Below are 143,482 nucleotides of genomic sequence, written 5' to 3'. Positions count from 1 at the left end.
TCCCGAGATGGCAATCTCTGGGGCTGCGTTTGATTATTCTCATTTTCAACCTCGGCAGGAGCGCCAAAGTTCACATTTAACTGGGTTGTTTCCCCATGGAGACATTTGCTTTTAATTAAGGGACGATATGTGAGCGCTACCAGAAATCTAATCCGGAGTCCGGTAGAAAGGAGTTACTATATAAAATAGAGTTCTAAAGGAGTGATTCTCGCTCCTGATAACATTCAGCCTCTCTGTAATTATTTATAGGCCGGTAATGGAAGAAGGGAAGACTATTTCACATGGGTCTGACCCTTGCCGCCTTCCCTCTCTCCATCCTCACAAAGGCAAGAGGACTTGCCTTGGCTTCCTTCATCCCCACAAACAATGCGGAGAAAGGTAAAGTTGCCAGATCAGGCTCTGAGACTCCCCTTTGGAGGATGATTCTCAGGGCCTCAGGGCAGCAACGTAAGGACATAAGAGGAGTCTGCAGGATCAGGCCAATGGCCCATGTAGTCCAGCATCCTGTTCTCACAGTGGCCAATGCCCATGGGAAACCAGCAAGCAGGACTCAATTGTTGGAGCATCTGTGGTTTCCTAGCATTTAGAGACATCGCTTCCAACGATGGAGGCTGTGCTGGGCCCACGGGTAACCCGAGCAACGCGGTCCAGGTCCGGTCCCGAATCCAAGGGTTCCGCTAGGAGTCAGTCTGACAGGGCCAAGGCAGAACATGAGGCAGGAAACCAGGCAAGGACAGGTACAGGATCTCAGGCAGGATCTGGCATACAGCAATGTCACTCCCGCAACCTGGGGCGGGGTCCGACAGCCTTTTATCTCTGTCAGGGTAATGGCCAGTCCTGATCCCCTGGCGACTCACCTCCCTGTTCCGCCCGGAGGCAAGCACTCCTCCTGCGAGTACTCGGGTCTCTCCTTCTCTCAGACCTCAGTCTCTGCAGCTCGGGAAGCATCGGGGGGTTACTAGACCCAGGGGCCGCCTCAGCCTCCCCTGACCCAACTGGTAGTGGAGCAGCTGTAAGTGATGGCCCAGCTGGAGGCAACGAGGTCATCCCCGCATCTGGAGCCAGGGCAGGCTCAGGCCCCTGACTTGGCCCAGCTGGGGAACCTGTGCAGACTGCGGCTCTTCAGGATCAGGCCCCAGATTTGGTTCAGGTGATGCCTGAGGCAAAGGATCCAGGGCAGACTGAGACTCCTCTGGTTCCGAGTCCCAGGCCATCACAGAGGCAGACACAATGGCTAGTAGCCCTCGGTAGTACTCTCCTCCTCTGTGAATTTGTCTAGTCCTCTTTTAAAGCCACCCAAGTCGGTGGCCATCATTGACTCCTCTGGGAGTGAGTTCCATGGTTTGACTACGCGCCGCGGTGTGAAGAAGGCTGGCAACATCAACCCTGCTGTGTGGGAATCCCATGCAGACAACCACCATGCCTGGAGACAGACAGTCAGGTCATACATCCGCAACAGCGACCAGGTGATTTTATTTATTTTTATTTTTATTTTTATTTTTATTTTTATTTTTATTTTTATTTTTATTTTTATTTTTATTTTTATTTTTATTTTTATTTTTATTTTTTTGCATGCCCTGCCCATCTGGCTGTTTATTTCCTTGACATCTGGTGGGAGGGTGTTCCACAGGGCGGGTGCCACTACCAAGAAGGCCCTCTGCCTGGTTCCCTGTAACTTGGCTTCTCGCAGTGAGGGAACCGCCACAAGGCACTCGGCGCTGGACCTCAGTGTCCAGGCAGAACGATGGGGGTGGAGATGCTCCTTCAGGTATACAGGACCGAGGCTGTTTAGGGCTTTCAAGGTCAGCACCAACACTTTGAATTGTGCTCAGAAATGTACTGGGAGCCAGTGTAGGTCTTTCAAGACCGGTGTTATGTGGTCTCAGCAGCCGCCCCCAGTCACCAGTCTAGCTGCCGCATTCTGGATTAGTTGTAGTTTCCGGGTCACCTTCAAAGGTAGCCCCACGTAGAGCGCATTGCAGTAGTCCAAGGGGGAGATAACCAGAGCATGCACCACTCTGGCAAGACAGTCCGCAGGCAAGTAAGGTCTCATCCTGTGTACCAGATGGAGCTGGTAGACAGCTGCCCTAGACACAGAATTGACCTGCGCCTCCATGGACAGCTGTGAGTCCAAAATGACTCCCAGGCTGTACACCTGGTCCTTCAGGGACACAATTGCCCCATTCAGGACCAGGGAGTCCTCCACACCCGCCCGCCCCCTGTCCCCCCAAAACAGTACTTCTGTCTTGTCAGGATTCAACCTCAATCTGTAAGAACCAGATGCTGGGCAAGATGGTTCATTTCACCTGATGCAACACCTGAGCTTTTCTTCCGTTCTCTCTCTCCCTCTCTCTCTGTCTCTGCCTCCCACACAACCTTCCCTAAAGCCCTCGTGAAACCCGGGACGCGGATAGCCTTTTGCCTCTTTCCTGGCAGGGCTTCAAAGGCATCCCCCTCCTACCTTGAAGTCGAACATTAAGGACGGCTACAAATGGACTTGAAAGAACAGGAGCCTGAGGCGGGAACCAATTCTTGCGGCATCAATGACTTCTTTGAAGTCATCTAGATAATGTGCTCCTAGGTGGACTTAAAGGCGCTTTTCTGGGCGTGTGTGGTTTTTTTCTGTTATTATTGTTATTCCCGAAAGAAGTGGAGTGAAACTAATTGTTGAAGCTTGTAATAATTACCTGCTGTGCAAAAAAACAGGGACAGGGCTGGGGGAGAGGAAAGGGAAATGGGACAAAAGGTAAGATGGAGGCGAAGATGTGGATACGACAATCTCCTTTCCACTGTTCCCACAGAAAAAAATTCAGCACGGCATTTTCCTCCCCCCTGTTCAAAGAGGCAATTCAAGAGGTTGAAGAGGAGGATTATCACAAGGGGAGCAGTTTAGTGGGATAAGGCTGCCGGACCCGTCTAGAGATAAACATTCATTCCGCATCTAATTTTAAACTGTCTTTACTCCACCCTCAGAATAACTCCAAAGATTATTAGGCCTTTGCGGAAGGTGGAATGTTTGAAGATTCAGCACAGGCAAAAGCAAGAACTTTTTCACACTCTGCATATCACTAGATTAGGTAAAGGTAAAGGGACCCCTGACCACCAGTTCCAGTCGTGGCCGATTCTGGGGTTGCGGCACTCATCTCGCTTTATTGGCTGAGGGAGCCGGCATACAGCTTCCGGGTCATGTGGCCAGCATGACAAAGCCGCTTCTGCTGAACCAGAGCAGCACACGGAAAAGCTGTTAACCTTCCCGCCGGAGCGGTACCTATTTATCTACTTGCACTTTGCTGTGCTTTCGAACTGCTAGATTGGCAGGAGCAGGGACCGAGCAATGGGAGCTCACCCCATCGTGGGGATTCGAACCGCCGACCTTCTGATCGGCAAGTCCTAGGCTCTGTGTTTAACCCACAGCGCCACCCAAGTCCCTTATCACTAAGTTAGGGGTCCCCAAATTTTTGGCGGTTCCATAAACTTATCCCCAGGGCCCCCTATCCTATGCAATGTATTATTCAGAATAGCGGTTTGCGTGGTCTACTAAGGACAATAATACAGTGGTACCTCAGGTTACATATGCTTCAGGTTACATACACTTCAGGTTACAGACTCTGCTAACCCAGAAATATTACCTCAGGTTAAGAACTTTGCTTCAGGATGAGAACAGAAATCGTGCTCCAGCGGCGCGGCAGCAGCAGGAGGCCCCATTAGCTAAAGTGGTGCTTTAGGTTAAGAACAGTTTCAGGTTAAGTACAGACCTCTGGAACGAATTAAATACTTAACCCGAGGTGCCACTGTAAAACAAAGCAGGAACAATTAATTGCACATTTGTTACAAATCCTGTTGGAATTATTTAGTTTAATTAATTCAACGAAACTAAGGCACTTGATCCAGTGATACCAGCGTTTCAAAGTCTGGTTGTCATTCACACTTCCAGCACCCTTCCTGCCACGCCTTTACCCTTAGATAATCCCACTGAGCTCCCTTAAGCATGTCAAATGTTGCATTTTCAGGCACTCTTCAATGAAGCATGTGCATTTTGTGTCCATGCTACTTGGCTGGAGAATTGCGTTGCAAAATTCAGAGAAGTACCAATTTCAACAGATCACTGAGTTTCGGTTTGCACCTTCTTTCAAAACGTGCAAATTAGGAAGTGTCACCTTTGCATGCAAAAACTTTGTCAAATTTCTGCCCGGTCCCTACAAGAAGGACGGAAAGGGACGTCTTCCCTTCCGCTGTGAAATTTCCAAGACTCTCCCTTTCTCGTGGCGACTCGTGTTTCTTGCCGGGACCTGTCAGCCCAAAGAGCCTCCAAGTTACAAGTTTAACAACCTGCGATAAAGTGCACGACAGAGGGCCAAATCGCTTCACACGTCATTGAAACACAACCTCTGTCTGGGGCTAGATGGAGGCAACTGTTTTAACAGCTACGCCGTGCTGATTAACGATGTGGAAGGAGATCGACAAGCACTATCACAAGTCTTTGGAAACGCCGAGGGGCTAATTTGCGTTATTTACTTATTTTGGCTCCTGCTTTCGTTCCCCAACGTGATGCTGTTTTTCTGGCAAAGGATTTAAGCGGGGCGGAAACACGTCGGGGATAAATACGAAGAGGAGAGGTGATATTTCAGGTCGTCAGCGCCCAGGTGAAACTTCACACGCCTCTGAAAGGGTTTGAAGTTTGGGAGCAGAATTTCGAATGGAGAAATCTGATGGTTGTGGTGGTTATATGGGGCTTTCAGGTTCAGGGACTGCATCTCTTTTATATATATATTGTAATTTTATATTGTCAACCACCCTGAGATCCACAGGTATAGGATAGAATAATCTTGGAAGTTGGAGGATAGATGGCGGCTAACAGATTGAGGTTGAATCCTGACAAGACAGAAGTACTATTTTGGAGGGACGGGTGGCAGGCGGGTGTGGAGGACTCCCTGGTCCTGAATGGGGTAACTGTGCCACTGAAGGACCAGGTGCGCAGCCTGGGAGTCATTTTGGACTCACAGCTGTCCATGGAGGCACAGGTTAATTCTGTGTCCAGGGCGGCTGTTTACCAGCTTCATCTGGTACGCAGGATGAGACCCTATCTGCCCACGGACTGCCTTGCCAGAGTGGTGCATGTTCTGGTTATCTCCTGCTTGGACTACTGCAATGCGCTCTATGTGGGGCTACCTTTGAAGGCGACCTGGAAACTACAACTAATCTAGAATGCGGTAGCTAGACTGGTGACTGGGAGCGGCCGCCGGGACCACATATCACCAGTCCTGAGAGATCTGCATTGGCTCCCAGTACGTTTCCGAGCACAATTCAAAGTGTTGGTGCTGACCTTCAAAGCCCTAAACGGCCTCGGTCCTGTATACCTGAAGCAGTGTCTCCACCCCCATCGTTTAGCCCAGACACTGAGATCCAGCGCTGAGGGCCTTCTGGCGGTTCCCTCATTGCGACAAGTGAGGTTACAGGGAACCAGACAGAGGGCCTTCTCGGTGGTGGCGCCCGCCCTGTGGAACGCCCTCCCTTCAGATATGAAGGAAATAAGCAGCTATCTTCTCTTTAAAAGACATCTGAAGGCAGCCCTGTTTAGGTTTTTAATATTTAATGCTGTATTGTTTTTAACACTCGATTGGAAGCTGCCCAGAGTGGCTGGGGAAACTCAGCCAGATGGGCAGGGTATAAATAAATTATTATTATTATTATTATTATTATTATTATTATTATTATTATTATTATTATTATTATTATTAAATAACAATAACAGAAGAGTTCTGCTGGATGTCAGGGCCTAGTTGGATGAGGAGAGCTGGGAGCCGCCAGCCCCAAAGCTCCCAGCTCAGAATGGCTGGATGAAGAAGAGTGATAGAAGTCTGCCTCCCACAGCCCCCCAGGAAGGGCTCTGAAGATGGCACCAAAGATGCTAATAAAACACCAATTGCCTTCCATGTCTTCCATGTGTGTGCCTGCCCTGTGGATGACCTGGCTTGTTGACAGCTCCTTGACACTGGAACAGGCCAATGGCCCATTTAGTCATAGAATTATAGAATTGTAGAATTTGAAGGCTCCCCGAGGGTCATCAAGTCCAATCCCTTGCCTTGCACCCCACAACTGCACACCTTCATCTGCCCCAGCTGCAACAAAACATGTCTCTTCCATATCAGTCTCCACAGTCACGGCTGGTGCTGTAACTCTTGAATGGTTTGACTTCGTTAACGGAGAAATCTGAGGGCTCCCTTGGACCAAAAACAAGGACACCAGCCAGGAATACCAGAGCAAAACAGCAGCCAGTAGGCTTGGTCTTTATTGAAGACTGTCAAGACAGGACTCCCACCTGCCACCAGGTGGAACAAGATGGAAGCCCCGAACAAAAGAGCCCCCAAACTTTTATTAGCTGCTAATCCCCATGTTACCCCCCCAAACTACATCACTCATACATCACGGTTACATCATGAGAAGGGGAGGTCTGGGGGCAGTAATCTGAGCATCCTGGACCCTGCCCCATGGTTCTCCTTGCCCTCCACCAAACACCCATCAAGTGTAACAAAAGAGATATGTACATTTCCCTGTTTCCCAGCCAAGTTAATCACACCCTTTTGTCTTCATCTGGGTTTGTTATTTCTGGAATGGCTACCTGTCTGGCACTCAGGTATCAGGATGCCAGGGATTATCACTCAGGCAGAGGGGCTGCTGAGTAGCTGAGCTCACATGTCTATATGAATTTCTGAAGTTTTCCCAGTGAGCCAGTACAGAGATACATTTATCAGTGAATTCTTAAATTTGGTATCGTGCAGCAGAGGCCCTTTGAATAGATAGGAAGAAACTGTGATGAAGTGTTTTGTGGGGACAAATCACAAACGTCACAAAAGTGATTGTGCTGATTTTGGTAGTGGGCTGCATGTGCACGATATCTGCTGGAGGGGCAACCGCCCCCCCCCAACCTAGACATAAATTCCTGCAACAACTTCACCCCCAAAAGGCGCACTCCTCCACTGTCTCCCGAGACAGACGGATGCCAACAAACAAATGAAAATAATAATAAATAGTAATAGTAGCCACCAATAGTCCTCCCTCTATGAATTTTTTTTTTAAGCCATCTAGACTGGTGACGATCACTGCAAGCTCTGTGCTTTAACTCTTTGCTGCCTGAAGAAGCTGATCCCCAAAGAATTGATGCTTTTGAATTCTGGTGCTGGAGGAGACTTAAGGGTCTGGCAGAGACAGCCTTCTTAGGAAAAAAAACATCCCATAAACTGAAAGTAAAGGTCCATATAGTTAAAGCCATGGTTTTCCCGGTAGTGATGTATGGAAGTGAGAGCTGGACCATAAAGAAGGCTGATGGCCAAAGAATTGATGCTTTTGAATTCTGGTGCTGGAGGAGACTCTTGAGAGTCCCATGGACTGCAAGAAGATCAAAGGCATCCATTCCTAAGGAAATCAGTCCTGAGTGCTCACTGGAAGGACAGATCGTGAAGCTGAGGCTCCAATACTTTGGCCACGAGAAGAGAAGACTCCCTGGAAAAGACCCTGATGTTGGGAAAGATGGAGGGCACAAGGAGAAGGGGACGACAGAGGACGAGATGGTTGGATAGTGTTCTCGAAGCTACCAAGCATGAGTTTGACCAAGCTACGGGAGGCAGTGGAAGACAGGAGTGCCTGGCGTGCTCTGGTCCAGGGGGTCACGAAGAGGCAGACACGACTAAACGACTAAACAACAACAACAGCCTGAAGAAGCACTTTCTCTTATCCATCCCAAATCTTTTGCGTGAGGAACAAGGGCCTTCAAACAACTCCCAGTGCCCTCGACAAACTACACTTCCCAGAATTCTTTGGGGGAAGCTGTGGCTGCTTAAAGTGCCATGATTCTGCTTCAGACCACCGTTGCTCTTTCGGTCTAACCCTGCATCAGAGTATCGGTTCAGCCCCTGTGAGAACAGGACATTGGGCCAAATGGACCCCTGGTCTGATCCTGCACGCGGTTCTTACATTCTTAAAGCTACAGAGCACGTGGGCCCTGAGACAGAGGAAGCTGACAGCCACTGTCTCCCACTGGGCTATGTGGGGCTGCCTTTGAAGGTGACCCAGAAACCACAACTAATCCAGAATGCGGCAGCTAGACTGGTGACTGGGAGCGGCCGCCGAGACTATATAACACCAGTACCGAAAGACCTACATTGACTCCCAGTACATTTCCAAGCACAATTCAAAGTGTTGGTGCTTTAAAGCCCTAAATGGCCTCGGCCCAGTAGACCTGACAGAGCATCTCCACCCCCATCATCCAGCCCAGACACTGAGGTCCAACTCCAAGGGCCTTCTGGCGGTTCCCTCCCTGCGAGAAGTGAGGTTATAGGGAACCAGGCAGAGGGCCTTCTCGGTGGTGGCACCCACCCTGTGGAACACCCTCCCATCAGATGTCAAGGAAATAAAGGACTATCTGACTTTTAGAAGACATCTGAAGGCAGCTCTGTTTAGGGAAGTTTTTAATGACTGATGTTTTAATGTATTTTTAATATTTTGTTGGAAGCCGCCCAGAGTGGCTGGGGAAACCCTGCCATATGGGTGGCGTATAAGTAATGAATTATTATTATTATTATTATTATTATTATTATTATTATTATTATTATTATTTACTTGTCTTATAATTCTAGTGGTTTCATTTGTTTTGAGAATTACATGCTGTACTGTTGCAACCCATTCTAGATAGGACCAATGCTTAAGCCAATACTGCTCAATTCCTGTAATCAATAAAGTTGTGGCCTAATTTGACCCATTAACCTAAATTCTCGTGTCTTTATTTCTGAGGGGGGAGGCGGGAACTCGCCACGCAACCCATCCTACATTTGGTTAAGCAACGTTATAAAGAAAGAAAGAATAATCTGTGCTTCCTGAAACAGAACGCAAACCGAAAGGCAGCTATGCTTCAAAAATTCACACCTTGCGATGCCGTTTATTATTATCATGACTAACCGTGACTAAGAACACAAGAAGGCTTGAAAGAATGGAGAAGGGGGTTGGTGGACCACTGTCCCATTTCCCCCAATGGACCAGCCCTGCTCCTGTATAGAGAAGACGTCACCTTCCAGATGATTGTAAAGGGGGGGGGGAACCCTCCTCTCTCAGGATTCTGTCCCTTCACACCCAGTCACGGCTGCATGCAGTTAATTTCCTGATCTTCCAAGGTATCATCTCACATAACCACTGGGCAGCGCTGCCCGTCAACACCTCATTTGTCAGCGGCCAGTCCTGCACACCCACCCTCATTAGCAAGCCTTCTCTCGCCTGCTTCCTCCTGATTTCCTTTGCGCTAGAGCGTCCAGACCTTTCGGAGGAGAAACTCTCATTTCCTTGCATCAATATAGGTCACTTCCTCAGTTCTTGGGGGATGCCTGGTTTCTGTGTGTGTGTGAAGTTTAAAAATGAAAAGGAAGAGAAAAACGAACAGAAGGGGAAATAGGAAAGGAGAGAGAGAGAGAGAGCGCAGAAAAACAAAGCATTTTGCAGCCTCAGGGCAAACATGGAACATATCTAAGTACGGCAAGGATGTCTATAGAAGGATTCGGGAAATGTTTCAGTTAATTTGCACTATTGGTACTTAAGGGTCTGGCAGAGACAGCCTTCTTAGGAAAAAAAACATCCCATAAACTGAAAGTAAAGGTCCATATAGTTAAAGCCATGGTTTTCCCGGTAGTGATGTATGGAAGTGAGAGCTGGACCATAAAGAAGGCTGATGGCCAAAGAATTGATGCTTTTGAATTATGGTGCTGGAGGAGACTCTTGAGAGTCCCATGGACTGCAAGAAGATCAAACCTCTCCATTCCTAAGGAAATCAGCCCTGAGTGCTCACTAGAAGGACAGATCCTGAAGCTGAGGCTCCAAGACTTTGGCCACCTCATGAGAAGAGAAGACTCCCTGGAAAAGACCCTGATGTTGGGAAAGATGGAGGGCACAAGGAGAAGGGGATGACGGAGGACGAGATGGTTGGACAGTGTTCTCGAAGATACCAGCATGAGTTTGACCAAACTGCGGGAGGCAGTGGAAGACAGGAGTGCCTGGCGTGCTCTGGTCCAGGGTGTCACGAAGAGTCGGACACGGCTAAACGACAACAAACTGAAAGTCTCCAGGGGGGACAGGGATGGTCTACTGGAAAAACAAAGTTCACAAGATATAACACACCCATGCACACATGATAAGAGAGCAGGGGATTAAGATTAAGATTTTGGCATGCATGGTTCTCACCCATCCTCCTTTAATCCCCAACAACATCCTTGTGAGGTAGGTTAGGCTAAGAAGCAGCGAGTGGCCCAGGAGCACCCAGCAAGCTTTGTGGCCAAGCGGGATTTGAACCCAAGTTTCTCAGGTGCTCTGCCGACTGAGCTGTCCCAGCTACCACACATAACGTTATGAAATAATAAACTAAATTTCCTCCAACTGTGATCTGAGAGGAATTTCAGAGCTAGGGCCAACTTAATATCTGGACAAGGGAACATCCAACTAGTGGATTCATATCCGGACAAGACTAGGACAGTGTTTGATCCTCTGAAGCACAACGAGGGAGTGGTAAATCCATTAGCACAGGAGGGAAACATGGCCCCTTGAGTTTGGCACTCCAAACCACAAAGACAAATTAAAAAAAGATTTTATTAAGAGTAAGAGGAGGAGTGAGGCTGGAAGGATCTGTCACTTACAGTGTCTCTCAGCTTCTCCTTTTTCCAATCTTAAATCGAGCTCATCCCATTTAGCCGTGTGTGCAATTTCCCCTCCCCCACCCCACCAAAGGAAAAAAATCTACATAAAAATGTCTATGCGTTTTCATGCACATTTATCCAAAGACACATCTTTTTGTGTGCAATTTAGCCTGCTGTACACATTGGGAAAGGAGTACAACAAGGCTGTATATTGTCTCCCTGCTTATTTAACTTATATGCAGAATTCATCACGCGAAAGGCTGGGCTGGATGAATCCCTAGCCGGAATTAAGATTGTCGGAAGAAATATCAACAACCTCAGATATGCAGATGACACAACCTTGATGGAAGAGTGAGGAGGAATTAAAGAACCTTTTAATGAGGGTTAAAGAGGAGAACGCAAAATATGGTCTGAAGCTCAACATCAAAAAAATGAAGATCATGGCCACTGGTCCTATCACCTCCTGGCAAATAGAAGGGGAAGAAATGGAGGCAGTGAGAGATTTTACTTTCTTGGGCTCCATGATCACTGCAGATGGTGACAGCAGTCACAAAATTAAAAGATGCCTGCTTCTTGGGAGAAAAACAATGACAAACCTAGACAGCATCTTAAAAAGTAGAGACATCACCTTGCCAACAAAAGTCCGTATAGTAAAAGCTATGGTTTTCCCAGTAGTGATGTATGGAAGTGAGAGCTGGACAATAAAGAAGGCTGATAGCCGAAGAATTGATGCTTTTGAATTATGGTGCTGGAGGAGACTCTTGAGAGTCCCATGGACTGCAAGAAGATCAAACCGATCCATTCTGAAGGAAATCAGCCCTGAGTGCTCACTGGAAGGACAGATCCTGAAGCTGAGACTCCAGTAATTTGGCCACCTCATGAGAAGAGAAGACTCCCTGGAAAAGACCCTGATGTTGGGAAAGATGGAGGGCACAAGGAGAAGGGGACGACAGAGGACAAGATGGCTGGACAGTGTTCTCGAAGCTACGAACATGAGTTTGACCAAACTGTGGGAGGCAGTGGAAGACAGGAGTGCCTGGCGTGCTCCTGTCCAGGGGGTCACGAAGAGTCGGACACGACTAAACGACCAAAAAACAACAACAACACACATTTCCGATGCTCTTCTGCATGCTACTTTCCCTTATATATATAATCGCATGCAGTTTTTGTTGTGGTCGGTTGACAAACTGCATCACAAGGTGTGAATTTTCGAAGCATAGCTGCCTTTCACTTTGTGTTCTGTTTCAGGAAGCACCAGTTATTCTTTCTTTCTTTATAACGTTGCTTACCCAAATCCAGGATGGGTTGCAACAATACAGCATGTAATTCTCAAAACAAATAAAACCGCTGGAATTATAATACAAGTAAATAATAATAATAAAAATAATTCATTACCACACCCATTTGACAGGGTTTTCACAGCCACTCTGGGCGGCTTCCAACAAAAGATTAAAAATACAGTGGTACCTCGGGTTAAGAACTTAATTTTTTCTAGAGGTCCGTACTTAACCCGAAACTGTTCTTAACCTGAAGCACCACTTTAGCTAATGGGGCCTCCCACTGCCGCCGCGCAATTTCTATTCTCATCCTGAAGCAAAGTCCTTAACCCGATGTACTATTTCTGGGTTAGCGGAGTCTGTAAACTGAAGTGTCTGTAACCCGAGGTACCACTGTACATTAAAACATCAGTCATTAAAAACTTCCCTAAGCAGGGCTGCCTTCAGATGTCTTTTAAAAGTCAGGTAGTTGCTTATTTCCTCGACATCTGATGGGAGGGCGTTCCACAGGGCAGGCACCACCACCGAGAAGGCCCTCTGCCTGGTTCCCTGTAACCTCACTTCTCGCAGGGAGGTAACTGCCTGAAGGCCCTCAGCACTGGACCTCAGTGTCCGGGCTGAACAATGGGGATGGAGATGCTATATATAGGCCAAGGCCATTTAGGGCTTTCAAGGTCAGCACCAATACTTTGACGTATGCTCAGAAACGTACTCAAAAACCAACATGATGAAATAAAGCAGCACAAATTCAGTAACCGTATGCCAAGCAAGGGTCCTGGAGAAATTGGGACAGCCCGTTTTTTTTCATGCAACAGTATGGAGGCCATTTTTGTGCAAGATCTTGCCCTTAAAAAAGCATTTTTCGGGGTTGCAATCTTGCATGGTGCCCTGAAACACATGAAAAAGTGTGTCTTTTGGGCTCTGTGATCTCCGTGGGTCGGTTTACCTGTGCAGAAGCATAGACAGAAAGGCTCACATCCCAGTTTTGGGACTCAATGTGTTGGAGGGTTTGCAACAGAGGTGGGTCCCGCAAAATAGATCGCCTTAGCTGTCAAAGGCTCCTTAGGCGGGCTTGCATTAAAATTGCAAACCGAAATGAAATTCTCTCCATCCCCAAGACACAAACAGGAAAAGCCGTGTGGCATGTTAAGAAATTTAAACATTAAAGATCTGGCTTTAATGAAAAAGCAAGTAAAAGACAACGTAATAGAAGTTTCTGCAATCCTGGGTGTTTTCGAGATAGTGAATCGAGAAGAGGTTTTCTTCCCTCTTTCATAACACCGGAACTCGTGAACATCCAATGAAGGGAAATGTTGAGACAGATTTTTAAAAAGGACTTATTCACACAGCACATAGTTAAACTAAGGAACTCATTGCCACAAGACGCAGTGATGGCTACCAATATAGGTGGCGAATGTGAGGCCTTGGCTGGATTTATGCACACAGAGAATTTGTAAATAGTACCGAGGCAGTATATTTACTCCTGAGTAACTCTTCTGTATATTCCGCTCCTGAAAACCACTGATCCCTCTGGTGATTCATGAATCCTTGAGATATTAAAATCATTGAGGGATTGGAAGAATCAGGCTGGGTGCGAGGGGAGTGTTAAAATCTTGCTCAGTGGAGCATCAAGGCTGGATGATGCAAGAATCTCCTGGGCGAAATCCCCCCTCGCCTTTGGGTTCTGTGGAAGATCAGAGCAGAAGAATGTAACAGGCCCTTCTGGCCTTAAAGAAAATAAATACGGCACTATTTTGAGAATGCGCTGGGAGTTTTGTCTCCCACTTCAGAGGCTCTTAACACAGCACATTTGCTGCCGTCTTGAAGATAATTCCACATTTCCAAAGGTGTTTGCTTAGTGTGCGATAGAAGTTGCAGGACACAGTTTCGTGGCACACGCCCAGCGGATGACAAGGCCTTGTGGTCAGAGGAAAACCCAGACCATATTCACACGAAACATTGAAACACTACAATGGCACTTTAAACAGTCCTGGCCTTCTCCCCAAAAGAAATCTGGGAGCTGTACAGTGGTGCCCCGCAAGACGGAAAACTCGCTAGACGAAAGAGTTTTCCGTTTTGGAGGTGCTTCGCAAAACGAATTTCCTATGGGCTTGCTTCACAAGACGAAAATGTCTTGCGAGTTCCTGTGGGTTTCCCCCCCCCCTTTTCTAAGCCGCTAAGCTGCTTATCAGCTGATCCGATAAGCTGATAAGCCGCTAAAAGCCGCTAATAGCGCTAATCCGCTAATCCGTCAATGGGCTTGCTTCGCAAGACGAAAAAACCGCTAGACGAAGAGAATCACAGAACGGATTCTTTTTGTCTTAGAATCATAGAATCATAGAATCATAGAGTTGGAAGAGACCACAAGGGCCATCGAGTCCAACCCCCTGCCAAGCAGGAAACACCATCAGAGCACTCCTGACATATGGTTGTCAAGCCTCTGCTTAAAGACCTCCAAAGTAGGAGACTCCACCACACTCCTTGGCAGCAAATTCCACTGTCGAACAGCTCTTACTGTCAGGAAGTTCTTCCTAATGTTTAGGTGGAATCTTCTTTCTTGTAGTTTGGATCCATTGCTCCGTGTCCGCTTCTCTGGAGCAGCAGAAAACAACCTTTCTCCCTCCTCTATGTGACATCCTTTTATATATTTGAACATGGCTATCATATCACCCCTTAACCTCCTCTTCTCCAGGCTAAACATGCCCAGCTCCCTTAGCCGTTCCTCATAAGGCATCGTTTCCAGGCCTTTGACCATTTTGGTTGCCCTCCTCTGGACACGTTCCAGTTTGTCAGTGTCCTTCTTGAATTGTGGTGCCCAGAACTGGACACAGTACTCCAGGTGTGGTCTGACCAGAGCAGAATACAGTGGCACTATTACTTCCCTTGATCTAGATGCTATACTCCTATTGATGCAGCCCAGAATTGCATTGGCTTTTTTAGCTGCCGCGTCACACTGTTGGCTCATGTCAAGTTTGTGGTCAACCAAGACTCCTAGATCCTTTTCACATGTACTGCTCTCAAGCCAGGTGTCACCCATCTTGTATTTGTGCCTCTCATTTTTTTTGCCCAAGTGTAATACTTTACATTTCTCCCTGTTAAAATTCATCTTGTTTGTTTTTGCCCAGTTCTCTAATCTGTCAAGGTCGTTTTGAAGTGTGATCCTGTCCTCTGGGGTGTTAGCCACCCCTCCCAGTTTGGTGTCATCTGCAAATTTGATCAGGATGCCCTTGAGTCCATCATCCAAGTCGTTGATAAAGATGTTGAATAAGACCGGGCCCAAGACAGAACCCTGTGGCACCCCACTAGTCACTCTTCTCCAGGATGAAGAGGAACCATTGATGAGCACCCTTTGAGTTCGGTCAGTCAGCCAGTTACAAATCCACTGAGTGGTAGCATAGTCAAGACCGCATTTTACCAGCTTCTTTACAAGAATATCATGGGGCACCTTGTCAAATGCCTTGCTGAAATCAAGGTAGGCTACATCCACTGCGTTCCCTTCATCTACCAGGCTTGTAATTCTGTCAAAAAACGAGATCAGGTTAGTCTGACATGACTTATTTTTCAGAAATCCATGCTGACTATTGGTGATCACAGCATTCCTTTCTAGGTGTTCACAGACTGTTTGCTTAATGATCTGCTCCAGAATCTTCCCTGCTATTGATGTCAGACTGACTGGGCGGTAATTATTTGGGTCCTCTCTTTCCCCCTTTTTGAAAATAGGGACAACATTTGCCCTCCTCCAGTCTGCCGGGACTTCGCCTGTTCTCCAGGAATTCTCAAAGATGACTGCCAGTGGTTCTGAGATCACATCTGCCAGTTCTTTTAATACTCTTGGATGCAGTTCATCTGGCCCTGGAGACTTGAATACATCTAAACTAGCCAAATATTCTTGTACTATTTCCTTAGTTATTCTGGGCTGTGTTTCCTTTGCTGAATCATTTGCTCCAAATTCTTCAGGTCGGGCATTGTTTTCTTTATCGGAGAAGACTGAGGCAAAGAAGGCATTGAGGAGTTCAGCCCTTTCTGTGTCCCCTGTTTGCATTTCACCATCTTCTCCTCTGAGTGACCCCACTGTTTCTTTGCTCTTCCTTTTGCTACGAACATACCCATAAAAGCCTTTTTTGTTGCTTTTAACCTCTCTAGCAAGCCTGAGTTCATTCTGTGCTTTAGCTTTTCTGACTTTGTGTCTACACGTGCTGGCTATTTGTTTGAATTCCTCTTTGGTGGTTTCCCCCCTTTTCCATTTTTTGTACACATCCTTTTTTAATCTTAATTCAGTTAAAAGTTCTTTAGATAGCCACCCTGGCTACTTTAGGCACCTTCCATGTTTCCGTCTCAATGGTATTGCCTGACGTTGTGCTTTTAATATCTCCCTCTTAACAAACTCCCAGCCATCATGAACTCCCTTTCCTTTTAGTATTACTGTCCATGGGATCTCACCCAGCACTTCCCTAAGTTTTATGAAGTCGGCTTTCTTAAAGTCAAGAAATTGAGTCCTAGTATGCTTGGCTGCTCCTTTTCGCTGTATAGTAAACTTCAGAAGAGCATGATCACTCGCGCCTAATGATCCTTCCACTTCTACCCCACTAACCAAGTCATCAACATTGGTTAGGACCAGATCTAAAACGGCTGTTCCTCTTGTTGCTTCTCCCACTTTCTGGACAATGAAGTTGTCTGCAAGGCCAGTGAGGAATCTGTTTGACCTTATGCTCTTGGCCGAGTTTGACGTCCAACAAATATCCGGGTAATTGAAGTCCCCCATTACTACTATCTCCCTTCCTTTCGCATGCTTGGCCATCTGTTCCAGGAAGGCATCATCTATGTCCTCCGTTTGGCTTGGGGATCTATAGTAAACTCCCACAATGAGGTCTCTGTTATTCTTCTCTCCCTTAATTTTGACCCAAATGCTCTCACTTTGGCTTTGAGGTTCTAAATCTTGGATCTCTTCACAGGTATACACATCCCTGACATATAACGCCACTCCTCCTCCTTTCTTGTCTGGTCTGTTTCTCCGAAATAGATTGTATCCCCCCATTATTACATTCCAATTGTGGGACTTATCCCACCAGGTTTCAGTGATGCCTATTATGTCATATTTAGTTTGCTGTACCAAGAGCTCAAGCTCATCTTGTTTATTTCCCATGCTTTGCGCATTAGTGTACAGACATTGAAGTCCATTAATCATTCCCCCGTGTCTCTTATTTAAGGATTTTTTCCTCCCACCACTAGGTCCGTGTGCTGTTAGCTCCATTTGGTCTATGACATTTGGATGATCATCTTCATTAATTGATAGACTCCTACCTTCAGGAGCACTGTCTCCCTCCCCCACATTAGTCAGTTTAAAGCCCTCCTGATGAGGTTTCTGAGATTTTTGGCAAAAACATTTCTCCCAACCGTTGTGACGTGCAGCCCATCGCTTGCCAGAAGTCCATCTTCAAGAAACTGCAGTCCGTGATCTAAGAATCCAAACCGTTCCTGTTTACACCATTTGCGAAGCCAGCTGTTCACTTCCACTATTTTCCCCTCTCTCCCTGGGCCACGTCGTTCAACTGGGAGGACAGACGAGATGACAATTTGTGCATTTAGTTGCTTCAATTTCCTGCCGAGAGCCTCGTAGTCTCTTTTGATCTTCTGGAGGCTATTGCTTGCAGTGTCATTGGTTCCCACATGAACCAAGAGGAAGGGGTATTTGTCAGTGGGTTTTATGATTCCTTGCAGTCGTTCAGTTACATCTTGGATCTTAGCCCCGGGGAGACAGCACACTTCCCGAGACATCTTGTCAGGCCCACAGATCACTGCTTCTGTTCCCCTCAGTAGGGAATCCCCTATCACTACTACACGCCTCCTCTTGGGTTTGGTCGGGGTTCTTCCGTGAGCTGTCCGTTCCAAGGTCGCCTGCACATTCCCTGAGGACTGACTTTGCTGCTCGTCTTCATATACCTGATCGACTGTAATGAGGGAGTGATCCTCAAATGGAGTCTGCTCTTCATCTTCCATGCTAGGGGAGAGGACCTCAAAGCGATTGTGTATTTCTAAACAATCAGAGTGAACCCTGGGCCTCCTACTTCTTTGAGTCACGTTTCTCCATATATCTGGCTCCTGTGTTGGTGAACTATCCTCCTTCTCAGGGGAGTCCCCTGTCTCCTCCTTGGTGGGGACGGTGTGCTCTGTTGCTTCCAAGAAGAGCTCCAGCTCTCTAATTCTTTGGAGCATAGCTACACGTTCCTCCAGTTGCTGGACTTTGTCTTTTAAAAGGGCAATCAACATGCAATTGCTGCAGGTAAAGCTGCCTGCAACCTTTGGCAAGATGGCAAACATTGCGCAGGAATCGCAGGCGACTGCAGCTGTTCCCTCCCCTTCCATCTTGAGATCGTGTTGTTGGGGGTGGCTACAGAGGTCCTCCATCATAAAAAGCTTGAAGACAGGACAAATAACTTCCCCCACAAAAAAACCTAGGTCTCCCCCAACAAACGTTTGAGACTAGCTCCCCTAAATCTAAAAGATGGGTATAACTGCGCGCGCCGCTAGGCGCGCGCCGCTGCCCTGCAAACTCTGATAAGCTCCTCCCACAGCTAATCCCCTGCCTCAACAGAAACCCTGCCCCCTCTGACCTTTACACAGGGAAAACAGCTAATCAGCCACAAAGAAACACACACACACAAGAAAGCCCTTTTTGCTCCTTCTTCAACTGCTGCCCTGCAAACTCTTGCGAGGCACCACTGTAGTTTGCTGAGAGTTGCCAGGAGACCCTCATTTCCCCTCACAGAGCTACAATTCTCAGAAGGGTTTAACCATCATAGAATCGTACATTTGTAGAGTTGTGACCACTAGGGTCATCTAGTCCAACCCGCTTCAATGAAGGAATCTCAACTAAGCATCCATGACAGATGGCCACCTAACCGCTGTTTAAGAACATTCGATGAAGGATGTTTCAGATATCTAAAGGGCTGTCAGATGGAAGAAAATAATAATAATAATAATAAATATATATTTTTTATACCCCGCCCTTCCTGATTCAAAAAACCGGGCTCAGGGCTGCTAACAACAGATTTAAAACACTTATTTGATACAACAAAAAACAGCGTAAAATACAGTATAAAACGTGAATAACAATAAATTCAGAATTCAAAAATCAATTAAGGGGGGAAATCCATCCAATAAGCATTAGATGATCACCAGGGCTAGCTGGCTAAATTAGTCCTATTTGGGCCAGCGAGGAGACCAGGGGAGAATTAGCTGTGGGATCCCAGAGTGGGTAATTTTCATAAAGAGGGGAGCGGGAGGGAAGGAAGGAAGGGGAATAAAAGATGAGGCTAAGTTCAAATTGAAAGCCAGGCGGAATAGCTCTGTCTTACAGGCCCTGTGGAAGGAAGTGAAATCCTGCAGGGCCCTGGTCTCATGGGACAGAGCATTCCACCAGGTCGGAGCCATCACTGAGAAGGCCCTGGCCCTGGTGGAGGATAATCTGACTTCTACTATGGTTATTCATGGACCTTAAGGTCCTCTGCGGAGCATACCAACTTTCTGATGGTAAGAGCTGTTCAACAGTGGTGAACTCTCCTTCCTTTGGAGGTTTCTAAAGAGAGGTTGGGTGGTCATCTGTCATGGATGCTTTATCTAAGAGTCCTGTATTGCAAGAGGTTAAGACTAGAAGACCCTTGGGGTCCCTTCCAACTCTATGTTTCTAGGAGATTTGGCAGTGGCTAGTGGATGCAGGTGATGCTGTGGTCTAAACCACAGAGCCTCTTGGGCTTGCCGATCAGAAGGTTGGCGGTTCAAATCCCCGCAACAGGTTGAGCTCCCGTTGCTCGGTCCTGGCTCCTGCCCACTTAGCAGTTCAAAAGCACGCCAGTGCAAGTAGATAAATAGGTACCGCTCCAGTGGGAAGGTAAACGGCGTTTCCGTGTGCTGCTCTGGTTCGCCAGAAGCAGCTTAGTCCTGCTAGCTACATGACCCAGAAAGCTGTCTGCAGACAAATGCCAGCTCCCTCGGCCTGTAAAGTGAGATGTGTGTGCAACCCCAGAGACGTCTGTGACTGGAACTAATGATCAGGGGTACCTTTACCTTTACCGCACTTTGCTAAGAGATTCATTTTGCTGGCAGAGGTACTTTTTGGCATAATAGGGCATTGGACTGATATTGATTTAGGATTGATATTGCCGACTTGCCCTGATCTACCCTAGCCAAATTCTGGAAGAACTTAATTTTCCTGATTTGAATTACTGGTACCCAAGGTGATGGCAGTGTGTCATTATTTGAAAACCTCACCTATAAGATGGGAGTAAAGGTAAAGGGACCCCTGACCATTAGGTCCAGTTGTGAAGCTCATCTGAAAGCCTTTCTCTCCAAAATCAAGTCCTACGTCAGTAGCAGAAATGGGGGAACCTGTAGCCCTCCTAATATTGCTAGACTTCAACTGCCATAATCATAATCATCATCATCATCATCATTTATTCAACGCATACCCTATACCCAAAGGTCTCAGGGCAGTTCACAACAAGACCCCAACATATAAAATCAAACCAAAAGCAGTAACCCAATAACCATCCCCCCAAAAAGCCACATTCTAAAAGGGTGTTGGATGTCAATAAGATCAACCAAAAGGTAAAGATAAAGGGACCCCTGACCATTAGGTCCAGTCGCGGACGACTCTGGGGTTGTGGTGCTCATCTCGCTTTACTGGCCGAGGGAGCCGACATTTGTCTGCAGACAGTTTTTCCGGGTCATGTGGCCAGCACGACTAAGCCGCTTCTGGCGAAACCAGAGCAGCGCACGGAAACGCCGTTTACCTTCCCGCCGGAGCGGTACCTATTTATCTACTTGCACTTCATGCTATCCAACTGCTAGGTTGGTAGGAGCAGGGACCGAGCAACAGGAGCTCACCCTGCCGTGGGGATTTGAACCGGCGGCCTTCTGATCGGCAAGTCCTAGGCTCTGTGGTTTAACCCACAGCGCCACTCGCGTCCCAAGATGGGAGTAGTTAAAAGTAAAAGAAAGTGAGATCCATTTGTGGGGACCTTCATGGAATACGTGAATACACAAGACAGTAACAGCCTCGTTCCAACTCTGTGCAAATCTGTTTGGCATGTATGTATATATTTAATTCCCTTTCTTCAATCTGACTTGCTGTAACCAAATATGCTTTGGATATGCTGATGACATTACGCTGTCTTGGAAAGGGGTGGTGGGAGAGACAGTGAATATTCAGGGGAAATGGGGTTTTTTAGTTCTGGATACAGCATGGTTTTACGCTTCAAATTCCGTGCGTTTGTTCTGAAACTCAATAAAATTATTTATTTCTGGTGGCCGGCTTGCGCCTTTTGCACATCATAGGTGCTGAGGCCTGAGCATTCAGCAATACAGATTATTGTTGTGGGTTTCAGGACTTTTCCTCACCGGGGAGCAATACTTCTGCGGTGACCGTCAGAAAGTTCTGGACACCTTGGGAAAATGGAGATTGAGGAGCGTTATAAACTCCTCGTCACCCCGATCTACGCTAGGATGGATCTGAGCTGACGAAATCAAGAGAGGAGCGGAAAGTTGCTCTTTGCAGGCGGCTAAGTGCTAACGGTTGCTTGTTTTCTTTGGACCGGGCTGTTCCGGAATCGGCGAGCATTACAACAAGGAACAGGAACTGAGCTGAAGGCCTGGGGTGCTCATCAGGATTGGTTTATAATTATGGGCCAACATCTTCCCTCTGACAAAACAGCACATGCAGAGGGAGGGGGGACCCCCTCCAGAGAGTGTGGGTTGGGGAACGCAAGGGGATGTTCGGACCTGATTGAGTTTTAATTTACGGAGGCTGGAAGGAATCCGGCTCGCTGCAGGCTGACCTTGCAAAATTCTGGCACGCCTCCACATCCGTGAAAACACACAATTTCCCGTGCACCATTTGCACCTTGGGGGGGGGCATTTGACCCACCTAAGATGAGGGAGGAGGGCAAAAGGATGCCAGAGATGGTGTCTGCTTATCGGCAGACGGTTTAAACTCCCCTTGGCATCTGGGAGCGAGTGTTAGCGAGGGCCGCCGAGTGCCTGAGAACCATCCCGGCTGAAGAAGGTGCTGACAAGACTGTCCTACGCAGAAGGAAGCGATCTGTGTCTCAGTTTCCATGAGCTAATCGAAAGGGACCCATCAGGCATGATGAGGTTTGCGACGGAGGGAAGAGAAGACCCAACATCAGCGTCGGTCATCTGATGGGAAAGTTCTCTTGGTAGATTTAAACCTGGCCGAGATGGGGAAAGGAATGGCAGATTATCATGGGCTTGGATATACAGTGGTACTTTGGGTTACATACGTTTCCGTTTACAGACACTTCAGGTTACAGACTCTGCTAACCCAGAAATAATACCTCGGGTTAAGAACTTTGCTTCAGGATGAGAACAGAAATCGTGCAGTGGCGGCAGCAGCGGGAGGCCCCATTAGCTAAAGTGGTGCTTCAGGTTAAGAACAGTTTCAGGTAAAGAATGGACCTCCGGAACAAATTTAGTACTTAACCTGAGGTACCACTGTACAAGGTGTGACCGGAAGGTTCAGTGAATGGTCACAGAAATCAGACAGCGAAAAGTATTTGAACATATTTGCCTTACAAGCCTTCAAAGTAGTCCCCCTTGATATGATGCACCGCTGACAACGTTCGTAGAACTGTTGGAAACTTCTGTAAAGGTAAAGGGACCCCTGACCATTAGGTCCAGTCGTGGTCGACTCTGGGGTTGCGGCGCTCATCTCGCTTTATTGGCCAATGGAGCCGGTGTACAGCTTCCGGGTCATGTGGCCAGCATGACTAAGCCGCTTCTGGCGAACCAGAGCAGTACACAGAAACGCCGTTTACGTTCCCGCCGGAGTGGTACCTATTTATCTACTTGCACTTTGACGTGCTTTCAAACTGCTAGGTTGGCAGGAGCAGGGACCGAGCAACGGGAGCTCACTCCATCGCCGGGATTCGAACTGCCGACCTTCCGATTGGCAAGTCCTAGGCTCTGTGGTTTAACCCACAGCGCCACCCGCGTCCTGGAAACTTCTGTAGAAGTCCTCTTTTTGTACTGCTTTCAGTTCCCTCGTCACAGCAGCTTGGATGTATGAAATGTTGGGAAATCTGTGCCCTTTCGGTGCAGATTTCAGTTTTGGAAAAAGAAAGAAATCCGGTGGGGCCAGATGGGGAGAATATGGAGGGTGGGACAACTCAGTAACCTCAGGAATGATTTCACACGGAATATGCAATTCTTCCGCCATTATTAGACAGACAAACGCTGATCCCACATGAGTAACTCACGAACTCTGTCGACATTTGTCGCCTTTCTGCTCATCGACAGTCTGCCAGACTGAGGGTCATCTTCGATGGTTTGCCACCCATCACGGAAATTCTTAAACCACTCATACACTGTCTTTTGAGTTACAGCTTCATCTCTGTACACAATTGTGAGCATTTTGTGGGTTTCCGATGCTGATTGTATGTTCGAATACTTCTCGCTGTCTGATTTCTGTGACCATTCCCCGAACTTTCTGGTCACACCTTGTATATGCGTTTGTAAGCTAGTCTCCTTGTGCAACCAGTAACTGACTATGGTTTGTTCCCTCTGCTTTAATCCTGAGTATGCACTATACAGTGGTACCTTGGGTTACATATGCTTCAGGTTGCAAACGCTTCAGGTTACAGACTCTGCTAACCCAGAAATATTACCTCAGGTTAAGAACTTTGCTTCAGGATGAGAACAGAAATCGTGCAGTGGTGGCGCGGTCGCAGCAGCAGGAGGCCCCATTAGCTAAAGTGGTGCTTCAGTACTTCAGGTTAAGAACAGTTTCAGGTTAAGAACAGACCCCCAGTCCATTTAATAATAATAATAATTTATTATTTATACCCCGCCCATCTGGCTGAGTTTCCCCAGCCACTCTGGACAGCTCCCAATCGAGTGTTAAAAACAATACAGCATTAAATATTAAAAACTTCCATAAACAGGGCCGCCTTCAAATGTCTTTTAAAGATAAGATAGCTACTTATTTCCTTCACATCTGAAGGGAGGGCATTCCATAGGGCGGGCGCCACCACCGAGAAGGCCCTCTGTCTGAATTAAGTTCTTAACCCGAGGTACCACTGTACCTTTAAAGCCGATTCAAGGTACATTCCTCGCCTCAAAGAATTCTGGGTACTGTAGTTCATCAAGGGCTTCTGGGAACTGCAACGCTGTGACAGGTAAACTACAGTGCCCAGAGGGGAAACAGCCCTCCAGCTGTTTGGGGACTACAATTCCCATCATCCCTGACCACTGGTCCTGTTAGCTAGGGATCATGGGAGTTGTAGTCCCAAAACATCTGGCGGGCCAAGTTTGCCTATGCCTGGTGTACACAGTCAATACCTTTCTACAGTTGTCCTTAAGGCTTGCCTGATCTTCCCTGCAAGGAGGGATGGGGCAGGAATTTGGTTTGACTTTGCTTTTTAAGGCAGATCTAACCAATTCACAGTTCACAGAACAATAGGTGAGCCAAGACGCAGGTGCGCTTTGAAATTCACATTGCTGCAAATTTCGTGACCCAGTTCCCCCAGCCAAAAACAGCCAGCAGAAAGCAGGTTTGTGAGAGGAAAGTTTGTGTGTGTGTGAAAATGCATTTATTTAGAAATATGGGGATTACGGCTGTAGAAGATTAAGTAAAAGAAAAGAACAAGGTGAAAATGAAATAAATTTAAGGGTGAGGATTTGCTGAAATAAATTTGGAAACTGGGATGCAGAAAGGGAAGGTATGGGGAAGTCGCTGAAGTAAGGTTTAAGAAAAAAGGATCTGAAATTATACATGTTTGTTTATGTGTTTGTTTGTTTGTTTGTTTGTATTGTTTTGTGTCTATATAAATTGTGAAAAACCAATAAAAAATTTCAAAAAAGAAAAGAAAATGCATTTATTAGTGAGCAGATAAACTGCGTTCGGTTAGGGGAAACAGCTTACAAAAATGTGGCTCTTAGGAGAAATGCTGGTGGTTTTTTTATTAAACCTTTTTTGCTTTTGTTATTAAAGTGACAATTGAACTGTTGCAAACCGATGTGGATTTTGTGAAAGCATGTTGAGGCAGACATGGGCTCTTTATGTTTACATTGGACTATTAGTAATTGGGGAGAAAGGGACACAATGATGTTAGTTCTTCCTTCATTTGGCAAGTCTGTATATGAATTCCTTACTTTAAGGAAATGCCCACTTACAAGGAAAATATTGCAATTGTTTTGTCTTCTTAGGTTCCATGTGACTTTAGTGACTCTTGTTGCTTTCTTTCGTTTGCACGGAAAGTTTTCCCTTTCTTGTCATAATTTACAAATTTCAATAAAAACCTGAAAAGAACAAAAAGTGAATCTGCTGGCTGCAAAAACGAGGAACTGAAAGAAACCAGATTTTCTTTCCGTCCATCCCTACCAGCAAAGCATCAATAGGAAACACATACAAAAAACATCCTTCCATCAAACCCAGGGAGCAGTCAGCATGACCAGTGCCGGATTTACATATAAGCTAAACAAGCTATAGCTTAGGGCCACACTCTCTTAGGGGCCCCCCAAAAAATAAAGGGGGGAAAACTGGATGTACATTTCCAAAATATAAGATAAAAAACAAATAAAATAAAACCTACGCACAGCAACAGTGTTTTGTGTTGTGTAGGCTCCTATTTGTTATGTGCAAATATCTTTAGAGACCTATTAGGTCCATAAATTACCATATAGCATATATTCAATACAAAAAAACAGTGACCATTTGTTGTTGGCAAAGGACAGCGGGATGTATAAAGGGCCCCAAGACCTTCAGTAGCTTAGGGCCTCATTAATAATAATAATAATAATAATAATAATAATAATAATAATAATAATAATTTATTTATACCCCACCCATCTGGCTGGGCTTCCCCTGCCACCCCGGGCGGCTTCTAACAAAATATTAAAATGCCATAATACATCAAACATTAAAAGCATCCCTAAACAGGACTGCCTTCAAATGTCTTCTAAAAGTCTGGTAGTTATTGTTCTCCTTGACATCTGTTGGGAGGGCGTTCCACAGGGTGGGAGCCACCACCGAAAAGGCCCTCTGCCTGGTTCTCCATAACTTGGCTTCTCGCAGTGAGGGAACCGCCAGAAGGCCCTCAGCACTGGACCTCAGTGTCCGGGTAGAACGATGGGGGTGGAGACACTCCTTCAAATCCGGCCATGAACGTGACACCCTTCAGAAGTTGCTGGACTACAACTCCCATCATACCTGACCAAAAACCACACTCGCTGGGGCTGATGGGAGTTTGCCCATGTCTTCCATCTGACCCGATATTTTGGGCACACTTGTAACTCACCTGAAAGGCAAGCCCTTCCACTGTGTGCATTTTCCTGATGCCAGGGCAGTAGACATGGACCGGATGTTCAGGAGACGGGAGACATAAACCCAGCTTCGATCTCCGAAACTTCAAAGCCCCCGGCAAGAGAGAGGGCAACTTTGAACTTGGCATCCTTACAGATTGTTGCTGCTTCTGCTGCTGCTGCATTCTGACAGAGCAACAACCCCAGAAGCCGGCAGGGGAGCCCAAAGTGGCAGAGAGATGCTTTTCAAAGCGATGGCTTCTGCACAGCATGACACAGACACGGAGGAATGGCAAGATGAAAGCTCTGCGCGGTTATTGTCGACTCCTGCAGCGGCGCAAGGAGAGCTCTTAATGAACTTGTTGCTGGCGTCGGGGAACGTGGACTGTGAAGGCCTCTGACAGCTTTACGGTTTGGGAAGATGAGATGCTGGGATATTATGATTTTATGGTGCAAACTCCCAAATGAATAAAATGCCACTTGCCTTGGAGTGTTGGCCCCGATCATCTTCAGAACTGAAATGAGTCAGAGGGGAATTTTTTTTAAAAAAAACCAAAAAAAGGAAAGAAATACAGTACTCATTTAAATCTGCTTGCAAAACTTGACATTCTTGCTCTCATTTCCTTACATATACAGGCGTATATGTATGAAACGGGAGTTGCTGTGCTCTGCAAACATGCCATTATATTAAAATACATGCTTATTCCCTCTTCAGACTGCAAAGGAAGTATCAGTTCTGCAGGTTTGGGAGCACTGACGCTTTGCTGGCTGGTTGGCACAACGTTGATTGGCTGACAACCTTACTATTATTTTTATTTTATTTTTCAATTTTTAAAAAATTAATTTTCCAAGTTTATAACAAATACAACACAATGCAAAAAACAAAACATACAAAAAGAAAAACAAACACACATATAAAATTTCTTCCAATCGAAGTCCAAATTACCGTATTTTTTGCACCATAACACTCACTTTTTTCCTCCTAAAAAGTAAGGGGAAATGTCTGTGCGTGTTACGGAGGGAATGCCTACGGGTGGCATGCCTACGGATTTTCCTCCTCTAAAAACTATGTGCGTGTTATGGTCGGGTGCGTGTTATAGAGCGAAAAATACGGTAATTTCCATTATTGACTTCAAATCCCTGCGACGGAGGGAGCTCCTGTTGTTCGATCCCAGCTCCTGACAACCTAGCAGTTTGAAAGCACACCAGTGCAAGCAGATAAATAGGTACCACTCCGGCGGGAAGGTAAATAGCGTTTCCATGCGCTCAGGCCTCCGTCACAGTGTCCCATTGCGTCAGAAGCGGTTTAGTCATGCTGGCCACATGACCCACAAAGCTGTCTGTGGACAAACGCCGGCTCCCTTTGTTAGAGCCATCCAGAGTTATCTGTTTGTTTTTGCAATAAATCCTCCTTTTTAATTACCTACGCTTACTGTGTTATCAAGCTGGGGACCTGGACTCCTGACACTCAGCTTCTACCAACCTAGCACTGCAAAAGCACACCAGTGCAAGTAGAAAAATAGGTACCACTGCAGTGGGAAGATAATCAGCATTTTCCTGCGCTCTGGTTTCCATCACGGTATGTCCTGTTGCGCCAGAAGTGGTTCAGTCCTGCTGGCCACATGACCCGGAAAGCTGTCTGCAGACAAACACCGTCTCCCTCGGCCTGAAAGCAAGATGAGCGCTGCAACCCCATAGTCACCTTTGACTGGACTTAACCAGCGAGGAGTCCTTTACCTTTTACCTATGCTGACAATGTAGAGCTCCTTTCATTGCCAAGCACAGTCCTGAGACATCTTTTAAGTGCCCTAGCTTCCTTCTGCAACAATGAACTGCTGGCAACAAATTACACCCAAACTAAGGTCTTGGCAGATCAATGGACACCAGACTGAGCAGGTTGCCTCCTATAAATACCTAGGTGTAACCTTTCAATCATTTGGGATTCGCCGTTGCAAATGCTCAAAGCAGCACTGGAACACTCCTCTCTTTTTCTTCTATGCTAAAGGTGGCCAATATTTACCTACAGCCATGCAAGTATTTGGGACGCAGGTGGCTCTGTGGGTTAAACCACAGAGCCTAGGACTTGCCGATCAGAAGGTTGGCGGTTCGAATCCCCGCAGCGGGGTGAGCTCCCGTTGCTCGGTCCCTGCTCCTGCCAGTTCGAAAGCACATCAAAGTGCAAGTAGATAAATAGGTACTGCTCCGGCGGGAAGGTAAACGGCGTTTCCATGCGCTGCTCTGGTTCGCCAGAAGCGGCTTAGTCATACTGGCCAAATGACCCGGAAGCTGTACGCCTGCTTCCTTGGCCAATAAAGCGAGATGAGCGCCGCAACCCCAAAGTCAGCCACGACTGGACCTAATGGTCAGGGGTCCCTTTACCTTTACGCAAGTATTTGCTGCTAACGTAATGGCTGCAGAAACCCAGGGCTCACTTGGAGGTGATGGGAGCAAGCAAGGCTCTGTTTGGGGGAGGTGGGCTGGTGGAGGAGCCAGGGCAAGATGTTAGAGCTCCCCCGCCCTTGAAGCTTAATGCCAAGCCCTCTGAGATAACCCCAATGTACCCAGCCAGGTCTCACGGAGCGAGAGGAACAGAAGTTTAGCATTATGGGCAATATTTCTATATTAAATCCCTCTCCCCCAGCCCATACAATAGCTCGGTTCAAGGATAATTCAATCCATAAATCTTATCTCTGCTGACCTCCATTTTCAGCCCTGCGCGCAGACTTTTTTTTAAGCTCCTCCACATCTGGTAGAAATCTACGCCCAGCCTAACAGCTGCTCAAAGGTCTGATCCAAAACGGGGATAATAACTCAGAAAGCTTTTGTCGAGCTGTGATGCTGAAGTGCTTTTGGAGGGGAGATCTCTCCTGCCCCGTCTGCAATCGAGAGCAAGACGCGGCAGGCTCGGATCGGGACCCTGTGGCAGCCCAGAAGTGGTTGGACTCTGAGTCCCGTCAGCCCCAGCCGGCTAGTGCTTAGGATCATCATTCAAGGACACATCCCAGTCAGGCAGATACCCTCAAGGAGGGCACCAAGCAGGGCTGGTGAGGGGTGTGGTCTAGGGAGGGGGAGTGGCCTGCGGGAGAAGCCTGAGGGCCAGGCAGAGAGACATCGAGGGCCACCTTTGACCACACGGCCTGCAGTCCTCCACACCTGACATACATACTTCTCATTTTGGAGGGCTTTCCATCTGGTTGACCATGGTGAGAAGAAGAGGGTTTGGCCTGATCCAGCGGTTAGCAAAAAGGACCATCTGAATAATCTAGCAGGAAGATTCCCGGTCAAGATGTCTTGTGTCTTCTTCTTCTTCTTTGGTGATCACTCATAGCCGAGTAAGATGGTCTTCCATGAACACAGTTTTAACAATGAGTCCGTAAGTGACTGTGGAGGCCAATTCTGGATCCACACATCCTTCCACAGTGGGGACACAGGTTTCCGGGCAGGAGCTGATCACGGTGAGGGTTTGCCAAGTGTGCCTTCCTCTTAGCACATTTCTCCCTTGCGTCCTGAGTTCTAGCGTCTTCAAAGCCCATGACACCTTTGGTATAAAGGCTGTTCTCAATTGGAGCATTTGCAGGCCAGTGTTTCCCAATTGTTGGTGTTTATACTACATTTTTAAAAATTTGCCGTGAGAGAGCCTTTGAACCTCTTTTGTTGACCACCAGCGTTACGCTTTCCATTTTTGAGTTCGGAATAGAGCAGTTGCTTTGGAAGACGGTCATCAGGCATCCGCACAACATGACCAGTCCAATGAAGTCGATGTTGAAGAATCATCGTTTTGAGTAAGCAGGCTTTGGCATGGTAGCGACTTGACTCCGTATTAATTACCTCAGCACTCTCAGTTCTCCTCGCAGGCTCTGAGAAAGGCGATAATATTTGGGTGGGGGGATTGGCATCCATCTGTCTTGAGAGACAATGGAGGAGTGAACCTTCTGGGATGGAGTCAAACCATGGGAGAGTTACAGCGCCTGCTGTGGCTGTAGAGACTGATGCAGGAGAGACATGTTTTGTTGCAGCTGGAGCAGGTGAAGGAGTCCAGTTGTGCTGCTGCAGACGCACCATGACGTTTCTTCTCTCTGCATTCCTCCTAGCAGCCATTCCTCCTCTGGTCATTTCTGTGGATGTACGACTTGACAGTCTGTCTCCAGGCACTACGGTCATCTGCAAGGGATTCCCACACAGAGGAGTGAATATTGTCAGCCTTCAAGTCACATTTGCGGGATGCGGGTGGCGCTGTGGGTTAAACCACAGAGCCTAGGACTTGACGATCAGAAGGTCGGTGGTTCGAATCCCCGCAACGGGTGAGCTCCCGTTGCTCGGTCCCTGCTCCTGCCAACCTAGCAGTTCGAAAGCATGTCAAAGTGCAAGTAGATAAATAGGTACCACTCCGGCGGGAAGGTAAACGGCGTTTCCGTGCGCTGCTCTGGTTCGCCAGAAGCGGCTTAGTCATGCTGGCCACATGACCCGGAAGCTGTATGCCAGCTCCCTCGACCAATAAAGCAAGATGAGCGCCACAACCCCAGAGTCGGCCACGACTGGACCTAATGGTCAGGGGTCCCTTTACCCTTTACCTTAAGTCACATTTGCAGACATCTGACTGGCCTTACAGGTAGATTCCCGGTTGAGATGTCTTGCGCGTTTCCTTCTGAGCAAGCAAGTTTTGGCATGGTAGCAACTTGACACCCAATTAATTACTTCAGCACGTTCCATTCTCCTCGCAGAGAGAGGTGATAATAGGCCCCAATTAAAAAGACTCCACACTCCTTTTTCCTCAGCCAATTTTCCCCAGGTAACTTTCCTCAGAGTGGCTGCAGTTTGACAGTTCCACAGCCAAGGAGGTTGTACTTTTATTAGCATTTCTGGAAAGAAATTGCCCCTCAGAAGCCACGTCGAGAAATGTAAACACGTACGCCCACAGAGCACGTTTCTTTTTCTTCTGCTTAGAAAGAGCAAAAATGTTTGGAAGTCGCAGTTGTCCCAGAAGGTTGGTGCCAGGGGAAAAAATTGAGAAGGAGAAAAGAGACTTCCTGGATGCCGAGATCCACATTTGGGGGAAGTCCTCTTTGGTGAGAGAAGCCCGGCAGAGATTTAAAATCACAAAATAGGCAGCAAAGTAAAGCCTGGAAATATAGGCTGCTAGATCTTTAAAATATACCCTTGTGAGTTCCAAAACTTCCCGCTTTCCTTATCGTAGAAAAAGACCACACATTCGGTAAGTTTAAAATGGTTTACTTACAAAATCTCCAAAGGTCAGATTCATGTGCTTTTCCATACAGCATTCGGAAAAAGTTGCGCAGGCAGTAAAACTGGGCTTAGTTAGAGCAGTGAAAGTTCCTAAATTATTGGTCTAGGAACTAAAGAATGGCTTGTGAAAGCCATGCAGCTGGGCTGGAGTAACCAGCTGAGTCTCTTCACATGCTGAGCTTCACAAGTAGACTGGAAGGGGGAACAACAGCTTGATTACCCAGTTCCTCCAAAGGTGAGCCAAGCCTGGTAGGAGAGCTTACTCTGTGGTCTTAACCCCTTCGTGCATCAACTAGACTTAAGCATGATGGTTATATAAAAGCTGGTTATCCCACACAGAGCACAGAGCTGGGCAAGAGAGGGATGTAGCCTGGGGAGGAGGCCTGTTCTTGGAAGGTCCTAAGAGCCAGGTGGAGAGGCCGGGAAGGTCAGTTTTGGCAGGTGGGCCCAAGGTTGCAGGCTTTCTAGGAACATCTGATCGGTCACTGTGAGAGGAAGAGGCTGGACTAGACGGGCCATTGGCGTGATGCTATAGGGCTTCCCTCATAGAATCATAGAGTTGGAAGAGACCACAAGGGCCATCGAGTCCAACCCCCTGCCAAGCAGGAAACACCATCAGAGCACTCCTGACATATGGTTGTCAAGCCTCTGCTTAAAGACCTCCAAAGGAGGAGACTCCACCACACTCCTTGGCAGCAAATTCCACTGTCAAACAGCTCTTACTGTCAGGAAGTTCTTCCTCATGTTTAGGTGGAATCTTCTTTCTTGTAGTTTGGATCCATTACTCCGTGTCCGCTTCTCTGGAGCAGCAGAAAACAACCTTTCTCCCTCCTCTATGTGACATCCTTTTATATATTTGAACATGGCTATCATATCACCCCTTAACCTCCTCTTCTCCAGGCTAAACATGCCCAGCTCCCTTAGCCGTTCCTCATAAGGCATCGTTTCCAGGCCTTTGACCATTTTGGTTGCCCTCCTCTGGACACGTTCCAGTTTGTCCGTGTCCTTCTTGAATTGTGGTGCCCAGAACTGGACACAGTACTCCAGGTGAGGTCTGACCAGAGCAGAATACAGTGGCACTATTACTTCCCTTGATCTAGATGCTATACTCCTATTGATGCAGCCCAGAATTGCATTGGCTTTTTTAGCTGCCGCGTCACACTGTTGGCTCATGTCAAGTTTGTGGTCAACCAAGACTCCTAGATCCTTTTCACATGTACTGCTCTCAAGCCAGGTGTCACCCATCTTGTATCATGCTCTTAATCAAAGGAGGTGGCCATCAAACACTGGCCAAGAAGTCCTGAATAGAGGTGTTCCTAGACTCCATCCAGCTGCCCAAAATACGTTCTTCTTCCAAGGCAGGTATATCATTAGCTCCATAATAACAACAACAATAATAACAACAATAATAATAATTTATTATTTATACCCTGCCCATCTGGCTGGGTTCCCCAGCAACTCTGGGCAGCTTCCAACCGAATATTAAAAACAATACAGCGTCAGACATTAAAAACTTCCCTAAACAGGGCCGCCTTCAGTTGTCTTTTAAAAGTAAAATATCGTATTTTTCCATGTATAAGACTAGGTTTTCCCCCTAAAAAATAATGTCAAAAATTAGGGGGCGTCTTATACACAGATACATCTTCCCTCTGTTTTCTTAAATCTGAGTCCCCAAAAATAAGGGGTGTCTTATACATGGGAGCGTCTTATAGACGGAAAAATACAGTAGTTGTTTATTGCCTTGACATCTGGTGGGAGGGCGTTCCACAGGGCGGGTGCCACTGCCGAGAAGGCCCTCTGTCTGGCTCCCTGTAACTTGGCTTCTCGCAGGGAGGGAACCGCCAGAAGGCCCTCGGCACTGGACCTCAGTGTCCGGGCAGAATGATGGGGGTGGAGACGCTCCTTCAGGTATACAGGACCCAGGCCGTTTAGGGCTTTAAAGGCCAGCACCAACACTTTGAATTGTGCTCGGAAACATCTGCTCCACTTGAGGGAGCCTTGCTGCTGATCTTCCCCTTATACCTCGCACCAAATGCTTCCCTTGCTGTTATTTTTCTAAGACAAAACAACATTCAGCCTAGCCGTCTGTCATCACTGCAGATTTCTGGGCTTTCCACGACCCCATTCCTAATCTCCCGAAGCCAGAGGTCTTGGATTTAAGTCGATCTCATCCCCTCCGACTTCCACGGCAATAAATTGGCTTAAAGCACAGCGCCTCGGGCTTCTCCAGGCTGTCAGAGCCGGGGAAGAGAGTCACGGCCTCTCTGGTCCACAGTTTCCCCGCTGAGCCACCTCAGCTCCAGCAAAGGACAACGGACTGGAAATTTGCCTGGGAAACCTCTCTTGCTTCCAGCCAAGGCCGGAACCGGGGGGAACTCATAAATCATCGGCAAGTGAAGAGTTATGAGTTTCCTCAGACAAACACCGCTAATTGCCGGGGGTTCTGCCAGTGAGCGTGACGCCATTCAGGGCTCAGGTGCCCAAGGAGGCTGGGAATGGATGGGCCAAAACTCATGTTGACATATGTTCCAACATGTCCCTCATTTCGGCTCGTGCGCACCAGGCAAGGGCATCTTGTGAATGGAGCGTGCAAGGCTGGGTGGTCTCTGCTGCCCACAACGTGGCATGTCATGACACATCCATCTCGGATCGGGAGCCTTGGAAGCTGTCCTCTGCTCTGACTCCACAGCTGTTAGAATCATAGAATCATAGAATCATAGAGTTGGAAGAGACCACAAGGGCCATCGATTCCAACCCCCTGCCAAGAAGGAAACACCATCAGAGCACTCCTGACATATGGTTGTCAATCATATGTCTATCATAAGGTTACCAGATTTTTTTCAAAGAACCCGGGGACACTTTTTTTTTTTGGAAATGAGAAAAAAAAGTTATTTAAAAATAATAATTAAGCAGTCACGAAATTAAAATACACCAGCTTCTTGGGAGAAAAGCAATGACAAACCTAGACAGCATCTTAAAAAGCAGAGACATCACCTTGCCAACAAAGGTCCATCTAGTTAAAGCTATGGTTTTCCCAGTAGTGATGTATGGAAGTGAGAGCTGGACCATCAAGAAGGCTGATCGCCGAAGAATGGATGCTTTTGAATTATGGTGCTGGAGGAGACTCTTGAGAGTCCCATGGACTGCAAGAAGATCAAACCTCTCCATTCTGAAGGAAATCAGCCCTGAGTGCTCCCCTGAGTGCTCACTGGAAGGACAGATCCTGAAGCTGAGGCTCCAAGACTTTGGCCACCCCACGAGAAGAGAAGACTCCCTGGAAAAGACCCTGATTTTGGGAAAGATGGAGGGCACAAGGAGAAGGGGACGACAGAGGACGAGATGGTTGGACAGTGTTCTTGAAGCTACGAACATGAGTTTGACCAAACTGCGGGAGGCAGTGGAAGACAGGAGTGCCTGGCGTGCTCTGGTCCAGGGGGTCACGAAGAGTCGGACACAACTAAACAACAATAGGTATCTCAAGCCATTTGCACATGTTGCCGTGCAACCAGTCCATGCAGAATGTAGGCACCCTATATATAGAAAAGAGCAAACCAGTGACATTTTTGGGAGCAGGCTAGCAGACGGGGCCCATGACTTACATCATAGGAGCCTACACAACACAAAACACTGTTGCTGTATGTAGGTTTTATTTTGTTTTTTATCTTATATTTTGGAAATGTACATCCAGGGTTTTTTCCTTTTAATTTTTTTGGGGGGCCCCAAGAGAGTGGGGCCCCAAGCTATAGCTTGTTTAGCTTATACATATATCCGGCACTGCCTGTAAGGTCTCAACGCTTCAGTATGGACCAGAAATAATGTATCTTTGACATGACTTAACCGTCCACGAGTCCTTTACCTTTTACCTTTTTTAACCCTAGGCTGCAGATCCTGTCTCCAAGAAGTTTGTGGCTCCTACCACAAAAGGCGGTTGCTTCCCCTTGCCCCATAGGTGAGCCGGCCATTACTCTTGTGATCTGAGGCAGAACTGAAAGCCGAAAGATGGAAATAAACCCTCAGAGACATTCTGGCTTGAAGCTTCTTGCAGTGGTCATTATAGATTCCATTTTATTTCCAGCATTCCCACTTTGAAAGACTGTCTCGTTTTGGGATTTGAAGCAATCGGAGTTCGAGAGGAGGACACAAAACTCGGTAGGGAGAAATGTTGGGGTGTTTCCCCAGGATCAAGCAGGTATCTTGAGGTCTTTGCTTTGCTCCGTCATGAGCCAATTACTAGGAGTATTCTGCCACCTCATGGTTCTATGTGGGGAAAATCAGTTTATGCAATCCACAACGCTTGCTGAAAAGGAGAAACAAAAGGTCCTGAGTTTCTCTTCCATTTTTCTCTTTCAATAAGTGGAGATTATTATTGAGTTTATCCCAGCCAGGATCTGGACATTTTCAAATTGTTCTAACACACACCAATGTTTTGAGATATGCAACGGGCATAATTTTATTCTTAGATGTGCAATTGTTTTCATATATGCATGCAATTGTTTTGTCAATAGGTTTTTTTTACCGTATTGTGAAATTGCTTCAAGAGGCATCACAGAAAGCAGTTCATAAATGAAATATGTAAATAACAAGACATTAATATTAATATTAGTCAAGACCCTTCAACATATCATTTTTGACCCCTACGAAAAACTCCTCCGTCTAGGCACGCCTCACCAGACACGTAATTTTATTATGTCTGTTTGCCTTCAAAGTTTCTTGATTTTTATCTGCATTTTGATCATTTTATTATGTCTGCTTGTTTGGAGAGTCTGTCAGTTTTATCTACGGTTTGGTAACTTTATTATGTCTGCTTGTTTTGAAAGATTGTTATCGCCATTTTCTCGTGCATATTTTATATTATTCTTATGGAAACTGCGTTCGAGGGTTTGTGCGTGAGAGTTTGATGATGCAGCATAAAGAACGTGTTAAAACTACAAAATATTTGACCTTCCCTCTGAATTGTAATTCTGGGAGGAATACCTAGAGATCTCTACTTCTTTGTTTATGGGTTTATACAGGTAGTTTTGAACCACCGAGTCATTCAAAAAAGAAAAAAAATAACGATGGTGTATAATAAAAACCATTAGCACATAATAAAATTATAAAAACCAAAAAGTGAAGTGAAAAGGGAATGGGAGTGCCTAAATGAATACTTTAAAAGCCAAGGTTTGAGGACAGAAATCTGGCTGAGTCTGGAATAACCTTGTGAAGTGAAAGGATAAGAAAGAGAGATTTATATCTGGATGCTAGGATAGAGATGATAAGGAAAACAGGAAAACAGGAAGATACAATGAGAGGTAAAGGAGATAGTAGTAATGGGGGACTTCAATTACCCGGATATTTGTTGGATGTCAAACTCAGCCAAGAGCATAAGGTCAAACAGATTCCTCACTGGCCTTGCAGACAACTTCATTGTCCAGAAAGTGGGAGAAGCAACAAGAGGAACAGCCATTTTAGATCTGGTCCTAACCAATGTTGATGATCTGGTTAGTGGGGTAGAAGTGGAAGGATCATTAGGCGCGAGTGATCATGCTCTTCTGAAGTTTACTATACAGCGGAAAGGAGCAGTCAAGCATACTAGGACTCAATTTCTTGACTTTAAGAAAGCCGACTTCATAAAACTTAGGGAAGTGCTGGGTGAGATCCCATGGACAGTAATGCTAAAAGGAAAGGGAGTTCATGATGGCTGGGAGTTTGTTAAGAGGGAGATACTAAAAGCACAACGTCAGGCAATACCAATGAGACGGAAACATGGAAGGTGCCTAAAGAAGCCAGGGTGGCTATCTAAAGAACTTTTAACTGAGTTAAGATTAAAAAAGGATGTGTACAAAAAATGGAAAAGGGGGGAAACCACCAAAGAGGAATTCAAACAAATAGCCAGCACGTGTAGACACAAAGTCAGAAAAGCTAAAGCACAGAATGAACTCAGGCTTGCTAGAGAGGTTAAAAGCAACAAAAAAGGCTTCTATGGGTATGTTCGTAGCAAAAGGAAGAGCAAAGAAACAGTGGGGTCACTCAGAGGAGAAGATGGTGAAATGCAAACAGGGGACACAGAAAGGGCTGAACTCCTCAATGCCTTCTTTGCCTCAGTCTTCTCCGATAAGGAAAACAATGCCCGACCTGAAGAATTTGGAGCAAATGATTCAGCAAAGGAAACACACCCCAGAATAACTAAGGAGATAGTACAAGAATACTTGGCCAGTTTAGATGTATTCAAGTCTCCAGGGCCAGATGAACTGCATCCAAGAGTATTAAAAGAACTGGCAGATGTGATCTCAGAACCACTGGCAGTCATCTTTGAGAATTCCTGGAGAACAGGCGAAGTCCCGGCAGACTGGAGGAGGGCAAATGTTGTCCCTATTTTCAAAAAGGGGAAAAGAGAGGACCCAAATAATTACCGCCCAGTCAGTCTGACATCAATACCAGGGAAGATTCTGGAGCAGATTATTAAGCAAACAGTCTGTGCGCACCTAGAAAGGAATGCTGTGATCACCAATAGTCAGCATGGATTTCTGAAAAATAAGTCATGTCAGACTAACCTGATCTCGTTTTTTGACAGAATTACAAGCCTGGTAGATGAAGGGAACGCAGTGGATGTAGCCTACCTTGATTTCAGCAAGGCATTTGACAAGGTGCCCCATGATATTCTTGTAAAGAAACTGGTAAAATGTGGTCTTGACTATGCTACCACTCAGTGGATTTGTAACTGGATGACTGACCGAACCCAAAGAGTGCTCATCAATGGTTCCTCTTCAACCTGGAGAAGAGTGACTAGTGGGGTGCCACAGGGTTCTGTCTTGGGCCCGGTCTTATTCAACATCTTTATCAACGACTTGGATGATGGACTCAAGGGCATCCTGATCAAATTTGCAGATGACACCAAACTGGGAGGGGTGGCTAACACCCCAGAGGACAGGATCACACTTCAAAACGACCTTGACAGATTAGAGAACTGGGCAAAAACAAACAAAATGAATTTTAACAGGGAGAAATGTAAAGTATTGCACTTGGGCAAAAAAAATGAGAGGCACAAATACAAGATGGGTGACACCTGGCTTGAGAGCAGTACATGTGAAAAGGATCTAGGAGTCTTGGTTGACCACAAACTTGACATGAGCCAACAGTGTGACGCGGCAGCTAAAAAAGCCAATGCAATTCTGGGCTGCATCAATAGGAGTATAGCATCTAGATCAAGGGAAGTAATAGTGCCACTGTATTCTGCTCTGGTCAGACCTCACCTGGAGTACTGTGTCCAGTTCTGGGCACCACAATTCAAGAAGGACACTGACAAACTGGAACGTGTCCAGAGGAGGGCAACCAAAATGGTCAAAGGCCTGGAAACGATGCCTTATGAGGAACGGTTAAGGGAGCTGGGCATGTTTAGCCTGGAGAAGAGGAGGTTAAGGGGTGATATGATAGCCATGTTCAAATATATAAAAGGATGTCACATAGAGGAGGGAGAAAGGTTGTTTTCTGCTGCTCCAGAGAAGCGGACACGGAGCAATGGATCCAAACTACAAGAAAGAAGATTCCACCTAAACATTAGGAAGAACTTCCTGACAGTAAGAGCTGTTTGACAGTGGAATTTGCTGCCAAGGAGTGTGGTGGAGTCTCCTCCTTTGGAGGTCTTTAAGCAGAGGCTTGACAACCATATGTCAGGAGTGCTCTGATGGTGTTTCCTGCTTGGCAGGGGGTTGGACTCGATGGCCCTTGTGGTCTCTTCCAACTCTATGATTCTATGATTCTATGATTCTATGTAAAGGAGGTGCTGTGGGATGGGTGGAAGTCAATGTTTGTTTTTCTTTTTAGTGTTTATATTATTAACTTGTAAGATTTGGATTAATTTTTCTGCATGCTTGGTTTTGTGTATTGTTATTTTCCGTTATTTGTTGTTGTTGTTGTTGTTTGGAAAATACTAATAAAATGTATTATTTAAAAATATATATATAAAATCCTAAAATGCAGAATAACTATGGCTGTGCAAACACTGGAGCCAAATCCCAGATTCTAAACCAAATCAGCCTAATTCAGTTTGGCCCACGATTTGGATGCAGCAGCTTGAGGCAATTCCACTTCACCCAGGGAAGGATAAGGTCCGCACAGAGCAATTCAGGGCTGTCAATTGGGAATTGGGGAGGGGGGGACAAAAAGGAGATGGAAGCACTCTGTCTGCACCCCTTTTCCCTCCCGCTCCGGACCACATGTTCAAGAATGGTTTTTGTTGGCATCCGTCTGTCTTGAGAGTCAATGGAGTGCACTGCCAGGAGTGAGAAATGTTCAATAAAGGCAGGGGTCTTCATCTTCTTTGGCGATCACTCGTAGCCAAATAAGATTGTCTTCCATGCAAGAATACTCATCGCAAAGTATTGGAAGACACAAGACCTACCCACCTTGGAAGAATGGCAGATGAAGGTGATTGACTATATGGGATTGGCAGAAATGACTGGCAGAATCCGAGACCAGGGGAAAGAGTCGGTGGAAGAAGATTGGAAGAAATTTAAGAACTATCTTAAGAAACATTGCAAAATCAATGTGTGCTAGAATGAGGTGGCTTTAAAAATCAAATGGAGTACAGTTGTAAAGATTAAGTTAAAAGAAAGGTTGACAATTAGATAAAATTAAGGCTGAGGATTTGCTGAACTAAATATTTGAAATGGGAATGCAGAAAGGGGAGGTATGAGGAGGTCGGTGAAGTAAGTTTTAAGAAAATAAGGTTTTGAAATTATACTTGTTCTTTTTTTGTTTGTGTTTGTGTGTATTGTTTTGTTTGATATAATTTGTAAAACTTCAATAAATATCTCTTAAAAAAAAAAAGATTGTCTTCCATGAACCTGGTCTTAACAGTGAGTCTGTGAGTGACTGTGGAGGCCATTTCTGGATCCACACGTCCTTCCACAGTGGGGACATAGTTTCTGGACGGGAGTTGATCATTGTGAGGGTTTGCCAAGCCTGCCTTCCTCTTAGCACGTTTCTCCCTTGTGTCCTGAGTTTGAGTGTCTTCAAAGCCCATGACACCTTTGGGAAAGGCTGTTCTCCAGTTGGAGCGCTCGCAGGCCAGTGTTTATTGGAAGTTTTATTTACAACATAACATAACCCACCCCCAATACAGAAAACCACCCTCATTAAACGTGAACATAACATAAAATAAGCATATGCAGAGAATACTTCACAAAGTGCCCTAAAATACATACCTGGACTTGTTTCGATTCATGTCTGCAGGAGACTTTGTGGATATTTAAGTTATAATTAGAAAAAATCTTAATAATTATTCATAAAGGAAACAGCTTATAAGAAGTAAATAAGGAGGCCAGATGCAGGATAAAGGCAGTCTTTTATGTGGTTGTTAGTATTGCCGTATGTTATGCTCACTGTCTTGAAACCCAGTCAGATGAACAACACAGAATCATAGCACCTTAGAGTTGGAAGGGAACCAAAGGGTCATCTAGTCCAACCCTCTGAAATTTGCAGGAATCTCAGCTAAAGGATCCATGACAGATGGCCGTCCAACTTCTGCTTAACAACCTCCAAGGAAGGAGCGTTCACCATATAGATTATAAAATAGATAACAGATAATAAAATTATATAGATAATAAAAGTATATTGTATAATATTGTGTAGATAATAAAATAATAAAATAATAAAATAATAATAATAATAATAATAATAATAATAATAATAATAATAATAATAATAATTTATTTATACCCCGCCCATCTGGCTGGGCCTCCCCAGCCACTCTGGGCGGCTTCCATAAAAACCAAAAATACAGTAAAATATCACACGTTAAAAACTTCCCTGAACAGGGCTGCCTTAAGATGTCTTCTGAATGTCAGGTAGTTGTTTATCGCTTTGACATCTGCTGGAAGGGCGTTCCACAGGGAGGGCGCCACTACCGAGAAGGCCCTCTGCCTGGTTCCCTGTAGCTTTGCTTCTCGCAATGAGGGAACCGCCAGAAGGCCCTTGGCGCTGGACCTCAGCGTCCGGGCAGAATGATGGGGGTGGAGACGTTCCTTCAGGTATACTGGACCGAGGCCGTTTAGGGCTTTAAAGGTCAGCACCAACACTTTGAATTGTGCTCGGAAACGTACTGGGAGCCAATGCAGGTCTTTCAAGACCGGTGTTATATGGTCCCGGCGGCCGCTCCCAGTCCCCAGTCTGGCTGCCACATTCTGGATTAGTTGTAGTTTCCGGGTCACCTTCAAAGGTAGCCCCACGTAGAGCGCATTGCAGTAGTCCAAGCGGGAGATAACCAGAGCATGCACCACTCTGGCGAGACAGTCCACAGGCAGATAGGGTCTCAGCCTACGTACCAGATGGAGCTGGTAAACAGCTGCCCTGGACACAGATTTGACCTGTGCCTCCATGGACAGCTGTGAGTCCAAAATGACTCCCAGGCTGCGCACCTGGTCCTTCAGGGGCACAGTTACCCCATTCAAGACCAGGGAATCCTCCACACCTGCCCGCCTCCTGTCCCCCAAAAACAGTACTTCTGCCTTGTCAGGATTCAACCTCAATCTGTTAGCCGCCATCCATCCTCCAACCGCCTCCAGACACTCACGCAGGACCTTCACCGCCTTCACTGGTTCTGATTTGAAAGAGAGGTAGAGCTGGGTATCATCTGCATACTGATGAACACCCAGCCCAAGCCTCCTGATGATCTCTCCCAGCGGCTGCATATAAATGTTGAAAAGCATGGGGGAGAGGACAGAACCCTGAGGCACCCCACAAGTGAGAGCCCAGGGGTCTGAACACTCACCCCCCCCCACCACTTTCTGAACACGGCCCAGGAGGAAGGAGCGGAACCACTGTATAACAGTGCCCCCAGCTCCCAGCCCCTCAAGACGGTCCAGAATTATGTTATGGTCGATGGTATCAAACGCCGCTGAGAGATCCAGCAGAACTAGGAAACAGCTCTCACCTTTGTCCCTAGCCCGCTGGAGATCATCAACCAGTGCGACCAAGGCAGTTTCAGTCTCATGATGAGGCCTGAATCCCGACTGGAAGGGATCCAAATGGTCCGCTTCTTCCAGGCGTGCCTGGAGTTGTTCGGCAACCGCTCGCTCAATCACCTTGCCCAAGAATGGAAGATTTGAGACTGGGCGATAGTTGGCCATCGTGGCCGCATCTAAAGATGTTTTTTTTAAGAAGCGGTTTAATAACCGCCTCTTTCAGCGGGTCTGGGAAGGCTCCCTCACGGAGGGAAGCATTCACCACCCCACGAAGCCCATCGCCCAGTCCTTCCTGGCTAGCTTTTATAAGCCAGGATGGGCAAGGATCCAGGAGACAGGTGGTTGGCTTCACTTGTCCAAGCAGCCTGTCCACATCCTCGGAGGTAACAGATTGGAATTGATCCCACTCAACTTGACTAGACAGAACTCTAGCACTCTCCCGCCCCGGTCCTGCTCCCACGGTGGAGTCTACTTCTTCCCGAATCTGAGCGATTTTATCTGCAAAAAACTTTGCAAAATCATTGCAGGAGAACATGTGGCCTGTACCGAGCCCCGATGTTGCAGGTGGTTCCGCTAAATTGTGAACCACCTGAAAAAGTCTCCTGCTGCTGTTTTCTGCAGATGCAATAGAGGCGGTGAAGAAATTCTTCTTCGCCGTCGCTATCGCCACTTGGTAGGCTCGACGTTGAGCTCTAACCTGTGTCCGGTCAGATTTGGAATGAGTTATCTGCCACCGGCGCTCTAGCCGTCTCAACGATTGTTTCAACGATTAGTATTATTCCATTTCATGGGCCATGAGTTCTAGTGCTATGAGAGAAGGACTGTACAAGATGATGATGATGAAAAATAGTTCTCTTGCGTTTAAAGCTAAGATCAGTGAAACAAAACAAACTTTCTCAATTGTGTCTTGCAATCTCCCCAAACCTCAGCTGCAAACAGTGCCAAAGAATTACTGCGCAATTCTGCCTGTATCAAGTTGACACTTCTGAACCTCGCAGCTGGCAGGGAATCGATACTGGACATCTGCACTGTGGAAACCTGATCCAGGCAAACTGCAAAACCAGATTGTGGGTGCCCTGCAGGTGATTTAGGAGCAGGTAGGAGAGTCTGGATGGGATTGCCGCAGTGAAATGGATTTTGCTGCCTATGGAAATATGGATTAAGCATCCGTCCAGGCAGCCCAAGAGGCTACTCAGGGGTAAAATAAGCAGCAAACGAATCTAAAAGCAATTTCACTGGTTCCTTTGGGATGGGGGATGCAGTCCTCTATTTTGAAGGGCTGCCAGAGGACAGTTTTCTATTTAGAATCATAGAATTGAATGGGACCCATAGCTGTCAACGCTTCCCTTTTTTAAAGGGAAATTCCCTTATTCAGAATAGGATTCCTCGCAAGAAATTTTAAGAGAAAAGGAAAATTCATCTCAGATAGATTGCATACCCTTAGGAAAATGCAGTGAAAACCATGTAACAAGGGCACGGTTAAATCTGGTTTTATTGAAACCTGGTTTATTAAACCTGGTTTTATCCAGGATGGAACACATAAAAGTGAATTTCATGCCCCCGTTCTTGGTGCCTGTTTCAATGTCTTCTATTAGCAAGTCCTCCCGGAAGATCGACAAAGAAAAGGATGACTTCATAGTGAAATTTATAGGGGCGATACCCCCCCACCCCAGAACCGCTAAAGAATAAATACATTTTGCACAAGTTTATTAGGGAAGGGGAAGTGATCTTTCCAAAAGTGGAAGATATTTTTTTTACTGTACAGATTAATGGCTCAATTCCTTTCTTTTTTAAAAAAAAGGAGGCTTCAGAACTCCGTTGAACAATTTTTATGGTCTCTGGAGGCGAATCGGACACAAGCTCAGCTTGGGAATAAAAACGGTGATTTCATTATTAAGGCTCTGGAAAGTGCATTCGCGTTACCTGAGCCTAAATATATATACTTCCTCGTACAGGAGTTATCTGCATGAAGGATTTAATGGAAAACTTGTTTCTAAATGGGGATGAAAAGCCCCACCGGGCAGGTTTAAAGATTTTACGAAGAAAGGGTGGTTTATTATTTGCAGCAAAATACTGTTGGTATTGGTGTCTGCTAATGGAAACTAAATTGCCCTTTGCCAATATTTCCTGCTTAGCACCACTGTTATAGTTTCCCTAAAATTCCAAACTATGGACTTGAACTAGATTGGGCCATCAGTATGATTATCAGTGGCATGAGACGAAGTTTTTCCTGGGGGTACAGTTTCGGCCAGAGGTGCAAGGTTGCAAGGCCAGAGGGTGGGCATCTCCCATGTGATGTCTTGATGTCACTCATGTGAGCATCACGCCTTCCTAAGCTGGGCAGAAACTTGCTGGGCTTTGGGAAGGAGCCGCCAGGCCTCTGAAAGGACTCTTCAGAAAGCCAGTGTGGTGTAGTGGTTAAGAGCGATGGACTCGTAATCTGGTGAACCGGGTTCGCTTCCCTGCTCCTCCACATGCAGCTGCTGGGTGACTTCTCTGAAGTCACACTTCTCTGAAGTCACACTTCTCTGAAGTCTCTCAGCCTCACTAACCTCACAAAGGGTTTGTTGTGGGGGAGGAAGGGAAAGGAGATTGTTAGCCGCTTTGAGACTCCTTCGGGTAGTGATAAAGCGGGATATCAAATCCAAACTCTTCCTCAAACTCTTCTTGCCTCCTTCCCAAAGACAGGTGGGCTTTGGGAATGTGGCGGAAGGGCTCTTGAACTCATCCAAGTCATGCCTTCCCCCTCAGCTGGGCAAAAACTTCCCAGGCTTTGGGAAGGAAGCATCAGTAGAACATTTAGGGGGCTAGCCTAGTTCCCCTAGTCCACTGACTGCACGCCCCTGGTAATTATGATTAGGTAAAGGTAAAGGACCCCTGGATGGTTAAGTCCACTCAAATAGGGTTGTGGCACTCATCTCACTTTCAGGCTGAGGGAGCTGGCATTTGTCCACAGACAGCTTTCTGGGTCATGTGGCCAGCATGACCAAACCGCTTCCAGCATAACGGGACACTGTGACATAAACCAGAGAGCACAGAATCGCTGTTTACCTTCCTGCCACAGTGCTACCTATTTATCTAATTGCGCTGGCATGCTTTCGAACTGCTAGGTTGGCAGGAGCTGGGACAGAGCAACAGGAGCTCACCCCGTCATGGGGATTCGAACCGCCAACGTTCTGATTGGCAAGCCCAAGAGGCTCAGTAGTTTAGACCACAGGGCCACCCGCGTTCCTGCTGAGAACAATACCAACTGCACTAAGATAATGAACATGGAATAATTCCACCTGCTAGTTAGCAGATAAACGCCTGTGCTGCTGTAAGGTAAAAGGTAAAGGACCCCTGGACGGTTAAGTCCAGCCAAAGGCAATTATGGGGTTGCGTCGCTCATCTCGCTTTCAGGCCGAGGGAGCTGGCATTTGTCCACAGACAGCTTTCTGGGTCATGTGGCCAGCAGGACTAAACCACTTCTGACGCAATGGGACACTGTGACGGAAACCAGAGCGCACGGAAATGCCGTTTACCTTCCCGCCGCACTGGCCTGCTTTCGAACTGCTAGGTTGGCAGGAGCAGGGACCGAGCAACGGGAGCTCACCCTGTTGCGGGGATTCGAACCGCCAACCTTCTGATTGGCAAGCCCAAGAGGCTCAGTGGTTTAGACCACATCGCCACCCGCGTCTAAACTGAGCCAAGCTGCGGGTAAATCGCAGACTGGCCAGATAGCCCCCTTGTCCTCATGGTTTTAGCCAAAGCAAGCTGGCCAAAAGTACAGCAGAACCGAAGGTGAGATGTTGGTGACAAGTGGAGCTGGAGATAAATTATGGGTGTAGATAGATTGCTTAAACAAACCATGCACTAGCTGGGCCAAGAACCCGCAGAGGACCAGAAAATATATACACGCCCCAGGGGAGCTTTTAACGTAGTTTTCTCCTGCACACTTTCTGCCCAGCAACTAAACCTATAAAATGCGAGGGCTGTTGGATTATCACAGTTAATTATCTTATAGGGAACCCTTGCTGGAGCTGGTGCATCTGGATCAAACGGTTTCCATTTCTGTTGGCCGAGATCCTCCGTCTTGGAGACCAAGTTATAATGCTTAGAGGTGTCTCTGGAGGCTCTGGGTTCAGCAGAGCCCAGCAGGAGAGCTGGCAAATCCATCCAGCACTTTCCGGCAGGCCAAGAGGTGTCTCGACAAAGGAGCTGCTCAACGGAGAGGTGAAAAGCAGGGATGATCGGGGAGAGGCAGAGGGGTGAGCTTCTTCCGATGCCAAAAGAATGCTTCCAAGATCCCCACGGTTGGGGTGGATGGGAAGCTATTGTTAGGACTGAAATAGCACCCAAAAGGTTTATGGTGGACTTGGGGAAGTTGTGGGGGGAGCTTAGATGATATTGCACCAGTGAAATTGGCTAAGATGTACAGGTTAAAAAATAAAAGATGCTGGAAATGTGGAGAAGCAGACGGTGACCTCTACCATATGTGGTGGTCATGCAGCAAAGTGAAAGGCTTTTGGGAATCAATCTATAATGAGCTTAAAAAAATTCTCAAGTATACGTTCCCCAAAAGACCCGAAGCTTTTCTGCTAGGAATGATAGGTAAAGAAATTAAAAAGGAAGATAAGGTGCTATTTCTATATGCCACAACAGCCGCAAGAATCATGTTAGCACAAAACTGGAAAACGGATGTCATTCCCAATATATATGACTGGCAGATTAATTTAACAAATTATGCCGAGCTCGCTAGAATAACTGTTAGAATAAGAGACCAAGATGAACAGAAACTACATGACAATTGGGTTAAGTATTGGACGTATATTGGAATCAAACCTTAAATGACACCAGCGGGAGTGGAAACAACTCTAACAGTAAATTGCTAGTATGTGAAAGAAATAAAATACGTGAATATAAAGTTTATTTGATACTTACCAAAGTTGTAGAAGGAAGTCCAAGGCTCGGCAGAGCCTAAAATCAATGTATTCGAGACTTATGGAATGATTGTATTTTGCATAATTTAAGTATTGAATTTTGTATACGTTTATTAGTACTTATGTATAATATGTATAATTACTAATAAAAATTTATGTGCAAAAAAAAAATAGATGATATTGCATCAAGGAAGCATTTCCCCATACCTTCCACATTGCAAAAAAAAAATAAAAAAAAATGGCAAGGGGTAGTGGGTATCTTTTGCAAGAGCGCAGCATCAATTTTAATTGTGCAACCTGAATGTGCAGGTGTGTTTCTCTTTGCGTTGGATAAACTGCCAAACTTGCCTGGTCCTTGCAGGACATCTTAAAAGTAGAAAAAGTTAAGGTTTAAACCATGTACCAGGCATAGGCAAACTCAGCCCTCCAGATGTTTTGGGACTACAACTCCCATCATCCCTGATCACTGGTCCTGTTAGCTAGGGATAATAATAAATTGTTGTTGTTGTTGTTGTTGTTGTTGTTGTTATTATTATTATTAATAATAATAATAATAATACCCCGCCCTCCCCGGTTCAAAAACTGAGCTCAGGGCGGCTAACAACAAATTTAAAACACTTAATTGTAAAAACAGCATAAAATACAGTATAAAAACATGAATAACAATAAAATTCAAAGTTCAGAAATCAATTTAGGGGAAATCCATCTAATAAGCATTAGATAGTCACCAGGGCTAGCTGGCTGAATTAGTCCTACTTGGGCCAGGGAGGAGGCCAGGGGAGAATTAGCTGTGGGGTCTCAGAGTGGGTAATCTTCATAAAGGGGAGGGGGAGGGAAGAGAAGGGAAATAAAAGATCAGAGTGAATTCAAATTAAAGGCCAGGCGGAATAGCTGTGTCTTACAGGCCCGACGGAAGGAGGTTAAATCCTGAAGGACCCTAGTCTCATGGGGCAGAGCATTCCACCAGGTCGGAGCCATCACTGAAAAGCCCCTGGCCCTGGTGGAGGATAGTCTGTCTTCCTTAGGGCTCGGAACCTCTAAACTATGATTATTCATGGACCTTAAGGTCCTCTGTGGGGCAGACCAGGAGAGGTGGTCCCATAAATACGAGGGCCCTAAGCCACAAAGGGCTTTAAAAGGAGTTGTAGTCTCAAAACATATAGAGGGCCGAGTTTGCCTATGCCTGCCCTACACCAATCCAGAGTGGAGTCTCTAAGACAGTTGGATGAAACCTTCTGGCAACTCCAGCAACCAAGCTGGTGCTAAAAGTATCGCTCTTTCCTTTGGACCACAGGCTGAGACCTTTGGACCTTTGGACCACAGGTCATCTGGGCAGCCCAGGACCTCCAGACACAATGTCCAGGCTTACACCCTGGGGAGGTCACTTCAGTGCTGCTCAAAACAGCGGTTTGACTTTGCCCCTGGAGGTGCACTCCATTGTCTCTCAAGACAGACGGATACGAGCAACAGATTGAAAACTACCGGTGGCCTTCTGGAAGAGACATCTGCGACCCTGGTTTGGCTCCAATTTTGTTGGCACTTATCAGCTGGGTTTGCTATTAGAGGGAGCAACTGTTAAAATTGTGACCTTTACAGTGGCACCTTGGTTCTCAAACTTAATCCGTTCCGGAAGTCCGTTCCAAAACCAAAAGCGTTCCAAAACCAAGGCGCGCTTCCCCATAGGAAGTAATGCAAAATGGATTCATCCGTTCAGACTTTTAAAAAGACAACCCCTAAAACAGCAATCTATCTATCTAACAAGACCATTCATCCATAAAATGAAAGCAATAAACAATGTACTGCAGTCACACAATCAACAAATTAATAGCTGAACTGAGTTCCACAGATACAAAAACAAAGAGCCACAAAAACACAAAAAAGCAAAAACAGACAGACCTCAGTGCCACACTCAAATTGGAAGTGTAACACTCAAAACGGAGCACATTCCGCTTCTGATAAAAAGTTCACAAACCGGAACACTTACTTCCGGGTTTGCAGTGTTTGGGTTCCAAGATGTTTGGGTACTGTAATGGGTTTGAGTTACTCGTGCGTAAACTGTCCCCGTTGGGGAGCTTAATTGCCTGGGTTAAACCGTCCTGACTGCACAGCCCATCTCAGCGTGGCTGCCTCAGTCGCTAGCAGAATCTGTCTGTGGGTGTTTCTTAAACCTTTTCCAGCATAAAAGCTGTTTGACTCCCAGTCGTCTCCGCCTCTCATTGCGCGGAAGCCTTCTGCGCAGGGAGGGCGTGGGCAGTGGAGGACCAGTGCTCTCCTCACTGATGTCCAGGGAAGAATCCCGGAGCTCTGCCTCCGCTTCCCCCATCTGCCCTCCTGGATCCCTGGTGTTACGCCGATTTCCTTCCCCCTCTACCAAGCTGCGTCTCCCCCTGGTGCTGGTACCTTCTCCTGCAGAATCGGGGAGCCTCTCCTTCTCCTTTCGCTCTGATGTCAGTTCCCTGACAGGTACCAAGGCATTTGAGAACCAAGGCACCACTGTATTGATCTTGAGGTTTCATTGTTTAATGGTTTAAGCATGGCATGTTCTAGAGAAGCTCGTCCAGCCTTCCTCCCGTTCTGCTGGCAAAAACTGGAAATGGCTCCGTATAACCTGCTGGCTCTCTTCCTTACATGAGAAATATACTAGGTCAAGGGGTAAAGCCACATGTATCACTCAACTTACTTTCATGTAGTTCAAAAACAGAGACAAGAAATTTGCATAGGCTAATTTAAACACCTACATGCAAATTTAGAAACCCTCACTGTCATTTAAATAGAAACTCAATCCATCTCACTGCAGCAAGGAAGACGATGACTAGGAGATTTGGGTGCCTGCTTGCTGCTGCCTTGACAACAACTGTCAATAGGTTCCAGGCATAGTTGGACCTCAGCTCCCATCAGCATGGACAGCATAGTCCGGTATCATCTAGTGCGAAGATCATGGCCACTGGGCCCATCACCTCCTGGCAAATAGAAGGGGAAGAAATGGAGGCAGTGAGAGATTTTACTGTCTTGGACTCCATGATCACTGCAGATGGTGACAGCAGTCACGAAATTAAAAGACACCTGCTTCTTGGGAGAAAAGCAATGACAAACCTAGACAGCATCTTAAAAAGCAGAGACATCACCTTGCCAACAAAGGTCCGTATAGTGAAAGCTATGGTTTTCCCAGTGGAGATATATGGAAGTGAAAGCTGGACCATAAAGAAGGCTGATCGCCGAAGAATTGATACTTTTGAATTCTGGTCTGGAGAAGACTCTTGAGAGTCCCATGGACTGCAAGAAAATCACACCTCTCCATTCTTAAGGAAATCAGCCCTGAGTGCTCACTGGAAGGACAGATCCTGAGGCTGAGGCTCCAATACTTTGGCCACCTCATGAGAAGACTCCCTGGAAAAGACCCTGATGTTGGGAAAGATCGAGGGCGAAAGGATAGAATCATAGAATCATAGAGTTGGAAGAGACCACAAGGGCCATCGAGTCCAACCCCCTGCCAAGCAGGAAACAAGGGGCCGAAACAAGAAGGGGACGAAAGAGGACAAGATGGTTGGACAGTGTTCTCGAAGCTACCAGCATGAGTTTGACCAAACTGCAGGAGGCAGTGGAAGACAGAAGTGCCTGGCATGCTCTGGTCCATGGGGTCACGAAGGGCTGGACACGACTAAATGACTAATCCTAAATGTCTAAACGCAACCTAGCAGTTCGAAAGCATTTCAAACGCAAGTAGATAAATAGGTACCGCTCCGGCGGGAAGGTAAACTGTGTTTCCATGTTTCTGTTCATCAGAAGCGACTTAGTCATGCTGGCCACATGACTGGGAAGCTGTATGCTGGCTCCCTCGGCCAATAAAGCGAGATGAGCGCCACAACCCCAGAGTCAGCTACGACTGGACCTAACAGTCAGGGGTCCCTTTACCTTTACCTAAACAACAATCATCTAGTGCAGCCTTTCTCAACCTGTGGGTCCCCAGATGTTGTTGAACTACAACTCCCATCACCCCTAGCTAGCAAGGCCAGAGATCAGGGATGATGGGAGTTGTAGTCCAACAACATCTGGGGACCCACAGGTTGAGAACCGCTGATCTTGGAACCAGGAAAAAGGACGTTGGATAAACTTAGAATGAGAAATGTTCTCTGTAATTAAACTATTAGTGTAATATTAAGGAAATATTAAGAGATGTTGGAAAGAAAGTAATTGGCTTTTGCAGAAAGGTTAAATATGGTTAAAATTTTAGAACTTTTAGAGATCTGAGGATAAGATAAAATCAATGAAATTAATGTAAAAAAGGAGTGGCTGAGTAATAAGGTGAAATAAGAATTTGCAAGAATGGTTTGATTATAAATGAAAATATGAAGTAATATTATATGAGGATATATAATTAAGGGTAAGATAAGAGGGTACGAATTTGCTGAATAAATTTTTAAATGGAATACAAAGAGGGAGGTGAGAGGAAGTCAGGAAAATAAGTAAGAGAATGGTAGAAATTGAAAGGAGGGATTTTTATTTGTATTTTTTTTCTTTTTTTTGGTTCTTGCTTTTAGGTGGAATTTTTGGCTTTGGGGTTTGTTTGTTTTTTGGTGTTTAACTTAATAAAATATTATTTTTAAAAAAAAGAGAACCGCTGATCTAGTGGGTCACAGGCTTCCCATCCCGATCTTTATGGGATCTCATTATCGAGGTCTTTAGAGCTGCCTGTTTCAGGCCTGCTTCCACTTAGGTTTTGGCCACATGCATCTATCCCTTGTTGATTGATGGGATATTCTTCTCCCACTCCAAAACAGGTTTTCCTCCCTCCTCAGCTGCCCTGTGCCAATATGGTTTTCGTTAGGAACTTTTCAGATCGCGCTTTGACGGTGCTTGGCACTCTTTGCTCCTTTTGCATTACCCGTTGCGCCAAAGGCAGCTGTTCCACTTTAATTTCTAACCCCCCATGCGTTGCTGGTTGCAAACCAGTTCAGGGTGGGGTTTTGTTTTGTTTGAGGGAAAACGAGAGCTTACGAATTTAACAAAATGGCAAGAGCAATTAACCTCGCCTGCTACAACACACTTCGGCTGCCTGGAATATAACCCCAGTACTTTGGTGCTGCGAGCTACTGCAATTCGTCTCCAAGATTAATCCTAGCCTTCATTTCCTCCATATGTTTAAGACTACAATTCCCATCAGCCCCAACCTGTGCTTTATCCCGGCACAGTGATGTCTATGCTGGCTTGGTTACGTCCACAGAATGGAAGATGGCAGGAGACAGACCGTCAGGAGACAGACCGTCAGGTCATCCATTCATAGCAGTGACCAGAGGAGGAATGACTGCTGGAGGTGTGCAGAGAAAAAGCGCCATGGCGCATCTACAGCAGCACAACCGGACGCCTTCATCTGCCCCAGCTGCAACAAAACATGTCGCTCCCATAGCAGTCTCTACAGCCACAGGTGCTGCAACCTTCCAGCAACTTGACTTCACCTGTAAAAGCACCTCCACTGTCTCCCGAGACAGATGCCAATGACATATCTCTTGTTTAAACTGCCAGATTTGAACTACAACTCCCACTGTCCATTGGCTATGCTTGCAGGAGCTGATGGGAGTTGCAGCCTGGCAACACCAGGAGGATCAAAGCCCCCTCCCCCCGTGTTCGAAATTAGCCAGGGGCCAGGAGCATTTTGCACCTGGCTATTGGCCTGGAGGGCATCTGACATCTCCACCATCTGAAGGTGCATGTCTAGGGGGCCAATGTTTTCACACACCAATACCCCAGCCTGTAGAATTCTATCAGTTATATTTTATCTGCACATCTGGAATGAATTTCCAGAACCAAAATGCTTTTTCTGTGCAGCCTGAGCAGGGGCAGTGAAGGACATTATAGTTACCGTATTTTTGGCTCCTTAAGACAACTTTTTTCTTCCTAAAAAGTAAGGGGAAATGTCTGTGCATCTTATGGAGCGAGTGCGTGGTCCCCGGAGTTGAATTGTCCAGGGGCAAAAAGCAGATCATGCTTTTTTCTTTTGAAAGAGGGAAGGGGGTGTTGAAACAAAGCCGCTGATCGTTTGCCGATCGGGGAGAGAGATAAGGGACGCTAGAGATAAAGGAGGCTGCCTGGGAGGGGGGAGGTAAAGACAACAAACTTGCAAAGGGGGGGAAACAGGAAAACTAAAGCAATAAGGAGAAAAATTAGAAAAGGAGGAGCAAAAAACTGCTCCAGCTAAGGAAAAGACACGAAGACAAACAAGAGGGAAGGGAGTGTTGAAAGGAAGCAGCTGATCGGTGGGATCGGGAGAGATAAAGGACGCTAGCGGAGGCTGCCTGGGAGAGGGGAGGTGAAAGCCCATGGATCCTCAGGATCTTTGCATTGGGTCACCCTAAATTCACCATCAGATCACATAGCATGTCCATGGCTACAGCCTGCACCAAAAAAATCACGCATCCACTGTTTCTTGGGGCTGCAGTGGTGCAAAAATGTGGTTACAAAGCATGGATCCACAGGATTTTTGCATTGGGTCACCCCAAATTCACCATCAGATCACATGTCTGTGGCCACAGCATGAACCACAAAAATCATACATCCACTGTTGTGTTCAGAATATTTTTTTTCTTATTTTCCTCCTCTAAAAACTGGGTGCGTCTTAAGGTCAGGTGCGTCTTATGGAGCGAAAAATACGGTAATTGTTGTAGCTTGTCTTCACTTACCCCCTAATACACCTCCCTGCTCACAATTGTGAATAATATTCTTATGTTATGAATGGTCCATGTCACCATTAAGAAAGAGAGGTCGGAATAGGCCAATATATATGCGGACTGTCTCCGGATCAAGTCGCTTTTAAGTTCTCAAAGTTCTAGCTCAAGGTTGTCCTCTGAACTAGCCAGATATTTAACTGAGAATCAGTCACTCCATCATTTAAAAAATAAGACTTTAGAGCAGTCTTATCCCAAAATGGCAACTAGACATTCCATTTTGGTGACTACAAATTTGGTTTAAAGAGCCATTTGGCCCCTAGCTTATATATCCGAGTTTCTAACACTGGTTCCCCAGCCCAGCTATATAGAAAGCTAGCATCTTAAAAAGCAGAAACATCACCTTGCTGACAAAGGTGCATATAGTTAAAGCTATGGTTTTCCCAGTAGTGATGTATGGAAGTGAGAGCTGGACCATAAAGAAGGCTGATCGCCGAAGAATGGATGCTTTTGAATTATGGTGCTGGAGGAGACTCTTGAGAGTCCCATGGACTGCAAGAAGATCAAACCTATCCATTCTGAAGGAAATCAGCCCTGAGTGCTCACTGGAAGGACAGATCCTGAAGCTGAGACTCCAATACTTTGGCCACCTCATGAGAAGAGAAGACTCCCTGGAAAAGACCCTGATGTTGGGAAAGGAGAAGGGGATGACAGAGGACAAGATGGTTGGATAGTGTTCTCGAAGCTACCAGCATGAGTATGACCAAACTGCGGGAGGCAGTCGAAGACAGAAGTGCCTGGCGTGCTCTGGTCCAGGGGGTCACGAAGAGTCGGACACGACTAAACGACTAAACAACAATACACCACCCTATACCCAAAGGTCTCAGGACCCAAAGGACCCTGATGTTAGGAAAGATGGAGGGCACAAGGAGAAGGGGACGACAGAGGACGAGATGGCTGGATATTGTTCTCGAAGCTACCAGCATGAGTTTGACCAAACTGTGGGAGGCAGTGGAAGACAGGAGTGCCTGGTGTGCTCTGGTCCAGGGGGTCACGAAGAGTCGGACACGACTAAGCAACTAAACAATAACAAGCATTTGGAACACAAAAGATTGCCCACCCTACTAAATATACTGCACTGTTCTGATATTCCAGCTGTCTGTCCGCAACTCCATTTTTGCAGTCTCTCTCTACTGGAGGCTGTTCCGTTGTCAAACATCCACGGAGCCACTTAACAGCTATGCAGAACTTTAACCCACAAGACCTCCATGTAAGCTCCAGAAATAGCTCAATTAATAAAACGTCACTTCTCGTCCACTGTACAGTTTCTGCAGCTTGCGAAAAGAGCCATGCCATTCAGCAGAACCTTACAAGATGATCACTCTCACTACAGCATCTGGAGAATCGGTTATGGCACTCAATTCGGCTCAGGAGCAGCAGGAAATTAGCACACAGAGCACATTAAGAAACTAATCCTCGGATTTATGCTAAGCACTTTCAAAACACAACAGCACCTGCACCGCTGAGAGCAACTCTTTCCAATCCCTCCGGGAATTTAAAAATAAAACAAAACGGGGGTGCAAAACCGTTGCACTTTGGGGGTGCAAAACTTCATGTTACTATTCTTCTGCAACCATTTTAAAAATTAAATGTTTCCAATTTTAATAATCTTATGCAAACCACTTTGGGAGGTCTATCTGAAAAGCAATATATAAATAGTGTATTTATTTTTAAGTGACACAAGCATTCAGGTTGCTTTTGGATTTTATGCAAAGTGTTTCCCATGCCAAAAAACTCTTTCAAAGTGCTTCCAAAGATCCCAGTGCCAGATTCCAGACTCTGGAGAAAAGTTTTTAGATGCCTCGTGACACCCTCTCGCATCTTCTGACAAGCTGTTTATGGGAATCCCCATTTTCTGGGAATGCGTCTGTCAAAATCATATCTCCCAACCCTACCCTCTGAAGTCCAGAAGCTACTTCAGAATCACACTTTTTATTTTTAAACTGTACAGTCATACCTCAGCTTCCAAATGCATTGGGAGTCGAACGTACCGGCTTCCGAACAATCGAAAACTGGAAGTGAGTGTTCCAGTTTTTGAACGTTCTTTCTGAAGCCAAATGTTCAACGGCTTCTGCAGCTTCTGACTGGAGCTTCCTGCGGCCAATCAGAAGTTGCGCTTCGGTTTCCAAATGTTTCAGAAGTTGAATAGACTTCTGGCACAGATTACGACCTATTGGAAGACCGGAAAATGCTAGAACATTAGCAGTGGCAAAGTTTTTATCGGCAAGAACCAATGATCCCTATATTCTGAACAAAGTGCTTGTTTAACCTGGAGGTAGGCTGTATGAGTTGTGTATTGCTTTGTAACGATTTGTTGGGTCTCTGGACTGTAATAAAGATTGTTGTTGTTGATTACGATCAACTTCCAAGGTACGACTGTACAATTCTACGATCTGGTCATAGATGCTGGACTAGACGGGCCATTGGCCTGATCCAGAAAGGCTCTTCTCAGGTTTATAACAGGCCTTGCTAGTAAGTACCAGAATCCTCTCTGCACACAAGTTCTGTGGCAGACACTCAGGGTTTGCCTGGCAGGTGACCCAACACACAAAGTGTTCCTGGATGGGAGAGTTTGAAAAACCATTGCTTCAACAGCAGAATCTTTCCTGGGCCCTGTAAAAAGACCAATCATTTGTGTACACACACACACACACACAGAGAAAGAGAGAGAGAGACAGACTGCTCTATGGCCACAGCACACATATAATACCAAAATAGCAAATTCACATTTTATTCTGGATGGAAATAAAACTATACAAAAACGTTTCCTTTGTTTGCCAAAAAAATACCAGCAGGAAAAAAATCTTCATAGGACTTCTACATTTTTCTTTAAAAAAAAACCAAACCAAAACAGAACAGAACATATCCTCCACTTTGCTCTTCTGCCTAACTAGGCTTTGCAATTCATATTCTGGAGGCTAGTAAAAACCTATAGATGCAAGTCTGGCCGACGCACAGTTTTAGATGCTCTTGGAATATAGTTTTCTGTTGTTGTTCCTTTTACAAGATAGCTTCATTTCTTGGGGGGGGGGGGTGTGGAGAGCTCTCTTCCAGTCCTAAAAGTAGAGGAGAGGTCAAAGAGGGCCATCAAACAGTCAATGGAACAGAAGGGAAACGAGGGCAGCAAGATGAAGTTAGCGCACCCCTTTGAAAAAAAAGACACATTCCTCCGGAACGGCCGGACTAGGATCACCGAAATGAGAAGGGGCCAAAAACCCTTGTCTAAAATCCTCTGTGCAGAGTGTGGTCGGAAGTCCTGCAAGTCTCAGGGGAACTGAACTCCAGACACATAAAAGAATTTCGACAACAAATTAGTTTAGGACAGGGGTAACCATCATAGGGTTGTCCTTGTACCGCAGACTCCAATGTCTATCAGCCCCAGCCAGCAAGGATGATGGAAGCTGGAGTCCAGTAACATTAGGAAGGCATGGATTAGACCCAACTCAAACTGCTCTAAATAGTTCATTTAAATGTATACCATTTTAGAAGATTTCCCTGTCCGGGGTTCAGGGAGACCCATAAGCCAAAACAGCAACAACCCGGCACATTTTGTTCATTTCTAAAGGGCATTTTTTAGTTATCTGGGCAGAAGTATGGCAACCCATGGACTGGGTTTCCCTAAAGCGAAGAGATTAAACTGCGTCGTATTGTAAGGGACGGCAGGTGGGGAAGAGAGAGCAGGCGCACAGTTGCAGCAACTGCAGACTCTGTGCAGTTTTAAATAATAAAAGCTTTACAGAACGGTAAATCGGGGCAGGAGGGGGTGGGGAGGGCAAGAAGCAACAAAACCTGAGCAATTGCTCAGGGCTTGTTGAGGAAACACGCCGTAGAAACAGAAAGTTGCTTGCTATGACCCAGCTACTCCTCTTCCAGTTAGGAACCCCCAAGTTAGGAACCAAGTCTCCAAAACAGACAAGGGAGAACTGCCCCGTTCCTGTGTTAAGTCTCTTCCGTCGCTTCTGAACTGTTAGGGGGAAGGAAATCCTCCTCTACTTTCTCGGGGTACTGCTTGATGTAGGTGTCAACCATCATATCCAAGTCGTGCTTAATGTCAAAGTTGATGTTGAGCAGGGCCAGGTGGCTCGACCTCTGCTGGGTCAAGGTGTTCCTTAGGTAGGCCTTCAAGCGCCTCCGGCCCACCTCAAATTTCTCGTTCTCCACCTTCATTATCGGCAGGATGGAGAGGACCTTGAGCAAGGCGTACACGTTGGGGAAAAACTTGATGTCGGGCAAATGGAGGGCTTCGTAAATGGTGGTGGGGAGCTCAATGTCCTTCCCTCTGTGCTTCCACTTGATTCTCCAGCAGTGAAGCTCCGCGGAGAGCGTGTCAGGATTGGGGAGGTCGTTTTTGTGCATGTCGGCATGGTGCTCCTCGGACGTGTTGAATTTGAGCTGCCCCATGACCGAGGGCACCAGAGACAAGCACTTCAGAGCCCTCAGGTGCTGCTCAGAGAAGATGTCTTTCAGCTCCTGAATTATGTGCTCCATGGTGGGGATGCTAAGGGCTTCCTTGTAGTAGTTTTCCGGGGTGATTTCGGAGTCCAAGCTCCCTTGCTGGGCACGGCTGAATTTGCCGGGCAGTTTGACGGGCAGGTCCAGCTTTGTGGCCAAGGTGGTGGCTTCCTCAAACCAGAACTCGTGGTACACCTCGATGTTCTCCATCACCTCGTTCAGGGAATGCAAGACCGCCGTCAAACTGCTGGCCGCAAAGAAGACGTCCGAGGTCTGGCCTTGGAGGTTCTTGCCAAAGGCCCTGGTGAAAGAGAGAATGTTTTTGATGATCACGACGGTGACCACAAAGTCAAAATCCGACAGGGCGGTGGAAAGCGTGCACGCCCGGCTGGCAACCGAGCTGTTCCACCGGACGGAAGTATCGTTTATGGAGTCCAGGCACAATACCAGGGCTTGCATGAGGTCCACGACAATCTCAAAGGTGTCGTGGCGGCCCGTCCAGTGGGAACGCACCACTTCCTTCAGCTCGTTCCCCCGTTCTTCGCTGTTCGGAAAGAGAACGGAGATGACATTGTCCAAATCGGCTAGCAACTGGGGCGACTGATGGAAAAACGTGCAAACCTCCTCTATCTTTCCGAGGGCGATGGAAATGCCCAGGACTGGAATAGATTTGGCTAGCCAAATGTTCAAGGCACAGGAAGACGACAGCGTATAAACAGCCTGAGGGTATTTCTCTAAGATCCTTGTAGCCACAGTCTTCATTTTCGAGGCAAACCCACTGGAGACGATATAGGCTTGGCCTCGACAGTACTCCATGTTCAAGCCCCACTTTTCGGTAATGGTCGTGTGGAACTTAACGGACAGGATTTCGGGGTCCGCCTCATACGGCAAGAACCCTATGAATTCCTCCTTCAGGTTGTGAGAATCGTCCACAAACCTCACCAGCACCGGCAAGTGTTCCTCGCCGGCAAGATCCACCACCTCTTCTGTGATGATGGAGAAGAAGTGAGAGTCCCTGACCTCGCGGAGAGTCTCTTCCCGCACGCAGCTTTCGCATATCTCCAGCATTTGCTTCTGCTGGGCTTTGGAGCAGTAGGCGAGGTTCACAGCCGTGGTCTCAAACCGCTTCCGCAGAACCTCATCTCCGGAATTTATCCTGAATTCCAAGAGAGACTGGAAGTTGTCTGGAGTAAAGATCCCCTCAGGGAGTTCGTCAGCGCTGTGGCCGTCCAAAGGGATGTTCTGCTTCCCCATCAGGATTAAAATCTCAAACAGAGATTTAAGGTAATCTTTGTTTTCCCTCTCCTCTTGCGTTAAAGGGACATCGTCTTCGACCGGCTCGTCGCCTCCTTCCTCAGAGGCTGGGTTCCGCATGTCGTTGTCGACAGATTCCTGGTTCATCTTTTCCTGCTCAAAGGCTTCATCAACTACGAGAGGAGATAAAGATATATTTAATATGGAAACGCCAGCAACACCAACTCATCGTCTGCGGCGCTCCAGAACTCTTTGACCATGGGTAGTCAACAATGGTGCCCCCTCCAGATGACGTAGACTACAACTCCCATCATTCCTGGCAACTGGCCAGGTTGACAGGGGCTGCTGGGAATTGGAGATCAGAACACCAAAAGCGCACTATGCTGGTGACCCCCTTGGATCGGTGTTTCCTCAAACATGGGCCCCCCAGATATTGTTGGACTACAACTCCCATCATCCCTAGCTAGCAGGACCAGTGGTCAGGGATGATGGGAGCTGTAGCCCAACAATGGCTGAGAAAGATGTACTGCCTTAGCCAATAGACAGCACTGCATGTATAACAATATTAACAGCTGCACATACTTTTCAATTACCGTATTTTTCGCTCTATAGGGCGCACCTGACTATAGGGCGCACCTAGTTTTCAGAGGGGGAAATCAAGCCTGTGCGCTTCTCCCAGACCTTCTCCCTGCTATTGCGGGAGGTGGGGGAATTCCCCCATCTCCCGCAAAAGCCCACAGGAGGGAGAAGGGGCTCCTGCGGGCTTTTCGACCGAGAATGTGGGGCAGCGCTTCCCCCCACCGCCAGCCTCAAAACCAGGTCGGGGAGCCGCGCGAAGGCGCCACGTGCCTTCCCGCTGCCCCCTGAGCCTGTGGGGCTGGCGGTGGGGGGAAGCGCTGCTTTCCCCCACCGCCAGCCTCAAAGACCAGACTCTCCTGGCTTCAGTGAAAGCAACGCGAAGCCTCCGGAGCGCAGGCTTTGGAGGCTTCGTGCTGCTATCGCTGAAGCCAGGGAGCCCTTAATTTTGGGAGGGGGAAAAGTGCATCCTATAGAGCGAAAAATACGGTAATATTGCAATGTGATTTTGGTATACACATACATGTAACTTGTTTCTTTTTATTTGCATGTTTAATGACTATTTTAGATTGCCAACTGTAAACCACTCAATGGTGGAGGGCATATTAACTTTCTACGAAGAACACAATACACATGTAATAAATTTCTCTTATCCCAATGAAGGACTCAGGCCCATTGCACACTTTAGGACAGGGCTAACCTGACATCTCCACCATCTGGAGGTGAGGATCATTGGATCTGGAACGTTTTCACATACTAACAACACAGCCTGTAGAATTCTACCCATTATATTTTTATCTGAACCATCAGACTGAATTTCAGGAACCCAAAAGTCATAGCTGAAAAATACGACTTTCAAGCCCCAAAATAGCAACTAGACATTCCGTTTTGGCTACTGTAACCCTGGTTTAAGGAGCCATTTGGTGCCTAGCTTATATATCTGAGTTTCTAACACTGTTGGTGAGTGTCTCTGTAGGCCAGCCTGTGTCAACCTGGTACCCTCCATGTGCTTTGGGGCTGTAGTCCCAAATATATGGTTTGCGAAGGCTGCTGTAGGCTGCGTGTGTTTGCAACCACATGGTCGTCCAAGGACTACTTTTGGTGTATGGCTAAGAATACAGCGTATGAAAGCTTTGGACCTCTTCACCGTTCACCACACAGCAGACACGATTCAGCCAAAGTCCCATTGATTTAAAGGGAGAGAAGAGACTTAAAAATCATATGCTAAATTCTTCCACTGATACCAATAGGGCTTGGCTGGATTGTGCACAAGTCGCAATCCCAGGAGTTAAGAGAGCGTTTAATACCATCGAGTCATTGTATTGACGTAGGACATTTGCATTCAGCCTTTTACGCAAGGAGGAAGTGGCTTCCTGGAGAAACAGGACCAAAATATGGTATTTTCTAATGATAAGCTAATTGCCTCCAGAGGTTTTCCCTCCTTCAATTGTCCGATCAACTTACTCTTTTGCTGCTTTAATGTTCTTATTTCTTCTTCACTCTGAAGATAGAGAAAAACAAGAAATTCTATGAGGCACCGACAAGTCACTAGAAATCTACTAATTTTGTAAGCAGGAGTCTTTTGAATCCAAACGTATATTCCGGTCCATTAGGGATAAAACTGTCTTTGCCTGCGTGGCTTCGGAAGCCTACAGAAAGAAATGGGGTTTTATTTCATAGTAGTACCTCCTGGAAGTGTTCAGAGAACTGCACAGAGGAGGAAGAATACAGTGGTACCTCGGGTTAAGTACTTAATTCGTTCCAGAGGTCTGTATTTAACCTGAAACTGTTCTTCACCTGAAGCACCACTTTAGCTAATGGGGCCTCCCGCTGCCGCCGGAGCACGATTTCTGTTCTCATCCTGAAGCAAAGTTCTTAACCCGAGGTACTATTTCTGGGTTAGCGGAGTCTGTAACCTGAAGCGTAAGTAACCTGAAGCGTATGTAACTCAAGGTACCACTGTATTTCACACTGCAAGGCACAAAAACCAAACCCTCCTCACTTTCCAAGTCCACAGAGAGCTGGCGAATGCTGAGAGGGGGTCGTGCCTCATATTATGCTGGGTTTTGGAGAAATGGCAAGAGGGACTTGCTCCACTTCTGGCTTCCTTCCACAAACGAAGAAGCCAGTCTGCACTCTGCAAGCATACCTGAGAGTTTGGGGGACGGGACGTTGACAGTGCCAACCACAATAGTAACAGGCAACTCAGCAAAGTCTTGTGCGCCCCTTAAGAGCACCACCAGCCCAGGTGGAAGTGGAGGAAATGAGTGCTTTCCTCTGTTGCCTTTATATATATATATTCCAATAAATAAATAAATATTCAACCCCGCATTTGGAAGAGACCCATCAAACTGTCAATTTCTCAGAAGACCAAGGATGCTAAAACAAACAAGAGATTTGTAATTGAAGACACGGCAAAACATACAGTGTAGAAGAAAACCTGGGCTATTCCCATTCCTCTTGTACTGAACTAGACCGTTTGGGCATAACTGTATCGCTAGCCTCTCTGAAATTACTTAACAGCGCTAACTTCTCTCAGGATGTTAACAGGTGTCAAAACACTTTGCGACTTTAGACTCCGTCTTTGTGGCTGTGGTTATGTAGAGGACGTACCTCATTTTTTCAATCTGTTGCCTTATTTTTCTTCTGCAAATTTCCACCATTTTTTAGACCCAGTTGTGGAGGTAAAAGCAAATTAATCTGAATTGCAAAACAAACAAACCCAAAACAAATTTCTGCCATGTTTTCACAAAATAAATTAAAGGTACCCCTGACCGTTAGGTCCAGTTGCGGACGACTCTGGGGTTGCGGCACTCATCTCGCTCTATAGGCCGAGGGAGCCGGCGTTTGTCCATAGACAGCTTCTGGGTCATGTGGCCAGCATGACTAAGCCACTTCTGGTGAACCAGAGCAGGACACGGAAACGCCATTTACCTTCCAGCCGGAGCGATACCAATTTATCTACTTGCACTCTGACGTGCTTTCGAACTGCTAGGTGGGCAGGAGCTGGGACCGAACAACAGGAGCTCACCCCGTTGTGGGGATTCAAACCGCCGACCTTCTGATCAGCAAGCCCTAGGCTCTGTGGTTTAGACCACAGCGCCACACGTGTCCCTCTTTCACAAAATAGGGTGACGCTATTAGCAGTGGTGGGACTCGACTTGGCAGTTTCTGAAGTTTGATCCAGTTTTCTGCCTCCACAGTAGTATAGTAAATAAATTATATTTTTCTGCTACTGGGAGTATATTGTCTTGTTATAATTCCTTTCTTACTTCTTTATTGTGTTGACTTCAAGCCACAACAGGGAACAAAGACTGACTGGTCGGCTTAGTTGTAGCATCTCAGTCCAACGCAAACCTACCAGCTCTTTAATTCTCTTCCTGTGTCTGCTATGTGGGTTGTTCAAATGGCTCGTGAGGTCGAAAATTGTTGGCACGGCGTTGTCTCGTAAAACAGTCCTGTAGGGACTCTGCAAAGAGAAAAGCAAAAGTCTTCATCTCTCATTGTTTTACAGCATGTTTCTTTAAGTGGGGGAAAATAAGTTCCCAGGGAAGGTGCAGAGGGATTTCTCAGCCTAGGTTACTATCCTTCATTTAGAATCAGGAGGGAGCCTTCTGGAAAACGGCAAACCACCAAGAGAGCATGTGGCGAATCTGCTTTTATATACCTTAGCTTTTGGATTTATGTTAGCTCTTATCCATCCCTGCCAAGTACAGTTAAGTATGATTCTGATCAACTCTCAGAACCAACACGATCGCCAGAAACAATAACAATGTGAAAAACTTTATGGAATAATTCAAAACATCAAAACTAACAAACTGAAGTCTCTGAAAGTCCTTAAATGAATCACGGTGCCAGACTTTCCCCGGCAGAGAGCAAGCTGTGAAGCTTTGTATAATCAGAAAATGTCCTATTCTGATGTCCAACTCTGAACTCTGCTGAACAGTGTTTCCGGATAACAACTATTGTTTCGTTGAATTCTTCATCAGCCAATTAATTCAACACTCGTTAAGTAGCACAGTGACTACATAATCGCATGAGCACTGTTCCAGAGTATTTTTCATTTTTCATTATATCTATTCTAAAAAAGATTGGTTAATGAAGAAATTACATATCGTTCTACTTACACCGAGTAAAGTCTGGCACCGTGATTCATTTAAGGACCTCCAGAGACTTCAGTTTGTTAGTTTTGATGTTCTGAATTATTCCATAAAGTTTTTCACATTGTTATTGTTTCTGGCCATTGTGTTGCTTTTGATATTGCGAACTCTCAGAACTGCCTGGCCACAGAGACAAATAAATTCGTTTAGGGCATTTATACCCCACCCTGTAGACCAAAAACTCTCAGGAGCAGCTTACAAAATCAGTATTAAATCAGCTCCTGCCCTCAGGCGTGCAAGCAAAAGGGACACAACACACAAGGAAAAAGGAGCTGGGGGGAAGAGAGACTACGATGCACGTTTTCCAAGTTAACAGTTCTTATAAATCCAGCTAAAAGTAGCAACTCCTCACAGATGTCACTGACATTTCTGGATGCATTGCACTTAATAGGGCAACTGAGTTCTTGTCCCCCATCCCACCCAAGAAGAACTCTTCCCACCTGCCCTGCCCCCAGGTCAGACCAGGGAACCAAATAATCCAGATAATGGGAGGCTATTGAAACCAAACTGCTCTTAGAAGAAGGTTTGGCAAGCGGCTTTCCTGCCAAGACATCAGCAAGGAGAAAGAGTATTTTTATGTTGGGACCAAGCAAGTTGAAGTTGCATAAGAGGCATACTTTTAATGCACCAGTTGCACTCCTACAAAGTGCAACCAATGAATGAGACAAACACAATTGTAAAATGCATATACAGTCATACCTCGGGTTAGATGTGCTTCAGGTTGAGCGTTTTCAAGTTATGCACCGCGGCGACCCGTAAGTAACAGAGCGCGTTACTTCCGGGTTTCGCCGCTCGCACAGACGCTCAAAATGACATCACGCGCATGCATGGAAATGGCAAAATGTGACCCGTGCACGCGCAGTCACGTCTTACTCAGGATGCAAACGGGTCTGTGGAATGGATGCCATTCGCATCCGGAGGTACCACTGTATTCTGTGGGTATACTCATCCATGCAGTCCGCTACAGCTCTCTGTGGAGTGTCCTTTTAACGGCAGACATGAGTTTGCAACCATGTTTGGAGGAGAGGATGAACACTGCTGGGTTATAGTCTAGGGTTCTCAGACGAGCGAGTGATGAACAGTTTCTGGTCCCAGTTTCATTTATGTGATTGTTACGCTGGAGTTCTGAGACAACAAGGAAGGCAGCCAGCAAAATGTTGCCATACTTATACAGTGGGTGCTTGGGTTGCAAACGTGATCCGTGCGGGAGGCACGTTCGCAACCCGCAGCGTTTGCAACCCACAGTGCCGTGTCTGCGCACACGCGGGATGCGATTCAGCGCTTCTGCACATGCACTGAAACCCGGAAGTAACCCAATTCCGGTACTTCTGGGTTCAGCACAGTGCGCAACCCGAAAACGTACAACCTGAAGTGTCTGTAACCCGAGGTATGACTGTACTTTGAATCCCCTCCCAACATCCAACACTCTTGGAGAGAGGATTTTAAAAGGCAACTAGTGGGGTTTTTTTTACATGGGGGGGGGGGGGAAACAGCTGCTTTCAGGGAATTATATTAATGCATATGTGATTCTCACGCAAGCCCTTCCTCAAAAGGCTACCTGCCAATCCGGGGGGTACAGGGGGAGGCACCTGATGTTTTAAAGCAAAATTCTACACCAATGTAGCAAAAGTGAAGCCAGCTGCTTCTGCATCCCATGTGCAAGCTAATCCACTTGGCTATTTAAAATATTATTCTAAAAACGTTTTTGAGGACATAAAACGCCATTTGATTTTAGAGATGGAATTCTCCCCAGCAGAGTTTCAGGCAAGGCCTCTTCAAGGAAACCCAGTGTTTTCAATGGGAGAGCCCAATCGCTGCTTTTCTCCGACACATACAGTGCCGATTCCCAGAACACCAATACACCCCCCTGCATTTTTTCATATTTAAGTAATCCTGCAAGGCTTAAAAGCACTGAAAGCACACAGGTTAAGCACGCACAGGAGAGGGCAGAAGGCAACCCACACATTCCAGCTGGCGGGAAGACCCAGTCAATTAGCAACAGGCAGTAAATCAAGTCGCGAAAAGCATTTTGTTTGATAAGACGTTCCTGGGACTCGAGTTAACGCAGGAGGAAGGCGGAATCCACAGTTGCATGTCGCATAGGAAGCAGGAGACAATTACTTCCGATTCCTTTTACTTACACTCCTACATATCATCGAGGTTTCAAAGTGCTTCGCGCACAGCCTGTAGTGCTTGTTCAATTGGTCGGGCGTCTTATCTTCCAAATCGGCCCTTCGGCAGTTCTCAACCCAACGCTGACATCTGCGAGAGATAACAGGTCATTAGCTCCCAAAACAATAGTTGCCAGAGAAGGCGCTCCTCCTCCACCAAACAGATAAAGTCATTTAGAGGTGCCTGTGAGCCACGAAAGACAGTACCCGCTGCGTTTATGCAAGACGGCTCTGGGAAGAGAAAAAGTCCAACCAAGTCTCTGCAGGAACTAGGACTCTGCCACTCCTTTATATTGCTTTCTACATGTCTTAGTGAGTGCTGATCCTATGCTACTTGATGTACCCGTTAGGACCATTTAACTGCTGGTGAAGAGTTACTATCATCATCCAGAAGAACTGTTCCGTTCTCCACGTTTCGGAGCATCCACTGTCGCACGGTCACAGGACTTTGACTGTTGAAAGGCTTGTTTGCCTCTTTGACGCTTATGGACTATACAGTAGTACCTCGGGTTAAGTACTTAATTCGTTCTGGAGGTCCGTTTTTAACCTGAAACTGTTCTTCACCTGAGGTACCACTTTAGCTAATGGGGCCTCCCGCTGCTGCTGCACAATTTCTGTTCTCATCCTGAAGCAAAGTTCTTAACCTGATGTACTATTTCTGGGTTAGCGGAGTATGTAACCTGAAGCGTCTGCGACCTAAAGCGTCTTTAACCTGAGGTACCACTGTATTGCCTTATGTTGGGCATGCAACAGTGATAGACTTTCATTATCTGTGATTCTATTACATACTTTCTGTTTAAGAATTACTACGCTTGGAGCTTCCATTATTGCACGACTACAGGATTGTGACTGTTGAAGGGCTTGTTTGCCTCTGTGACTCCATTATATATTTTCTGTTTAAGAAATGTGAAATAATACGTTACAAAGATTTGGTTAAAACATTATTAGCCGCGTGTTGCTTGTGATTTTTTAGAATTACTCCTTTATATTGGGCATGACTGGACCATTCGGTGCAGGCAAGCAGTGGGATTACCTGGGCTCAGGTGAGGCTACCTGTTGCCTCTCCGCATAAATCAGGAGGCCAGGCCAGTGAATGGCGCGGAAACACAAGGCGTGGACTTCTCACAGGTCAGGTAGGTAATTCCTCCTCTAATGCGCTCAAAAGAATACCTATGCCAGGCATAGGCAAACTCTGGCCCTCCAGATGTTTGGGACTACAATTCCCACCATTACTGACCACTGGTCCTGTTAGCTAGGGATGATGGGAATTGTAGTCCCAAACATCTAGAGGGCCAGAGTTTGCCTATGCCTGACCTATGCATTTACCTGGTAGTCAGAGGCAACAAGGAATTGCATGAAGGTAAGACAGAGGCAGTGAGAGATTTTACTTTCTTGGGTTCCATGATCACTGCAGATGGTGACAGCAGTCACGAAATTAAAAGGCGCCTGCTTCTTGGGAGAAAAGCAATGACAAACCTAGACAGCATCTTAAAAAGCAGAGACATCACCTTGCCAACAAAGGTCCGTCTAGTTAAAGCTATGGTTTTCTCAGTAGTGATGTATGGAAGTGAGAGCTGGACCATAAAGAAGGCTGATGACCGAAGAATTGATGCTTTTGAATTCTGGTGCTGGAGGAGACTCTTGAGAGACCCATGGACTACAAGAAGATCAAACCTCTCCATTCTGAAGGAAATCAGCCCTGAGTGCTCACTGGAAGGACAGATCCTGAAGCTGAGGCTCCAATACTTTGGCCACCTCATGAGAAGAGAAGACGCCCTGGAAAAGACCCTGATGTTGGGAAAGATGGAGGGCACAAGGAGAAGGGGACGACAGAGGACGAGATGGTTGGATAGTGTTCTTGAAGCTACCAGCATGAGTTTGACCAAACTGTGGGAGGCAATGGAAGACAGGAGTGCCTGGCGTGCTCTGGTCCAGGGGGTCACGAAGAGTTGGACACGACTAAACAACAAGATAGAGGAACCCCAAGCCCAAGGCAGAAATGCAGCAGGCTGCTGATGGAGCCTGCTAGTCCATTTTTTGGGACAGTAACTTTTGGCAGCTTGTTTACAAGGCTGATTTAAACCTTTTGGGAAGCATTAAAATTGGAGATTCACTTCACTGTTAATTCAGAAAGTAGTGCCACTGGTATCAGAAATTTAGGAAACACCAACTTTTTAATAAAAATCTCAGTTAAGACGGTCAGGGTAAAAATGCACTTTCATAGTCAAAGTCTGGAATTAGCTTGGTTGTTCAGTCAGTTTTAACCATCTGACTTTCGTGAAACAGGAATGAAGCACGAACCAACCCTTGCTTAAAGGCTCACGCCACTGGGGCAAAAAGCTCTCACTAGAAGGAATGGTGGGGTATATGTATGAATGAATAAACAAACAGGCTTCTGTCTGATTATTCATTGCCTCAAATAATGTTCCTTCCTCCTGTGAGAAAGGTATAGAAAAAGGAAAGCATCTCAAGAGAGAATTTATTTCCATCTTGCACCTGCTGATGAATGAGCAACGGCTTAATGGCAGGAAGGTATCCCAGAGAACTATGATGCTGACATGACATTTTCTTGTTGCCAGATGGCCCTCTAAGGAACAATTTTATAAATTCTGAACAGTAGATCCAATAACAAGAATGGTCAATATGTTTTTGGGGTGAGTGGGGGGTAAATAGGAAGAAGATCCAGGTGTATCCGTGCAGTTTTTCAAATCCTAATGAAGTCACACTTATCATGCTATTTCTGGATTGACAGATGTTGAAATTTTCAAGCAAAAGCCGTGATGAAACATGCAAAATATATTCTAAGGAGCCGCATCAGCACGTATGTTTTGGACGATTGCCCACATCTCGGAAAGGTTCAGCTGTGAAACTAAATCTGTGTAAAACAAACTACATATATGATTTTCATACTAAACCACATCTGCTATTTTGTACAGCTGTGGAAATTCTTTTTGACACTATAAGGCGGTTTGAGAAACCAAAGCGAAACAATTATTCAACCTCCAATTCATGAAGTGTCTCCCGATAAATGTGTTTAAATGGTTTCAAAATATTCTTGGCTGGAAAGAGAACCAAAAATCTCCACAAAACCGGAAGTAGTGTCCCGTCCCAGTTTGCGAACTTTACCTCGGTCTAAGAACGGAATCTGAACGGTGGAAGGGCACCGGCAGGCCTCATTAGGGAAAGTGCACCTCGGTTTAAGAACGGTTTCGGTGTAAGAACGGACTTCCGGAACCAATTAAGTTCGTAATCCGAGGTACCATTACAGGAAAACCGATCTGCAAGAGCACAGTAATCAAACTGTGTACACCCATATGTGTGAATGTGTCCTTGAAGCTATCCTCAACCGAACAGCAATATATCCATGTGTATTTTGGGATAGCTCGGTTGGTTAGAGCACGGGACTCTTAATCCCAGGGTTGTGGGTCTGAGTCAAAGGATGTTGGGCAAAGTGGTACAAAAAAGTAAATGCTTTTATTTTAACTGTAAGCCAAGTTGACTTTCTGTCAGGGAAAATGGTAGGGTATAAATAAATATAAATTTTAATACACACACACATATACACACAATTAATATTATTACTCAAGTGACAGCAGTATTGTCATGAGCAAAATGTGTCCCTAAGGCAGTGTTAGAAACTGAGATATGAAAGCTAGCAGCTAAATGGCACCTTAAACCGAGGTTACAGGCGCAACAACAGAATGTCTAGGCGCGCTTTTTAATAATATACAAAGCTGAAAATGAATGAACTGCAGCTAAAATACTATGTTCATTTTTCACATTGTCTAGTCCTTCCTCTGCCCACCCCCCTAATCTTCCTAAGAGTATCCCTTCTCCACACTTCAGGGAGTAGCTGGAAGTTGGGAGGCAGAAAAGGGTCCTCCTTACCTTCCACTCTGCAGTTTTAATCTGAAATCTTAGGTGCACAGAGCTGAGAAACTGCTCACGCCAATGAAATTCCCTGTCGCAAAATGCGCCTGGAACAATGGGAGTTTCGAATGCTTCGCTAAGGGGAACAGTAATCTAGCAGTGAATGCATTAAATGACCTTTTAAATGTGTTTTTGGGGGGTTAGGTTATTGGTCTGTTTTTGATCTTCTGTCTTGTTTTTAATGATGCACATCAAACCTCGTGTTACAGACGCTTCGGGTTGCACGATTTCGGTTTGCGCACTGTGCTGAACCTGAAAGTACTGGAATGGGTTACTTCTGAGTTTCAGCGCTTGTGCAGAAGCGCTAAATCGCGCTTTGCGCATGCACAGAAGTGCCAGATCACAACCTGCGCACGCGCAGACGTGGCACTGCGGGTTGTGAACATGCTTCCCGCACGGATCACATTCGCAACCCGAGCATCCACTGTATTCGTGTGTTCTTGTTTTGTGTGTGTGTGTGTGTGGCGAACTGCCCAGTGATACTGCCAAAGGGCAGTATACAAGTGTGCAGCAGCAAATACAGTGGTACCTCTGGTTGAGAATGGGATCCGTTCCGGAGGCCCATTCGCAACACGAAAAGAACGCAACCCGCAGCAGTGCATCTGTGCACGTTGCGATTCGCTGCTTCTGCGCATGTGTTTGACGTCATTTTGTGCTTCTGCGCATGCACGAGCAGCGATACTAGAATTAACCCTTTCTGGTACTTCCGGGTCGCTGCGGGACGTAACCTGAAAGAACGTAACATGAAGCGGACGTAACATGAGGTATGACTGTATACAGGTGAGCCTGTCCTTCAAGAAAGGGATGGGAGTATGGGGGCTGGTTTAGTCGCTGGAGATGTTGCCGGACTCCCAGATCCCCCCTCAGTCCCAGCCAGCATGGGCAGTGGTCACAGAAGGGGGGGAGGGGTTATTGCAGTCCATCAACTTTACAGAGGAGGCTGCAGGTTTCTTCTGTCCTTAAGTAATCAAGGACCATGCGCCCCACCCATGTGTGAACCTACTCTTGGACGCAAAGTGCTGCACACAGGTCTGCGAACCTAGAATCATAGAGTTGGAAGAGACCACAAGGGCCATCGAGTCCAACCCCCTGCCAAGCAGGAAAGCTGCCTTTGAGGGCACGGCCATCACATGTGTGAAGCAGCAGCACTGGGTCTAGAGCGTTTTGGATGCTGAGCTGAGGGGGCATAAAGTAATAATGACAATAAAATCTACACATATATTTTCATCTTCTGAAAAGATCCGAAACAAAACAACTGCACCCAGAGGAATTATGGGGAAATAAGAAGTATGGGAGAAGGGGAGCTAAATTTCGCCTTCACCCAACGCAAAACCATGTCCGCCACTGAATAACGCCCAAATGCATCCCCACCTTCAGGTTCGCGGCAAACACACGCATACGCCTAGAAATTCAAAAACATTTTAGAACCTTTTTTATGCACGCAACCACGGCGGCTAGAATTTTAATAGCAAAAAACTGGAAAGGTGACTTAATCCCCACAAAAATTGAATGGCAGGAGAAGATAGAATATTTGGAACTTGCAAAAATGACTGGGAGAATTAAAGGAAACTCAAAACAGAAAGTGAGCAAAGACTGGACAATATTTAAAGAATATCTAAAAAAGTACTGTGATAATTGCAAATCTCTTGACAGGTCTAGATTGAATCTTGAATATTAAGGAAACTACAAAAGTATAAATGTCTCTTGATACATATCAGATAAAAAAAGGAAGTGCGTATATAAGACCAATAACGTGTAAAAAGCACAAGGAAGTGAATCGGAAGTCAAAAGTGTGTCTGATGTTAAATGATGTGTTGTTAATGTCTAGTTGGTATGTTGGTTCTGTACTGGTTCGTTTGTGTTGTTTGTTATGTTCTATATGTAAATTATTTTGCAATAAAGGAAATTAAAAAGAAATGGGATTCCCCCTTCTCGCACGGACGTGTTCCATGACAAACACGGGTCTGCCGCTGCGTAACGTGTGAACCCGGCTCTGATGCCTAAACGCACCCCCACTTTCAGGTTCGCGGCAAACACACGCATACGGCCAGAATGCGCGGGGCTCATCCAGGGACTGGGATTTACCGTTCTCGCACGCACGTGCTCCACGGTGAACACGGGTTTGCCGCTGCGTAACGTGTGAACCCGCCTCTGATGTTTAAACGCACCCCCACCTTCAGGTTCGCGGCACACACACGCATACGGCCAGAATGCGCGGGGCTCATCCAGGGACTGGGGTTCCCCGTTCTCGCACGCACGTGTTCCAGGACGAACACGTGTCCGCCGCTGCGTAACGTGTGAGCGCGCTTCCGCGCTGACCCAGGCCCGGGCCCGCGGTTTCTCTGCTGTGGGACCCCCCCCATATAATCTCCATCCTCTTGCCCCCCCCAAAAAAGAAGGAAACTGACCGGGCGGGGTCCCGCGGGAAGCGAAAGAAGGCCAGGTCGCTCTGGGTGCTCTTGCGGGTGCAGTTCGGGGCGGCGCAGAAATTCGGCATCCTCGGCGGCGGCTCCTCGGGACGCCCCGCGAGCGCGGCCCTCGGCGCGGACTGAGGAGAGCGAGGGAACCCTGCCGCCGCCGCCGCCCGCTCTCCCGCCTCCTTCCCACCATGCACCGCGCCGCCCCCTCTGGAGAACCAACCACCATCGAGGCGGCCGCGCAGGCGCGGAGAGGCGCGCGCGCCTGCGCACAGCGAAGACCATTTCTAAGAACTCACCCTTTTCCCCACGCAAGCCACGCCTCCGCTGCGCCGCACGACGTCGCCCTTTAGAGTGGTTAAGGAGAACCAGACTTCCGGATTCCTTTCGGAGCGCCGCCATGTGCGGGGCGCTGAATAATAATTACGAATAAATTTATACAGCAACGCGTATGGTTTTAATTCTGCCGCTGTTTGATTGGTTGGTTTTTGTTATGTACTGAGTTGAATAGGATCCAGAATGCAGCAGTCTGATTGGTCCCAGAACAATAGGATCCAGAATGCAGCAGTCTGATTGGTCCGCAGGAGCCACCCAATCCAGCTCTAGGTGGAAGTGAATCTGCAACCTGATTGGCCTACAGGAGAATCCTGGAATTAGCCAATCACGTGGGCCCATTGTGTAAATAATGTATATAAAGCAGACATTTCGGGGGAACTTCCATTCCTCACTACTATGAGCTGAATAAAGAGCATGAAATCCACTCTCGACTCCTAGTATATTTCAGTTTTCTTTTTTTAAAAATGGATTTTCTGTGCTCGCTGAATGAGCTTGGTCCAGCCTAGCCTACCTCATAGGGTTATTGCGGAGATGAAATGGTTAGGAGGAGAGTCATGTACACCAGCCTTGAGACCCTCGGACAGTAAAGGTTTTATGTAAATGAAATAAATAAATGAAAGTAAATAATAATGATTATTTAAAATGGATTTTGTTGCCTTCCTCCCCCCACAACTCTGTGTCTTATCTTTTATCAGCAAGCCGCCATGAGTCCCTGTCAAGGCACAGAGCAGAAGGAGACAGGAGGGGTGGTTGGAATTGGCACTGATATTATTTATTATCGTATTTATTAGATATGATGATGATGATGCCTGGTGCTTTAGTTGAGATTCCTGCATTGCAGCCTTCCCTGTCCCTCCCACTAGACAATTATATTTCTTTAGCTCTGCATAACTCGATGCTTTTACTTTATTTTTAAAGGAAAGGGAGAAAGGATGTGAAGGAACCTTAAAAAAAACACCGCATAAAAGGAAAAACGAACGGGGAGGGAAGAGGAAAGCAAGTGGTACAGCCACTTGCGTTGTTGACTGGCAACCGGAATTATCTCACGATTCCCATAACCCCTGGTGCCCTTTGCCTGTGGAGCTTTCCGGCTGTCTCTCTTTAACTGTACGGACTCAGGTCTCCCGCGGGATACCCGGATGCAGAGCTCCTGCGCCTGCGCACTTTCTGCTATGCAAATAAGAAGGAGTCCCACCCCTCTCTTCTGTCGCGGGACGTTCAAACGCGCCTGCGCCTTGGAGGAGCCTGAAGCGGGAAGGTTGTGCGCATGCGCAAGGAGAGGGTTGGGAGAGCTAGAAAATAACGTGATTTTTAAAGGCAAACCAGACAAATGGATGGTCGGAGCAGGGGGATAATACAATAGTAAGACGAGTTCGAGGACAGCAGAAAGGTGATGGACTTTTGCAGTGTCCTACTACCACATTTCAGAGGAGCAGTAGAATGTGCAAAAGCCCAACAGGCTCTCACCAATATTTTTAGTTTGAAAACTGCCTTGTGGTCCTTGGATGAAAGGCAGTATAGAAATTTAATTAATAATAATAAGAATAGGTTTGGGACACACCAAGCTCATCCTGGACACTTAGGGGGCTGAGCACACCAACATCTACATTGGGAAGTGAGAGAGGAAGGGATATTGATTTTGTGTTTTCATTTTGATAATTTGTTTTTTATATTCTGATTTTATGTTGTAACCGCCCCGAGACCTGCGGGTATAATAGGGTGGTATACAAATTTAATAAATAATTATTGGTTTTATTGATTATTATTTTTAGATGATGGTAAGAAAGCGGATTGCTTATGATCTTATCTGTAAGTCACCTTGTCCCTGGACAGGGGAAAAGGCATATAAATAAATGTATTATAATAATAATCCACTGAACAATAATTCTTTGGCTAATTTGAGGGAAGTCAGAGCAGCCCTGCTTTTCCTGATAGAAGGCAGTATTATTTTTTTGACATCCTCCTAACCGTGTTCACTCAAAAGCAAGCCCCACTGTCTTCAAGGAAGCTTATGCTGAAGTAAACTTGCAGCCGTTTGTGTGTGCTGAAGAAGGCTTGGATGGAGGCTTCATTCACTGCCCTGGGTTGCAAGGAAGGAAGGTTCCTTCCTTTTAAAAATCCCACAGGGTATGTGATTCCTCTGAGGAATGCAGTTTGAAATATAGGTTTGATTACTGAGAGTGTGGCGAGCTGAACTCCTTCAGAAATCTGCTCTGGAGTTTATTGCCGCATATTTGTTTATTCCCATTTCACCCAGCCTGATTTTTTTTAAAGGATTTGTTCCATTACAGCCTCCATCCCATTGTTTTAGCAAAGAGACCAGGGCAAAACCCAACTTAAAAAACAAACAAAACTCCTTTGTGATAAAGCTTCCAGACATTCACACTCACCCCAAGTGTCCTGGAAATGGCTCTTGTATAATAAAATAACCAGAGCTGATCCATTAAAAAGACTTTTTCCTGTTGGGTAATGAGTTTTTAAGTATATGCGTGCTTTAGATTAACTGAGAGAATCCCCCTTTACATTGCAAAAAATCCCTCTACGTGCGTACTGTTAATATTAGTACGTCTCTGTCTTTGAAACCATCAGCATTCAAATATGCATTTGCTGTATGTTTCTCTAAAGAGCTTTCCAGATGTACATTTACATTTAATTTTATGTTTTTGGTGTGTTGGGAGGCTCAGAGCTGCATCGTGGCACAGTCCAAGGAACATTATTGGTTTCTATCTTTCCTCTGGGGCAGGCGAGTAGGAATTTTGCTAGAGTTCCTTGTTGTGCGGATTAATTTTAAAATGGCCATGCAATGCCTAGCATGCTGACGGAGCCACATACAGGTGATATAGTGATAGATCAGTGGCCACAAGTAGATAATTTCCATTCCTGAATTTCTCCTGTGGACCTAAAGAAATAAGAACTGCATAAATTTGTACGTGTGTATAACTTAATTTCTCTCTGTTCATTTTATCTCTCTGACACATGCATCCATTCACAAGCAATATGACTATTCTTTTTTTTTTAGTTTTATTTATTTATTAACGTTCTTATGTCACATCGGTAAAACGTTATCATATTACATTACAAGTCTTATTATAATACAATTTTCAGCATGTATACTGTCCCTGACTCTCTTACCACAATACGAAGTTTATATACCTAAAGAAAAAAAAGGACAAAAAACTATTCCAAAATCATATATGTACGAACACTTTGGACTTCCTGTCTGTCCCGTTGTATATTCCTTTTTTACAAGTGAATGTGCTCTTATTATTGTATATTTCTTTACATTTTATCTAATACATTCCTATATCAATACGTACCCTTGGTCTTATTTCTCAACTCAAGTCTCTCTCCAACAATATATGACTATTCAGCACTGGAACCAGTAACCACAGAAAGCTAACCAGGGGTCAGCAAACTTTTTCAGCAGGGGCCTGGTCCACTGTCCCTCTGACCTTGTGGGGGGCTGGACTATATGTTGCCATGATTATGACCCGCATTTTTGGCAAAAACCCTTCTTGGAACTCCAGCGTTGCCCAAATGTGATTTTTTTGGTGCTTCCTTTGCTGCTTCCTTTGCGTTTTATGTGTTGACAGTTATTATTTCTCTCGTAGGGCGGGGTGGGGGTCTGAGCTAAGTGCGCCATTCCTTTCTCTTCCTTGAAGTGAAATCGGTAATGATACATTGGGCAAAAGACTTTGGATATAATATACAGCTTGAAGAATGGGAAAGGTTGTGGAATGAAAGGATAAAATTCACAGCCCGTAATGCTTTGAAAAAGAATATGATGAAAATGATGTATAGATGGTATATTACACCAGTGAAATTAGCTAAAATGTATAAGACAAATAATAAATGTTGGAAATGTAAAGAAAAAGAAGGAACATTTTATCATATGTGGTGGGATTGTAAAAAAGTAAAGAACTTCTGGGAATTGATATATAATGAGATGAAAAAGATGTTGAAATATACATTTTTTTAAAAAAAACCAGAAGCATTTTTACTTGGTATTATAGGTCAGGACATTAATAGGCAAGATGTTAAATTGTTTTTATATGCAACAACTGCAGCAAGAGTATTGTTAGCCCAGAAATGGAAGCAAGAAGAAATTCCGATGAAAGAAGAATGGCAGACGAAATTAATGGACTATGCAGAATTGGACAAAATGACAGGAAGTATTCGAAACCTGCGGCACCAGAGATTTACAGAAGATTGGAAGAAGTATATGAACTATTTGAAGAGCAACTGTAATCAACAAATTACGCTAGTAGGACTACAAGAAGTTTCGTAAGGAGAAATATACGAAGTGTTACAAAGTAGGAAAAGATAGAGATATTGGTTATGAGTTTGAGATGTAAAAGGGAAGATAAGAAATGTATACTGAGAGATTAGATTGGAAAATTTTCAGACAAGATTGATGGAAGTCAAAAAATTGAATAAGATGTAAAAGTATGTTTAATTACTGTTGAAAATGATACGTTAAAAAAAAACTCCAAGCCTCCAAGCCCCTGCTGCCACAACAGCCCTTTCCTGAGGTCAGTCGCCGGCAGCTCCATGGTGGAAATCCAAACTGGCTCCTATTCCCTCTCCCCCACCCCGGAAGAAAAGATTGCTGCACACAGGCAACGGATAATAATAATAATAATTAATTAATGTTTGTGTATATCCCGCCCTCCCCAGCCAAAGCCAGGCGCTCAGAGCGGCTGACAACAGTAAAATAATACAGCATTCTAAAATCAATTCATTATAAAATCAGTTCAAATCAAATTAATGGCAACCATTGGGCTAGAGCTGGAGAAGGGGGTTGTCTCAAGCAGCCGCCCACCTCACTTTTGACCCCCAAGCCTGGCTGAGTTGCAAAAAGCCATCGCATGCACGCACTGCGCCTGGATTCCCGGACCGCCCGGAGGCCAGATCTAGAAGGCAATTGGGCCTGATCCAGCCCAAAGGCCTTAGTTTGCTGACCCATGGGCTAAACTTACACCAGAGAGCATATACCATACATTTAAAGCACTTTATTTTCCAACAAAGGATCCCGGGAACTCTAGTTTATCCCCTAACTGAGCTACAATTCTCAGCACGCTTAACAAGCTGCAGTTCGCAGGAATCTTTGGGGAAAATACGGTGCTTCAAATACATCCTTTAACAGCTGCATCCTGTTTCCAGCTCAAGGCTGAATGGTGGTTTTTTTGTCAAGGCCACCCAATTATTTTTTGGCGGGAGGAAAGAACAAATTGGTAAATCTGTCCTTCCCCCCTCTCTCTTTTGCAAACAGATGTCTTCTAAAGGTTGTATCTCCTTGGCTCGGGGGGCCACAAAACTCCATACCCTCCAACACTTTCCCAATGAAAATAGGGGTGCCCTAAGAAAAAGTGAGGGATGCGGGTGGCGCTGTGGGTTAAACCACAGAGCCTAGGGCTTGCTGATCAGAAGGTCGGCAGTTCGAATCCCCGCAACGGTGTGAGCTCCTGTTGCTTGGTCCCTGCTCCTGCCAACCTAGCAGTTCGAAAACACGTCAAAGTGCAAGTTGGTAAATAGGTACTGCTCCAGTGGGAAGGTAAACGGCATTTCCGTGCGCTGCTCTGGTTCGCCAGAAGCGGCTTAGTCCTGCTGGCCACATGACCCGGAAGCTGTACGCCTGCTCCCTTGGCTAATAAAGCGAGATGAGCGCCGCAACCCCAGAGTCGGCCACAACTGGACCTAATGGTCAGGGGTCCCTTTACCTTTTTAAGAAAAAGTGGGACATTTCAGGATCAACTCAGAAACTGGGACAGCTTCTGTAGATCCAGGACTGTCCCTGGAGAGTTGGGACATCTGCACAAACACAACATCCCAACAATCACCCGGGACACAAATACAAAAAGCTGGTATTGCAACACTGGTGGTCTTACCATTAAGAGGCTAAACCTAAACTTAAACAAGGACTGAATTTAAACCAGAGAAGAGGAACAGCATTCTCTCCCTCTGCTGTAGCTAAGCTATACGTTTTCTTCCCTGTATACGCAATCCAAGTGGAAAATTGCAGATAATTTCAACATGCTATTGGGAGCGATGCACACAGAGAAAAACCGGGGTGATGGGGGGGGGGTAACGGATGCTCCACTGTTTTTCTAAGAAAGGAAAACCGGTTTGCCTGACGGCTTGATGACAGTCGTGAACCAAAGACTCGCCCCGTGGCAGGAATGAGAAGTTGCTGAGCTCCAGGATTCTGACAGGCGCTTCCTAATTTTATTGCTTTTTCCTCCAGGCTCCATTAGTGCTGAGGTCCCTGCAGCATTTGCAGGGAACCCCAACCTGGTAATTTCCGTGGAAAAAAATTGGCCTGAGTCAAGCCCGACACTGAGAAGCTGTCAGCGAGATGGGCTTTCCCCCTGCTTTAAATGAGCATTGTGCATTGCTCTCTGATCTGTGACTTCCATGGCTAATGTCTGGTCCGTTGTGCCTGATGTCAGCACTTTGGACTGGGAGAGGGAGAGAGGAACACATCTGGAACATAATCGGGGGGGGGGGTCATAACATTATCTGGAAGGAGTCCCCGGCTGCAGCCAGTGTGCACAGGGTGGACATAGCAAATCTGATGAAATTAAAAAATTAATATATATATGAATTTAGAATTATTTTGAACTATGGTGCTGGAGGAGACTCTTGAGAGTCCCATGGACTGCAAGAAGATCAAACCGATCCATTCTGAAGGAAATCAGCCCTGAGTGCTCACTGGAAGGACAGATCCTGAAGCTGAGGCTCCAAGACTTTGGCCACCTCATGAGAAGCGAAAACTCCCTGGAAAAGACCCTGATGTTGGGAAACAAGGAGAAGGGGACGACAGAGGACGAGATGGTTGGACAGAGTTCTCGAAGCTACCAGCATGAGTTTGACTAAACTGCGGGAGGCAGTGGAAGACAGGAGTGCCTGGCGTGCTCTGGTCCAGGGGGTCACGAAGAGTCAGACACGACTTAACGACTAAACAACAACAACAGCACACTGCACTCCGACATGAGTCCGACATGACTAAACGACTTTTCCAGGGAGTCTTCTCTTCTCATGAGGTGGCCAAAGTATCGGAGCCTCAGCTTCAGGATCTGTCCTTCCAGTGAGCACTCAGGGCTGATTTCCTTAGGAATGGATAAGTTTGATCTTCTTGCTCTCAAGAGGGACTCTCAAGAGTCTCCTCCAGCACCAGAATTCAAAAGCATCCATTCTTCGGCAATCAGCCTTCTTTATGGTCCAGCTCTCACTTCCATACATTACTACTGGGAAAACCATAGCTTTAACTAGACGGACCTTTGTCGGCAAGGTGATGTCTCTGCTTTTTAAGATGCTGTCTAGGTTTGTCATTGCTTTTCTCCCAAGAAGCAGGCGTCTTTTAATTTCGTGGCTGCTGTCACCATCTGCAGTGATCATGGAGCCCAAGAAAGTAAAATCTCTCACTGCCTCCATTTCTCCCCCTTCTATTTGCCAGGAGGTGATGGCACAACACAAAACACTGTTGCTGCATGTAGCTTTTATTTTATTTGTTTTTTATCTTATATTTTTGAAATGTACCTCCACTGTTTTTAATCTTTGATTTGGGGGGGGGGCAAGAGAGTGGGAGCCTGAACTATAGCTTGTTTAGCTTATACGTACACCCGGCACCGCGTTCGACTGTGGAACAGCCCGCCACTGGAGGTGGTGGTGATGGTGTTGGATCCTCCTTCCTTGGAGGTTTCCAAAGCAGAGGTTGGACGGCCAGCCTGCCACGGATGATCTTAGCCGAGACCCCCGCATTGGTAGGAGGTGGAGGGGGCTGGACTAGATGCCCCTGGGGGTCCCCTTCCAGCTCTATGATTTCCCTTTTCAGCCGCCCTCAGCCAAAGCGCTGCGCTCGGGAGCCGGAAGCGCTTCATTGATTCCAACCCGCCGGCGTTCGAAGCAAAGGCTCGAGAAAACTACACCTCCCAGAATGCCTCGGGCGCCGGCCTCCTTTCCCCACCCCTCCCTTCTGCGCGTGCTCCCCGCGCCTGCGCGCGGCGCCCTTTTCTGCCCGCCATCTTGGCTCCCTTCAGCTGGCGCCGACGCCAAACAAACCCGCCGCCTCAGACGCCGAAGGTGCCCGCCGAGCTCGGGCGGCGCGGGAGGACCCATGGTTTCCCCGGGGGAGGAGCGGCAGGTGGGTCTCCCGGGGAGGAGGAGGAGGGAATTGAGGGGGGGGGAGGGAAGAGAGCGAGGAAGAAGAGGAGGAAGAGCAAGACCCTCTTCTTCCTCCTCCTCTGAAAGGGGGGAAGGGCAGGCCTGTCGCAGGGAGTTCCTCAGTTCTCTCCTTCCCTGCTTGCCTCTCCTCACGTTTCTGAGTTTTCTTGGCGTAAACTCGGGAGATAAGCTATTTTTCGCTTACAACATCTCGTCTTTTTTCTTTTTAGGCGGGGTGGCGGGAGAAAAATAAATAATAACAATTCGCTTTTCCCTCCAATCTCAGTGGGATAATAGGCAGCTCCCTGTTATCTCAGGGAGATTTGATTTCCCTTCTTGTGTGTGAAATAAAGGATCGCCTCCCTCTTTCCATCCCATCCCCAGTTTGAATGGGAGCTGAGTTGCCTTAGTTCCAGGACTGGTTGTGGCGGCTCCTCTGCAAGCCTCTCTTCATCCCCCTCCTTCCCTCGTCTCTTTTGTGTGTGGGGGGGGGGGGGAAGAAATAATGGCCACCTTCCTTCCTTCCTTCCTTCCACCTCTTTGCATCTACATCTACCGTTGTTTCAAGGTGGATTGGCCCGCTTCCTACATCGAAGGAGTTCATTACCCTCAATTATATAGGACCGCTCCTTTTCCGCCTGGCTCTCTTCAACCCCCCCCCCCCCAATATTTGGGAAGAAGAGAAAATAGAGATATAAACACCATCGTCCCTCTTTCCTTTCCATCTCTTCTATTTACTACCCCCCTTCCCCATTGATTGGCTGCTTTATTATTTTATTTCCTTTCCCCTCCCCCTTGAATTTTTTTTGGGTTGTGGGTGTGCTAGTGGGGCACAGAAGAGAATATATGTGGGTTATCTGTAATTTCCTCATTCCTGCCTCCCACCCTCTGCTTTCGGAGGAGGGTCAAATAAAGACAGAGAATTGTAATTTTCTCTATCTGTCCCCCATCTTTCTCCGTCTTCCAGCTGTTCAATTTGACTGATATTCTCCACCTCTCAAGACTCTCTCTCCCCCCATTGCCTTCTTTTCCATATCATGTAATATTTGTGTATATTGTTGTTTTGCGTAGCCTCTCATTGGATTCCACGGCTGATTTGTTGGTGCCTGCTTCTCAATTTATGTGCGTTTGGGCTCTTGCTACCTTTGCTCTCCCTTCCTCCCAGCTTCCTTTTCCTCTTCCTTGATTTTGGATTATTTCTCCTCCTTTCCCATGTGTCTCCCTTCCCCATAAAAAAAAAGCGGGGTGGCGGGGAGTAATTTGGAGCTGTGACAGTTACATTTCTCCCTGCCTTTCTTCTCTTCAGCCTCCCCATCTGATGATCTTTACATGCATTCCTTTTCCCCAGCCCTTTCCCTTCCCATATATATCTATACTCACACACACCTTTGTGTGGGGTGCAATAAGGAAATAACTGCCCCCCCCTTGTTTAGCACTCCTTGGTAGGTGCTACTTTGCATGCCTGCCTCCCTCTTCCCCAATTCATCTCTGTGGTTTTTATCTTGTTTTTAAGAGCAGGAAAGAAAGAGCTTTTCTGTGTCCCATCTCCCTCCTCCTTGCCCGCCGTTTGATTGATTTGCTTAGCTGCTTTTTCTGTCCCTGCCTCTGATTCTCTTCCCTTTCCTCCAAGGGGTTCTTGCCAAGTGGACCCATTTCTTTCTTTCCCACCGGATATTCCTCTGTGGCACCCCCTCCTCCCTGCCCCCTTTTCCGGCCTGTCTTCTCTGGGGTCTGCTTTTTGTTGGCCCCTTTCCTTCTCCCCTTAATCCTCATTGTCCACCATTGCAAATAGTAGTGGGTAGTTAGTCTGTTGTCGAATGAAATATGCCCCTTTTCCCAGCTTTGACAGATTCATTCTCAATGTGGCAGCCCATTTTGAACCCTTTTCCTCACCAAGCCTGCAGCCTTGAGTTTGCCTACTTGTGAGGAAGTTGTGTTGCTCTTGGTTGATTTGACTCTTAAGTAAAATAGGATCTGGTTCTGCACGAATCAGCAGCGTGCACACACAAATTCAGTGATTCATTTTCCATCTTGGGCGTCAGTTTTTATGGCCATCAAGTTTTAATGCCCCAGCGGCCAGTTCCTACGTAGCATGATGGACCCACCAGGCCAGGGATGGAAAACTTGTGGTCCTCCAGATGTTATTGGCCTGCAGCTTCCATCTTTCCTGACCCTTGACCTTCCAGGCAGGGCCTGATGGAAGTTGTAGTTCAGCAACATCAATCAGATGGCACATTTCCTGTCCTGCATGTACAGTTTGTGTGTTCCTCTTCCTCTTCTCATCAAAAATTTTTTTTGCTTTGTTTTCCGGTTCTGTCCAGAACAGAACATGTATAAATTTGGGGTAGGGAAGAGTGGCAAACTCTTCTGAGATCCTTCAATTAAAAGTATTAATTAGTCTGCAATCCTGACCACACTTACCAGAGAGTAAGTCCCATTGAACTCAGATGGGCTTAATGTTTGATATGCACAGAATTGCACTGTCTGTTAACTACCGTATTTTTTGCACCACAACGCTCACTTTTCCCCCCCTAAAAAGTAAGGGGAAATGTCTGTGCGTGTTATGGAGGGAATGCCTACGGGTGGGATGCCTATGGATTTTCCTCCTCTAAAAACTATGTGCGTGTTATGGTCGAGTGTGTGTTATAGAGCGAAAAATACGGTAATTGGTATTCAGAGAGGGTAAACTTGAATCTGTAAGGCTTGGAATTAAGGACACACAATTACCGTCCTTTTCCATGTATAAGACGAGGGGTTTTTTTACTTAAAAATTATGTGAAAAACTGTGGTCGTCTTATACACGGGGCAATCTCCCCCCCTATTTTCTTAAATTGGAGTCCCTAAATTGGATTCTTATACATGGAAAAATACGGTAATTTTTGACACTCACTTTGGCTCTGGTTTATTACTTTAAAAAAAATGGGAAGAAGAAATGGCAAATACGAAAGCTGACCTTTTCTTCTCTGCACAAGTAGCATCTTGTTCATTAAGTCATCTCTTCCTTCCACGTGTCATAAAGGAGGTTTTGAAAACAGGCAAATGTATTCAAGTTTAATTGCTCAACTAGTTAAGATGTAGCTGATCTGTTTTAAAATCAAAATCCTTAGATCAGTTGACAAACCAGTTTGGCGTCACCTGCTTTCCTGGTGGTAACTGTTTTTGCATTGCCAAATCCAGAACGTTTATCCGTGACCTGAGGGCCTTGCTGCCAGTGTGTGGGTGTGGATATGCTGTTTAGATAGCTCCAGGGGGGCTATTAAGGCCAAACTAACCATTAATTCATTGCTTTGTGGAGGAGGGCCCCAGCCAGGTTTGCAGTGGCTTAATGAGGACTGTGATTGTACTATGTTAGTATCAAAAGGTAGGGTGTATGGGGTTTCAGGGGAGGGGGAGTATCTCTGGTGGGGGACATATTGTGCTTCTCAGGGGTACCTTGTCCACCTTTGGTTCCCACCCTGCACTCAGCCTCCACCTGTGGCTCTTAGAGTAATAATAATAATAATAATAATAATAATAATAATAATAATAATAATAATTTATTGTTTATACCCCGCCCATCTGGCTGGGTTTCCCCTGCCACTCTGGGCAGCTTCCAACTGAATATTAAAAACAATACAGCATCAGACATTAAAAACTTCCCTAAACAGGGCCTCCTTCAGTTGTCTTTTAAAAGTAAAATAGTTATTTATTGCCTTGACATCTGGTGGGAGGGCGCTCCACAGGGCAGGCGTCACTACCAAGAAGGCCCTCTGCCTGGTTCCCTGTAACCTCACTTCTCGCAGCGAGGGAACCGCCAGAAGGCCCTTGGCGCTGGACCTCAGTGTCCGGGCTGGATGATGGGGTAGAGACACTCCTTCAGTTATACAGGACGGAGGCCGTTTAGAAGCTGTTAGCATGTGACATCGGCCACACCATGGGAAATAGATTTGACTGACCAGCTAAACCAAGTGAGGGTAGCTGATGGGTGTCAAACCCTTGGTATGTTGGGGACTTCCCCTGCATGTGGAGACAGGCTCTGGCGGATCGAGCGGACGAGGCCAGTAGTGGGTCCAGTTGTCAAGAAGGCATTTTCTGCATGTGCTGTAGAGCAGGGGTAGTCAACCTTTTTATACCTACCGCCCACTAATGCATCTGTCTTGATGGTAAAATTTCCTTTCCGCTCACCAGTGCTCAGTGGAAGGAGAATTCAGCTTGTGCCATAGAACCCCTTACCGCCCATCTAGGATCCTGAAACGCCCACTAGTGGGTGGCAGGGACCAGGTTGACAACACCTTCTGTAGAGGGAAGTGAGGGGCAGATGGGGCTTGTCTTCTTTGCAAAATTACAAATACCTAAATACAGACAGTCATTTACCCTCGCTAGATTCAACGTGCTGCCATCTGCCTTACTGCAGGGCAGGTTTGAGGATAAACCATACGCGGAATGAGTCTGCCCCTGCGGCTTGATGGAGGTAGAAACTGTCTCTCATGCCTTGTTACACTGCCATTTCTATGGGGATATACACTTTATATTTATTATCCCTGCTATGCATAAATCTCCAAATGAATCCAAACTTTAAAAATTCCTGGTAGAGGACAAGGACCCTGAGATCACGTTAAGGGTAGCCAAATTCTGTGTGATTGCCATAAAATGTAGGGAACAAGCTGTGCTATCATAATGATTAAGGCCTTAAATGATAATTTTAGGTTATATGTTTGTAACGTAAGTTTTAATTCATATATTTTTTAACTGTTGCTATATCTGTAGTGCCCCTGTTACACCTAATTGCAAATTCAAATGCACCCCTATCGTGTTTTATGACTTGCTTGATAATTGTATGTGGGCTGGAACTGGTCTGTGACCGAAATAATAAAATTAAATTCCCTTTCCGCCCACCAGTGCTCGATGGAAGGAGGATTCAGCTTGTGCAGTAGAAACCCCTACCGCCCACCTAGAATCCTGAAACGCCCACTAGTGGGCGGTAGGGACCAGGTAGACAACCCCTGCTGTAGAGGGAAGTGAGGGGCAGTTGGGGGCTTGTCTTCTTGGGAAGGGAGCTCATCTTAGAGAAGGAAGGAAAACTCTGATCCTAAACCTCTTCTGTCTTGCGGGATATCTTCGGAGAAGAAAAGGCTAAGGAGTAAAAGCCCTACACGAATCAGGAGTGGAGTCCCTAGGATGCTTGGATGGTACTTGTACTCCTCCTTCTGGCAACCCCTGCTGCCAAACTGGTGCCTAACTGGTGCCTAACCAATGTCTTGCCTTTCCTTTGGACCACATCAGCAAGGCTGAGAGGGGTGCCCTGTTATCTGGGCGCCCCACTGCCCGATTTTCAGCTGTTTTACTATTGTATTTCGCCTCTATTGATGCATTCTATTTTTATATCTCGTGTGCTGCCTCGAGTCTGCTGTCTTAATAAAATTAATGAACAAATCCTTCCCTGCCATGAGACACTTGGCACTGGCTTTCCTCAGAGTTTTGTAGGGCAACAGTCCTGATGTGGTCGTGTGTCCTGCAGACAGAGTCGTGTTAGGAGGGAGTGTGTCCAGAGGGGGAGACTAGGATGCTGCTGTATCTGGAAGCCAAAGTCCTAGGGGGAGCGGCTGAAAGAGCTGGGCATGGTTTTCATCTGGAGAACAAAAGTTTAAGGGGAGACCTGATCCAAGAGGTCCTTACCTGGATGGAGCAAACTTGTTGCTCCAGACCAGACCAAATGGGTGGAAGATAGCAGGGAATCTGATTTTGGCTAAGCGTTAGGGAGAACCTGCTAATGGTATGAACTATTCAGCTGTGGAACGGTCATCTTCAGAAGGCGATGGGCTCTTTTTCACTTGCGGTTTTGAACCAGACAGAAGGTTGGTGACAATCTGCCAGGGATGCTGCAGTTGCGGATTTCTGCCGTGAGCCAGGGCTTTGGGCTAGATGGCCTTAGATGACCTTTCCAGCTCTTACCCTTCAGCATCGGTCCTGTTGTTGGCATTTCCTTCCTGCATTCCAGTGGCTAGTTTGGTGAGGTGTTTTGTTTCTTTTCTTTTGCCGTCTCTGGGGTCCATAAAAGATGAGCGGACATGAGATGGGTCTCCTTGCTTCCCCAACCCTTTGGGAGTCTGGTGCCATGTAAAACAGGTCTTTTAGGTTGACCCAACAGGCTTATTTCCAACCCAGTCTCCTTTTTCCAGCCACTCCGGAGCACCATTTCAAAAACAGCAATAGTCACATCACCTCCATTTTCTCTCTCTGTGTTATATATGCCTTTAATTTCCTCTTAAGAAATATTATAACTCCCTAGTTCTCTCCCCCCTCCCACCCCCCCTGAGTTTTGAGATAAAAGGCAGGCAAGGGCTGTTAAATCTCCTGCATCTCATTTGCACCAGTGTTTTATTTGCTCAACATTGTTGGCTGTAAATAATTGATTGTTTGGGGATTTGATTTCTTAATTGGTTTAGAATTGAGTCTTTTGGTGTTTCAGAGCAGCCCAGTTTTTCACTTCTGATAAACGAATGCACCGGCTGTTCCTGCTCCAATCTGACCCTCTGACCTCCTGCCTCCGATTGAGCAGAAATAAGCATGATGATGGTACATGAACAAGAAGCAATGGTATATATATTTTCTACATGAAGTGTCTGTGTGGGAATTAAAGGAAAGAAAATTAGGGACTTGTGACCTTGCACAACAAAGCAGGACTGCAACTGCCATCATCACCACCTCCTGATCTGGGGCTGATGGAAGTTTGAGGCTCACTGATTTGCCATTCCGGCTTTACAATCTAATCTAATATATAATATAACCAACCCAATGAAAAGCTCTAAAGTAAAGAGACAAATGATCCCGCCCTCCTGCTCTAGGTAAATCCATTATTTTTTGTTTAGTTTGTTTTAATTTGCTGCATTAATTTTTAATGCTTCATATTCATTTATTTGAAACACTACGCTTCTTGTTTTTACTGCTCTGCTAGCTGCCTTGGGAAAATAAACGTAGGGTGAAGGCACAGCATTTAAACTGCACAAACAGAGAAAGTTCAGTAGTGTACAGTCATACCTCAGGTTACAGCTGCTTCAGGTTGTGTTTTTTCGGGTTGCGGACCGCCGAAACCTGGAAGTACTGGAATGGGTTACTTCCGGGTTTTGGCGGTTGCATATGCGCAGAAGCGCTAAATCGTGCTTTGCGCATGCACAGAAGTGCCAAATCGCAACCCGCATGTGCACAGCCATGGATCGCGAACGCTGCAGGTTGCAAACGTGCATCCCGCATGGATCACGTTCTCAACCCGAGCGTCCACTGTACAAAGGACGGATCACAATTTCGGTTTGTGGGTGTAGCAGCCATTTGTGTCCTGAGCTTTTGACTTGATTTCCTCCTCTCATGTGCCTCAGTCCCCTTCCTGGCTTGTGACCTGGTGTAGCATAGAGGCTCATAGACTGAGCCATGAATGATGAAGTCCCAGTTCAGATCTTGCCTCTATCATGAATTCACATGGTGGCCTTAGTCAAGCCAATTTCACTCTGTCTCTTTCTCTCTGCATCTCTGCCTCTGTCTTTCTATCTGCAGTTTGGAGGCTAATGAAAGTGACTTACTTTACGTCTGTGCCCATTCCTGGATAGAGAGAGAATCTGGCCACAGTTGTCCATATATTGGTAACTGAGCTAGGCGGACCAATGGTCTGTCCCAGTATAAGGCCAGCTTCCTGTGTTCTCTAACTCAAGTTTTTATGGAACATACCCCTTTTGAGGTGCTTCCCCAGTCCCAGAGAGTCTACGCAGGCCAGATTTCTGCAGCCCACTTCCTTCTGTTCCCAACATGCCCTTGGAGAAAGCAAGGCAGAGAAACTCTTTACCTTTGTGCACCAGGGACTTTGTTAACTACTGTTAAATTCTTCAAACTTTGGTCCCCCCTCCAAGTGGCACAGGTGCCTGGTATTGCTTTGGTGGGTTAGCGTTTGGAATCTGCAACGTCAGCCTGCTTTTCTCTTCCCTTGATTTGTGTCCATTTACAGGGAGGTTGAGCTCCGTGGGAGCAAACCGACCGGGGAACAATGCCTGTGGTGTGGCCGACCCTGCTGGATCTCAGCAGGGATGAATGCAAAAGGATCCTTCGCAAACTCGGTATGCCTACGGGGTTATTTGCTGGGGGGTGGGGGGTGGGCCATCTTCTTTACACTGACCTGACACTTGCTACACATGTCTGAATGAGACCTGGGTCCCCAAGATGGACTGTAGGAATGAAGGGACCTTCTAGGGTAATTCTAGAGGACCCCCCCAAAAATGTTTCATCTTAATCGATGTCACTACAGTGGTACCTCGGGTTACAGAAGCTTCAGGTTACAGACGCTTCAGGTTACAGACTCCACTAACTCAGAAATAGTACCTCAAGTTAAGAACTTTGCTTCAGGATGAGAACAGAAATCGTGTGGCGGTGGCGCAGCGGCAGTGGGAGGCCTCATTAGCTAAAGTAGTGCTTCAGGTTAAGAACAGTTTTAGGTTAAGTATGGACCTCCAGAATGAATTAAGTTCTTAACCCGAGGTACCACTGTAGTAAGTCTGTCTCAGTAGGGACTTTTCCCTGTGTTAGCTGACACTATGTTAATCAGAAAAGCTTTGAGGGTTGTTGTACGTTTCCGAGCACAATTCAAAGTGTTGGTGCTGACCTTTAAAGCCCTAAACGGCCTCGGTCCAGTATACCTGAAGGAGCGTCTCCACCCCCATTGTTCTGCCCGGACACTGAGGTTCAGCGCCGAGGGCCTTCTGGCGGTTCCCTCACTGCGAAAAGCCAAGTTACAGGGAACCAGGCAGAGGGCCTTCTCGGTAGTGGCACCCGCCCTGTAGAACGCCCTCCCACGAGATGCCAAAGAGGAAAATAACTACCAAACTTTTAGAAGACATCTGAAGGCAACCCTGTTTAGGGAAGCTTTTAATTTTTAATAGGTTATTGTATTTTAGTGTTTTGTTGGAAGCCGCCCAGAGTGGCTGGGGAAATCCAGCCAGATGGGCGGGGTATAAATAATAAATTATTATTATTGTCCCCTTTTTGGATATTATGTTGTCTTAGTGACAGTAAGCATGTGGTGAAAATTTTCCCACTACTGTATTTTCGCTTCATTAAAGGTTTCCAATCACAAGCTGGACAGCCACTTATCAGGGATGCCGGACATCACTGGTAGTGAACCTAGGGCCCTGCAGATGTTGGGGGACTCCTTCATCCCCGGCCAGCATGACCAGTGGTTAGAGGCAATGGGAATTATAGTCTGGTAACACCTTGAAGGCCATAGGCTCCCCACTGATGTTGCAGAGGCAGATTTTTCTGCACGTAGTTAGACTAGAGGGCTTTTGAGGTCCCTTACAACTCTATGGTTCTGTGATCTTTTTATTGAGCTCTCTTCCCGCCTCCCATGTATTGTTCACTTTTAATCTTTCTCCTTTCTTTTATAGAATTGGAGGCATATGCCGGTGTCATCAGTGCCTTGCGCGCTCAGGGGGATCTCACAAAGGACAAGAAAGACATCCTTGGAGAACTCTCCAAAGTGCTTAGGTAGATGGAACGTACTCATTGGTGCCCTGCCCATTCAACTCCACAAGGAGTGGCTTGCAATACAGCAAAGTACTACAAACCTTAAATGCTTGCAACCCATTAATTCATTCAAGTTTAAAAGCTGCAACGAACAGCACCAAAAAATAAGCACATATATCTAACAGCCAACGGACTGGCAGAATAGCTTAGTTTTCTATGGATTGCTGTTCTTTTCAATAGGAGGTAGCAGAGAGTTCCGCAGAACAAGCGCCATCACCAAAAAGGCCCTGCTTTACCTTTCTTTCCTATTTATTGATACAGTGCCTGACTTTGGCAGATGCCATATGAAAGCTTCTCTTTATTAAATTTAGAACCTCCCCTTTAAGTAATATATAGCGTGGCATGCACAATGGTCAATTAAAATATCATCATAAAATAACACACCACAGGAAAAAACAAAAACAGCAGCCAGTGCAGCACAAAGCCAATTCAGGGCAAAACACTTTTTAGAAGATGTTAAGTGAAGCTGGCTGCTCCCAGCGGGTACTGTCTTTGTTGCTGACCTTGAGAAAATTAAACATGACCATCAGTTACAATATAAAGGAAGACAGTGTCCGTTAAGGATGGTGAATCCTTGGCAAACCGTGGTGTCTATTTAGTTCCTAAACGCAGTCAGCAGTATCCAGTGGTTCTGTCAGTGCAAGGATTTATGCTTCTGCAGAGATAATTTCTCGCCCTCCTTTCCCCATGTGCACCCTGTGCCCTTTCCAGATCTGCTCCAGAGGGCTGGTGGAAACCCCAGAACAGATTGGGGGGGTGCAAGCAGAAATCTTTACATTGATGGAATGCGGTATTTTGCACTACTGTCTGGCTGTTGATGTGTCCCAAAGGCAATGGCTGGTTGTTGATGGCGATGGAAACTTGCAGAAGTCCATTTGAGGAGAAAGGGACCACATGGTACTCAAGAAGACTAGATGGGGAATAAAAACTTGGTCTCGATAAAGGTCCACAAAATGCATAGACTGAAATGTATTTTCAGAACGCCAGTTGAGCAATCTCAGGGAAGCTCTTTTGCTGAAGAATGATGACTTCCAAGTTGGCCACAGAGTGCCCTGGGCTATTGAATGTTAGGTTTGTTCCGCTCATTATTTTTGTGCAGAGACAAGCTTGTTTGTCTGAAGAAACAGAAGGGCATTGGGAGACGAAGATATATCACATTGAAGTCTGGACAGGTGAACCAGCCTCTGCTGGCAAGGCTAATTACCGCATTTTTTGCTCTATAAGACGCACCAGACCGCAAGACGTACCTAGTTTTTGGAGGAGGAAAACAAGAGAAAAAAAATTCTGAATCTCAGAAGCCAGAACAGCAAAAGGGATCGCTGCGCAGTGAAAGCAGCAATCCCTCTTGCTGTTCTGGCTTCTGGGATAGCTGTGCAGCCTGCATTCGCTCCATAAGACACACACACATCTCTCCTTTTTAGGAGGGAAAAAGTGAGTCTTATAGAGCAAAAAATACGGTAAGTCCCATCATAGCATTGCTTTTGACAGCTGTCCATTTCACTTTGATTTTTAAGGCCTTCAAAGCCTTGTCTTGCTTCTGGCCTGTACCTCTGTGTCTAACACTTCGGTGTCTTTCAACAGCATTTCAACAGAAAGGCATCGAGCTGAAGTTCGAAGGGCCGTCAATGATGAGCGATTGACGACGATTGCTCACAAGTAAGGAGGGGGACATATTATAATCCCTTTAAGTTTTTTTAAAATTAAGAAATGCAAACAAGTGAGATACAAATGTCTGAAATGAACAAATAGAATACCACCTTTGGTTTTCAAAAGTTAAACCTGCAGCCGTGCATGAACAGGTAATATCACAAAAATAACACTGCATATTTAGGATTTGGAAAAATGAGTTGCTACGCCATTGCTTTATTTGTTTGTTTTTATAAGCCACGTTTTCATATAAAATATCACAAGGTGTAACAGTATTACAATTTTTTAAAAAAGGCAGGCACACCTGTGAGAGCTGGTGGACGAGGAATCTTAGGTTCAAAAGGCCCATCTGAATAACACAGTTTTTAGAAGGTGTCTGAAAATGAGCAAGGATGGTTCCTGCTGAACCTCTAGTGGCAAGGAGTTTCGCAGACCCAGCACTTGCCACACTAAAGGCTTTGCTCCTGGTAAAAGCCAACTGAACCTTGGGAGCAGGTTTTAGGAGGGGTGAGAGCATAAGCTAAATACATACAGCTATGTCCTTCCAGAATGAGGTTTGAGTGATAGATGGTGACTTTTTTAGAGGAGAAATGATTGAGAACTGTCATTAGCATTACCATTGCTTGGGTCTACCTCTGGTTAACTCCAATGGGCCAGTTTTTCTGCAAGAACACTGCTTCTGGTTCTTTCAAACCTACTCTCAATTAATAAAAAGGGACATCTCTAGATGTCTCTTTTCAGTGTATTTTGCCCCGTGGTAATTGACACTTGCAATCCACTAAACAGTGTACTTTTAAACTATGGTGTATTCGCTGAAGTACTTGGACTAGGACCCAGGACATTTGGACTTGATCAATTCCCTCTTGGAATATCTCAAAAATAAAAAAAGCGCTCAGCACCTGTGACCTAATCCTTTTAACCGGAAAAGCGAAGGACCTTCCACATGCAAAACAGGTGCCCTGCATCTGAGCTATGGACCCTTCCCATCCCATGAAATGACCATATTCTGAATAAGCCCATTGGTCTCTTTCACCCAGTAAATTATACTTTGACCTCTCACCAAGGTTTCGGTCAGACGCTGTGCTAATGGAGATCATAGCTGTCAACATTTCCCTTTCCTTGCGAGGAATCTTATTCGGAATAAGGGAATTTCCCTTAAAAAAGGGAAAACATTGACAGCTATGATGGAGATCAATTTTGAGCAGAAGGTTCTAGGACTGTCAATAAAGTGTGTGCTCTACCCAGTAGCTAAATGTTTTCCATTTCTGGGTGAATTTACAGTCCACCCCACCTGGCGGTAGATTCGGGGAGGTTCACGATACCTGTCTGGAGAGAGATTTTCTGGTTTGAAAGACCTATTTAGGAATGGGAGAACGACTTGGAACGGACAGTTTACAGACCTGCGTGTTTCTCCTTAGTATGTCCGGGCCCAACAGTTCTTCTGAGTGGTCGATTGAAGGACGCCGCCTTGTCCCTCTGATGCCCCGGCTGGTTCCCCAAACCGCTTTCACCGTCACGGCAAACGCTGTTGCCAACGCGGCGCTCCAGCACAACGCAGCTCTCCCTTCCCCAGCAGAGACAGGAAGCAAAGAAGGTGAGGGTAGGTGGCCTTCCTCTCTTTCGGATATTGGGAATGGGAGAAGGATGCTCTTAATGCTTCAAAAGGGACACCGTGCTTAGGCCTTCAACCCGGGATGCAGAACCTCACTTCCTCAAGCTGTTGCTGGGATACAGGTCCCAGCAACCCTGATGATGGCCTCTGAGAACATCAGAGAAGCCTGCTGGGTCAAACTAATGGTCCATCTCTTTTGGCTTCCTGTTCTCACAAATGCCTGTGGGAAATCCACAAGTTTCCAGCAACCGGGCATTCAAAAGCATTGCTGCCTCCACCTGTGGAGGCAGGGCAGAGCGCTCATGGCCAGTAGCCATCAATAGCCCTCTCATCCAGAAATTTGTCTCGCCAGAGTGGTGCATTCTCTAGTTATCGCCCGCTTGGACTACTGCAATGCGCTCTCCGTGGGGCTACCTTTGAAGGTGACACGGAAACTGCAATTAATCCAGAATGCAGCAGCCAGACTGGTGACTGGGAGTGCCCCCCGAGACTATATAACACCTGTCCTGAAAGATCTCCATTGGCTCCCAGTACGTTTCCGAGCACAATTCAAAGTGTTGGGGCTGACCTTGAAAGCCCTAAACTGCCTCAAAGGCCCCGTATACCTGAAGGAGCGTCTCCACCTCCATCATCCAGCCCAGACACTGAGGTCCAGCGCTGAGGGCCTCCTGGCGGTTCCCTCATTGCGAGAAGTGAGGTTACAGGGAACCAGGCAGAGGGCCTTCTCAGTAGTGGCGCCCGCCCTGTGGAAAGCCCTCCCAGCAGATGTCAAGGCAATAAACAGTTATTTTACTTTTAAAAGGCAACTGAAGGCAGCCCTGTTTAGGGAAGTTTTTAATGTTTGATGCTGTATTCTTTTTAATATTCAGTTGCAAGCCACCCAGAGTGGCTGGGGAAACCCAGCCAGATGGGCAGGGTAAAAATAATAAATTATTATTGCTATTATTTATTTGTCTAATCCTCCTTTAAAGTCATCGTAACCATCACTGCTTCCCGTGGGGCTGATGGGAGCTGGACTCTCGCTCCTTAAACCTTTGTCACCTATATCAGGGCCCCACTTACTACTTGTATAGAAGGCCCCAACCTCGACCCAACTGCGCTGGCTGCCAATTAGTTTCCGGGCCCAATTTGAAGTGGTAGTTTTGACCTGTATTGTCTTAAAAGGCTCAGGACTGCTTCTCCCCATATGATCGAATCTGGACCCTGTGATCATCATCTCAGGCCCTTTATCGTTTGCTTCCTCCACAAGACGTCTGGCGGGTGGCAGTATCCTTGAGCCAGTCACTGCCTCTCAGCCTAACATACTTCACAGGGTTATTGTGGAGGCAGAGTGTGTATTCCACCTCTAGCCCCTTGGAGTGTAGGCTGGAGATGAATGAAGTAGACAGATGAAAACGCTTCGGTTTACGCATCATCCTATTCTTCTCTCTCGCTCTCTTCAGTGGTGGTTTGCTATTCCTACACAAGCACCACCTCAACCCCAACGTCCACCCCAGTCCCAAGCGGCAGCGTCGCGACCGTGAAATCCCCCAGGCCTGCCAGCCCGGCTTCCAACGTCGTCGTCTTGCCAAGTGGGAGCGCCGTTTACGTCAAGAGTAAGTGACACCAAGGAAAAGGAGGGCCAGGCTCCTCCAGAGGCAGCCGAGGTCTTGAGCATGGCATGAGGGTTCTTTGATTTTGAACGCCATATGCCAGGCCTTCCCCTCCACTGCTCACAATGTCCTGCAAACCTTGGTAGCCACCCTTTGGGCTTGGCAAAAATGAATGGGTGGATGTAATCATGTGTTTGAAACAGCCAGCAGTTTGAGCTGTGTAAATGGGTAGATTCAGAGATGCTGGTTGGTAAGCATTGGTCAGTCTCCTGGTCAGTGGTGCAGCCAAAGTCCAGGGCCCCGCAGCTTGGGTGTGTGTGTGTGTGTGTCTCCAAATGACCACCTACAGAGTAGCAGGGTTTTTTTAAAAAATAATTTTTATTGAGTTTTCCATTTTAACAATCAAATCACATTAAATATTCCAAATTACACATATACATTTCAAATAATCCAAATATTCTGCCGAATTATAATTTTTTTGCTGGGGCTTCCCATGCTTTGAGTTCAGGGGGGGCTCTGATCATCTCATATCTCTGTTGCTTTTAATCGTCATTTCTAATTGTTCCTTTAATTCTTCTTGTTGTTTTCCTTCTTTCACTGCCTCTGAGTTGTTTCCACAAGCGAGCTGAAGTAAAATGATATGTTTCTGTGTAGATTTAATTGTATGATACCCCTCTGTCCATGCAACATCTCCTCACACTGTTGGCATTTCTGCCGAATCCATCCAAAAGTCTTTTCGCTGCTGGCAGCCGCCATTTTCTCTCAGTTCCGATGAAACAATTCTAGGCGCCTACTCATTAATATTCCCAGACCGGTTGCACCAAACATTAGCCTTTCCAGGGGAGATTTACCAAATCGAACTTGAAATGCAAATATAGTGACATATTAAGAGCTCACCCCCCCCCCCAGAGAGTAGCAGTTGAAGAGGTCAGTGGTCAACAGGTTGTGTCTTGGCATGTGGGCCAGCTTGGGCTGGGGACGTTTGAGCAGTGCTCTGGGTGCATCAGTGCAGGGGAGGCTACCGGACTGAGGCGTCTCTCTCGTTGGCAGGCGTGAGCTGCTCAGATGACGACGAGAAGCCCCGCAAACGGCGCCGCACCAACTCCTCCAGCTCCTCCCCAGTCCTCCTGAAGGAGGTCCCCAAGGCCGCCACGCCGGTCACCAAGACCATCACGGTGCCTGTCAGCGGCAGCCCCAAGATGAGCAGCATCATGCAGAGCATAGCCAACTCCTTGCCGCCCCACATGTCCCCTGTGAAGATCACCTTCACAAAGCCGTCGACACAGACGACCAACACCACAACCCAGAAGGTGGGTAGGGCTTTTTGGTATGTGCGGCTGAGAACGAGAGGTTTCCTTAGTCTACAGCAGGCACCCCCAAACTCAGCCCTCCAATAAACATTCACAAACTGTTGATTGTAATATATGGATAGACAACTTGAGGATCTTTACAATTTTATAACACGCAGCTAGAAATACGTGTTGAGAAACCAGAGAAAGGAGCTGAGGGAAGTCCGGGGGTGGGAGGTTGGGTTTTTTTGTTGAGGGGAGAGGCGGGGAAATGGAGGAAAATAATAATAATAATGTGGAGGATGTATTTTTGATAAAACCACTGTGTTGAAATTTCCAATAAAACAACAACTCGGCCCTCTAGATGTTTTGGGACTACAACTCCAATGATCCCTAGCTAACAGGACCAGTGGTCACGAATGATGGGAACTGTAGTCCCAAAACATCTGGAGGGCTGAGTTTGGGGGTGCCTGGTCTACAGTCCCTGTGCAATCCCAGCCACTGTGAAATTGAGCATATATTTATGGCAGGTGACCCTTTAGAGCTACCTGCTGTTGCCATTTTGGCCTTCCCAGTCTGGGAAAGAATAGCGGGGGCCAGCCAATCAGAAGTGTGAGGAGCTCCAGTAAGTTTGCCACTCACATTGCAGTACGCTCACAAATGTGGGGAGGCTGTTTCACCCCAAAACCGGGGTAGAGGCTAAGCCCAGTCCCAGTCTACAGACTGGAAACTGCTATTGACACCACCCTGCAACACCAGTTCTGTTTAATTGTCTGTCTTTTTTTCTCCCGGAATTCCTCTGTTATGTGCTGATGTCTTCTCCACTTCAGTAAAACCCCATCCACCACATTTCAAAAGATACTGCTGCCTGTGGACCAGCACGCGATTGGTCCCAGAAATGGGGCAGAGTCACAGGCCCCTAACAGCCTGTCTCATAGGGTGGCTGTGCAGGGAAATGAGATAGCCTTGTCTGCGGGTGCAACCTCAAGAGCTGCTCCCAAGAGAAATGGAAGGCTGTAAATAAGTTTTAGTGAACCTCAAGCCTCATCCACGTTTGGCTGTTGCGGCATCAATTTGGAGGTTCTCATTCAATCGCATATCGATAGCGAATGCAATAATAACCAGTCAGTTTGGGCTACACGATTTATTGTCATAAAGCCAGTTGAGAGCGATGGCAGCGTTACCCTTACTCTGAATGGGCAAGTGCTCCTTTAGGAAGCAGTGAGGGGCTGTCGGCACAAGGGGCGATGATCGAAACCTTTTTGTGTGCTCCCTTTTCCAGGTGATCATAGTCACCACGTCTCCCAGCTCCACCTTTGTCCCCAACATCCTCTCCAAGTCTCACAACTACGCGGCCGTCACCAAGCTCGTCCCGACGTCGGTCATTGCCTCCACCACCCAGAAGCAGCCGGTGGTCATCACCGCTTCCCAGTCCTCTTTGGTTAGCAGCTCCACCAGCACCTCTACCAGCGCCTCCACCGGGGGCTGCTCCACCCTTTCCTCCGCTCCCAGCACGGTCGCTGTGACCACCGTGGTCTCCTCGACGCCCTCCATGGTTATGTCCACAGTTGCACAGGGTGAGACGTTGGCTTTGCATGGGGAAGGTTCTGAGATTGTGACACCCACTGCCTCGGGTGAAAAGAGAGGTGCAGCTGAAAACTGCGTGCTACATCTCGTTAGGGTCTTCCAGGCTTCCTTTGTGTGCTGCACTTACCGTCTTTCCCCGAAAGTACCGTATTTTTCGCTCCATAAGGCACACCGGACCATAGGGCGCACCTAGTTTTTTTTTGGGGGGGGGGGAATCAATAAAAAAAATTTATTTCCCCCTCCCAGCCCCAAAGAGCAAAGAAGCCAAGACAGTGAGCAGGATCCATCCCGCTGGCTGTCTTGGCTTCCTCTTTAGTCACACGCAACCTTTCCAGCCGGGAGAGGCTGCGCGTGGCTTTGGCAGAAGCCAAGTTTTGGCTTCATTTTTAGCCGCGGTGCTGGGGCAGGGGAAGCCCGAGCTTCCCCCGACCCCAGCCCCCAGAACAGGTCCGGGAGCAGCGGCAAGGTTGTGAAGCCTTTGGAGCGCAGCGCGAGTTCCTGCTGCGCTCCAAAGGCTTCAGGGATAGCCGCCTGAAGCCTTTGGAGCGCAGCGAGACCTCGCACTGTGCTCCAAAGGCTTCAGGTGGCTATCCTTGAAGCCTGGAGAGCGAGAGAGGTGCTCACCGACCCCTCTCACTCTCCAGGCTTCAGCGAAAGCAACGTGAAGCCAAGGAGCGCGGAGGGAACGCTCCCTCTGCGCTTTGGGGGCTTCGCGTTGCTATCACTGAAGCCAAGGAACCTGCATTCGCTCCATAGGACACACGCATATTTCCCCTTAATTTTGGAGGGGGAAAAGTGCATCCTATAGAGCGAAAAATACGGTAAGACATCCCCCGAAAATAAGACCTACTTCCAGTTTTGCCTCTCGCTGTAATATAAGGCATCCCCCGAAAATAAGACCTCCCCGGTAATAAGGCCTTCTCCGAACATAAGGCCTCCCCGGAATATAAGGCCCCCGAAACTACCGTAAGGCGTCTGATTCCTCTGGACCATAGCGGTGGGCACCGCCACGCAGCTCACTGATTGGCCACAGCGCAGCCAGAGCTGTTCAGGCAGTGCAAGGTCTCTTTAAATCAGAGAGCCCGCGCCGCTGCCAGGACAAGCTGTCGCCTGCTGCTCGCTCTGCCCTGACGGAGTCTGGCTGACTCGCAATTAGACAATAAATGTGTACCGTATTCTTCTTCATGGAAAAAATAAGATATCCCCTGAAAATAAGACCTAGCGCATCTTTGGGAGCAAAATTTAATATAAGACACTGTCTTATTTTCGGGGAAACAGGGTAATGATGAGTTGTACAGTGGTACCTCAGGTTAAGTACTTAATTGGTTCCGGAGGTCCGTTCTTAACCTGAAACTGTTCTTAACCTGAAGCACCACTTTAGCTAATGGGGCCTCCTGCTGCCGCCGCTCCGCCGGAACACAATTTCTGTTCTCATCCTGAAGCAAAGTTCTTAACCTGAGGTACTATTTCTGGGTTAGTGGAGTCTGTAACCTGAAGCGTATGTAACCTGAGGCGTATGTAACCCGAGGTACCACTGTACTTACTAATGTTGGTAATGGGGCAGTTAGAGACAACCCCACTTTCAGTGCTGCAAAAATCCTGGGGCAGCGCACTGCTTCATTTCCACTCTGCGCATGTCCCATAACTTCTGGCTGTTGCAGAAACGGTCAAGTGCCACGCTAGTGCTGTATTCTTTCCAGTCGCCTTTTTATTACTTCTTTCTTCCATATTTCATCTGCAATACGTTAAAAACAACAACAGCATAAGAAATAGAGGAAGTGGTGAAAATGCAACTGTAGGCGACGACAGATTTGCGTACGCCTAGTCGACATGCGACCGCCTCCATGTGCATCGCTACAGCCTGGAAGTGGCCGGGAATGGGGGGAAAATTGGCTTATGCGTCCTCTACCATCGCATGCTGTGACCTGGAATGTAATCCCCATGCAAATTGGGGGTTGCCTGTATAAATGGGTTCTGGATGCAATGGGTGGGACGTCTTCAGCCACAAAGCCCCAGACATGCCGCGGGCCACGCGAATGAAACTCAATGGCTGCAGTTTGGGAAGCCTCGGCCCAGTATACCTGAAGGAGTGTCTTCACTCCCATCATCCAGCCCGGGCACTGAGGTCCAGCTCTGAGGGCCTTCTGGCGGTTCCCTCATTGCGAGAAGTGAGCTTACAGGGAACCAGGCATAAGGCCTTCTTGGTGGTGGCGCCCGCCCTGTGGAATGCCCTCCCATCAGATGTCAAGGAAATAAACAACTATCTGACTTTTAGAAGGCATCTGAAGGTGGCCCTGTTTAGGGAAGTTTTTAATGTCTGCTGTTCTATTATGTTTTTAATATTCTGTTGGGAGCTTCCCAGAGTGGTTGGAGAAACCCAGCCAGATGGGCGGGGTATAAATAAATTATTATTATTATTATTATTATTATTATTATTATTATTATTATTATTACAGTGATACCTCTGGATGTGTACGGTAACCGTTCCAGAGCCCTGTTTGCATCATGAACAGAACGCAACCCACATCTGCGCGGGTCGCAATTTGCCGTGCATGCGCATGACGTCATTCTGAGCGTCTGCGCATGCACGAGCGGCGAAACCCAGAAGTAACCCGTTCCGTTACTTCCGGGTTGCCGCGGGACGCAACCTGAAAAGATTTAACCTGAAGCGACTAACCCAGGGTATGCCTGCCTCCTCTCTTCAAGGAGTCTGCACATCGGCCATTAAAGTTGCAGCGGCCCGGTTGCCTTCGCCCAAGACCCTGGTGGGGGCGCCAACCCAGATCTTGACACCGTTTCCTAAACAGCAGCAGCAGCAACAACAGCCGTCTCCCAAGCAGCAGCTTCAGCAAGCCCAGCCACAGCAGCAGCTAACGCAGGCTTCCCCCGTGGCCGCCCAGCAGCAGCAACAACAGCAACAGCCTTCCCAGCAGCAGCAGCAGCCAGGCCTGCACCCCCAGCAGTCTCCCCTTCCGCCAGGCATCAAGCCTACCATCCAGATCAAGCAGGAATCAGGTACCGATCAATGGGTTGCTCCGGCCTCCATGTCAGGGATTGAGGAAAGGAACCTATGCTGCTAATTCTCGTAGTAGACCAGTATAAAGTAATCAGCACATAAGCGGCACCCAAAACGCTACCAAACCATTCTACATTCTAAATCTCATATTAATAATCCAAAAATTGAGAGAGCTATATACAAAATCTACTACAGAAGCCACAAACAGAAAACTCATTCAAATTGTGTCCAAAAGGAAGATTAAGTCTTTAAAGTTCCTTTAGCCAGGCTTCTGTAGATATCAACAAAGGTAAGTTTGATCAAACGAAGTGTCGGCGATGTTGCAATCAAGAGTTAGATATCAGCAAGGACAAGTTTGATCAAACGAAGTGTCAGTGATGCTACACGCAAGAGTTAGACAGGGTGCCGGCGTTTGTCACCTGTTTCGCCCATGAAGAGTCTCAGGCTTCTTCAATAAATTCTCTCTCACGTTTTGATATATTTATAAACATTCAAGTCCATACGTTACATTTCTTCTTAGATTAAGCTACAATATTTAATTTCTTTCTTCAGGAAATTCTCCCTCAAGATTTTGGTGTATTTACATACATTCAACTTCATATGCTAAGTTCTTTCTTGACTTAAGCATTTATTCATTTGATCAAACAGAGGAGGAGAGACAAACACAGAAGGAGGGGGCAGGTAGAGGTGCAGGCAGAAGAAAACGACTAGAATTAATCTGGAATGGAGCTTCAGCTAAGCATATACAGTTGAATTTGCATGAGTTAAATGCTCTTGTGATGCGGCTCCCCTGTGTTGCGGGGAATGATTTGTTCTGTCTTTCTGTAGCTATTCGGCCTTCCTTTTTAATGTTTGCTTCTTACGTCCACCTCCCACTCGTGATGCCTCTTTTCTTTCCTAGGGGTCAAAATAATCACCCAGCAAGTGCAGCCCAGCAAAATCCTCCCCAAGCCAGTCACAGCAACTTTGCCCAGCAGTAGCAATTCCCCTATTATGGTGGTGAGCAGTAATGGGACCATCATGACAACCAAACTGGTCACAGCCCCTGCTGGTGAGTGATTCTTTCCTATGCTCCGTAGAGGGTGGAAAGCCTTTTAAACTTGGGAAACAAGCTTAAATGGTGATGTATCTAGGGCACAGTGAAGATGATCATACAGTACAAATTGTTTGACATATTTGAATCATTTTTAGCCGACTTACAGGAGAACACAAGTAAGTTTGTGTACTAAAAACAACAACACGATTCCTCCATTCTCCTCTTTGTTACGACGTGGGGTCCACACTTTGCCAAATTAACATGTCAGAGACAAGGATTCCTACCTAGTCTTCTCCCTGACCTGCTGATTTTCAATTTCCAAAGACTTGTGTGTTTGTGTTGAGGAGCATTCAGTCCTGTGGAACAGCCAAGACACCTCTCCACTTGTACAGAATTTGCAAGGGATGAGGATGATGATGATTATTAATTGAATTTATATAACGCCCTATACCCGCAGCTCTCAAGGCGGTTCACAGAATAAACGTGAGCATATAACGTGCACAGTTTTAGCCTTCTCCCTGACATGCTGATTTTCTGTGTGCAGGGATTTGGCATTTGCGGAGAGGGGCATTGAAGTGCTGCGATCCCATGTCTGCCTCGCCGAGACCTTAGGCTTGCCACCTGTCCAGGGTTTGTGTGTGCTTATGTGCATGCGCACAGTTTTGGCAGTGTTCACCTGGTGTCTATTCATTTAAAACATTTGTACCCTTGCTCTTCAGCCCAAAAAGCTCCTGGAGCAGCTTGGATACAATCAAAACAAAGCCGTTGCTCCCCACAGGCTTGCAGTCTAAAAAGCACAACACACAAGGGGAAAGCGACGGCGGGAGGAGAAGAATCGAAACTCAGGCACCACTTTCTGAACAGCGGCTCATACAATGGCTGAGCTCTGATTCTCAGCTCGCGGTATCGGTTCCTCTCGCTGATGCCTCTGCTGTCTTCCCTCTCTCCCCCTTTGAACCAGGGACTCAGGCGACCTACACTCGTCCGACGGTCAGCCCGTCCATTGGGACACGCATGACTGGCACGCCGGGCGCCGCCACTTACGTCAAAACCACCAGCGGCAGCATCATCACGGTCGTCCCCAAATCGCTTGCCACCCTGGGAGGCAAGATAATCAGCAGCAATATCGTTTCCGGTAGGTAGGCCTGTGTCTCGAAAAATGCAGGGACCAGATGGGTCAATGGAGCTTCGGCTGGGTTGTCTGTGTGTTGCTGCTGTATGTTTGAACAGTGGGCTCCAGCAAGAAAGAATTATCGTTATAATTATTGATGAATTATATTTATATGCTGCCTTATGCCCGCAGGTCTCAGGGCAGTTCACAAGGTAAAATTACAATATAAAAACCACAAAATACATAATCAAAATAGAAACAGAAACAGCTGAATAAACCACACACACTCCAACACATAAGATAGACTTATATTGACATAGATATAGATAGATAGTCCCAGGATGGAAAGATAGAGGAATTCCAGGGAAAGTATCTGTTCGGAAATGGTACTTGTCACTGGTCAGAAACTAGACTTAAATCCGAGAATGGGGTTGTTATTACTACTCAAATTTGATGAGGGAAGTCACAGTGTTACAAATAAGGACTTATTAAAAATTTTACCGTCAGCACGCTTGACAATAGCTAGAAGGTGGAAAGATTTAGGAGACAACTTGCTGTCTGAATAGTACCAGCAAACTTGAACATTGCATTGAGGGGGAAACTGACGCAATAGGTGAAGTACAAGGAACAGTTTAAGAATGACAAAGAAAAGCTGCAAGCCACGTTTATTAAATACATAGCACAAAAGGAATGTGACTGCCCACCGCTGCCAGCAAGTGACCTTCTCTGAAATACGATTGTTTACAGTATCATCTTTGTTTACAAAGAAGGAGAATTCCGGTCATAAGTAAAGAAGAGGAAATGTATCACAGTACGACAGAGACTTAACCAATGCTCTTGACTATATGTTACTCGTACATTTATGATGAAATACGCTGTCTTGTTTTTGTCACAAAACGAAATAAATTTTAAAAAAATAAAAATGGAGGAAGCCTTTCCCTTGCTTCCTGTGCAATGCAACAATAAATCTTTGCAGTAACGGCAGTCGCTGGCACACGCATGGAAACTCCATTTTTCTTCGTAGTCGAAAAGACGAATGAATGTTGATCTGTAACAGTGGCATATTTGTAGTCTGTTTGTATTTTAATTCACACACCCCCTCCCCTGGAAGCTGGCAATGTTCCGAGCAAATACCACTGCGTGTAGACCAAGCTGTTGTATTTTCGCTTTTTTTTTGAAAGGTAACTCCTTGATGAAGACCTATTTCCAACAAAAAGGTACCCAAAACTTGCAATGCTCTAGAAACCTTTGCATGATTCCCCAGCCCCAGCCCAGCCCCCTCCATGAGGTATCACAGCACCCCTCACCCTGTGACTTTGCTGGTGTTTTACCGATGAGAAGCTGCAAAGCCACATGAGATGACACGGTCTCCTGTTTTTAACTGAGATCTGGTCTGGCAGGTAAAAAACAGCTTTGCCAGTCAGTTTTTCCAGTTGGACCTGACCTGATATGAGGTTGTGCTCCTGGCCTAGCAAACTGTCCCCTTCCCAGGGTCCCTGTGCCCTCTGGTGCATGGTCTGGAAGCCCCTGTAGCTACAGCTCCCCAGTGACTGCTGGCCAGCTTAGCTCCCTCCATTGCATTGAGTGGGGAAGTGGTTATGGGTCTCTCTGCCTGGAATTGGAGGGGGGGCGTCATTGGTGTTTTTTTGTACTTGGTGCCCCCTAAATGGTGCTTGGATGAGGCCGTTTTAAATTGTAATGCCATGGGGGAACCACAGCAGTAATGGGGCAAGCACTGCTGCTTCTAACCGAACCTCCTTTCTGTTTCCCCTCCCACTCGGGCAACCAAGGAACTACGACCAAAATCACAACCATCCCCGTGACGTCCAAGCCCAACGTGATAGTTGTGCAGAAGACGACGGGGAAAGGAACCACCATCCAAGGGCTTCCGGGCAAAAACGTGGTCACGACGTTGCTAAATGCGGGGGTAAGAGGGAGGAACTGTGATTATTGCTATTTCATCATCGTCATCAATACCCACTGCCTTGCGGGAGACGCCTTTGAGAGAAGAAAAGGCTAAAGAATAGACCCTCCTTCCGGCAACTCCTGCAGCCAAGCTGGTGCCAAATGTATTACTCGCATGGTCCAGCTTACGTTTTGTGTATAGTTTGCTCTCCATTAAGCATGCAGTAGGGATGCGGGTGGCGCTGTGGGTTAAACCACAGAGCCTAGGACTTGCCGATCAGAAGGTCGGCGGTTCGAATCCCCACAACGGGGTGAGCTCCCGTTGCTCAGTCCCTGCTTCTGCCAACCTAGCAGTTCGAAAGCACGTCAAAGTGCAAGTAGATAAATAGGTACCGCTCCGGCGGGAAGGAAAACGGCGTTTCCGTGCGCTGCTCTGGTTCGCCAGAAGCGGCTTAGTCATGCTGGCCACATGACCTGGAAGCTGTATGCCGGCTCCCTCAGCCAGTAAAGCGAGATGAGCACCGCAACCCCAGAGTCGGCCACGACTGGACCTAATGTTCAGGGGTCCCTTTACCTCTAAGCATGCAGTTACAGGGCTTTTAACCCTGCATAGGGCGAAATTGCTTGGTCCCGTGCAGGTGGAGTATGAGAGCAAGTGAGTTAAGTCACGTGATGCGTGTGATTTTTTTAATTTTCTGGCCCAGCCTCACCGAGGTAAACCTGCAAGTTTTGTCCTCAGGGAGAGAAAACGATCCAAGCGATGCCAGCTGGAGCGAAGCCAGCCATCATCACTGCCACCAGGCCCATTACCAAAATGATCGTCACGCAGCCAAAAGGGATCGGGTCTGCCGTCCAGCCAGCTACCAAAATCATCCCGACCAAAATTGTTTATGGGCAGCAGGGTAAAACGCAGGTACGCTTAAGAAGTTTGGGCGGTGGCCTGTTTCACCACCAGCATAAAAATAGCCTTTTAACTCTCTGCCTTGCTTTGGCGAGCAAGGCCTTCTCTGCGCTCTGGGTCTGGGTTGTGGCCACTAGATCTCGTGAGAGCGTCCCTTGGGTTCTGGAGCCAGCGTATGGAGAGAGTCTTGCTTCCCCAGTAAGGTGGAGAGCTAAACATCTCTTTTTCGCCCAGTTTAAGTTGCAGGATATCAGCCAGCATCCTTCAACTGCATATGTTTGAAATCATATTGTGTGCAACAAGTAGTCATCATCATCATCATTTTTAATTTGCATACCGTCTTTCTATCTTACAATACTCAAGGCGGTTTACAAGCTGAAGAAACAAAAAATGTGCATCTTATAACAATCTAATGTAATACAAAAATGTGATAAAACATAACTTTAAAATAAGCAGCCTACTTCAAAAAAGTAACATTTAACAATCATTAGAATAGTATAAAATAATATCAGCATATAAAAGTTAAACAGAAATTCACCCTTAACAGTTACGATAAATAATTTCTAAACTATAACCAATAAAACAATGGCAAGGCGCAGTGCATAAAATAATACAACAGAAACTGAGAAGCAGAGACTAGTCCATGCATTTTGCAACCTCCAGTTTTCCAGGACACAATTGCATTTTGAAGTTTGAGGCTTTGACTTGACTGTGGGTCTGGGGTTGTAGTTCAGCTGTGCATTGATTTATATTCTTCCACTTCGATTGCTGAGTGCACAATCGGGAGAGATGAAGGGTGATGGAGAGCACTTCCCCCCTCCCACAAAAGAAGCCTTTCCAAAGAAAAGCCTGAAGAAACGAAAGCCGAATCTTTAGTGGAATTAAACATATGCCTCTGTTTCTGTGGGAAGAACTGGTGGGCCCCAAGAACTTTGCATGGGGATAACCTTGCCCTTGGTGTGAACAAATGTGCACCCCTGCTGTAAACTGTCCCCCCTTCTTTTCAGGTCCTTATCAAGCCAAAGCCAGTGACCTTCCAGGCAACGGTTGTGAGTGAGCAGACAAGGCAGCTGGTCACCGAAACCCTTCAGCAAGCTTCCCGGGTGGTGGAGGCGGGGAACGCTTTGCTGCCAGAGGTGAAAGAGGAGCCCCAGGCGTACACAGACAGCAGCTCCTCTTCAACAGAATCCTCGCAGGGTTCCCAAGGTTAAACCTGCATAGATCTCCTAGCGTAATGCGGCTTGGGTTGGTTTTTATATTTTCCCGGAGGTTGCGTCCCCACGTTTTGGGGACTTCCGAGCTGAGACTAAATGATCCTAGTGGTTCCTTTGCAACTCAAAACGATTCTGTGGTTCGGGCTTTGGGAACAGATTGGCCTTGGCTGGCCTCATGAGCTCGGCTTCTGAGCTCTGCATCCCCAACTGTTCTGCGTTCTCATAAGATGTCCTTTGAACATGTTGTTAGTGTGCATCTGTCTGTGGAGTTAGAATCATGAAATCCTACGGCTTCGACGGTTCCCGTTGGTGGCCAGCCCCTTAGTCCCAGTTACCACGTTTCCTTAATCATAGCATGCAAGCACAGTGGCCTTAAAAGGACATGCAGCTCCATGCACACCCACGACAGAGCCCGCGCACCTGCTAATGCAATGGTACTTGGTTGCCTCCTGTTTCCGTCTTCGCCTGTGATCATTTTCGTAAGAGAACATGGCCTCCTAGATTGATGGCCAACAGGGAGCAGCAAAGTGCAAATTGGAGGTGGTGGGAGGAACAGCAGCTTTGACATCCCTGAAGTTATATGAAATTTGTTTTGAAGAGTTAGCATCCAACAAGCTCCCAAGCTGTAAGATGGGCCTGCAGCTTAGCTAGGGTAAAGATCAAAAGCAATTCATTAGAGATGCCCCCGTTCTCTTAAGTGCTGTCCAGACTGCAGAGAGAATAATTGGATGCACTCTTCCCACCTTGGATCAAATCTACACTTCCAAGTGCCATAAGAAAGCTGCAGGGATAGCGCAGGATAGTGCGCACCCCGGAAATGATCTCTTTCAGGGTTATAAAGACTAGGACTAGCCGCCTGAGAAACAATTTCTATCCAAATGCGGTTTTGGTTTTAAACGCAGTGTAAGTTAGTCTCTATAGGAGTATATTGTATTTAATTATGGGGTATCAGAGTTTTTAGGGGGCTAACCAGGTTGGGATAGCAGGCTTGTTGGTTATTGAATGTCTTATGTAGATTTTTTCAATTTTGTTGTTCTATATGAGACAATGACAATAAAGATTATTGTATCATATCGTATCGATAGAGATAATTTTTTCATCCAGTGAAGCTGAACGTTGGAAGATTCAGGGCAGATAAAATAATAGAACACACAGTGGTGGCCACCACCTTGGATGGCTTTAAAAGAGGATTAGACAGATTCATGGAGGAGAGGGCTGTCGATGGCTATGAGCCGCAGTGCGTATGCTCTTCCTCCACTGTTGGAGCCAGCAGTGCGTCCGAATACCAGTTGCTGGAAAATGCAGGAGTAGAGGCGGCAATTATGCTCGAATCCTGCTTGCAGGTTTCCCACAGGCATCTATTTGGCTGTTGCGAGAACCAGATGCTGGACCACTGGCTCTCCTTACGATCTTATGTTCCTTTGTGTCTCAGATTCCCAGCCTGTGGTTCACGTCATTGCCTCCCGAAGCCAGGATTGGTCAGAACACGAGATTGCTGTGGACTCCAGCCCTACCATAATCTACCAGGACGTCTCCAGTGAATCCCAGTCAGCCACTTCGACAATTAAAGCGCTGTTGGAGCTCCAGCAAACAACAGGTGGGCGCTCTTGATCCCGGAGCGTCTGTGGCTCCCTTGCGTCAACTAGCCTGCGTTTTCATTTCAGTGGCAGAAAAGGCTTTGGTCCTGTCTATGTGTGCTGCTCACCCCCTTTGCCTAGAGAGCCGGTGTGGCGTGGTGGTTAGATTGTCTGACTGGATTCTGAGGGACCAGGGTTCAAATCCCCACTCGGCCATGCAGCTCACTGAGTGACCTTGGGAAAGTCGCTACCTCTCATCCTAACCTACCCCAAAGGGTTGTTGTGGGGATTAAATGAGGAGAGCAAGAACCATGTACAGGCAACTCCCCATTTACCCGGGGGTTATGCACTGAGGCACTGCATGTTTAAGTGAAATTGCGTATATTTGGAATACCGTTGAAAAAGCCTGAAAGCAACACATTTGCTCCCTCCAAACCTCCTTGCTCAAGCTCCAGCTCTCCACAGCCTCAAGTGTCGGTGCAAAGGCTCCTGGGATTGCCTTTGCAAAGGCTTATGGGATTACTAGACGCCGTTTTCGCACAATTTTTGCCCTTTTTGTGCTCTTTTAGGCCCGCTTTGCCCCTTTCGTGCCCCTTTGCAGCGATGCACGTGTGTGCAGTTGCGCATGAAAATGGGGGGGTTGCCTGTACATCTCCTTGAATTACAAAGTGGCAAAGATATGCAATAAATAAATAAATAAAAATTTGGGCATGCGTCATTGGGGGGGCTTGTGTGCTTAGTCTTGAGACCAAAACAAAAAGCAATAACAGTGTTCTCTGTTCCTTTTTTTTCTCCTTTATGCCGGAGCAGTGAAGGAGAAATTGGAATCCAAGCCAAGGCAGCCAACAATTGATCTGAGCCAAATGGCCGTTCCCATCCAGATGACCCAAGAGAAGCGACATTCTCCAGAAAGCCCCTCTATCGCCGTGGTGGAGTCAGAACTGGTTGCAGAATACATCACTACTGGTGAGTCATGTAGGAGACATGCGAGGGGGAGAAGGTCCTAGTGGGACTTCAAAATATATATATATATTACAAGCAGGATGCGGAAAACTTCACAGACTTTTGGGACCTCCCAACGACCAGTTCATTGAGCATCCATCCTGATTTAGAAGGTGTGCTATCGCTTGATCGCTTGCTTTCCTCTGCATTCCCATCACTTTCCTTACCGCAAAAAAACCAACCTCTTGGGGAAGCGGGTTTGATGCAGTAGAGCTCTGAATGAATGAGCAGGGCAGAGAGAATAGATCAGGCACCCCCAAACTCAGGCCTCCAGATGTTTTGGGACTACAGTTCCCATCATCCCTGACCACTGGTCCTGTTAGCTACGGATCATGGGAGTTGTAGTCCCAACACATCTGGAGGGCCGAGTTTGGGGGTGCCTGAAGTAGATTGTCACTGAAGAGTACATGATTAGCATGGAACTTGCTGCCACAGGTTGTGGTTGTGGCACTTGGTTTGGAGGGGGGATTAGAGAAATCCTTGGAGGAAGAGAAGTCGCACCAATTGCTAGTACCCATGATAGCTCAATGGAACTTCCATGTTTAGAGGCAACCTGCCTGAGGTGGCGCTGTGGGTTAAACCGCAGAGCCTATGACTTGCCGATCAGAAGGTCGGCGGTTCGAATCCCCGCGACAGAGTGAACTCCCGTTGCTCGGTCCCTGCTCCTGCCAACCTAGCAGTTTGAAAGCACGTCAAGTGCAAGTAGATAAATAGGTACCGCTCCGGCGGGAAGGTAAACGGCGTTTCCGTGCGCTGCTCTGGTTCACCAGAAGTGGCTTAGTCATACAGCCACGTGACCCAGAAGCTGTACGCCGGCTCCCTCGGCCAGTAAAACGAGATGAGCGCCACAACCCCAGAGTTGGTAACGACTGGACCTAATGGTCAGGGGTCCCTTTACCTTTACCTTTTTACTTGGGGACAAACAGTAGAAAGAGGACTGTTGCTTTAATGCTCTGCTTGTGGGCTGGTTATCCACTTTGGGGCAGAGAATGAAGGTCTTCCTAGGGCTTGTGGTCTGAGCAGCAGGGCTGCTGTTAAATTCTTACTTTTGAGCATTGACAGATCTTGGGAAGAAGAAAGTGCCAACTCTGGGAATTGGCCAGAGAGAATAGTTGGGGCGTCATTTGTACTACGGCTCCATCTTGGAGCTGCAGCTGAACCACGTTCAGGAATTAGTGGAGCTTCTGAGTAAATGCAGAGTGCCTCTCTCACTACCCACACTTGGTTCCCTCCAAGAAAAACAGTGACAACAAACTCCCAACTCCAGGATTTGGAAGTACTGTGCAGGCCTCTCCATTTCCCATCCCTTCTTCATGCCTAGCAGATCCTGTTTTTGCCTGGCTTTATGGATTGTATTTGGGAATGAGGCAGTCTCCAAGGTGTGTATCTGGGAAGATTGTATGTGGCTGCTTTTCTCAGCTGCTGTTTGCCTCCCGTCTTGCCCACTCTCCCTCTCACACACACCCCTGCCCAAATATTGGAGCCTGTGGAATAGCTTGCCACAGATTCTTGTCAAACAGAACCATAGAATTGTAGAGTTGGGTGGGAGCCAAAGCGTCCTTGAGCCCGACCCCCTGCAATGCAGAGCAGTTGATGTCTGCCTCCCTAACGCTCGAAAATTTCCTTGGTGGCTTTATAGCCTACCCTTCCTCTCCACTTCATGGCTTGACTCCTGCAGAACGTGTGCTGAAGCTAGCATTGGATGTTAGATTACATGTAGGTTAGTCTTCGTTCTGATCTAGCCGGCACTCTGGTTGCGTTTGTGGAACATTTTGCAACATGCTGGTTAGAGCACTCGCTCTGCACGCAGAAGGTCCCAGGTTCAAGCCCCAGCGTCTACAGGTAGGGCTGGGGAAGACGCCTGTCCTGGACAGATCACGATAAATAGTTGGTTTTGCTTTAGAGCAAGCGCTGGCTGGAGATGAGCAGAGCAAATCGCCTCTTCTCGTATCTCTAACATCTTTGTCTATCTGCAGACTCAGGAAGACAGCACTGTATTCCTTCACATTCGGAAGAATACCTCCAAAGCCACATAGGTTAGATGTTTTATTTCTAAAAGACATTAAAAAAATTTATAGACCGTTCTGGAGGCCCTTGGAGTGACCTTATACAGCATGGAAGTGCTGGTGTGCGTCAGCATTGGGATCCGTTATTTTATCTGGATCAGTACATTTCCAATTTATTTTATTTTTTACACTGGAAAGCTTTGCCCAAGTGCTTATAGATTAGCAGTTTGAAGTCTCCAGTTGATTGTATTGGCTGTTGGTTATGACAGCTGCTACTGTCAACCATGGGCACTTTGTTTTAGCCTTTCTGTGGTAGCAGAGAGAACTAGAACGTTGCCGTGACTACTTGTTCCTCTGCACCATTGCAAAAAGTGAAGGAAAGCCTGGCAAGGAGTGGGCAATCATGTGACTGATGGCTCTAGGGCAGCGGTTCTCAACCTGTGGGTCCCCAGATGTTGTTGAACTACAACTCCCATCACCCCAGCTAGCAAGGCCAGAGCTCAGGGATGATGGGAGTTGTAGTCCAACAACACCTGGGGACCCACAGGTTGAGAAAGGCTGCTCTGGGGTCTGGAAGGAGGCTTTCTGTGGGTGACTGTAGCAGTTGTCAGAATTGACAGCTTCAATAGTCATATGGAGGCTTCTGACCACATAGAGGCTTGTTCACAAGGCATCTATGTAAACTATGTAACTGGGGAAGAGGCGTGGAGATGGTTTGGATCTTAGCCTGGGCAAATTCCTAGGTAACTGTTGCTGGATTTTAATGAGCCTATTGATTTCCCACACTTCCTTTGAAGATTTAGGACTTCTTTTCCTCTCTCAGTGGAGTGTGCCAACAAATTACTCGTTAGTTTTTTGTTTTTTTAAAGCATAACATTTCTGGGCCTTTGCCTACTCACAATGATTAACCAGGATTCCTTGTGAGTTTCTTGGCGTACAGAATTTTCTGCGAGGGCAGAGTTATTGAAAGCAATTACTCAAGAGGGAGTTTCACGTGTGCCATTGCTGTGATACAGAAGATGATAGAAAAGACCCAAAACATGGCACCTTTAACCAGGACGAGTCCACAGGGTTCCTGGCAGGCGTCTAGTTGGCCACTGTGAGAACAAGATGCTCAGCTAGTTGGACCTTTGACCTGACCCAGCTGCCAGGCTTTTCTTAACATTGTGTTATCCACTTGTGTGTATTTGCCCAGGGTGTTAAGAATGTGGTTTTGTTCCTGACCCTTAGTAGTGCGTAGGCTTTTGGAAGACACCTTGTGTGTTCACTTGAACTGCAAAGGACGGGGAAGCGAGACATTCTGACGGGGACTCGGTTTTCCTGAGCCTTCAGAAGCCTCCACCTGTTTGGGGGATAGCTGTGGAAAACCAGCTTGCAACCTTTCTGTCATAGAATCATAGAATCATAGAGTTGGAAGAGACCACAAGGGCCATCTAGTCCAATCCCCTGCCAAGCAGGAAACACCATCAGAGCACTCCTGACATATGGTTGTCAAGCCTCTGCTTAAAGACCTCCAAAGAAGGAGACTCCAACACACTCCTTGGCAGCAAATTCCACTGTCGAACAGCTCTTACTGTCAGGAAGTTCTTCCTAATGTTTAGGTGGAATCTTCTTTCTTGTAGTTTGGATCCATTGCTCCGTGTCCGCTTCTCTGGAGCAGCAGAAAACAACCTTTCTCCCTCCTCTATGTGACATCCTTTTATATATTTGAACATGGCTATCATATCACCCCTTAACCTCCTCTTCTCCAGGCTAAACATGCCCAGCTCCCTTAGCCGTTCCTCATAAGGCATCGCTTCCAGGCCTTTGACCATCATTTTGGTTGCCCTCCTCTGGACACGTTCCAGTTTGTCAGTGTCCTTCTTGAACTGTGGTGCCCAAGCTCCACTGTGACTCAAAAGACGCGGCAGGAGGAGACTCGGAATCCCAGGGCAGGGAGGCAGATTTGGCCCCATTCCACCCACCCTTTGCTTTTCTCCGTAGGAATGAACAAATGGCCAAGAACAATTGGCCATAAGAACATAAGAAGAGCTTGCTGGATCAGGCCAATGGCCCAAGTAGTGCCGCACTCTGCTCTTGCAGTGGCCAACCAGATGCTCGTTATGGGAAACGCGCAAGCAGGAGTCAAACGCAAGTGCCCCCCTCTCCCCTTCTGTGGTTTCCAGCAGCTGGCATTCAGCAGCATCCCTGCCTCCCAGCCGTGGTGGCAGAGCAATAGCCATCATGGCTAGTAGCTGTCGACAACCCTCTTTTCCATTTCTAGTGGGTGAAGTTAAAGCTCTGCAGGTGGAGTCAACAATACAGCAAGGAGAGTCTCTGCTCTTTCCCCCGGGAACTTGCTGACGGAGATCCCGTGTGTGTGTCTATGCACGTAGGAGAAAGGTGCAGGCTGGGATCCTTGCAGTGTACAGCGCCACTCCATGCTGTACCCTTTGGCCTTCTTGAGCAAGATTTGGAACATGGTGGCTGCTTAGAAGCGGTGCTCTCTGTTCCTTCCCGCCCCACCCACCCCTCCCAGATCTGCACTGTCACTTTAGGTGACATTCCCCACCTGCCTGTAGCTGTACATCAGCCTTCACCAGCCCTAGGGCTGTGGGGAGTTGTAGTTCAAAGCACTTAGAGGCAAAGGTCGATCCACGCCCCTTTGACCCCAGTTACAGATAGGTAGCCGTGTTGGTCTGCCATAGTCAAAATAAAAAAATTCCTTCCAGTAGCACCTTAAAGACCAACTAAGTTAGTTCTTGGTATGAGCTTTCGTGTGCATGCACACTTCTTCAGATACACTGAAACAGAAGTTGCCAGATCCTTCTATATAGTGAGAAGGTGGGGAGGGGTATTACTCAGAAGGGTGGTGGGAATGGGAGATTGGCAGATAGCTGAGATGAGCCTGTAGACGACTCTTAACGACTGTAATAGGTCTTACAGGAAAAGGCAAGGGGTGAGAAGGTGAGAAATGGCTTAGTCATGTATAATGAGATAAGAATCCAATGTCTCTGTTCAGACCAGGTCTCTCCATGGTTTTAAGTTTGGTAATGAGTTGCAATTCAGCAGCTTCTCTTTCCTTTGACCCCAGCATGTAAGACTAGCACTGCTGCTGAACACACATACTTTAAATCTCACCAATTTTTCCACGGCTTCATGAGAATACCAGTGGAGCAGGCAGCTTTGTGACACACCCTGAGAGGCTACCGTTGACCTTTTCCTTCCTTCCTTCCTTCCTGTCCTTCCTTCCCTTTCTCACTTCCAGTTAGCCACCGGTCCCAGCCTCACCAGCAGTCCTCCCAGCCCCAGCGGACTCTGTTGCAGCACGTGGCCCAGTCCCAGACAGCAACGCAAACGTCGGTCGTCGTGAAATCCATCCCAGCCTCCTCCACGGGCGCCATCACCCACATCATGCAGCAGGTCGGTAACCGCCTCCCCAACGCAGCCTTTTTTCGCTCCAGGGAGGTTCTGGTGATTGGGCCTCCAGTATCTAGCTGTGTTTCCCCTCTTGAGGTGGTGATGCTAGAGATTTGGAAACTCCCTCCCCGGAGAAGCTAATACAGTGGTACCTTGGTTCTCAAACGCCTTGGTACTCAAACAACTTGGAATCCAAACACTGCAAACCCGGATGTAAGTGTACCGGTTTGCAAACTTTTTTTGGGAAGCGGAACATGCTCCGTTTTGAGTGTAATTCTTCCGATTTGAGTGCCACACTTCTGTTTTGAGTGTTACCCCGAGGTTTCTCTGGTTTTGCTATTTATTTTGCGTTTTTCTGGCTCTTTTTGTTTTGTTTTTGTGACTATGTGGAAGCTACTGTTCAGCTACTGATTGATTGATCGTGTAACTGGAGTACATTGTTTATTGCTTTCGTTTTATGGGTCAATGGTCTCGTTAGATAGTAAAATTCATGTTAAATTGCTGTTTTAGGGGTTGTTTTTAAAAGTCTGGAACGGATTAATCTGTTTTGCATTACTTTCTATGGGAAAGCGCGCCTTGGTTTTGGAACGCTTTGGTTTTGGAACGGACTTCCGGAACGGATTAAGTTTGAGAATGAAGTTACCACTGTAATAATATTAATAATACCCCGTATATACACATTTAAAAGACCACAGATTGTTCAATCAACCGAAACTTTAGGAGAAAAGGAATTTTTTCCCCCTGGCACCTGGGGATATGTAAGGGTGGCACCAGGCAGGCATACCTGGGGAGGGCATTGCACAAACGGGGATCCAGCTCAGATAAGATCCATTCTCGTGTTGCCTCCCTCCAGACCTCTCATGGAGGAGGCACGTGAAGAAGAACCTCAGTGTCAGGAGTTCAGCCTACACTCGAGTTGGACCCTGGCAGAGACACATGCACGACTGGCATGTTCCCTCCCTCCTGGTCGATCGTTCGGGAGCTTCAAAAGCTTTCTTCTGCCCGAACATCACAGCAACCGATGCCAACAGACACCGGCACACTTAGGGATCCGCAGAGTCTTCACAGCTTTGCGTAACAGACCTCAGCAACTCAGCATTTTGGCTAATCTACTTTATTTACACATAAACACAGGAGGGAGCACTGCAACATGGCTCCCTCTCTCTCTAGCATCAGGCAGCAAAGAGAAAAAGAACAGAGGACAATAGTCCCACTTCACAGAACACAGTAACGCAAACATCCTGTCTCCGTCACTTCCCACTCTGTGGAGTCAAAACATGCACCGTCATGTGAAAGACAACAATCCCTTGACTGCAATCACGGAGCAGGAATTCTAACACTCAGATCATGATTGCAGGGTCCAGGCTGGTTCATATGGGCAGTGGTATCCCGTATGAATACATTGAACGCTGACGTCTTTTTGCTCCCTCTCCTTTGTGTGCATCAAGGCCCTGAGCAGCCACACGGCCTTCACCAAGCACAGCGAGCAGCTGGGGACAGAGGAAGGGGAGGTAGAGGAGATGGACACCTTGGACCCCCAGACGGGCCTCTTCTACCGCTCAGCGCTGGTGCAGGCACAGAAGCAGCAGAAACTGAGCCAGCCGCCCCAGCTGGAGCAGACACAGCTTCAGGTCAAGACCCTCCAGTGCTTCCAGGCCAAACAGAAGCAGACCATCCACCTCCAGGCAGAACAGCTGCCCCACAAGCTGCCCCAGATGCCCCAGCTCTCCATCCGGCACCAGAAGCTTGCCCCGCTGCCACAGGAGCTGGCTCAGCCCAAGCTGGATGCCCCGCAGGCGCCGGCGGCGCCTCCTCCTCCTCCCCACCACCCCATAGCCCGCGAGAGGCAGCTGCCCACCTTGGTGGCCCAGCCCCAGCAGACGGTGGTCCAGGTCCTGGCCGTCAAGACCACCCAGCAGCTGCCTAAACTGCAGCAGGCGCCCACCGCCCAAAAGATCTACGTCCAGCCCCAGCCGCCCCAGGGACAGATGCAGCTCTCCACCCCTCCCGAGAAGCAGCCGGCGAGCCAGGTAAAGGATTCGGGGCGCTGGGGGTGCGGCGAGGGGTTTGGGGGGGGAGAATTCCCCTTGCCTTGAGGGCCCCATGGAAGCTGCCATGTTGAACAGTGAAAGAAAGACAGTCACAGAACCAAGAAATTACACAAAACGAAAGAAATTACCGCGAAAATCCCTGGAACGAGAAGTACCGTATTTTTCGCTCTATAAGGCGCACCAGACCACAAGACGCACCTAGTTTTTGGAGGAGGAAAACAAGAAAAAATATATTCTGAATCTCAGAAGCCAGAACAGCAAGAGGGATCGCTGTGCAGTGAAAGCAGCAACCCCTTTTGCAGTTCTGGCTTCTGGGATAGCTGCGCAGCCTGCATTTGCTCCATAAGACGCACACATATTTCCCCTTACTTTTTAGGAGGGAAAAAGTGAGTCTTATAGAGCAAAAAATACGGTAATTGACTATCGAATAACAAAAAATCCAAAAATAAACTAGAATTAAACAAAGACTTTACGAGATGCCGGCTACAAAACTCGTTTCACTGAACTAGTCCATTTCCTCAGAAGGAAATAAAGAAATTATAAGATTTTAAGTGGGATCAAACAAGCTCAAGAGCAGGTCTGAAAATGCTTCCTCGAGTTTACAGAAAAGGTATGAAAACCTCAGTGACAAGTTTTAAACATAGCCCTGTTTAAGAGAATCCAGTAGTAGTGATAAGAAATTGAGGTTTTAAAGTTTCAAACAAACTCAAAAAACAGGGCAGAAATGCAAAAAAGTTTTAAACATGAGCCTTATTTAAGAGAACCAAGCGGTAGTAATAAGAAATTGAGTTTGTTTCTTTATTTCCTTCTGAGGAAACTGATTAGTTCAGTGAAACGAGTTTTGTAGCCGGCATCTCGTAAAGTCTTTGTTTAATTCTAGTTTTGTTTTTTGGGGGGTTTTTTGTTATTCTATAGTCGATTACTCCTTGTTTCAGGGATTTTCACGGTAATTTATTTTCTGTAATGCCGTGTTGAACAGAGCAGCCACCATCTCCTCCTGTCGATGGCCGCCACTTGGTAGCACTCGTATGATTTGCCAGTGAGGAGGTTGCTTTGGCAAGGACAGAGCTAAGGGGGCAGAGAATCAGTGGCAAATATATAGGGCCTTTGAGGCTTTTCATGCTTGTGCTCCTGTTCCCAAGCACCCTTCCCTCTGCTCTTACAATTTTTATTACAATACAGTTGCATCTTTTGCAGGGGTTTGGGTCCAAGGGTTCCAACTAAACCCCAAAACCGCCTGAACTCAGACCCTTAGAGCCGTCTCATGTCTGGCAACGTGGGGCGGGTGGGAGACAGAGAGTGTGCCCAGCACTGTCAGAGCCCAGGCCTTTCAAGCAAGTCTTGCCCTCCAAGCAAAGCAGAAAGGCTAAACGCTCTTTTCGTTCCATGCAAACCCAGGGCAAAAAGAGCTTTTAAGCTCTCCGCCTTGCTTCAGATATGCGCCATCTTCAAATACAGTGGTACCTCGCAAGACGAATGCCTCGCAAGACAAAAAACTCGCTAGACGAAAGGGTTTTTTGAGCTGCTTCGCAAGACGATTTTCCCTATGGGCTTGCTTCGCAAGACGGAAACATCTTGCAAGTTTGTTTCCTTTTTCTTAACCACTGTTAATACAGTTGCGACTCGACTTCGAGGAGCAACTCATAGAACGCGGTGTGGTAGCCTTTTTTGAGGTTTTTAAAGACTTTGGTGATTTTTGAAGCTTTTCCAAAACTTTCCCGACACCGTGCTTCGCAAGACGAAAAAATCGCAAGGCGACAAAACTCGCGGAACAAATTAATTTCTTCTTGCGAGGCACCACTGTAGCTAAAGGCTTGTCACATGGAAGAGAGAACCAGCTTGTTTTCTCCTGCCCTGGACGTTAGGACTCGAACCAGTGGCTTCATGTTACAAGAAAGGAGATTCCGACTAAACATCAGAAAGAATTGCTCTAACAGTTAGAGATGTCAGTGGAATGGTCTCTCTTGGGAGGTTGTGGACTCTCCTTCCTTGGAGGTTTTTAAGCAAAGGTTAGATGGCCAGCTGCCATGGATGCTTTAGCTGAGATTCCTGCATTGCAGGGGGTTGGACTAGATGACCCTAGTCCAACTCTTCGATTCTATGTTTGGGGGGCAAGGCCTATTCGGTGTGCCCACTCTGGAATGCTGGTGATGATGATAATAATAATAATAATAATTTATTTATATCCCACCCTCCCCAGCCGAAGCCGGGCTCAGAGCGGCTAACAACAATAAAAGTAACACAGCAATGCTTATGTGAGATCTTGCCGGGTCTCAGATAGCTTTACGGGACATTGAGAGCCTCCCATAATCCGTGCTCCAAGAGGGTTTTGCCCTCCCTCCACCTCAATAGCAAGGCGGAGGGCTTCACATCCCTTTCTGTGCCAGGGAAGCCCAAAAGAACTTTTAAATGCTCCACCTTGATTGGATTTAAGTTGCACGGTTTCAACCAGCTCGGCTTCAGTGGTAGAAATTGTGCATGTAAATGCACATAACTTGCGATCGTTCTGTATGTACAATGACTTCTCTCCTCCAAGGAGCACAAGGTAGATATCTTGGTTCTCCTTGTCCCCATTTTATCCTCGCTACAGTCCTGTGAGGTAGCATAGGAAGAACATTATTATTATTATTATTATTATTATTATTATTATTATTATTATTATTACTATTATTATTATTATTATATTTTTTTATACCCCACCCTCCCCAGCCAAGGCCGGGCTCAGGGCGGCTAATAAGCAATAATAAAAACAAATTGAATGAATACAACTTAAAAACAAAATTAAAACACAACATTAAAATATGGAAACCTCATCGCAGGAGGAGAAAGGAAAAGAAAAAAAAAAAAAAGAGGGGGAGGGAATCAAATTGGCTCCAAGCCAAAGGCCAGGTGGAACAACTCTGTGTTACACGCCCTGCGGAAAGAAATCAGACCCCGCAGGGCCCTGGTCTCTTGAGACAGATCGTTCCACCAGGCTGGAGCCAGTGTTGAAAAGGCCCTGGCTCTGGTTGAAGCTAAACTAAACTTCCTTAGGGCCCGGGACCTCTTGGGTGTTGCTATTTATGGACCTTGAGGCTCTCCGTGGGGCATACCGGGAGAGGTGGTCCCGTAGGTACGAGGGTCCTAGGTTGTGAAGGGCTTTAAAGGTCAAAACCAGCACCTTGAACCTGACCCTGTACTCCACCGGGAGCCAGTGCAGCTGGAAAAGCACTGGGTGAATCTGCTCCCATGGCAAGGACCCCGTAAGGAGCCTCGTTGCAGCATTCTGCACCCGCTGGAGTTTATGGGACAGCTTCCAAAGGCAGCCCCGCGTAGAGTGAATTACAGTAGTCAAGCCTGGAGGTGACCGTTGCATGGTTCACTGTGGCCGGGGCGGGAAAGGTAAGGGACCAACATAGAAACCTGTATTATATGCAATCAGACCATGAGTCTCCCTAGCTCAGCATTATCTACCCTGACTGACAGAGGCTCTCCGTGGTTTCAGAGGTCTCTCTCAGCCCTACCTGGGAATGCTGCTTGGGATTTAAATTGGGAGCTTTGGCATGCAAGGCAGCTGATCTGAGCTGTGACCCTTAGGCTGAGGGAGTGTCTGGCTCCAAGGTCACCCATTTAACTTAATAGTTGTGCGGTGATTAAGCTCACGTTTAAGCTATGCTGTGCCAGGAGTGTATTTTTTGAAAGTCAGAGCTGGGTGCAAGGAAGGAGCGACCCCTCTTTGTGCTAGGAAGAGAAGCCCCACCAGGCTTGTGATTTCTGTTAGTTTCAGACGCTTTCTAAATACAGATCTTTTGCAACTGCCATTGCATGGACCGATTTCCTGATTTTATTTCATTTTCACTTTTGTTTTGTTCTTCTTTTTAGGTATAAAGTTATTGATTTCTGTCCCCGTAATACCTTTTTTTGTTAAATTTCTGTGGAACGTAAAGACGAAGGCCCGGCGGCACTCTAAGGACCTCCATTGTACGTCTTCCTTTGTCGTTTTACATCACCCTCAGCTTAGTAAAAACTGCTTTCTTTGAGAAGAGCAAACCTCCTTTTCCTTGGGGAAGGGTGCAAAACCACGAAAAAATGAATCAGCAGACAAAAACATGTATCGATTGCCATAGACGCTTAGGGGCAAAAAGTCACTCCTCTCTCTTAAAAACTGGCTCTCTGAGCCTTTTGAGGTGGGGGCAGGGGTGGAATCGAGCAGGGAAATGCTTTGGGGGGTGTAAATCCCAAAGGAATACGGGACTGCTGGTTGTATATGCCTAAGCAAGGCACCTCGCAGTCTGAACGCCTCTCCTGCCTCTTAACTTATTATCCCCCTTATGTTGCTATGGATTATTCTGTCTCACAGCACTTTGACTTTCAAAATCACGCCCCCGTTGCTGGTGTTTATTACTGTCATTTAGGTTTAAGTAGCGCCATCCGTCCCGCCAACCTGCCTGTAACGCGCATAAACCCCCTTTTAATTCCCAGGTGCACCAGCCCATCATAACCCAAGGATCCTCTGTTACAAAGATAACCTTTGAAGGCCACCAGCCGCCCACCGTCTCCAAGGTGACCAGCATCAGTGCGGTACCCAAGCTGGCGCCGCCTCTTCCGAACCTCTTTCCCGCCCAGGTGTCTGCAAAGACGGCGGTGGCAGACATTTTGAAAATGTCCATGATGGAAGCCCAGATCGACACCAGCGCGGACCGCGTAGCGGCGGACCCACCAAACAGCAAGGCCTCCCCCGCCGCTGGCGGGCCGCCCGGCGAAGCAGAATCTGTGCCCGCCTCGGTGCTGAGAGTGGCCACGGTCGGGATGGCAGCGTCAGTCCTCCAGCAGCCCAAACGCCTGGACTCTCCCTCAAGCCCCCCTGCCGTCAGGCTGCCCTTGCCAGAGAGGAAGCAGGGCACCCCGGCTGCCGGCAACCACTTCATTCGCATCCAGAACATCGCCCCAAAGAAAGTGGAGGAGATTCCTGCGGAGATCTTGATCCAGGTAAACTGGGGGGAGATAAAAGAGAAGTTTAAGGAACCGCAGAAAGAGGAGGAAGGAAGTCACATTTTAAAATGTCAGAATGATTGTAAAATCAGTGAAATGTATACAGTGGTACCTCGGGTTACATACGCTTTGGGTTACATACGCTTCAGGTTACAGACTCCGCTAACCCAGAAATAGTACCTTGGGTTAAGAACTTTGCTTCAGGATAAGAAAAGAAATCGTGCAGCGGCAGCGTGAGGCCCCATTAGCTAAAGTGGTGCTTCAAGTTAAGAACAGTTTCATGTTAAGAACGGATCTCCGGAACGAATTAAGTACTTAACCCGAGGTATCACTGTACAGTGGTACCTCAGGTTACAAACGCTTCAGGTTACAAACTCTGCTAACCTGGAAGAGTTATCTCAAGTTGAGAACTTTGCCCCAGGAAGAGAACGGAAATCGTGTGCCAGCGGCAGTAAAAGGCCCCATTAGCGAAATCACGCCTCTAGTTAAGAACAGTTTCAGGTTAAGAACAGACCTCCGGAACGAATTAAGTTCATAACTAGAGGTACCACTGTGTATCTGAGAAGTATAAATTTAAAAAAAAAATAAAAAAGAAAGCTGTCACAAAAAGTGCCTTTAAGCTCTCTTTGCCTTGCTCCCCTTTAGCTTTGCTATGTTTTTATTTTTTATTGGGTTTTTTTGTTTTACAGAAGTATGTGTAATGTCTCTCGTATTTTTTCCATGTAACATTTTTACAAATCAGTTTCATTTGTTGAGACATTAGGAAGAAAAGGGGTGGAGGGGGGAAAGATGGGGGGGGCGATGTTTCTATTTCATAGAATCATAGAGTTGGAAGAGACCACAAGGGCCATCGAGTCCAACCCCCTGCCAAGCAGGAAACACCATCAGAGCACTCCTGACATGTGGTTGTCAAGCCTCTGCTTAAAGACCTCCAAAGTAGGAGACTCCACCACACTCCTTGGCAGCAAATTCCACTGTCAAACAGCTCTTACTGTCAGGAAGTTCTTCCTAATGTTTAGGTGGAATCTTCTTTCTTGTAGTTTGGATCCATTGCTCCGTGTCCACTTCTCTGGAGCAGCAGAAAACAACCTTTCTCCCTCCTCTATGTGACATCCTTTTATATATTTGAACATGGCTATCATATCACCCCTTAACCTCCTCTTCTCCAGGCTAAACATGCCCAGCTCCCTTAGCCGTTCCTCATAAGGCATCGTTTCCAGGCCTTTGACCATTTTGGTTGCCCTCCTCTGGACACGTTCCAGTTTGTCAGTGTCCTTCTTGAACTGTGGTGCCCAGAACTGGACACAGTACTCCAGGTGAGGTCTGACCAGAGCAGAATACAGTGGCACTATTACTTCCCTTGATCTAGATGCTATACTCCTATTGATGCAGCCCAGAATTGCATTGGCTTTTTTAGCTGCCGCGTCACACTGTTGGCTCATGTCAAGTTTGTGGTCAACCAAGACTCCTAGATCCTTTTCACATGTACTGCTCTCAAGCCAGGTGTCACCCATCTTGTATTTGTGCCTCTCATTTTTTTGCCCAAGTGCAATACTTTACATTTCTCCCTGTTAAAATTCATCTTGTTTGTTTTGGCCCAGTTCTCTAATCTGTGAAGGTCGTTTTGAAGTGTGATCCTGTCCTCTGGGGTGTTAGCCACCCCTCCCAGTTTGGTGTCATCTTCAAATTTGATCAGGATGCCCTTGAGTCCATCATCCAAGTCGTTGATAAAGATGTTGCTTAATGTATGTAGGGTTTGGTGTCAGCGTTGTTCTCGCAGGTTCTCTGCTGTTCACTTGTGTTCCTTTGGTGGGGAGAGAGGTTGGGGTTGGCCTAGGGTGTGGCTGTTCATTTGTGGTTGGCTGTGGTGGTCTTTGTTTTCATGTGTGAGTGGGGTGGGTGGGTGTTTTGGATCAGGTTAGCCATATTGATTTGTATGCTGTTGGTGGAGGATTGACATTGTCTTGTTGGGCTGTGTATGTGATAAAGGGGAGCCATAAAGGCGTCTTCTTCTGTTTGTCCCTGTGTCAGTTTCAGTTTATTGGCTAATTTTTCTAGTAGGGCTGTTTCCCATACTATTTAGTACCACTGGTCCATGCTTACTCCTGACAGGTCTCTTCAGTGTTTGGTTATGGTGTTTCTGGCTGCTGAAAGTAGGTGGGTTATTAGTTCTTTGTGGTATAAATGGGCATTGTTGTCTTAGAAGATGTTTAGTAGGGCCAATTCTGTCTAATACTTGCTTAGTTATTTTACATATTTCTCGCATGGCTGTTAATGCACAGTTTCCCTCCTCCTCTTCCAGACGATCCCTCAGTTTTCCGTGGCCTGCCATTCCACCTCCAACGTGGTTGTAGAGCCCAGCGGCCTCCTTGAGCTCAACAACTTCACCAGCCAGCGCCTCGACGAGGAGGAGACCGCGATGGAACAGGACCTCGACAGCGGCAACGAGGACGGGACCGAGCCCAGCCCAATGCAGAGCTCCGAACACTCGTAGCGTGCCTGGGATGCCGGCGTGCACTTTAAAAGGATGACGGTCCCTGGAAGGCGAAGCAAAGACTCGGCTGCTGGTGTCGAAGACTCCCTTGTAGTATTCTCCAGAAGCACTTTTTTGGGGGGGCTCGCCAAGCATCGGGGTGCTGGCGGAGAACAGCAGTGGTCGCGAAACGATTTCGGAGGTAGATGGTGTTGCCGCGCCAGTTTAGCCGTACGACAGTGGGAATGTATTTTTTTTCCAAGCAAAGAAGACAAACACGCGGCGGTTTTTATTTCTTAAAGGCGTCACTGAAGTTTTTGTTTGCAATGACATTCTGGACCGGCTGATAAAAATGTTCTTGGTTGAAAACAGGCAGCAGCGCTCTCCGTTTGTAGTTGAATGAAACTCCCATCACAAGATGTTTGTCATTTTTTATTTTTTTAAAAAAACGTAGCATGCCTAGGTCCTTTGGTGCTGGGAAAGCACTTAAGAAACTTTGGTGTGTGTTGTGGCTTCCCTGCACTGATGTGCCATTTTATTTTCAAATAAGCTTATGAAGATCGGCCGCTTCTAAACACAAAGCAGTATTGTCCAGGAACACTCAGGATCACAGGGAAAACATGCTTCGAGGAGATCCTCTTACTGGATCAGACACCAAGAAATCACATTTCTTCCGGGCATAGATGAAATTGTCCCACATTTAAAGTTATGTTTATTTATTCAAAATAGGAAAACCTGAAGAGAGAATTCCAGCTTCACGCTCCTTGGTCCTGTTAAACAGGCCCAGCAACCTCAATACTTTCTTTTCTTTTTTGTAAAGAGAAACGGTTTGATCTTTAAGCTGCAGGGTGGGAGAAATACGTCTCAAAAACAGAACAAAGGGCATTGATAATCCGAGAGAGGAACTGTGTTGTGGGTTGTGACATCCAGACATTTCTTTTGTTCTTATGTGCTTTTTTTCTTTTTTAAAAAAGAGGAAATTTAATTATGACTGTTAAGAGACTTTACAAAGAAAACACACCTTAAACACTTTACAAAGAACACACACCTTAAAATTACTGACCTTCTGTTGTTTCTGAGATGATCCTTTTCCAAGCCTTACCATTTTTGTTTGCACAACGAATAATACAATTTTTTTAAAGGTGTGTGTGTTGCGTCGACTGAATCAACTGTAGTAAAAAGTAAGAAACGGTCTGTACAACTAAGTAATGAAGACGTTGCTTTTTTAAAAAAGAGGGGGGGAGAAAGAACTGTATATAGGAACTGGTTTTTTAACGTGACTTTTTTCTTTTTTGTATAGATTTCATTATAAATAAGCATTTTTGATGTATCCTGTATATACATATCAGTTGAACTGCCCTGTTTTTTTTTGGTGCTGAAATACTACTTCAAGTAGATATTCTCTGAAGGCTCTAATACAACTTGTGTCAAATATTTTCTAAATGGTGATTTTAGTGTTTTGTAATTAAATGGCCGCTTGAGAGAACACTCCGGAAAGTGAAGTATGATAACCGAAAACGCTCTGTTGTCCATTTAAGCATCTTGTATCTGTGTGTATTGCTTGGCTCTCCCCACTAGGTGGCACTGTTGACCATTCCTTGTTAACATCTCTATAAAAAGTCAACAACGCTCTCCCCTGTTGCGATAATCCTCCTTATTGCTCTAGGACAGGCGAGGAACACAGAGGGAGAGGGCTGCTGATGTCTACTAGGCAGGATATCTACGTTCTGCATCCACATCCGCTGGAAACCACAGGAAGGGAGAGGGCTCGGGTTCGAATCGTGATTGCGACTTTCCCCCCAGTCATCTGGTTGGCTGCTGTGAGAACAGGATTCTGGAACAGAAAGGCCATTCGCCTGATCCTGCAGGGGTCTTCTCATGTTCTTATGCAAGGACCAGAAAACTTTTTCAGCAGGGGGCCAGTCCACTGTCCCTCAGACCTTGTGGGGGGCCGGACTATATTTTGGGAGGGAAGTGAACAAATTCCTATGCCCCACAAATAACCCAGAGGTGCATTTTAAATAAAAGCACACATTCTATTAATGAAAAAACACGCTGATTGCCAGACCATCCGCGGGCTGGATTGAGAAGGCGATTGGGCCGGATCTGGCCCCCGGGCCTTAGTTTGCCTACCCATGTTCTTATGAAAGATAGATTGGCCAGCTCTCCTCCTTATGAGTCTGGTTGTGTTTCTTTCAATAAGAAACCTCAGCTTCTCCTTCGGATGCTGTTGAGGCTTCCCCTAAAACCCACGAAGGCTCTGAACACCCACACACGCACATACCGCTCACTGCCCCCTTGGTCATGAGAGCAGCTACCTTTGTTCTCCCCCTGAAAGTACGTAGAGATGAAAGAGGACGTTGGAAGAGTGTGACCCTCCTTCCCACTTCCTCTTTCAGCTCTATTCACTTCAAGGCTCATATCGGTTCTTCCGGATTCAACTTCTGCGGAGATCCCTCGGAAAAGCGAAGCCCGTGCACCTACCCAGCGTGATCTCTTGGGGGAGGGTGGCCGATCGGGCAGGGTTGGGGGGACAGACTCTGAAACCCCAAATTGGCCCATAAGCCTAAAAAGGATGGCAACCCAATGTAAAGAACTAGAGGACAGATTGGGCTGGAGAGGGAGGGATGAGATAAGAGCAAAGTGAAAGCTGCGAAATGTACGGGCAGGGAAAGGTTATTGGTGAAAGGAAACAGAGATATGATGGACCTTTTCAAATAGGAGGCTAGTTCAGTCTAGGGATGCAGTTGGCGCTGTGGTCTAAACCACAGAGCCTAGGGCTTGCCGATCAGAAGGTTGGCGGTTTGGATCCCTGCAACGGGGTGAGCTCCCGTTGCCCGGTCCCTGCTCCTGCCCACCTAGCAGTTTGAAAGCACGTCAAAGTACAAGTAGATAAATAGGTACCGCTCCGGCGGGAAGGTAAACGGCGTTTCCGTGCGCTGCTCTGGTTTGCCAGAGGCGGCTTAGTCATGCTGGCTACATGACTCGGAAGCTGTACGCTGGCTCCCTTGGCCAATAAAGTGAGATGAGCACCGCAACCCCAGAGTCATCTGCGACTGGTCAGGGGTCCCTTTACCTTTAGTTCAGTCTAAAGTGTAGATCAGTTGATTCCACAATGCAGGATCTGGTGTCCTCAAGCAGAAGCCAAGGCCCCACTGTCTTGGTAAAACCCACTGCTGATGCTTGCATCTTCTCCTGATCCCTTCTCCCAAGTCAGTCTCGAACACCCCCTTTCTCCCAGTGCCCCACTCCTCAGTACAGTGGTGCCCCGCAAGACGAATGCCTCGCAAGACGAAAAACTCGTTAGACAGCAGATTTTATGTATTCTGTATTCTGCTAATACATCATCACCAGTATCATTATTTTGGCACTGTGTTTGTTGTGGCCACCTTATCCTAAAATAACACGACCATGCTGGTATTAGGTACTTTTTGCTGAGACTGAAATTCCTTCATTGTCCTACAGGGTGTGCCAAAGACACTCCAGTTTTCCTACCTCCGTTTAAATCAGTGTCTTCTCTCAACATCACCCACGCTGTTCACCGCAGGGCCCCTCGCGATGAGTGGGTTGGGTGGACTTTTGTCTTCTGTCTCTCCTCCGGTTGCAGCCTTTCTCAGGAAACCGGAATCGGCATAGCCAAAAGCAAAACAGAAACCCCTCCACTCTTGGAACGGCTAAACCCGAGTTGTGTAGGCAGGTTTGGAAAGAAGAGGCGTCTTCGTAAGGAAGAACAGCCGCCTTATCTGCTGGCTGCAAAACAGCGTCTATTTTATTTTTAAAAGGCTGGCTCGGAAATCACTTAGCACTTCGCCTTGCATGCAGTTATGAGAAGTTCATTTGCGCCCTGTGTGGACGCAGTTCCATAAGCTGTACAGTGGTACCTCGGGTTACAGATGCTTCAGGTTACAGACTCCGCTAACCCAGAAATAGTGCTTCAGGTTAAGAACTTTGCTTCAGGATGAGAACAGAAGTTGTGCTCTGGCTGCACGGCGGCAGCAGGATGCCCCATTAGCTAAAGTGGTGCTTCAGGTTAAGAACAGTTTCAGGTTAAGTACAGACCTCCGGAACGAATTAAGTACTTAACCCGAGGTACCACTGTAATTGTTTTCTGCTGCTGAGTGTTCAATAGGTTTGCAGGAGTCTCCAACCTTTCTCGGGCCTGGGAGCTGTGGTACGTTTGGAAATTTAAAACTGTCGCGGGCACCACAGAATAACCGTTTTGCAGAAGAGGAAACGGTGACTATCACAATCTTCCCCACCCCACAAAGAGGCAGTGGAGTCTGGCCCATAGTGTGGCACAGCCTTGCCAAATTAAGTCTCTCTTAGCTACTGCATACTTGCCCTGCCTTCTTACTTTCAACCAATCTAGGGGGTAGCGGTGACTGTCCACACTTCCACACCCTCCGACACGACGTGGCCCAAATCTGGGAAGCCATCTTCCAGGTCTGAAATGCCATGCGAGTCACGTGACCTGTTCGAGATCGTGGATCCGGAAATAATCACTCATTTTTCAGGTCAAGATGTCGCTCCGAAATCGTGCTAGACCAAGGCGCCCGAGAATGGTTGCCATTCTCTCGCAGGGAAAAATGGGATGTCCCAACTTTTCTGGGCAGTTGACGGGGATGCATTTGTTTGTCTCAAGCCTGGAAAACATGGTTCTGAGTGGTTTTTTGCTTTTACCATGCCTTCTAGGCTCAGGTCTGAGCAGTCCACTCTCTGTGCCCAGGAAAACCCACTCTCTAGTGATATAAAGCAGAGACATCACCTTGTCCATATAGTTAAAGCTAAGGTTTTCCCAGTAGTGATGTATGGAAGTGAGAGCTGGACCATAAAGAAGGCTGATCGCCAAAGAATGGATGCTTTTGAATTCTGGTGCTGGAGGAGACTCTTGAGAGTCCCATGGACTGCAAGAAGATCAAACCTCTCCATTCTTAAGGAAATCAGCCCTGAGTGCTCACTGGAAGGACAGATCTTGAAGCTGAGGCCACCTCATGACAAGAGAAGACTCCCTGGAAAAGACCCTAATGTTGGGAAAGATGGAGGGCACAAGGAGAAGGGGACGACAGAGGACGAGATGGTTGGACAGTGTTCTCAAAGCTACCAGCATGAGTTTGACCAAACTGCAGGAGGCAGTGGAAGACAGGAGTGCCTGGCGTGCTCTGGTCCATGGGGTCACGAAGAGTCAGACACAACTAAATGACTAAACAACAACACCACCACAAACCTATTTGCCATGTCTCCCACCCCTTAAGTCTAAAAACTGAGAGCACGACTTATAAGTTAGACACACCAAGCACTTTCTGGGGCTCCACGTGGCAAGGGGAAAGATCCGTCACAGTGGGAAAGTTGTATCAGCTTTTTGGCCACCGCTGATGTTCTCACGGAGGAATCCCTGAGGAGTAACTCTGGCATGGGCTGGGAATATCATTTGAAACCCCTGGTTCTGTGGTTCCCCAGACTAACCTGGTGCCTTCCAGATCATTTGGACTACAACTCCCATCAGCCTCAGCTAGCATGGCTGTTTTAGAGTTCCGTCGGCATGACCACACCATGCTTGCGGCATCAAAAGCTAACCCGACGCTGGTCTTAAGATACAGGTTTGCGTCTCTCCACACCCTCAAAACACTAGGAACTTGTGGACACGCAATGAAGTTGGCTGCTGGGAAATTCAGGGCAGACAAAAGGAAGGACTCTTTTACACAGTGCATAGTTGATCCATGGAACTCGCTCCCAAAATAATGGTGACCCTATCGGATGGCAGGCTAGTTAGGGCTTTGGCCTGAGGCTCCAAGACTTTGGCCACCTCACGAGAAGAGAAGACTCCCTGGAAAAGACCCTGATGTTGGGAAAGATGGAGGGCACAAGGAGAAGGGGACGACAGAGGACGAGATGGTTGGACAGTGTTCTCGAAGCTACCAGCATGAGTTTGACCAAACTGCGGGAGGCAGTGGAAGACAGGAGGGCCTGGCATGCTCTGGTCCGTGGTCATGCAGAGTCAGACACAACTAAACAACAGTGATAAATCTGAGCACATGTCAGCCTGGAGGAAAAAACCCATTGACGTTTGCTGCGATTCAGCAATAAAGATCAGTTTTCTTTGGAGGGAAACAGTGGGGCAAGGACAAATCTGGGTGAGCTCTCAGCGTTGCCCTTGCAGAACTCTGCAAGGGGGCAAAGCTAGATTTAGTTTTCTCTGCCTGCCATTGGCTCTGGCTGCATGCACCTAGTGTGGTGAACCGCTCTGGGAATTGTAGCTCTTTGAGGAGAATAGGAACCCTCCTAACAACTCTCAGCATCCTTAATGAACTATAGCTCCCATAATTCTTGGGGGGAGGGAGATCCATGACTGTTTAAAGTGTGATGTGAATGTGGTCATAGAAACATAGGAAGTCGAGGCAGACCATTGATCCATCTACCTTAGTATTGTCTACACCGATTGGCAACGACTGTCCAGGATTTTAGGCATTCCCAAGGGGTGCTAGAGGATTGAACCTTCTGCATGCAAATTGATCTATAGTCCTCCACATTGTGGCTGTGGTTTGGAGCAAATGTATTTTGTCATTTGCGTTTTGCAATTCCGTGCACATGCACTTAGATGCTCGTGCTTAAATAGCCATCCTATTCTGTATCATTTCGTTGTTGCTTCGTTTCCTGAAACCTTTGTCTTGTGTTACTTATATTTGCAGAGCCCCATCTCTGTCGGTTTGTTTTGCCCTAGAACAACCCCACCAGATTCCTGCAAAGAAATCAGACCTGCGATGCTTTTCCCCTACGGCTGTTAAAAAGCGAGGAAGGAAAAGCTTCGCGTTCGATTTCTGGCTGTCAGGCTGCCGTTACAGGGCCAGCAGGAAAGGTGGCAAACCCTTAACTGCAGGGAATTTCTGCCACATGGAACCATTGGTCCCTTTTGGGGGAAATCCAACATTATTTCCCCCCGCCACAGAGAGCTTTCAGTCGCATGGTTCCTAATTTGACAAACTGCATCCCCTCCGCAGCATCTAATCATCTAATCTAATCTAAGCTGTCAACGTTTCCCTTTTTTAAAGGGAAATTCCCCTATTCTGAATAGGATTCCTTGCAAGTAAAGGGAAAAGTTGACAGCTATGCATCTAATTATAGCAGCCGCTGCAATTTCCTCCCTGGGCCTTATGATGTCACACTTTACGGGTCCATATCTGGCTGACAGCATGGGCTGCTTCCACTTTCTCCAAGCCTTCCTTGAACACCTCGCCTCCGCTGAAGTAGCCTCATATGCTTGCCTGGCTTTCATTTCTGCTCTTCCTCTCACCCTCTTGATTGTGCAGCGGGGCTGTCACAGGTTTGACATCTTTTGACACCCCCGGGGTGGGGGATTCTGTTCGCTTAATGTTTAGAAGCGAGCCTGACTCAGTCACATTTCCCCAAATGATAAAGGTAAAGGGACCCCTGACCATTAGGTCCAGTCGTGACCGACTCTGGGGTTGCAGCGCTCATCTCGCTTTATTGGCCGAGGGAGCCGGCGTACAGCTTCCGGGTCATGTGGCCAGCATGACTAAGCCGCTTCTGGCGAACCAGAGCAGTGCACGGAAACGCCGTTTACCTTCCCGCCGGAGCGGTACCTATTTATCTACTTGCACTTTGACGTGCTTTCGAACTGCTAGGTTGGCAGGAGCAGGGACCGAGCAACGGGAGCTCACCCCGTCGTGGGGATTCGAACCGCTGACCTTCTGATCGGCAAGTCCTAGGGTCTGTGGTTTAACCAACAGCGCCACCCGCGTCCCTTTCCCCAAATGATACAGAACTTTAAATCTCCCTCCTCCTCTTCCTATTTTTCTACATTTCAAAAAGTAAAAGCCAGGACACCCCAAAAGTTGTTGAACTTTTTTAAGGAAGCCCCCGAAAGTGTTGAATTTTTTTAAAGGAACCCCCAAAATAATTGAGGTTTTTTTAAAGGAAAACATGAGAGCTGTTGAGCTGTTTTTATTACAAAAACGCCAGGGGGAAAAAAATAGATTGACCTGCCTAAGATCCAGGACAGAGTGCCACCTTTTGGGAATTCCCCCCAGACATCAATTCCGCCTTTGAAATCCTGGAAATATATGGCGACCCTAGTTTATTTATACCCTGCCCTTCTCCTCAGAATCCGGACTCGAGGAGGCTTGCAAAAATTGAAGCAAACTTGGGTAGAACACAGAATACAGACATCCTTCAAATTTTGCAGTACAGTTCTGCAACCGGTGATGTGTACAAACCGGCATATTCTAGGGCAGGGGTCAGCAAACGTTTTCAGCAGGGGGCCAGTCCACTGTCCCTCAGACCTTGTGGGGGGCCAGACTATATTTTGAAGGGGGGAAAAAACAAATTCCTATGCCCCACAAATAACCCAGAGATGCATTTTAAATGAAAGCACACATTCTACTCATGTAAAAACACGCTGATTCCCGGACTGTCCGTGGGCAGGATTTAGAAGGCAATTGGGCCAGATCCGGCCCCCGGGCCTTAGTTTGCCTACCCATGTTCTAGGGCAGCGGTTCTCAAACCTGTGGGTCCCCAGACATTGATGGACTACAACTCCCATCATCCCTAAGCTCTGGCCTTGCTAGGTAGGGGTGACGGGAGTTGTAGTTTAAGAACATCTGAGGAGCCCCCGGTTGAGAAAGGCTGGTCTAGGGTGAGGTGTGCTTTTGAAAAGGCATACTTTCATACGTTGGTGAAAGTAACGTGAAAATACATTAGGAAAAATGGTTTGCAAAAACGTATCTGTTAGGAGAAATTCACACTTAAAATCTGATGGACTTCTGCGAGCGCTTTAAAATAATTTTGAAAACACAAAATGACGTGGAATTGTGGAGAACTGTACTTTGTGGTTGCAAAAATGTAGAAACTGAGAAACCGGAGTTGAGAGGTTCACCCACCCCAATTCTCATGCTAGACCCATGACATCCAGACTTGCACCTTCAGTGCTGCAGTCTGAGTTCACCCTTGGAAACACACTCCATTGTCTCTCAAGACAGGTGCCAACAACATACAACCCATCCTCATGTTGGCAGCTTTGATCCATTTATACCTGGAAAACTCCTTCCTCACCTCCCCATGCCTTTTGAATATATATTGAAGTGGATTGTAACACTTTGGGGGGAGTCTGTCGTCAAAACAGAACTTCGTTTCTTATTTGTGAAAATTGCACATCTGGGAGAACTTTTGCATCGGCTGTTCCGTTTGGGAAAAGTGATGTTTAAGTCATGCTTCTTTTCTTAAAGAGCCTTCATCTCTGGGAAAACAGAAGCTTTTTGATCTACTTAATGGGGGGCTCTTGGAGAAACCTTATCAGATATATGCCCAAGCTTAGCTAAAAATCGCATCTTTTTTTGCAAAGACTGGGGGTCTTGCAGCACACAGAGATTAGGAGCGGAGCAGGGGGAATGCTTCACTCTGGTTAACAAACAGGAGGGTCACATGCCTGGAACAAATGGTTTGCATTTATATGGAGTCTAAACAATCTCTTTGGCTTGGTCGTTTTTACGGGCTTTGCAGCTCGAAGGCTTGGATGGGATTTCAAAAGCGAAGACAACCCAATTAACCTCATGACAACAACAAACTAAAGGAAGGAGTGTGGTTATCAACAAGATTATGCTACACTTTTATGTGTCTGCACCCCCGCTTTAGCCCAGAGGCAGACATCTGCTTTGCATGCAGAGGGTCTTGAGTTCCAGTCTTGCCTTCTCTGCTTAGCACTGGGAAAGGCCCCGGACAGCTGCTGTCATTCAGTGTGCTGTAAACCAGGGGCAGGCAGATCCCAGGCTTACAGGATGCACTGTGGCTCCATTCCCACGACAGTTTATTCCATTTCCTTGACATTTCCCTGATGGTTAATATCCATATTTTGTTTGAGCTCATTTTCGTGTCAATTGGTTCCAGAAATAATCCGTTTGCAAACAATCCATTTTCATGCAGCAGTAAAGTGACTACATTTGGGGCACTGTCCCAGCACATAGTGGGATGCAGGTGGCGCTGTGGGTTAAACCACATTGCCTAGGACTTGCCAATCAGAAGGTCGGCGGTTCGAATCCCCGCGACGGGGTGAGCTCCCGTTGCTCGGTCCCAGCTCCTGCCAACCTAGCAGTTCGAAAGCACGTCAAAGTGCAAGTAGAGAAATAGGTACCACTCCAGCGGGAAGGAAAACGGCGTTTACGTGCACTGCTCTGGTTCGCCAAAAGTGGCTTAGTCATGCTGGCCACATGACCCAGACGCTGTACGCCGGCTCCCTCGGCCAGTAATGCGAGATGAGCGCCGCAACCCCAGAGTCGGTCACGACTGGACCTAATAGTCAGGGGCCCCTTTACCTTTTTACCAGCACATAGTACTTTCTTGCCATTTTCACAGGCTATATCTCAGTGGCAGAGACCCTGCTTTGCATGCAGAAGGTTGCAGGTTCAATTCCTGCATCTCCAGTTAGGCCTGGCAATGCCCCCTCCCTGAAACCATGGAAAGCTGCTGCCCACCAGTGTAGACAGTACTGAGCTTAATGGACCAGTTGTCTGACCCATTAGACACCTTCCTAGGTTCCGGTAAATACGTTGTTTTCAATATCAAACATTGTTCTTTTTACAGCAAACCATGGCTTCTTGTGACACCTGAAAACAGCCTTGTTTTTCTAGAACTTTCTGCCATGGGTTGAAGCTAAGGATCGGGTGAATTTGTTGATTTTGGTTACTCTGTTTTGCATTTTCCCAATTTTGTGTTCATTTTGCAGATTGAGAATGTCTTTGTTACATACATTTTTGTGTGCAAGTTGTTGGCTATTTGCAGTTTAGTTGCGCTGCAGAAAGCTTGCTGGGGAGACCACGCATTACAAGGAACTCAAAAATAACTTTAACCAGGTTTTAATAAGAACAAAAACTCATTTTACATTAAATATATCAACAAGCATGACCCATCCACCAGGGTACTGAGAGAGCTAGGTGCTGCTCTTTATATACTATACCCAATTGCTGACACAGCTTAATTAACACAACTTAGTAGCACCTGCTATACTGTTTCACAGCTGTAAAACTGGGTCTCGTTATTTGCTCTGGCCCTTAAAGACATACACATCTTGTGGAACAATAATGAACCTTCACATTTAAAGAGACCATTCAACACAAGTTTCCCTAACACAATTAATTTTTGATCATTATTTTTGCTGGTATAGGTGTGCCTTTCCCTAGCCTATGTGTATCAGAACACATTACTAGGCCGGGGAACTGAGCTGTGCAGAAATCAGAGGAGTGCAATTTTCAAGGGGTGGCTGTGTTTCAATTTGTGTCTCGTTCTGGGAAGTGCAAATGAAGCCGGTTCTCTGTTCAATGCAGACTGAACCGCACTTCTCCCCCATCCCCTGCTTAAAGGATTATGTCCAAAATAGGTTGCAGAAATAGCTTCAGCAGTCTATCCACAGCCAATAAATAAACTTTGCTTCTTGTCTTCAAAGCAGACGACGAGCATTGCGATGGGAAGCCAAATTCCTGTTTTGATGTCCAATTTCCCAGGCTGACTGTGTTTATTTTGAGAGACGTTTGCTGTTCTCAGATCTTGCAATTCCAAAAGGGATGTGTGCGTTTACTTTTCTCCCTTAACGCACATGCAAGCCTGTTGGGCTTCCATGCCTGGGATGTTAATTTCGTTTTTTGGTTCTAATGATTCATTTCATGGGCTTCATGCATGAAGGAAGACTCCGAAAAAAGACAACTCCTGGTTCTTGCATTTCCCTCTCCATTTTAACTAACGGCTGCTGTGTTCACACTCCTATTTACAGTGCAGTCAATGGGTTTCCAGTGATGGTTTTAAAGCTTTGTTCAGATGCTGTTCTCCAAGATGCATACATGTATCCTGCCTTTCCGCCAGTGGGACTTGAACAGCTAGAGAAATGCTATAAAAACAGCCTTCACTACCAACCTCCAGAGGTAGCTGCACTACAACTCCCATCAGCCCATCCCCAAGCACTGATGGGAGTTGTAGTCGAACAACGTCTGCAGAATGGCAGGTTGGCCAAGGCTGCAACGACACATAACAAATGCAGCCCATTGGCAGCAAATTACAAGTGGAACTCGCTTCCACCGAAGGCAGTGATGGCCTCCATAGGTGTGTGGATGTGTGTGTGTGTGTGTGTTCTTTAATGGTTTAATGGGGTCACCCCACAGCATTGCTGTAACGTTTAAAGGCCCATCTCCACCAGTGTTTGGTTGAAGAGGATGGAGCGACTCCCCAAAGGTCGCAACATTCACGACATTTTCGTGGCATGATACAAGTTTATAAAATTCTGTTTGGGATGGAGAAAGTGAAGAGATAAAAGTCTCTCTCCTCCGTAGCACTCATCTCCTCCATGCATTTGTCTCATATCCTTCCAAAACCATCTAGGTTGGTGGCAGGCGCTGCCTCCTGTGGCGGTGAGTTCCGTAGATTAACACCACTTTGTGTGAAGGATTGCTATCCTTTACCTGACCTGAACATAGCTGTCAACTTACAGATTTGAAAATAAGGGACCAGCAGCCTTGAAAATAAGGGACCTGCAGCCTTGAAAATAAGGGATCAGCAGCCAAAATAAGGGATTTTCCGGGCACAGGTATGTTCAACTTCTGAGCCCCTCCGAACCAAAGGCAGAAAGCCCAGCCAGCAGCCAAACGAAGCCTCAAGCGGTGGTTCCCACAGCGCAGCAACCTGGCAAAGGGGATGCAGCAAGGAAAACCACCATCACCTCTCCGCTGGGAAGCGCTGAGCAAAGGCGAGTCCCCAGGCAATGCGGCCGATTTGATAGGCACAAGGCATGCAAGCTCCACCCCCCAGTTGTTCTTAGACTCCTTGTTGGGTGAGCAACGCAGCCAAGCAACACAGTTGGAGCCTCCCTCCTCCCTGGCCGGCAGGGAGGGAGGGAGAGGAGCTGCTTCCTTTGAAACCCGGGAAATTTAAGGGACATCATCAATAAGGGACAGCAGCGGGACCCAGCGCTGGGATAAGGGAGTTTCCCGCCAAATAAGGGACGGTTGACAGCTATGGACCTGAATCTTGCAACGTTCCGCTTTGTGAGAGGTCAACGAGTTCTAGCGTCGAGAGAGGAGGAGGAATTTTATGAGCTTGTATCATGTTGCCTCTTAGTCGCTTTTTGGCTGGAGCGACTGCGCTTTCTCTGAGTCCTCCGCAGCCTTTCCCTGTCCCTGCTTTCTCGCTTAGTCGTCTGCTGACTCACGCGTCCTGCTCCCGAGTACCATCTTTTTCCATTACTAGAACCAGATGTGCCCCCACAGGATGTGAGCTCTCTATTGCTCGCTGACGAGTTTTGCCAGTGGAGAAGTGCCTCTTGCCCGGCCCTGAAGGGGTCTGCCTTTTCTGGAATGTGAAAGGATTTGTGCAGAACGACGGTTTGCTTTAACAACGTGTCCCTTTCCGATGAGGTGGGGATGCTGTCTGAGATTCTCCCCCCCCCCTTTCCAAATCCTTTATTGTTTTATTCACATAAGATACATTCTTTACAGGATGCGGGTGGCGCTGTGGGTTAAACCACAGAGCCTAAGACTTCCTGATCAGAAGGCCGGCGGTTCAAATCCCCACTATGGGGTGAGCTCCCATTGCTCGGTCCCTGCTCCTGCCAACCTAGCAGTTCAGAAGCACGTCAAAGTACAAGTAGATAAATAGGTACCACTCCGGCGGGAAGGTAAATGGCGTTTCCGTGCGCTGCTCTGGTTTGCCAGAAGCGGCTCAGTCATGCTGGCCACATGACCTGGAAGCTATACGCCGGCTCCCTCGGCCAATAAAGCGAGATAAGCACCGCAACTCCAGAGTCGGCCATGACTAGACCTAATCGTCAGGGGTCCCTTTACCTTTTATACATGGGGGCGTTTTATTGACGGAAAAGTATGGTAAATCTATGGTGCGACCACACTTGGAATAAAGTGTAGGATTCTGATCCCTGCACCTCAAAAGAGACATTGTAGACTGTAGAGACATCAGCCTTCTTTATGGTCCAGCACTCACTTCCATGCATCACTACTGGGAAAACCATATTGTCTGTTTTATTTTCAATCCTTTTTCCAATTGTCACACACTGAGTTCACCTGCCACACACTGAGTCGACATTTTCAGTAGCATCTGCTTTGCCTCCTGAAGGGCATTGGTTCAATCCTGGACCAGGAAAGCTGGAATGTCTGCTTCCTGAAACATGGGAGAACTTCTGCAGCTGCCAATCAGTGTAGGAAGCACTGGTCTAAGTGGGAAAATTGTCAGACTCTATGGAAGGCAGGCAGGCATCCGAAGTATCTTTCCTGGTTTTCCTGTTAAGGATGCTTGGGACTGCGGCTTTTAAAATCCTGCGATTACATGCCAATGTATCTCGGAGAGGTGCGTCTCAGATTTGATGCAACTGACAATAAATCTCTTGTTCATTTTTCCAAGCAACACCTCGGAGCTGAGTGTCTGCTGGAATTCCTTGAATTCTGACCGGCTTAAAGGCGAGAAGGAAAATGCTCAGGGGTTAGACCACCGGTCACTTCTCAAGCACCCTGTAAATCATCCCTCAGACTCGCTTTTGCATTCCTGTAAGCAAAGCAGGGTCTCTCCTTCCAAGAAAAAACATAAGCAGCAACTGGAAAAAATCGTGGCTCCCCGCTAATCGCTTTTGGGAAAGATAAGGCCGGTTTTTATCTTTTGGAGCACGTTAACAGATAAAACTGAGTATTACAGGATTTGTTGTGCTCTTCTACCTGCTAGTTAACCTCTTGTGCCACATCACGGTCCCAGAATTGTAGAGTTGGAAGGAACCGCGAGGGTCATCTAGTCCAACCCTCTGCAATGCTGGAATCTTTTGCCCAAAACATAACTCGAACCCACAACCCTGGGATTAAGAGCATGGGTAGGCAAACTAAGGCCCGGGGGTCGGATCCCGCCCAATTGCCTTATCAATCTGGCCTGAGGATAGTCAGTATGTTTTTACATGAGTAGTGTGATAGGAATTTTATGGTCTTAGATATATGTTAAATGTTCATAAGTGTACCAACCAAGCACATACACAGATCAGCACAGGAAGACCAGCCTGCAACCATTTTGATTCCCAAACAGTCCCAAACTGACCAAATGTTTTCTCTGAAAGGTCAAAGGAAAATGGAAAAGCCTTCCCATTGTCTTTTCCTTCACAAATCCTGTCTTAAGGGTATGTCTGTGTCTCATTCTCAGATTTATTTTTTTGTGAGAAAAAATCTAGGTTCCAGGTAGAGATAATAGAAAGTAAAACCAAACTCCTATCTAAAATGTATAATCAGTTATTAGAATGGGACACTAACATACCCTTGCGATGTGCAGATGATATAAATTGAAAACTGCAGAATGGAACTAGTATTTTACATAACCTAAAACCAAGCTGGAGGGAAGTCAGCCATTATTTGTTGTTAATTAATGTCTGTCTTTTGGTCTGTTTATGTTTTCTGTTTTGATCGATGCTTTCTTTTTTCTTTGGTGTGTGTATTTGTTTTTCTTTCTTTGTTGTTGTTTGGTTACTGAAAATTAATAAAAAGAATTGGGGGGGGAGGGTATGTCTGTGTTTGAATAGGGTGTGAGCCTGCGACCTGGCCCAGGAACTAAGTATTTATCATTACAAAAGACTGGCCAGGCTCCCCAGGAAATCCAATCAAGTAACCTGCCAGACAGGAGATAAACAACAACAGGAGAAAACAATATTCAAATTTCTGTTTTAGACCGCCTTTTCTGTGATGTAGGTATGATTTATCTGAGGGGTGGTCTTAGGTTACACCCCTTCTGTGATGTATGTATGATGTTTCTGGGGGTGGTCTTGATCTACAGGGTGGCAATTTCAAAAGTCTTTATAAGGCCTTGCACGCATTTTTTTGGGTCCCTTCTCTCTCCTGCGGGTGAGGGGAGCACCCTGTTGCAACAGATCAATAAATATCAAGCTTACTAGCTGCTTTGCTTCTCAATATTCTCTGGTTGGCCTCTGTTATTTTCTCCTACCAATAGGGAACCTACGTAAGGACTCTATATGGGCTCTTGGATACCCCATAAGGGAAAAGGGCAATTTTTGTTTATAACAGTAGAATGCGTCCTTTTATTTAAAATGCATCTCTGGGTTATTTGTGGGGCATAGGAATTCATTCTCTTTTTTCCTTTTTCCAAAATATAGTCCGGCCCCCCACAAGGCCTGAGGGACAGTGGACCGGCCCCCTGCTGAAAAAGTTTGCTGACCCCTGATTAAGAATCTCTACCGACTGAGCTATGGATGGCCTTCCTTGGGGGATAGAGACACGATAATCCATTTATTCACGGCAGCTCTTACGGCAATTAGCCGTAATTGGAAAGCACCAATATTGGAAGATTGGGTAGCTGCAATATGGGAAGTGGTCAAAAGGATGAAACAGAGAGACGCAATGAGGAGAGAGAATTCCTTCTTCAAGAATCACTGGGTTGGTTTGTTTGCTTTAGAAAAGGGTTGGGACAAGAGAAAGGTCTCTGAGTTCAAGCCACTGTCTCTGGTGTGACAGAGACATGGAGCAACGAAAGACTAACCAACAGCCCTCATAGATTTCCCTGCAGACTGATGTCCTGGTTTGCACAGCATCTCATTAAGGACCAATTTGTCATTGTTTTTGGATCACTGAACCCCCCAAAGACATGAGTACTTTCCCTCAACCAGCCACAGGCCCCATGTACACAGAGCACCAAAACCACAGTGTCAGCCTGCTGGTATAACGAGAGAGGCCTCCGATCTCTACTTCACGTAATTCCCAAAACTGGGATGACTCACAATTCATAAGTTCATGGAGGGATGGCTCATTATTACTGGCTGGCTGACTGACCGAACCCAAAGGGTGCTCATCAATGGTTCCTCTTCATCCTGGAGAAGAGTGACTAGTGGGGTGCCACAGGGTTCTGTCTTGGGCCCGGTCTTATTCAACATCTTTATCAACGACTTGGATGATGGACTCAAGGGCATCCTGATCAAATTTGCAGATGACACCAAACTGGGAGGGGTGGCTAACACCCCAGAGGACAGGATCACACTTCAAAACGACCTTGACAGATTAGAGAACTGGGCAAAAACAAACAAGATGAATTTTAACAGGGAGAAATGTAAAGTATTGCACTTGGGCAAAAAAAATGAGAGGCACAAATACAAGATGGGGGACACCTGGCTTGAGAGCAGTACATGTGAAAAGGATCTAGGAGTCTTGGTTGACCACAAACTTGACATGAGCCAACAGTGTGATGCGGCAGCTAAAAAAGCCAATGCAATTCTGGGCTGCATCAATAGGAGTATATAGCATCTAGATCAAGGGAAGTAATAGTGCCACTGTATTCTGCTCTGGTCAGACCTCACCTGGAGTACTGTGTCCAGTTCTGGGCACCACAGTTCAAGAAGGACACTGACAAACTGGAACGTGTCCAGAGGAGGGCAACCAAAATGGTCAAAGGCCTGGAAACGATGCCTTATGAGGAACGGCTAAGGGAGCTGGGCATGTTTAGCCTGGAGAAGAGGAGGTTAAGGGGTGATATGATAGCCATGTTCAAATATATAAAAGGATGTCACATAGAGGAGGGAGAAAGGTTGTTTTCTGCTGCTCCAGAGAAGCGGACACGGAGCAATGGATCCAAACTACAAGAAAGAAGATTCCACCTAAACATTCGGAAGAACTTCCTGACAGTAAGAGCTGTTCGACAGTGGAATTTGCTGCCAAGGAGTGTGGTGGAGTCTCCTACTTTGGAGGTCTTTAAGCAGAGGCTTGACAACCATATGTCAGGAGTGCTCTGATGGTGTTTCCTGCTTGGCAGGGGGTTGGACTCGATGGCCCTTGTGGTCTCTTCCAACTCTATGATTCTATGATTCTATTATTTTTCTTGTGAAACTGATCCCTTCTCCACAAATGCACTAGGACAGATCTGTGTGGTCTATATTACTCCATATCCTGTCTGAGGGGGTGGCAGTTCTTTCGCATCAGAAGATAGGGTTAGGTGGTCCAGGGAAGATATTATTATTATTATTATTAT

General features: G+C 46.8%; 2 protein-coding genes across 10 annotated transcripts; one reads left to right on the top strand and one right to left on the bottom strand.

The window, feature by feature from the left end:
* Positions 1-57,979: 57,979 nt before the first annotated feature.
* Positions 57,980-73,225, bottom strand: THAP12 (THAP domain containing 12). Its single transcript, XM_081197340.1, has 5 exons — positions 73,040-73,225; positions 66,672-66,792; positions 63,732-63,839; positions 61,835-61,871; positions 57,980-59,967 (listed from the first exon to the last, which is right to left on the bottom strand). Exons 1-5 carry the CDS (start codon positions 73,126-73,128, stop codon positions 58,028-58,030), a joined length of 2,295 nt encoding a protein of 764 aa, XP_081053466.1. The 5' UTR covers positions 73,129-73,225; the 3' UTR covers positions 57,980-58,027.
* An 8,164-nt stretch (positions 73,226-81,389) lies between these two features.
* Positions 81,390-127,111, top strand: EMSY (EMSY transcriptional repressor, BRCA2 interacting). 9 transcript variants are annotated; one of them, XM_081197287.1, is made up of 24 exons: positions 81,400-81,527; positions 87,996-88,123; positions 89,520-89,628; positions 90,952-91,051; positions 92,672-92,746; positions 94,156-94,337; positions 95,792-95,944; positions 96,992-97,251; positions 98,513-98,807; positions 101,524-101,832; positions 102,735-102,884; positions 103,831-104,004; positions 105,162-105,197; positions 105,771-105,907; positions 106,625-106,798; positions 107,794-107,992; positions 109,433-109,597; positions 110,388-110,543; positions 112,556-112,615; positions 114,569-114,719; positions 115,837-115,987; positions 117,433-118,014; positions 122,497-123,003; positions 125,309-127,111. In XM_081197287.1, the coding sequence occupies exons 3-24, from the start codon at positions 89,559-89,561 to the stop codon at positions 125,498-125,500; spliced, it is 4,278 nt and encodes a 1,425-aa protein (XP_081053413.1). In that variant the 5' UTR covers positions 81,400-81,527; positions 87,996-88,123; positions 89,520-89,558; the 3' UTR covers positions 125,501-127,111. The 9 variants fall into 9 exon arrangements, 8 of the variants coding, with proteins under 8 accessions (XP_081053414.1, XP_081053412.1, XP_081053418.1 ...); XR_014008885.1 differs by lacking the exons at positions 87,996-88,123; positions 125,309-127,111 and adding an exon at positions 121,897-121,995 and having other exon boundaries at positions 81,390-81,527; positions 122,497-122,637; XM_081197288.1 differs by lacking the exon at positions 87,996-88,123 and having other exon boundaries at positions 81,390-81,527; positions 94,156-94,331.
* The last annotated feature ends 16,371 nt before the right edge of the window (positions 127,112-143,482 follow it).

Source organism: Podarcis bocagei (genome assembly GCF_964188305.1).
Source record: "Podarcis bocagei genome assembly, chromosome: 6".
NCBI classification, from domain to species: Eukaryota; Metazoa; Chordata; class Lepidosauria; order Squamata; family Lacertidae; genus Podarcis; species Podarcis bocagei.
Note: the sequence above shows the minus strand (reverse complement) of the source record. Positions and strands in the feature narration are given on the sequence as shown.

Bases quoted from the DNA above. Each gene is read 5' to 3' on its own strand.
- EMSY (XM_081197286.1), top strand. From the start codon at position 89,559: ATGCCTGTGGTGTGGCCGACCCTGCTGGATCTCAGCAGGGATGAATGC. The intron at 94,338-95,791 runs GTAGGTGGCCTT...CGCTCTCTTCAG, and splicing joins AGGAAGCAAAGAAGGTGAGG to TGGTGGTTTGCTATTCCTAC. The intron at 101,833-102,734 runs GTACCGATCAAT...TTTCTTTCCTAG, and splicing joins CCAGATCAAGCAGGAATCAG to GGGTCAAAATAATCACCCAG.
- THAP12 (XM_081197340.1), bottom strand. From the start codon at position 73,128: ATGCCGAATTTCTGCGCCGCCCCGAACTGCACCCGCAAGAGCACCCAG. The intron at 66,793-73,039 runs GTCAGTTTCCTT...TATCTCTCGCAG, and splicing joins TTCCCGCGGGACCCCGCCCG to ATGTCAGCGTTGGGTTGAGA. The intron at 59,968-61,834 runs GTAAGTTGATCG...CTCCTCTCGTAG, and splicing joins AACATTAAAGCAGCAAAAGA to TTGATGAAGCCTTTGAGCAG.